This window comes from Schistocerca nitens, chromosome 3, assembly GCF_023898315.1.
Source record: "Schistocerca nitens isolate TAMUIC-IGC-003100 chromosome 3, iqSchNite1.1, whole genome shotgun sequence".
In the NCBI taxonomy this organism is placed as follows: domain Eukaryota; kingdom Metazoa; phylum Arthropoda; class Insecta; order Orthoptera; family Acrididae; genus Schistocerca; species Schistocerca nitens.
Window position 1 is genome coordinate 724,256,962 of NC_064616.1, and position 144,179 is coordinate 724,401,140.

The following is a 144,179-nucleotide window of genomic DNA, read 5'->3' on the forward strand; positions in this document are numbered from 1 at the left end:
ATTACATCTAGACTTGGAATCGAATTTGCGAACCCGAGTACTCGAACGTAAAATTCTACCCACTGCACCAGATGGGCAGCGCTAATACAACAATAGTTGAAGACAGTTGTCATACACGTGATTACAAGTGTTTCGAAATTGCCCATGTCTGACGTCCATTTTATGCCGAAAATATGAAAGGAACGAAATTTGGTTAGAGGTATTGTTGTATTGTTAGAGTGTAAGGAACCTCTCTGACGTCTCCAAGTGCACGGATTTTGGTTCACCCTGTATAGGGCGCGTGCGCAGGTGACTGCGAACGCCTCTTAACAGCACGAGCGGAAAACTTTGACTGAGAGACCTAGAGGTCAGCTGTATTCTGCGCTTGTCTTGTGTATGGCGTCCGATACTAAAAGCCTAATTTGTATTGGCTTGCAGGATGTAAAGTGGGACCCATCGTATTTCAAGTCTTTCACTATAAAGAAAGGCATAGGCCTTCAAAACAAAGTACCTATGTTTTTGAAGTTAAGGAAGCATTGGTGGAGGAAGTGTCCAGCAAGTGTGTTTATTTATTTGTTTTTAAAAATTTCAATTTATTGGCGTCCAGTTGGTGCCCATGCAGTCATCTCAGTAGTGGAAAGACTATACGACAGTGTGTTTGAGGCGTCTTTCTTATTAGTAATGACAATATCGAATGTAAGGACAACACAACACCCAGTCCCCAAACGGAGAATCCGGCAAATGTTTAAGAGAAATTAGTATTAATCAGCAGCCTTATGCTGTTAAAATCAAAATAAAGTGCGTAGATATTTTTATTGTAATTGTGTAATGCGAGAATGTTATATGTATAACATTATAAGCGGCATGTGCAGTATCTCATTTTTTTTCAGGTAGGCTGTGACAGAAAGATGATCCAAGGTGAATGTGCGTGTAAAGAAAGCCTATCGGAACGCTGTAAACATATTGCTGCATAGTGCTGCTTCATTAAAAGTGAAAGAGATTTGTTTAAAACGAAAGTTTTGTACCAACTGGAGGAACCAGAATCTTCTTGTTGCAGCTTGTACTACAAAGGCGAAACGGTAGAAGAAATATTTCACAGAAAAAACCACACATAATCTGTTAAATTTACAGCAACGGATCAGCAATCTCTTAATAAACAAGAGATTTTTCAAGAGGTTAAGCCGGCCGCGGTGGCCGTGCGGTTCTGGCGCTGCAGTCCGGAACCGCGGGTCTGCCACGGTCGCAGGTTCGAATCCTGCCTCGGGCATGGGTGTGTGTGTGATATCCTTAGGTTAGTTAGGTTTAAGTAGTTCTAAGTTCTAGGAGACTTATGACCTAAGATGTTGAGTCCCATAGTGCTCAGAGCCATTTGAACCATTTGAAGAGGTTAAACAGGTTGAGTTTGCCGTTCCTCACATATTACGAGAGAAATGTGAAAGTGAAGCTAAGGTTATACTGAGGTGACAGAAGTCATGGGATAGCGATACGCACAAATGCAGATGGAGGTACTATCACGTACACAAGGTGTAAAAGGGCAGTGCATTAGCGGAGCTGTCATTTGCATACAGGTAATTCATTTGAAAAGGTTTCCGACGTGATTATGGCCGCTAGACGGGAAGTAACTTATATGAAACTTCCTGGCAGATTAAGTCTGTGTGCCGGACCGAGACTCGAACTCGGAACCTTTGCTTTTCGCGGGCAAGTGCTCTACCATCTCTCTCTCTCTCTTTTTAACAGTTTGTTCCTTATTGTTCGTTGTGTTTGGTCGTAGCGGACGTCACATGACACTCGTTGAAGTTCGTTGTTGATCCCTTCACTCAGTTTTTTTTTTTATTATAGAAACCAGTCTGCTCTCTGACCGAACACGCTGAGCTACGGTGCTGGTAAAAGTATTGTCGCCACCTGTATTTGAACCGCCATCTGAGCTACCCACACATGACTTACGCCCCGTCCTCACAGCTTCAACTCTGCCAGTACCTCGTATCCTACCTTCCAAACTTCACATAATCTCTCGTGCGAACCTTGCAGAACTAGCACTCCTGGAAGAAAGGATATTGCGGAGACATGGCTTACCCACAGCCTGGGGGATGTTCCCAGAATGAGATTTTCACTCTGCGGCGAAGTGTGAACTGTTATGAAACTTCCTGGCAGATTAAAACTGTGTGTTTTAATCTGCCAGGCAGTTTCATATCAGCGCACACTCCGCTGCAGAGTGAAAATCTCATTCTGGGAAGTAACTTACTTTGAACACGGAATGGTAGTTGGAGCTAGTTGCATGAGACATTCCACTTCGCAAATCGTTCTGAATTCAATATTCCGAGATCCACAGTGTCAAGAGTGTTCCGACAATACCAAACTTTAGGTATTACCTCTCACTACGGGCAACGCCGTGGCCGACGGCCTTCACTTAATGACGGAGAGCAGTGGAGTTTGCGTAGAGTTCTCAGTGCTAACAGACAAGTAACACTGTGTGATATAATGGCAGAAATCAATGTGGGACGTACGACGAACGTATCATTTGTGACAATGCGGCGAAATCTGGCTTTAATGGGCTATGGCAGCAGACGACTGACGCGATCGCCTTTGCTAACACCACGTCATCGCCTGCAGCGCCTCTCCTGGGCTTGTGACCATATCAATTGGACCCTATACGATTGTAAAACCACGGCCTGTTCAGATGAGTCCAGATTTCAGTTGGTAAGAGCTGATGGTAGAATTCGAGTGTGACGCAGATCCCACGGAGCCATAAACCCAATCAACAAGTGTGCAAGCCGGTGGTGGCTCCATAATGGTTCAAATGGTTCAAATGGCTCTGAGCACTATGGGACTCAACTGCTGAGGTCATTAGTCCCCTAGAACTTAGAACTAGTTAAACCTAACTAACCTAAGGACATCACAAACATCCATGCCCGAGGCAGGATTCGAACCTGCGACCGTAGCGGTCTTGCGGTTCCAGACTGCAGCGCCTTTAACCGCACGGCCACTTCGGCCGGCCGCTCCATAATGGTGTGGACTGTTTTTACATGGAATAGACTGGATCCTCTGATCCAACTGAACCGATCATTGACTAGAAATGGCAATTTTCGGCTACATGAAGACCATTTGCAGCCATTCATGGACTTCATGTTTCCAAACAACGATGGAATTTTTATGGATGACAATGATCGTGTGATCGGGCAACAATTGTCCGCGACTGATTTGAAGAACATTCCGGACGATTCGATCGAATGACTTGGCCACCCAAATCGCCCGTCATGAATCTAATCGAACATTTATGGGACATAATCGAGAGGTCAGTTTGTGCACAAAAACCTGCACCTGTAACACTTTCGCAACTATAGACAGCTATAGAGGCAGCGTGGCACAATATTTCTGCAGGGGAGTTCGAACGACTGGCTGAGTCCATGCCATGTCGAGTTGCTTTACTACACCGGGAAAAATGAGGTATGACACAATATTAGGTATCCCATGACTTTATCACTGCATTGCATATCCAACTCAGTTGTGAAACAGTTGGCTACCGACGCTGTTGAACGAAGTGAGTACCCTTTCTAGAGCATGAAGCTCTAGACTCAGCCATCTTTACACTAGCACGCCCATTTATGCGTAACTGTTTACTCATTGAAGACTGTTGCAAGGCTCTCCGTTAGAGTAAGGGGCACAAAGCTACTGCTCGCCTGTCGCATCCAGCTCGCGACGTCACCTCCTTAGGTCCGAAGAAGGCAATTGTATTTGCTTGAGAAAGCATTTGAACACGAGACGTTGTGCTACAATTTAAATTTAAATATTATATTCATACTAGATCTTCACACATGCAGATACCTCCTGGCTCCTATGTGCCTTACATTTTCTATCTACATTTACATCAATACTCCGCAAGCCGTCTGACGGCGTTTGCCGTAGGGTACTTCTGGTACCACTAACTGATCCCTCCTTCCCTCTTCCACTCGCGAATGGCACATTGGAAGAATGATTGTCGGTAAGTCTCTCTATCAGACGTAATTTCTCGTAATTTTTTTTTGTCGTGATCATTTCGCGAGATGTATGTGACAGAAAGTAATATATTGTCCGACTCTTCCCGGAAAGTACTCTCTCGAAATTTCAATAGTAAACCACTCCATGATGCACAATTATGTTCAATTTTAAATTATTGTATCTCGATTTTCTTGTATATTGTGTTGTTTGTCATTTCGCACCATTTCAAGGTTTTGATTATGTTTTTAATTCAATGTCATTTTCATTTTCAGATTCCATTTACTTCACCTTTCATTATAACAACTATGGCCAGAAGTATGATTCCATGAAACGTCATTTAGAAACTAGAAATACCTTCACGAGAAAGCTTTGCTGTAAATAAATCTGTCACTCGTACAAGTTAGAAAATGTTGCATGGCAAAACGAGGAGTGTATGATGGAAACAGCAGATGACTTACGTCCTAAGAAAGCCGATTTATTTGGAGGCATCAGCCTTTAGGAAAGTTCAGTTGTTCGGAGAAAAGAAGAAATTGGAAAGTTCGTAGCACTACAAATACGCTAGAAAGCTAGGAACTTGATGTGGCATTTTCCGGCGCTGGATGAGTCTACCAATCACTCGAGTACGACACAAATTCTCGTGTTCATTCGTAATGTCAATTTAGACATTCAGACAGCGGAAGAGTTGGTATTCGTTTGTAGCATCCATGGAATAACAACCGGTTCAAAATGGCTCTGGGCACTATGGGACTTAACTTCTGAGGTCATCAGTCCCCTAGAACTTAGAACTACTTAAACCTAACTAACCTAAAGCCATCACACACATCCATGCCCGAGGCAGGATTCGAACCTGCGACCGTAGCGGTCGCGCGGTTCCAGACTGTAGCGCCTAGAACCGCTCTAACAACCGGAAAAGACATTTTCATGGAAGTGCAAAAATTTTTCAATGGAATCAGCTTCGAGGCGTTGCAATTGATGAGGAAAAAACATAGATGGAGTGGAACAAAAAAAATGGTTCAAATGGCTCTGAGCACTATGGGACTTAACATCTGTGGTCATCAGTCCCCTAGAACTTAGGACTACTTAAACCTAACTAACCTAAGGACATCACACACATCCATGCCCGAGGCAGGATTCGAACCTGCGACCGTAGCAGTCGCGCGGTTCCGGACTGCGCGCCTAGAACCGCTAGACCACCGCGGCCGGCGGCGTGGAACAGTCTGGTGGTACAGATCAGGACTCAGTTGGAAGATTTGCAAATGTCGGTCGCTCTGTGCATTACTGTATCGTATATCAGCAAGCACTGTGTGGCAAAGGCTTAGACATTTCTTGCGTACACAGACGTTTCTCCTGCGAACTTCATTCGGGGACATGCACTGAATCACCGTCATTTCCACTCTTTTTTTTAAATTTTTGATATAAATTGAATCTGAATTCTGTGACTTGCTTAATCGCACAGCAGTGAGGTGGCACAGCTGTGGTAAAGTCCTGTTTCGTTTTTACAAGCTCTGAACGGTGACAGATATTTTTCTCACTGAAAAAGAGAGAGCTGGTCCACACCTGTCAGACTCTACCTGCCTCTCTAAGTTGTGATTGTTGGTCGGCATCACACTCCACATGAATGAACTGAACTTTAAACTTCAGGGAATGTGTAATCTCATCTGTGATCTCTACACAATCATCGAAGGATTTCGGAGAAAGCTATCATTGTTTGAAACGCAACTGGAACGAGATATTTCTGTTCATTTTCGCTGTTTCAAAGAGTTTTCTGATACAATCAACAAGGATGTCAACACTGATTTTCCGAAAAAAATTATACGAATTGAAGAAGTGTGTTTGGAGAGTTTTTCATTTGAAGACAGAAGGAAAACTTGTAGAATTGTCCAGCTGCTTACCTGATGTTGAGTTTACGAAACTGAAGAAATTGGAACAACTTACATCAGTGAGCAGACAGTTTCAAAAATGAAGTATGTGAAGTGAGCACATCGAACGAAACTGTATGATGAACATTTGAAAGCAATTCTCTTGATTTTCTGCAGCGACACCAAACTAAACATTTATGATATCCTGGAAGCTAAACAACAGTTTTTCACTAATCTCACTAAGGTTTTTAAGATTCTTTGATAGCTTTGTTAGTAAATAGACACGCTGGTTATCCTTGTTTTTTTGTGCATTGCGTGCCGCTCACCCGTTAATTCTGAATCTAGTTTGTTGTCTTTTCTTATCAGAGCTTTCGTGGTTTGCAAGTATTATACAGAATAATGGTGCGGCCAGCGCTCATCATTTTGTCAGTTATCCGCCTAGCTGTGATAAAAGTTTGGTGACCTCTGCGCTAGAGTGTAGCACTTGCAGAGCGCACGCTCTCTGTACGACGATCTGCTGAGTTGATATGTTTTATGTGGCCTGTCTGCCCTGCCTGCTGACTGCGTCAGCAGTCATTCAGCGACGTCCTTTGAGCGAGTGATTATCACCTGGCACGCCGCTTAGCTCTCAAATGTCAACGCATCCTTCTCGCTCTTCGTTATGAAATTAATATTATTCCATCCCAGATATCACAACATGTACCATGTTCATGTTGAAAACTTGCACTTAGTATTACGGAGCACGATGCCTGTTTCCTAAATTTGTTTTAAGTTTTGTAAAATTTTACATCACAAACTTTTACTTTGATGTTTCAGTATACCTTTCTGATAAAGTAATTCGAATGTGTATCATAGGTTTTTAACCTTCTTATGAAAGACTTTCGTGAAGACATAGTTTCTTACAAATTTTTAAAAATACCTCTTTTTAATTTAATCGTTACTCTAAACTTTTCACCTCCATGCCCAGACGCCGCACGCCTGCGCATTAGGAGTGGGGTAACAGCTCTCATAAAACACTCGCACCATGTATTTTATCCGGTCTGGCACGCCATTACCTGGTGAGAATCTGACGCTGCTTTCAATTGCTATCAGATATAATTTTCGATTTACTTTTCAAGTTGTCCTATATGTGTGGAGTTGACTAAGTAAAATATATATTCTTTTCTTTCTCTTTTCTAGTTAGGATGATGGCCAATGGTGGTCGATACCGGTGAACATCATAAAACAGTTTTTTGTGGTTGTGTCAAACAAAATATTACGTGACCAATCTATCACGTGTCGTCACCCGCCATAATGTCACTTTCTCCATAATTTTTATACTGCGCGTCTAAATTACAGTATATTGTTTGAGACTGAACTAGGACTCAGGTAAAATACGGGGTGGCTATAATTAAAGTGCAGCTATTCATGCAGCTATTCACGGAGGTGCAGTGTGGGCTGTGATCATCGTATGGCAGCGAAACTTCATAGAGAGACTAATGCGTTAATGCGGAACAGCCTTGCGCTGAAAAAATAGTTCAAATTTTGACACCAGGTGCAAATCTGGCGTTGCACAGCATCTCTTAGACGTCTCCGGTGCTCGTACTGAACAAACCGTGTGAGCAGCAGTTAATAATAAAATCAGCCTTTTTCACTTGTTTGACCTTTTCTGTCCAAGTCCCGTTCGTAATGTATTACATATGGAAATATTTCTATACGTCTTTCTTGCATTCACAGCGCCAGATTTGCACCTGGTCTCCAGAATTGAAACTAATTTTTTTTTTCTACGAGCGTAGATCGGTTTTAAATCAACGCATTAGAATGTCTACCAAATTTCGCTGCCATACTACAATTACATCCCACACTGGACCTCTGTGAGTAGCTGCATTTTAATTATACCACCCAGTATTTGCAAAAGCATACTAAGACTCGCAAATACCTGGTCTTAATTGACTCACCAATTTCAGCCATGTCAAGCCCATCTCCTACAATAGCACGTAGTTTTACAACGCTCAATGATAGCTGTTTCTTGCCTTACCTTTCGAGTATAAACTTTGAGAGGCTACTGCGAAAAACTACAAAGTCATTTGTAAATTTCTACTGACAGCCTAGAGAACTGTTTGAATAAAGATAATTCTACTTGTTTTGCAATGTACTCTTAGAGAGGGTGAGTACCTTCATTCCTAAGACCAACATAAAGCCGGCCGGAGCGGCCGAGCGGTTCTAGGTCTGGAATCGCGCGATCGCTACGGTCGCAGGTTCAAATCCTGCCTCGGGCATGGATGTGTGTGATGTCTTTAGGTTAGTTAGGTTTAAGTAGTTCTGAGTTCTAGGGGACTGATGACCTTAGAAAGGTAAGTCCCATAGTGCTCAGAGCCATTTGAACCATTTTTGAACCAACATAAAAATAAATTGAATTTCCTACAGAACTGTTGTGTTGTACATAGACTGTTCTGTTGAAATAAATACTTTATTCAGCACTACTGGCCGATTTAGATAGTAGGTCATTGTCAAGCGCATCTGTAGCGTAATAGTGATGACTAAAACAGAACGCAAGTTAAAAAGATAGAAAACTATACAACCAGACTGTATGTAATTATAACGAAAATATAGTCTGATTGCTTACCGAGAGAGATGGACATATTCTTATAGTAAATACACATAGAGAAAAAAGTCACATGCCATGCTCGTTTAACAGTGTATGGCAATGTACAGGATAATCAGAAACATACTGAAAAGCTTGTAAGGATGTTGCAGGGTAGATTCTGCTGAGAAAAAAATGTTAAGAAAATAGCTCGATGCGTTGCGCCGCTTCCGAGCTAATTAGCATTGAAGTTAGCCAATCAGGCCGTTACGGGCGCAAATTCAAGCGATCCGCCATAGACGGTGTCGCCAACGTGTGCTTCATTTGGTTTTCTAAAACAGAGCAAGAGAGCGATACAAAAACTGGATAGGAGACGGCAGTAAGGATCGTACCTGAGCCAACGGCTGATCAGTCTCGTGCGCTATCATCTACAGTATGAGAACAACTGACACTAATTGTATCTGGCTGGCCACTTGAATTTGTGTGCGCAGCCGCCTGATTGGTTAACTTCAATGCTAAATAACTCGGGAACGGCACAACGTATCGATTTTTTTCTCTTAGCAGATACTTCTCAGCACAATCTATCTTGCAACACCATTACAAGCTTTTCAAACTATTTCTGATCACCCTGTGTACGGCGTAAAAAGCCATGTATACAAAATTTTAGAGTGTTTTTAGAGGAGATAGAAAGAAACACATTTTTATGTGACGAAAACATCACAGGTCCACCGTTTCTCCGCTAAGGGTTCATGAAGGTTTTGGCGCTAGTGATGTTGAGACACGGTGTTCAAACTGCGGTCTGATGAACATCGTTTTGAAGATGTTGCTGACTCTCTGCGGATATCTGTTTGTGAGGAGAGGTGAAGTGTTTGGTGTACGAGACGCCGATAGGCACTTTGGAACAGCTGGTTGCCGATTTGGCTGAATCTGCAGCCATTGTTCGTGAAACACCTTGTTTTCTTTAGTGTATTAGACAGTCACCAGTAAACCTCTGATTCTTTAAAGAATCGAATTCCCATGTATGAAACAGCTTCAAACGTCTGATTGCTTTACTCATTAATTAATGTGGCAAATAGTTGCTTTTAAGCATGTAAGCGAGAAAAAGCTTAGGAAAGACTAGAAATTACGCTTAAAGTTTGTTGGAAGTAGCTAAGTAATCTTCTTATGAAAAACTGGATGAATATAAACACTACAGTTTGCAAAGGTAGGTTTTAACGCATCTCAATGTTTATGACGTCATATCTTCTGAACTATGTGTTGTAAAATAATATAATCTTGCAGGTACATCCAGTGTTATCCAGGACGATTCAGCTGCCCCTACCTATGGACTTTATGCAACCCGCATTGCCTTCAAAAACCACTCGCAAGATTTTCATATTCTCTCGCTCGCTATGTACAAACTATTAATGCAACAGAGAAAATGAAGAGAACATCTTTGTACGAAATTTAAGGTGGTTAAAATTCCTATTGTGAAGGTAACTTCTATACGTTTTTCTTGAAAAATTCGAAATCTACCGCCTGTAGCGAAAACGAATTCCAGCACAAAATTTAACTACATTAAATTTCCTACAAAAAGGTATCGTTCATTTTTTCTGTAGGACTAACAGTTAGGGCCTAGCAAGCGGAAGAATATGAAAATTTGTGCGTGGTATGTGAAGGTGTTGCAGGTTGCATGAAACCCACAGATAGGGCCAGCTGAATCACAATGTATGTACAGTACATACAGTGTGTTGTTAATAGAGTTAATAGTAACGAATTAATAAATTAAAACGTCATGCCTGGTGGTGAGGTTTGACTCAATGAACAGTTAAACTGTAGTAAGTGATCAACTGTTTCCCCTTCATCATTTTGGGGGGCTTCTCAGCGAGAAAAAGTTTCGTAAAGGTTTGAAATTATATGAAAAATTTCGTGCTCTCACTCTCAATTAATGAATGAATGAAACCTGGTTATTTGCGCGTCATCAGTTACACTGCCTGAAGACAAATTGTTTCTAATTGTAATACTTGTCTTATTTTGTTAAGCTTTTAACAGAAGATTATACCTCTTAATGAGTAGATCATGACAACATTTTAAATTCGGTCAACAATTAAACGAACTACTGAAATTCGGATTTTTGTTGGTCCTATGCTGCAACTGATACCAGGTTGCGGGATAACGTCTTATTAATACAGATCAGCGCGCAGATGCCAGTTGCCCATTAATTTAAACTGGCGACATTTTCAGCGTCTTTAAAGCAATATTCATCACACGGCAATTTGAACAGTCTCTGAACATCACTAGCGTCAAAACCTTCATGAACCCCTAGCGAGGAGACGGTGCACCAGCGACCTTTTTAACACTTAAAAAAGTTTTTCTTTTTATCTCTTGAAAATACGTAGTTCTTTACACCCTGTATGGACATAATCAAAAACATAGCAAGCAGTATGAAAACAAAAAATAACGAGAAAACAAATCTCGTAACTAATAACAAGTAACCACATACAAATACCTTTTCACAGTGCAGCCACAAAAAATTACAGTATAAAACAATGAGCATTCAAAATACGAATAGTATCAGGTTGTCGTAAATAGCTTGGCATTCTCGGACCCTAGTATAAAAAAGCGCAATGTAAGAAACTCAGCAGTATGAGTATAAGCGGCTGAGCAGACGATCATAATGACAACTCCAGAAGTACCTCATTCAACGCACTCTTAAAGCTATGCTTTAGTGGAAAGACGTGTGTATTATAAATTTTATTATTTATGAAAAACGAAACAAAAAGGTCTCTCTCTCTCTCTCTCTGTGTGTGTGTGTGTGTGTGTGTGTGTAGAGGTATCAAACGTAAGAATAGAGTCAAAAAGTAGCAAAAGTCAAGCCCTAAAATTTTAACCATATACAATAAGAATCATTGAGGAGGACATCGATTTTAGTTAGTACGGTAGCAAAACCTGTAATGTCGCTACCCGTCGCTAGTACAAAGGAAAGCGAACCCTACATGTAGACAATAAACATGGCATTTAGTATTAAACATAAATAAATTCATCCATACATTTCAAATGTGGATCGTTAAACGGTCCAAAAACATTTATATGAAAGGCTTTAGTAATACATTATGTTTTTGTTATAACGTTGCATCCAGTGTGGTCACCTACATTTTTATCTGTTTGACTTACGTTCTATTTTAGTAGTCTCTGTTATAGAACAGGTGCGCTTGATAATGACCTCAAGTTTAAACTGTTCAGTAGCTCTAAACAAAGTATTTACCTCAAATCATTTGGTAATGGTCATGTCTTTCCTTGAATCTAATCTATTGTATAGAAACGTGGACTGCCAGAATGCAGTTGTTGACTTTTTACACAAAATAGCACAGTTCCAGAATTTAAAATTTTTGATCACCAGTAACGAATTTTGTGGTTTTTTAGGAAATAATCACTGGTTGTTGATAAATAAAATTACGAAATAAACGTGTCATGTCATAGTTGGCTGGCGGGTCCCCCAGATGTTAAGCAGCTAAATTGGAGAGATTTTCTTTATTCACACTCATTTGCTGCTTTCATTCTCACCGCGTGACTATTATCTGTTCGAGTGTTTGTGAGGTGTGGATGATCTATGACTGATGAAGGAGGAAGAGGGTAGAGAATTAAATTCGGTACTGACATATTTCAGTATCTCGAATAGCATCCAAGAAGCCGCCGAACCTAACGTCACATCCCAAGAAAGGATCACCAAGCCTTCACAGCATGAGAAACTTCGTAGAGATTTGGGACTTATTCCATGAGACTGCAGCACAGTCTGATGCTCAGGAAGCGTACGATAACGGCTATCCTTCCCTTGTCGACAAAATTCTGATCCCAATAATTTCTTCCACCTGAACTTCTCCGATCCGAATGACAGCACCACATTAACATGCATCAGCCCACTCGGCTACGGAGGCGAAAACGTCACGTGTCTTTGCCAGATGCATCAATTTCCTGTTCGGTGGACAGTCTCTAGGTGGTGCCACTATATATTTTTTCCCAGGCTCCTTTATTGCTTCACATGTCGAGTCATCGACTTTATTCGGTCACACACACTTACAGATACGCACGAACCCATTAAGCGTTTACATTTTTGTCTGTCATGTATTTTCCCGGGGACAAAATGACTGTTGTCCCAATTCACCGGTTACGGCCAAGGTTCTCAGGAGGGTATCCGTGGTTGTAAGGCAAATAACGGAACAGGCAGACCAATATCTCAAAAAACCCACTCTAGTTCAGTAAAGAAAGAAAGGAAACATGAGTACATAGAGTGGTTTATTCTACATGCTAGTCACTTATCCGTTAGACGTGGATGACTGAGAATTTGACATCCGCTTGGGCTTGTTGTACAGAGTAATTGTGAGATTTAGTATTGCTTTCGTGTGGTGCACAACTACTGCAGGGGATCTGTTACTAAGTTGTCTCTAGAGTTAGCCTATTATAGATGTGTTGAAAATCTAACTAGGGCTGGTCATGGCTTAACTAACTGTATCACTTCAGCTTGCAGTGCTCTGAGGTGGTTAATGAATTTGTTATTGGATGGGACACTATGAACATATTGCCGTTTATGCCGTAAGTCCCTGAGACATTGAAGTCTTGTCTAGAACGCTCCCCATTTTGAATATCAGTAAAAGTTGTGAACAGTTCTGGTCCATAATGTCATTTTCCAAACCAAAGATACGAATATACATATGGCTGGAGCTGGAACATGGTATAAAACTGTCTTCTCCGTAGCTAGCTGGGTAAGAAGGCTGTAACATCAGCAGAATCAGAGGGCGAACCACTTAACGATAGAATTATATTTAAAAACGTACTGAGCTGTTGTCACTAATTTTTGAAATTGGATCTGTCTTATTTTGGGAGCGTTAATATAATTTCATAACAGATATATCAGAAAAAAAGTGTTGTCTTTTAGTCGTCTATTATAAATTTTCTCAGCATTTTGATCGTGTGAGAAGACAGTAACTGCTTCGTTACTGCTGCTTCCATAAATTGTGGCGTCCTGTTTTCCATTTCTCTTAACTGATCAAATCAGAGCACTCTCTGAAAGATGCAAGAGATTTTTCGAAAGTCTGAGAGTAAGCGGCGACTTTCTGTAAAACGTAAGAGCACTTATTTTAGAATATTTGCTGGATCTTTCTAACGTGCAGGAAAAATAAAGGGAAATGGTTCAAAGGCGAAACATTTTCATTTAGTTAATTTTGGATGACACAAATAAATATATATTTGACGGTCTGTATCACGAGAACCATAGGATACATATGCATTTTAATATATCAAATTTTATTTGATGTTAGATTGATTCAGAGCCGAAAGGGTACACTGCCCAAACCTTTCCCGTGATCCCTTGGACCTCAGTGTATGAGACCGACGCTTTGACAAGACAATCGAAAGGCAATTTAAACTTCAACTGAAAGCTGTGTTAGCGACGGATAGATTGGGCTTTGCATCTCGTCTCGCCTTGTCACTTTGATCACAAACCGTTACAGGTAGGTATTAGACCTAACTCGTCGCTAATTGCTCCGTACCACTGCTAGAGTTAGTGGTAGATTCGGAGCTGTCACTAGCTGCCTCTGAGGATGTACTCGTTTCAGCTGATCCTTGAGGGGCAGTGGTGCTGGAAACGCTGTCCGGGCTGGTAGTTTCAGAAGATTCGGACGGAACACGTTCGGTAGAGGCGGGTGTGGATCCACCGTTTTCAGTTGAGTCACCAGAAGAAGCCTCAGTGATAACGACAACAGATGGAGTGACTTCCGATGATCCGGTGGAGGTCGAAGCTTCTTCCGCGGCAGCAGGGGCACTTGTAGAGGCAGTAGTATCGACAGAAGCAATGGGACTGGGTTCTGTGGCGACTGGACTCGCTCCGCTGTCTACAGCAGCAGGCGAAGTAGTTTCTCCGCCAGATTCGGAGGGTGGCGCTTCAGTGCTGGATACTGTGGCTTCACTGCTGGAAGCGGGTGCCACCTCGGTATTGCTGGAAGCGGGTGCCATTTCGGTACTACTGGAAGCGGGTGCCACTTCTGTACTGGGTGAAGGCGATGCCGGTTCGGTACTCGGTGCCGCAGAGGCTGCTTCGGAGGCGACGGGTGCGGATGGGCTGGCTGCCAGTTCCACAGCTGGAGCCGAAGTGGAGGAGACGGCCACGTCGGGAACCGGCTGGGGTGTATCGGCGATGCTGTTGGTCTCTACCGCCGGCACGATCACTTCGGAGCGGCTACTCGCTTCGGAGTTTGGACCAGCCTCGGCAGGTGCGGCGCTGTCCTGTGTGCTGGAACTCGTGGAATTGTCAGCGTCGCCGCCAGCGGCTGCGTCGGCACCGGCGGCTGCGTCGGGCAGGCCGCGCGCCCACGGCGGCAGGAAAGCGTCCAGCGGGATGGAGCCGCCCAGCAGCGGCGCAGTGGCCGCCGGGAACACCACGGAGCTCTCCGCGGCGGCCTTGGCTCGCTCCGCCAGCGACCTGAAGGCGGGGCCCCCATCTGTCGCGTTCTCCGCCCCGCCAGACGCCAGCAGCCGCGTAAACTGCGACGCCTCGCTCAGCAGCTGACGCACCTCCGGCCCGGTCACGAACAGCACCTGGCTGTCAGCGGAGCCGTCGAGGAAAGCGGTGCGGTAGTAGAAGCCCTGGAAGCGGTTCTCCGGCGGAGGCGAGTACGAGTAGTGCGTCTGCGAGATGGCGGGCTGGGCGGAGTAGTGAGTGGCGACTGCGGGCTGGGCCGAGTAGTGCGTCGCCACTGCCGGTTGAGCGGAGTAGTGCTGGTAGTAGGGCAGCGGCGGCGCCACGTACGCGAAGGGGGGCAGACCGAACACGCCGGCCAGCGCCGTGCGCGACAAGCACGCTAGGATCACCTGCAACAGCAACCGTACACTTCAACATCGAGCTCTGTCGCTCAATTACAAAATGAGGGCGAGCGAACTCGGTCGGGATCTGTTCAAAGAGACCACTAAGAAATTCGGCTTAAATGAATTTTCAGAACTGCGGAAGGTCTCATTCTGGTTGGCTGGGTGGGATTGGAACCTTGCTCCTCCCGAAAAAGAGTCCACGATCTTAACCACTACTCAATCTCGCTCAGTATTATAGTCTGCAATAATGTCATTGCTAACAAAACGACTAAAAAAGCGTAGTATACTCATGGAAATGGTAGGTGTTACACCACGAACACATTGGCCGAACGCTACCAAAATGATACTCCAGCATTTCCATGGCTGGGGGATGTGTCTGTTAAACTTTCATTCTAATATGAGCTTATATTCAGTATTTTCAGCGCAGCAAAAAGCCGTTCCTACATTAAGGGAATCGTGTGAGTACATGATGGTTATGGAATCGTGTTAGTACGTGATGGTTATATGGTATGCGTAAAGTTATCGGAATTTTTCATATGGAGACTGCAACACAGCATACCAAGAGGAATTACACATGCAGCTTATCGACATCTTTCGGACTTTGAGAAAGGTCGAATTATTGGCAACAGAGAACTGGTGCAGCATACGTACAGATCGCAGAATCTGTGTTGCAATAACTGCAGAACATGTCCGCAGCTCGTGGTCGTGCGGTAGCGTTCTCGCTTCCCGCGCCCGGATTCCCGGGTTCGATTCCCGGCGGGGTTAGGGATTTTCTCTGCCTCGTGATGACTGGGTGTTGTGTGATGTCCTTAGGTTAGTTAGGTTTAAGTAGTTCTAAGTTCTAGGGGACTGATGACCATAGATGTTAAGTCCCATAGTGCTCACAGCCATTTGAACCATTTTTTTAACTGCAGAACGAGTGGTGACGATATGATGCACAACAATAGTGTGACAAGAAGAATAACTACACCACGAGAGGATCGTAGAATTGTTCGACTGCCTCTGACGAATAAACGTATGTCAACAGTTAAAAATCGGACAGTGATTACAGTCAGTGTGTCACTATGAACCTTCGGGAACAGAATACTGAAAGCTTCATTGAGATATCATGTTGCAATGTGTCATGTACCATTGAAATGAAATGAGCGTATGGCATTGTGGGCCGGGAGTCCCCCATTCGGGGGAGTTCGGCCGCCGAGGGCAAGTACTTATTGCATTCGACGCCGCATTGGGCGACTTGCGCGTCGGAGATGGGGATGAAATGATGATGAGGACAACACAACACCCAGTCCCTGAGCAGAGAAAATCTCCTGTCCCAGCCGGGAATCGAACCCGGGCTCCTTGGCGTGGCATGCCGCCGCGCTGACCACTTAGCTAACGGGGGCGAACCATGTACCATTGACACCTTATCACAGACAACAGAGACTTGCGTGGTGTAGAACTAATGTGGCGTTCTGTGGTGTTCATCAATGAGTATCGCTTCTTTTTTGTGACTGCCAGATCGATGCCGACAAGTTCGAGGGCGACCTGGCAGCAAGAAGCAGCGATTATTGAGAGCACTACCTTTCCAGCTCTCGGAATCGTGGTGTAGGGAGTTATTGGACATAGCACCAGGGCCGATTTGGTACTTGCTGATGAGACGTTGAATGGTCGCCAGTATGTGTTAAGAATGGTGAACACTGTTGTCATGCCCTTCATGATCAGGGCACCAAATGGCATATTTCAGGAGGATAATGCCCCACACCGCAGTTCACATCACAAAGTCGTTGAGGAATGTACAAATTCTTGATTCGCCTACCTAGTCCTCCTTTTTTTTAGTCATGGAGCAAGTATGGGATGCGATGGGAAGGTATATACTTCCATACAGCCTCCAGGTAGCAATCTTCATGAACGTTAGGGAAATATTCCCAAAAAGAGCAAAAATTAGGTATAACATACCCTAACTGAAGACACAGTATGTAGTTACTGCAACAGTGCTGCACAAAACAGTTACGTCCAAACCAGTATTATTGAAACCCGGTACTGTCATAAGTACACAACGCCCAGTTCCATGTTTGAGAACGGAACATCAGTTAATGCTTTTAGATTGAGTAAAGATAGTTGAGACAGTGAACTGGATTTATTATTTTTCAGGATAATTGGCCTACAAATTAGCTCAAACGTTGTCAGAGGCCAATCCGTCAATTATTCATAGACTATAGGACAACCATTCTAACCATTGCTTCAGAATGCAATAAGTTCAGTATGCAGCGTAAAGGACAAGTTGCTCTTCGATTACCGATAGTTGGTATAGATGTCGAGAAGGTACAGGATCCCGAGCTCATCATAAGTACCATCCAAGCTTGCTGCAGCTACCAGAGCGGCGATATACGAGGGCTGGAACTTTAATAGTGGGAAATGTTTATTTACAACTTATACAAAATAGATAAATGTTTCAAAGTTTTATTGTCCTTCAGACAGGCCACAGCGCCGGCAGACATCACGAATGCCACACAAAAAGCCGCAGCAACAACCGCAACAAAAGTCTGCGGAGGGTCTGGCAACAGAGGCGATAGTGCGCATAACATACCAAAAGCTGTTATGTCTGTCACAGGTAGCGTAGACGAGCAGTCAAGTGGGAACGAAATCACGTCATATCAATGCAGAATGGAGGCACAAACAACCGACACATCTGATACACATCAAGACTGCACAAACGAAACACACACAAAAAACAAACGAATCATCGCAGCCTTTAGGAAACTAAAACCGCATAGGAAACCCAAACAGCCTAAGAGAGTCCCGAAAGTGAAAGCGTGTGACGACCAATCGCGGCAATCGCAGGCTGCGTCAAAACCTAGTGATACGAAAGTGCATTCCCCTGATGATACCAACACCTTCGCAGCCTCCCAACCAACAACCTCAATGCCGACGCCCAAGGAAACCCCCACAACAACCAACGAGGAAGTCAATCCAGCGCCCCCCGCAGAGGTGCACAACAACGCCACTACACCATCACGACACGTCACGGCTGCAGAGACGCCAACACACGCCATCGACACCGATAGTTTTAGTTACGACAAGCTAGATATAAATGTAAAATTAAGTAGGCTAGAAAAAAGAGACATCTTAGAGACGGCACAGCGGATGCTCATCCGCACCCTACACCCGTACGGCCAATCTGTTTGTTTCCGTACATCAGAGCAAACCGATAGACTGATTCTCAAAACGGAGAATATTCCAACAGATCCAGACAGCCTACTAGACCTGCTCATGCAGGTGTGCGCCCGCAGGGAGGAACCATTCGATATGGACAAGCTTTACAAGGATCACGTAAGGGCTCATGGGAGAACATACTTCGATTACAGTCAAACTGGCAGCAAGTGCTACGCCACAGTTAAACACCCAAACTGCTAATAGCACAGCTTAATGCTATGCGGAGTATACTTGTAAATTCGGAGCTCCCACGGGTCCTACGTGAACTAAAAAGTGACATTCTGTGCATACAGGAGCCCTACACTAGACAAGGGCATATCCCCAACTTTCCTCCAAGTGCGGTGACAGTTGCGGAGGGGACAGGCTGCATGGCATCTGTCATAATCCTAAACAAAGAAATACATCCAGTCAAAATTACAGAACTCTGTTCCGAGCACCTAGTTACAGTTGAAGTCACACACAAGGGGGATACTTGGATCATCGCGTCGCTGTACGCCCAATTCTGTCATTGCATCAAACCATACGCAGACCTCATCAGAGATGTTGCGCAATACGCTGGCAACAAAAAACTTCTCATCTGTGCAGACATAAATGCCAGATCAACCCTGTGGCATTCAGACAGAACTGACGACAGAGGTAGAATAATAAATGACATCATCCAAGAAAACAGACTACACGTACTCAACAAGGAAGGACATCACCCGACTCACATCGGACACAACGGTCATTCATCAAACATAGACATCACCCTCGTTAATAATGCCGCCATCAACCACATACGAGACTGGACCGTACATGACCAGATCACTGCTAGCGACCACAACATCATCACACTAACCTTAAGTGGCACACCAAACGTCAACACAGAAACACTACCAAAAAGACTATTATTTGACAAAACAGACTGGGACAGGGTCAGACAAAAAATACATGAGCACATACCGCAAGACATCACCGGCAGTGTTGATTACAGAGCACACATGCTGACAGATATCATCACACACACACAGAACACCTGCATACCCACACAAAGAATGACAAAACACCAAAATATTCCCTGGACTACACAATTAACACGACTCAAACAAGACTCAAAACGTAAACGTAAACTTTACCAACGAGCAATTTCAGATAGAGAAAGACAATTACGACTACACGACTACCGGCTTGCCAAGGATAAATATAAACTTGAGCTGAATAAGACCAGGAAAGACCATTGGAACAGCCATGTAGCAGCACAAACACAACTAAACATTTGGGGGGAACCATACAAAATCGTGACAGAGAAAATTAAGAGCCCACTGGTTCTGGGAACGCTGCGACAGGAGGATGGTGAGATGACTAAGGGCTGGAGACGCACAGCGGAGTTCCTGCTGAGCAAACTCCTGCCCGACGACATCGCATACACAGACACACCACAACATGCAGCACTGAGACGCGAAGTAGGCACAGTATACACCACACCAACCGTCACCTGTCCATTTGCGCAGGAAGAAGTGGCGACAGCGATCTCAGAACTCAAAAACAAAAAGGCGCCTGGACCGGATGGTATCCACTCTGAGGTACTGAAACAAATTGCACCGCAGATCACCCCGTTTCTCACGACGTTGTTAAACGATGCATTAAGGCTGGGCCGTGTGCCTGCAGTGTGGAAGACCTCGAAGGCGGTTATCATAAAAAAGGCTCCAGACAAAGACCCATCAGACCCCAAGTCATACAGACCAATTTGACTTATCAATACACTCGGTAAAGTACAAGAAAAACTACTCTGCAAAAGACTACAAGCACACCGAACACTACGGGGACTGACACCACACCAATACGGCTTCAGGGAAGGGAAATCTATAGACGACGCAATTAACAGAGCACTTCAAATAGTACACGACACACCCTCCAAATACACACTTGCAATTATGATAGACATCTCAGGTGCCTTCGACAACCTCTGGTGGCCGGCCTTGTTCAAGAGGCTCAGACACCTGCAGGTACCGGAGTCTCTGTATAATAGTTTCATGGACTACTGCAGAGACAGAACGGTCGTTTGGCAAATGGACAACCAGAAAGTGATTAAACGAATTACAAAAGGCTGTCCACAAGGGTCGATCTGCGGCCCCATCTTCTGGGACATAGTTATAGAACCGCTCCTACAGTTACTAGAGGAGCACATCTTGACAGATGGAGCTGTCGCTTATGCTGATGATCTACTCGTCGTAGTTTCAGCAAATAACCGTGCCCAGCTAGAAGAAAGAGCCAATGGAACACTTAGGACAATAACCCAATGGTGCACAGATAATAAATTAAAGATAGCAGGAAACAAAACAACTTATACATTGCTAAAGGGTATCCTGCGCAGGAACCCAATAGTCAAAATCGGGGACACAAACATAAAAAGACTAGCAGTCACACGCTATCTAGGAGTATACATTGATGAACGATTGAACTTCCACGAACACATGCGAATATGCACAAACAAAGCAGAAAAGATACTACACAAACTGGCTAGGCTAAATTCGGAACAATTCAGACTACCCCTGTCAGTGACACGAACATACCATTGCGCTCTCTTCGAGTCAGTACTATGCTTTGCTGCCAGTACGTGGGCCCACAGGTTAAATCTCTCAACCAACAGAACCATTGTACGTCGAGGCCAAAGAAGTGTTCTACTTCGACTAACAGGGGCATTTAACACAACATCAAATGACGCACTATGTGTCGTCATGGGAATTTTCCCCATAGATATCACCATCAGGTACCGCGCAGCAATGTACTGGCTTAGGATGGGGAGAATAGACCAGGTTCGGCAGATCACTGGTGTACCGATTGAGACAACACGCCAACTCAGACCATGGCGAGTGGATACCTGGCAGAGCGAGTGGGCCAACAGCGATAAGGGCCGCCGTGTCTACAACTTCTTCCCTGACATCCGGGAAAGACTAAAACTAAAACATATTGATCCCAGCCGCGGTATGGTACATTTCATCACAGGACATGGCCCTTATCCCACGCACCTGTACCGCGTGAGTCTGCAGCAGACTAATAGATGCACATGCGCGGAAGAAGGTTCCCCTGAACATACTGTCTTCTTCTGCGGACAACGCACGAACATAAGACACACAGTACACATAAATCGCCTGAACACACAGAACGAACTACATGCCATAATACGCGACCCGGAAAGGTGGACTGAACTCAACAAACTAACGGACGAAATCTCGAAGATCCAACAAATGGAATACTTGCGCAACAGACCCTACCGAAGGCAAGTCGGTCCAAACAGACGTCGCGATGCCCAGGGGGATACAGATATGATTAGCACCACGAGTGATGAAGAAGAAACAGATACAGACCAGGGCACCAACACAGATATTGAAGCGTCCAGTGCGGATGATCCATAGTGTCAACCAAGTCAAATTCAAAGAACAGAGTGGAACAACCGACAAGAGGTGCACAAGTCACACACAATCCTAAAAACAGATTGCACCGTATATATAAATAGTTAACAGCATCTCCATGTCCAATAAGAGCTTAAAGCTAGGTACCTCTACAAGGGACCTACACCTTCCGTTAAGAGGCAGCGCACAGTCTGTATGGAAGGATCTTAATTGTGGTCCCTCTCTTTTGAGCCCAACCCGACGGATACCTATGGTAGATCGGGGAAAACCACCGCTCAGGCTGTGTTGCTGGCGGGGCCGGAAGGTGCTAACTGCCACACCATGTATCATTGTAAGTCTCATTGGCTCAGTGTGAACTGTTTGTACAACCAACCTACACAGCCTATACCTCAACCTCCACTATACTAAGAACTTCTCATCTGAAGCTTAAAGTTGGGCACCTCTTCAAGGGACCCACGCCCCCCTGGTAGGAGGCGGCGCACGTCCTGGATGGAAGGATCTTAATTGTGGTTCCTCTCTTTTGAGCCCAACCCGACGGATACCTATGGTAGATCGGGGAAAACCACCGTTCAGGTCGTGTTGTCGGCGGGGCCGGGAGGTGCTCGCGCCTGATGTACTCTACTAGGAGCCTTGCAGGCTCAACACAAACCGTTAGCGTCATTACCTTATTACTTTTACCACGAGTACCCTTTCATTAGCAACTTTGAGCCAAGCACAAAATCAGTTACCTCTCTATTGTATATCGTAAATAGTTTAGCCGGCTGGACATGGAGGTCTTAGTCTTAGTTTCTAGCTTCAACGTACCCTAATCTCTTCTAGTTAAGGTAGTTTTTAGGATGGTAGATGTTAAAAGCATGGTGAGCAACGGCCAGCGTCTTGAGGGTCATTCCAAGACCCGGGCCGCCGCCCACAACCAGGTGACGGGCCATATTATACCTATAACTTCTCTATTCAGTTCTCTTCCTTCCTTCTTTCTAAATACTTAATTTTGTTTTGTTTATTAATATCTTACTTGATTTTGTGTTAGTTATAAGTTTTTCTAATGCTGCACAAAAAAAAAAAAAAATCAAATGGATCCAAACAGAGCCCGCCTCCACGTGGCGGGACACGGGCAACGGTGTGAGTGGGGACGGGAGCCGGTGTGGTGTTACTTTCAGTCACTGCGGACCCCGGACCCAGTCACAGCGGCTAAGTGGCAATATACGACCCACCATAAGAAATTAGACGGTGGGTCATAAAATATAAGCAGCAAGTGAAAAAAAAAAAAAGTGTCCTTCAGAGTAGTCACCAGAATTGTGTATAACCAGTTGCCAGTGATGTGTAACTCGTAGGATAGCTTTAGCAGCGTCAGTTGTGTGGATAGTTCGAGAGGAGCGGTCTGTTTCCCGAATCTCTGTAACAATTCTGAAACGAATGCCAAGAAGCGCTTCTTTCATCTTAGGAATCAAGTTGAAATCACAAGGGCTGAAGTCCTGGGACTGTGGTAGATTGCAGGCTGTGTTCCAAAAATGAACAGCTTAGAGAAAGAAGCGGCGACACTTTCTGCAGAATCCGCCCATCCTTTTGTAGGACAATGCCCGGTCTCATGTGGCACAACTTGCTACTGATTTGGTCGATCGATGGGGCTTGATTCCTGAGATGAAGGAATCACTTTATGGCATTCGTTTCAGAACTGTTGCAGGGATTCGTTAGGCAGTAGACCGCTCCACTCGATGTATGCTAAATGTGTCCTACGACTTCCACATTGCTGGCAAGGGGTTATACACAATGCTGGAGACTACTCTCAAGGGCAGGAAAACTTTGAAACATGTGTCTGCTTTGTGTACGTTGTAAATAAATATTTGCCACTATTAAAGTTCCAACCCTCGTAATTGATTACTGTGCGCAGAAGATTTCATTAAAATGATATTTATGTCAGTAAAATAATGTGTGCCTAAATTACAACTCCTTACAGGAGAGAGCGTTTCTAGTAGCCACGCAAATATGAACAATGAACTGGAATGTGGTGGAGGATAATATTCTTCACATACGTGTTCCGGTTTAGCTAGAAGTATGAAAGCATATATGTTATGATTTGCCTTGAGGATGGATATCGGAATCGTCTATTGAATATCCTCGAAAGGGTCGAGGCAGTGACTGCATGTGACGTGGTATATCTTAGGATGGACGTACAGACCTCAAGTCTCCAGAATGAACTTTACATGGAACTCTAAACGGGTCTACAGAAACGACATTGTGAACGTCCTCATGTGGGTGCAAAATGTGAGAATTTCATTGTACAAGACGACTCTCGACCAAACAGGGTTTTAGATATGTGATCAAAAGTATCCGGACATCCCCAAAACATACTTTTTCATATTAGCCTCCTCAGATCCTCTACCCTCTAAATTTAATTTTGCTAAAAAAAATTGCGTTTTATTTGATGTTATGGTTGATATTAGCAAGGAAACGTTGTTCTTTAAAAAATTTTTTGATTGGTTTTTTTGAGAATCTGATGTGTCCTATCCGACACACGTGTACAAAGCCTTTTGTAGAACAGTGAAAAATATTATTTCGTGGTTTTAAAATGCTCACATACCGAGCATTAGTATTTGCGTCAAACATTATGCGCGTTAAGGTAACACAAAATGTAAATAACTTTACATAGATGGGTACTTACAATATCTCGACATCATTTTGTCCGCCTTTTCACGCATGCACTCAGGAAACAAAGCTCACACTCGTCACTTTACGCGCCAGACCGCTAAAACTCACAGGAATCCATGCTGACATCTCGCAGACGTCTGGGAAACAACTTAGACATGTGTCTCTGGCGTTACATCGGAGCTGTGGCTAAACAAAGTTCACCAATTTGGTGTGTCGTATACGACACGCGGGATCTGAGGAGGTTAGGTGCATTGTGCTGCCACCTACTGCCAGATGCTTCATATCAGCGACCTCAGTAGTCATTAGACATAGTGAGAGAACAGAGTGGGGTGCTCCGCGGAACTCACGGGTTTCGAACGTGGTCAGGTGATTGGGTGTCACTTGCGTCATATGCCTGAATGCGAGATTTCCACACTCCTAAACATCCCTAGGTCCACTGTTTCCGATGTGATAGTGAAGTGGAAACGTGAAGGGACGCGTGCAGCACAAAAGCATACGGAAGAGGGTCATAATGTGTAACAGGCACACATCTATCCAGACCGTCACACAAGAATTCCAAACTGCATCAGGAGCCACTGAAAGTACTATGGCAGTTAGGTGGGAGGTGAGAAAACTAGGATTTCATGGTCGAGCGGCTGCTCACGAGCCACACATCACGCCGGTAAATGCCAAACGATGTCTCGCTTGGTGTACTGAGCGTAAACATTGGACGATTGAACAGTGGAAAAACGTTGTGTCGAGTGACGAATCACAGTTCACAATGTGGCGATCCGATGGCAGGGTGTGGGTATGGCGAATGCCCGGTAAACGTAATCGGTCAGCGTGTATAGTGCCAACAGTAAAATTCGGAGGCGGTGATGTTATGGTATGGTCGTGTTTTTCATGGAGGGAGCTTGACCCTTGTTGTTTTACGTGGCACTATCACAGCACGGGCCTACATTGATGTTTTAAGCACCTTCTTGCTTCCCACTGTTGAAGAGCAATTCAGGGATGCCGATTACATCTTTCAACACGATCGAGCACCTGTTCATAATGCACAGCCTGTGGCGTAGTGGTTACACGACAATAACATCCCTGTAATGGACTGGCCTGCACGGAGTCCTGACCTGAATCCTACAGAACGCCTTTGCGATGTTTTGGAACGCCGACTTTGTGCCAGTCCTCACGGACCGATATCGATACCTCTCGTCAGCGCAGCACTCCCCAAGAAACCTTCCAGCACCTGATTGAACGTATGCCAGCTGTCATCAGGGCTAAGGGTGGGCCAACACCATATTGAATTCCAGCACTACCATGGAGAGCGCCACGAACTTGTAATTCACTTTCAGCCAGGTAAGTCACTTTTGATCACATGGTGCATATTCAGAAGTAAACAATAGCGCCTATGGAAAGGACACATCGATCGACAGCCTGCGCCAGGGGGCATGTTACTGCTACCAGTCCCGTTCCTCAGACCCCTGAAGCGCAGAGAACTGCTTTATATGGAGAACGGCCTTCACTTACTATTTAGCTGATAGATACCCTCATTCACACCTACACCGATGAGCCAAAATATTATGACCACTGCCATGACACTGAATGCTGCCTGTTGGTCTTGAGGGCACGTGATACAGTAAGGGAAGTGTATGTGCGAAGCAGAGACGGATGGGGAATCATCCTAGCGATGATAAATGGAACAAATGCGAAATCCATTTACAGAAGCGACTTTGACAAAGGCCAGATTGGTGTAGGCCGGCACCTGGGAATGAGCATTTCGGCAACGGCCAAGCTGGTCGGCTGTATGCATGCTACTGTCGTGAGCGTCTATGGAAAGTGATTTGAGGCTCACCTCTCATCACATAACGTAGGTGTCTGATGTTTGCCCTTTCTCTAAAGCAAAGTAGGCGGCGATTTGTCGCAGATCTGATGACAGAGTACAGTTCTGGAGCTCACAGTTCAGCGCACATTGTCGGACATGGTGTTCAGCAGCACAACTCCCCAGCTCATTCTAATGTTGACCCAACAACATCATAAATTATGATTACAGTGTGCACAGGATCATCGATATTGGACAGCGGATAAATGGAATCGTTACACCAAGCCGAATGAATCACGTTTCTTGTTAAACCAGGTCGATGGTCGTGTTTGGATACGCCGTCATCCAGGCGAACGGCTGCTGGGAACATTCACCGCACTACGGACGCATGCCGTTGGTAGTAGTATTATTTTATGGAGGAAATTCACCTGGGCTTCCACGGGTCCTGTGGTAGTAATCGAAAGCACCGTGACAACTAAGGACTACATGAACATTATTAGGGACCACCTGTACCCCATTATGCTTTACGTATACTCCAACAGCGGTGGCATCTTCCAGCAGGATAACTGTCCGTGTCACAGGCTGCAGTGACTTGGGGAGCATGATAGTGAACTCATGTTGATCTCTTGGTCATGAAATTTGGCTTATCTGAACCCGATGAAACACATCTCGGACGCTATCGGGCACCAGCTCTGCGCACACAGACCACGGAAATTGTTTGACTTCATGAAATCTTCCAAGCACTTATCGAATCCATGACACGCAGAATCACTGCCGTATTGCATTCCACACTTGATCCAACAGGATTTTAACAGGATTTTAAGCAGGTGGTTAAAATGTTTTGGCTCATCAGTCTATGTATGTATGTATGTAAGTATGTGTGTGTGTGTGTCTGTAGTTTTGCTTATTGGGGTTATCACATTCAGTATTGACGTTATTTGTGAAATACCAAACTCATTTCAAATGTGTGCTAGCTGAAATTATTCGTCGGAAACTATATTTTAGTGCATTAGTGGTGCTACTGTAGTTTCATTACGTTTTATCGTGAAACTTCCTGGCAGATTAAAACCGTGTACCGGACCGAGACTCGAACTCGCGACCTTTGCCTTTCACGGGCAAGTGCTCTATCAACTGAGCCACCCAAGCACGACTCACACCCCCTCCTCACAACTTCACTTCTGCCAGTACACACTTCTGGAAACATCCCCCAGGCTGTGGCTAAGCCATGTCTCCGCAATATCCTTTCTTTCAGGAGTGCTAGTTCTGCAAGGTTCGCAGGAGATCTTCTGTAAAGTTTGGAAGGTAGGAGACGAGGTACTGGCAGAAGTGAAGCTGTGAGGAGGGGACGTGAGTCGTGCTTGGGTGGCTTAGTTGGTACAGCACTTACCCGCGAAAGGCAAAGGTCCCGAGTTCGAGTCTCGGTCCGGCACACAGTTTTAATCTGCCAAGAAGTTTCATATCAGCGCACACTCAGCTGCAGAGTGAAAATCTCATTCTGGAAACGTTTTATCGTGTTATACACATACCTTTATTAGTTATTGGTGTTCTGTGATTCCGCTTGATTCATGTAAACTTTTTACAACTACATTAAGACACAAAAGGAGAAATACGGGGTGGTCAAAATAAAAGTGGCTCAGAAAATATTTATGTTACTGACACGGAATTGAACCTTGTTAATCAACAGGAGAACTGCCAATCGCAGAAAATCTGAAAACAGTTCCTCTGAGTTAGTATGGGTAGAGGTCGTTCTTGGGAACCGGAAGAAAATAATAATTGGATCCTTTTAGCGACCTCCCAAGTCAGATGATCGAATTGCTGAAAGGTTCAAAGAAACTTTAGTCTAATTTCAAACATGTTCTCGACTTATACAATTATAAATGGTGGTGACTTCAATTCACCATCGGTGTGTTTGCGAAAATACATGTTTAGATCCGGAGTTACGAATAAAACATCATCTGAAATTGCGCTAAACGCGTTCTCTGAAAATTATTTCGATTCATAGGTTCATGAGCCCACTCTAATAGTAAACGGTTGTGAAAACACACTTGACCTCTTAGCAACAAACAATCCTGGGCTAATAACGAGCATCAAAACGGATACAGGCATTAATGAACACAAGGTTGTCATAGCGAGACTGAATACCGCAACTCCCAAATCCTCCAAATACAAAAGAAAAATAAACCTATTCAAAAAAGCAGATGAAAGTTCCCTCGAAACCTTCATGAGAGACAACCTCCGCTCCTTCCAAATTAACAATGTAACTATAGATCAGATGTAGCTTGAATTGGAAGGAATAGTATCGACAGCAATTGAGAGATTTATGCCAAATAAATTAACAAAAGACGGAGTTGATACCCGTTAGTACACAAAACAGGTCAGAACACTGTTGCAGAAACAACGAAACAACCATGCCAACTTTAAACGAAGGCAAAATCCCCAAGACTGGCTAAGTTTTACAGAAGCTCAAAATTTAGTGTTAACTTCAATGCGAGATGCTTTTAATAGTTTCCACAATGAAGGCTCGAACGAAGCCTGGCAAAAAATCAAAAGACATTCTGATCGTATGAAATGTATGCCAGCGGTAAGACACAATCAGTGCCTTCCCTGCGCGACAGCAATGGAAATACTACCGTTGACAGTGCTGCTAAAGCAAAGTTACTGAACACAACTTTTCGAAACTCCTTCACCAAAGAAGGCTAAGTAAATATTCCAGAATTCGAATCAAGTACAGCTGCCAACATGAGTAATTTAGAAGTAGATGTCCTAGGAGTAGTGAAGCACTTAATGAAACCAAGTCTTCATGTCCAGACTGTACACCAATTAGGTACCTTTCAGAGTATGCTGATGCAATAGGTCCATTCTTAACAATCATATAAAACTGCCCGTTCGACGAAAGATCCATGCCCAAAGACTGGAAAGTTGTGTTCGAACATTTTGCATTGCCTCGAAGGGAACGGTCTATTGACACACAATCAACACGGATTTAGAAAACATCGTGCTGGTGAGACACAACTAGCTCTTTACTCACACGAAGTGTTGAGTGCTACCAAGAAGGGATTTCAAATTGATTCCGTATTTCTAGATTTCCAGAAGGCTTTTGACACTTTACTTCACAAGCGGCTTTTAATCAAATTGTATGCTTATGGAGTATCGTCTCAGTTATACTACCGGATTCGTGATTTCCCGTCAGAGAGGTCACAATTCGTCGCAACTGACGGAAAGTCATCGAGTAAAACAGAAGTGATTTCTGGAGTTCCCCATGGCAGTGTTATACGATCTCTGCTTTTCCTTATATGTATAAACGCCTTAGGAGACAGTCTGAGCAGCCGTCTTAGATCGTTTGCGAATGACGCTGTCGATTATCGTCTAGTAAAGTCATCAAAAAATCGGACCAAATTGCAAAACGGTTTAGGAAACGTATGTGTATAGTGCGAAAATCAGCAATTGACCCTAAATAATGAAAAGTGAGTGGTCATTCACGTGAGTGCCAAAAGGAATTCGTTAAACTTCGGTTAGACGATGAATCAATTAAATCCAAAGGTCGTAAATTCAACCAGATACATAAGAATCAGAATTACGAACAACTTAAATTGGAAGAATACGTGGAAGAAGTTGTGGGGAAGGTGAACCAAAGACAGAACTGTTAGAAAATACAACAGATCTACTAAAGAGACTGCCTACACTACGTTTGTTCGTCCTCTTTTGGAGTACTGCTGGGCGTTGTGGGATCCTTACCAGACAGGATTAACGGAGTACAGCGAGAAAGTTCATAGCCGGGCAGCACGTTTTGGATTATTTAGAAATCGGTGAGAAAGTGTGCGGATATGATACAGGATCTGGGATGAACATCATTAAAACAAAGGCATTTCTCGTTACAGAGGGATCATGTCACGAAATTTCGATCATCTACTTTCTTCTCAGAATGCGAAAATACATAGGGGGAAACCATTATCATAATAAAGTAAGGGAAATCAGTGCCGCACGGGAAGATATAGCTGTTCGTTTCTTCCGTGCGCTGTTCGAGAATGGAATAATAGAGAATTATTGTGAAGGTGGTTCGATGAACCCTCTGCCAGGCACGTTAAAAGTGTGATTTGCAGAGTATCCATGTAGATGTAGATGTACACTACTGGCCATTAAAATTGCTACACCACGAAGATGACGTGCTACAGACGAGAAATTACCCGACAGGAAGAAGATGCTGTGATATGCAAACGATTAGCTATTCACAGCATTCACACAAGGTTGGCGCCGGTGGCGACACCTACAACGTGCTGACATGAGGAAAGTTTCCAACAGATTTCTCATACACAAACAGCAGTTGACCGGCGTTGCCTGGTGAAACTTTGTTGTGATGCCTCGTGTAGCGAGGAGAAATGCGTACCATCACGTTTCCGACTTTGATAAAGGTCGGTTTGTAGCCTATCGCGATTGCTGTTTATCGTACCGCGACACTGCTGCTCGCGTTGGTCGAGATCCAATGACTGTTTGCAGAATATGGAATCGGTGGATTCAGGAGGGTAATACGGAACGCCGTGCTGGATACCAATGGCCTTGTATCACTTGCAGTCGAGGTGACAGGCATCTTATCCGCATGGCTGTAACGGATCGTGCAGCCACGTCTCGATCCCTGGGTCAACAGATGGGGACGTTTTCAAGACAACAATCATCAGCACGAACAGTTCGACGACGTTTGCAGCAGCATGGACTATCAGCTCGGAGACCGTGGCTGTGGTTACCCTTGACGCTGCATCACAGACACGAGCGCCTGCGATGGTGTACTCAACGAAGAACCTGGTTGCACGAATGGCAAAACGTCATTTTTTCGAATGAATCCAGGTTCTGTTTACAGCATCATGATGGTCGCATCCGTGTTTGGCGACATCGCGGTGAACGCACATTGGAAGCGTGTATTCGTCATCGCCATACTGGCGTATCACCCGGCGTGATGGTAAGGGGTGCCATTGGTTGCACGTCTCGGTCACCTCTAGTTCGCATTGACGGTACTTTGATCAGTGGACGTTACATTTAAGATGTGTTACGACCCGTGGCTCTACCCTTCATTCGATCCCTGCGAAACCGTACATTTCAGCAGGATAATACACGACCGCATGTTGCAGGTCCTGTACGGGCCTTTCTGGATACAGAAAACGTTCGATTGCTGCCCTGACCAGTACATTCTCCAGATCTCTCACCAACTGGAAACGTCTGCTCAATGGTGGCCGAGCAACTGTCTCGTCACTATACGCCACTACCCTTGATGAACTGTGGTATCGTGTTGAAGCTGAATGGGCAGCTGTACCTGTACACGCCATCCAAGCTCTGTTTGACTCAATGCCCAGGCGTATCAAGGCCGTTATTACGGCCAGAGGTGGTTGTTCTGCGTACTGATTTCTCAGGATCTGTGAACACAAATTGCGTGAAAATGTAATCACATGTCAGTTCCAGTATAATATATTTGTCCAATGAATACCCATTTATCATCTGCATTTCTTCTTGGTGCAGCAAGTTTAGTGGCCAGTAGTGTAGATCCAAAACCGGCGCCGACGCAACAGCTTTGTTCCACGGACCATAGATGACAGCGGTGAACGATGGCTTCGGAGATGTGTACGGGCGAATAGAGGTGTAACTGTTGTGCAACTGGCCACGCAGATAAACCAAGAAGCTACCAATAGTGTCTCCTCAAAGACCGTTCAGCGAACGTTGCTGCATATGGGCGTCCGCAGCTAGGCGACTGGTTCATATACCCATATCGACTGCTGTTCATCAGTGACGAAGGCTGGAATTTGCGTACCAGTACCGCAGCTGGACATCCACTGAGTGGCGTCTGGCGGCCTTTTCAGATGAATCACGTTTCATGTTCCGTCGGACAGATGGCCGTCGGCGTGTACGGCGTGAAACGTGTGAAAGGAAACAAGGTTGAAGCGTTATTGTCTGAGGATTGTTTTCTTGACATTCCCTGGGTGATTTCGTCTTGATGGGTGATCAATACAAGTATGTCTCTATCCTTGGGGACCACGTCCATCCCCACGTGCAGTTTGTTTTTCCTCGACATAGTTGCATCTACCAATAAGACAATGCAACGCATCACACTGCTCGCAGTGTACGTGCGTGGCTCGAAGGCACCAAGATGAGTTTACCGTACATCCCGGCCACCAAACTCACCATTTAAATCCAATCGAAAATTTGTGGGACTACCTCGATCGGTCTGTTCGCAAGCAGTGGAGTCGGCATGGCTCCACATCCCTGTCGGTACCTTCCAGAATCTCACTGACTATCTCCACGCACGTCCGTGCTGCAAAATATGGTTATTCAAGCATTTGACAGGTTGTCACATTAATGGGAGTGGGCCGTGAATTTGCCACTTTCTGAAAAGAGCACATTTAGGACCGCTGTAGAGGTGTAGGACTGGTACCAGGTGACAGTGAAGTCGGGTTTATGCACCTGTTGATTGTATGGAACTAGTGTAATAGGCTTCGATCTAGGAACCCGCCAACAAGAACAGCAAGTAACTGTGTACAAGAAGGTTTCAGTATCACAAACGCATGGTCTGAAAAATGGAACGCATGGCAAAATCATAACATGCCTTGCATCACACAAAAGCCACTTGGTTTTGACCTACCACGCAAAACGTGGTCCACTCTAAATAGGATTAGAACTCGTCATGGCAGATGTGCTTACTCCCTGTATGAATGGGGTAAAATACCATCCCCTCAGTGTGACTGCGGAGAAAGTCAGACCATCAGCCACATTGTTGAAGAGTGTTCCAGAAGAGCCTATAATAGGAGCCCCGACGACTTCCTGCTCGCAACTCCAGAGTCGATATATTATATTAATAGACTTGATGTTTGTTTGTAATCCGTAAACTTTGTTATATTAGTAATGTTGGTTTGCAATTATTAACGTTTGTTATATTAGTGATTTGTCTGTTTGTTTCTTATGTGTCTGTATTGCCATACGATAAATAAAAAGTAATAGTAGGGTAGTTCGACGTTGAGACGTGGTAGAATGGTAGAAAGAAGCTAACATGTTTCCACCTACTCACCACTATATCGTGAAAGTAGTTTCCCGATGAGTTGGTGGAACAATGCGGATTGTCCATTGTGTCTACAAGGAATTGTGTACCATTCACTGGTATGTTACACGGCGTAATAACAACGATCGTTAAAGATCGTAACCGACGGTAACCAGAGACGAGTGTTAGGGTGTTACGCCTTGTCAGTGACAACACAAGACCACACAAGAACTACTGCTGTCTGTGAATGCAGAGGTCCTAATCTTGTGTATAGTACCGCAGGTTCTGTGTAGCTCCACTATATAAATGCAGTGCCGGAACAGTGCATTGAGGAAAGCCAAGAAGCAATAGATTCTCATCCAGTTATCCAAAAAGTATCTATCAACGGTTATTTGTATAGGAATTGTAAGAATGATAAGCCTTTTCAATTCTTAATTCAAATCACTTGCCAATTTCTTTTATACACAGTATTTATACGATGCATTGGAGGGGAGAGTCTTTATCATACTGTGATTATACTTACTATCATCCACTAAGATGATGTTAAAATTAATTTTCGTATGATTAATTAAAGCAATTAAAGCAATGAAAAGAGTTAATGGTAAAACTGTAATAATTAGGCTCTTGTCTACGTTCTTTACAGTATACAATATCTACTGCAACATATTTACGAAATTAATCTTCCCTTGAACGTTTAAGTAGTGTGGCATATTGTACGTTTGTTGTTGAGGTTGGATGCCGAAGACGAATCAGTGTTAGACTCACGCTGCTCGCAGATTCTCAGATAATAGTTCAGTCTTCCTAGACAGAATGTAACGTGACTGTGTCTAAGTCCATGCAATGGAAGTACCTGTAACCATCGGTTTCATAATATACAGGATATTAGCGGTATAACTGCAGATATTGTGATAATTAATACTTTAATTTGTATCCCACTCATTAATTAGATATTTTTTATCTGCGTCTAACAGTCTTCCCGCAAATACGTCACGTAATTTGCAATCTGATGTTTTCTGCACGGCCGTAACTGTACCAGTAAGTGGAATACACCTGTCAGTATAGATTTCCCGCTTTGTGTCAACGCGTCCACACTACAGTACCTGACCTGCTGCCCAAGGAAAAATAATATTAATGGCTTGCTCTCGCCACACGTGATTGGAGGCACTAACCAACCTAAAAATATACTATTTCTAATAACTATGATTATTCATCTGTAAACGAAGTAAATACTGATGTAATGTTGTTCAGTACATTGTCCTCAGTCACCAATAAAAACATCTACATTTATAGCCTGTATAGGGAACTCAAAATGAAGCTGCATTGTACAGGGATGCTGCAATGTGTAACGGAAACTGTTCTTCGTCAAGGACAGTAATCTCGAAACATATCGTTAATCAACCTCTAACCGCGTAATCGGGCTGCTTCCCAAGAAGTCAGATAATATCAGAGCCTGTCGCAACACAAAGCTGGAGTCAGAAACTTCTGTAGTTCTAGCGGTTTCGGTATCCACGTACTGTCAACAGTTGAATGTAATATGTTCGCTTGCTGTTATAAACAATCTGTTACGACCTTCTTATTTGTCTTCAGCACTCTCGTTTGAAAATGCAATTTATATTTCTCCCTTTTTGTCACATATTCGGCGCTACACGTCTCTAATACTGTACTGTACGAAAACAGAAAGACGACAGAAGGTCGCAAGCTCTTAGAAATGTGTAGCTTATGTTTCCTATAGTTGTAATTTCTTCTCGGCAGGTAAATTAATTAATGTATAATGCATGTGGAAACTTAAAAGGGGTACGTGACACTGTCGTGACTGTCAGAACTTCACCATTTTTTTTAGTATGTCTGTATTTATTTAATTTTGTTTGGGTGTAAAGCACCACCAACAAAGAGATCATTAGCGATGAAAGAGAGAACTGCACTACATCGTGGCCTTGTCGAAACAGCTGTCCATGTATTTGCACGAAGTGATGCAGGATATCGCACAAAATATAGATCAGGATAGACAGACGTGAATTTGAAAACCCTGTCATATTCGGGCTCTTACGGTTGCTACTTTTTCGCTGGAAATGAAACAGTTTCATAAGAACTAATGGTCGAGGTTGATCAAATGTCTTTGCATAGGATAGTAACTTTTATTATATGAAACCTAAAAATCCAACTACAAATTTCAGGTTTCGAGTAAACAATACGATGCGGTTGCACTACTGTCGATGAAAACAGTACGATTTTTTTTTTCGAATGGTGTAATTATGTAGGTTGTATGTTACGTTATTCGTTACAGAAGACAAGTGACACTACTTGCAAGAATTCATAAAGGACAATTACAAGGATGAATCCAAAAGTACGGGCACAAGAACTTTCATGGTAAAACGCTGATACAGTGTGTTGTGAAAATGGCACTTGTTGCTTTCCAGCATAATGGCTACACTTGGCCAAACATTTGTTTCACGGGTTTCAGGAACTGTCCTCTTTCGTGAAACACGACACGCCTTCTTCACATACGATAGGTACAATTATTTGATCATGTATTCCGACATTTCCGAAACGTGTTCGACACTTTGTCGATTGGTACTGAGTATTTTCTTAGATGTGTGAATATAACGTCTAGAGTGTCTGAGTGAAGCGTTATGTGCCCGACGATGTTCTTAACATACAAAAAACGATTTATCACTTACTATCAGAAACACTATTATTATTCGCTGACAGTGACATTGTCGCTGGGTGAAGAGCCGATTTCGGAAGTACTACGCGCAACTATGGTACCTACAACATACGGCTGACGTAGATATCGTAAGAATAAGATACAGGTTAACAATTATTGAACTATATGAAATAAAATCGTCATAACTTCTGAACGGTTTGCATTAGGACGTTCAAAGTGCACGGTTGGCCGCGGAGCATGATGGGAATTAGTATGCGCTGTATGGTTTGGTTTAGCGACGAAGCCTACTTTCATTTGGATGGGTTCATCAGTAAGCAAAATTGGCGCATTTGGGGGACTGAGAATCCACATTACGCGACTGAGAAGTCTCTTCACCCTCAACGGGTGACTGTGTGGTGTGCAATGTCCAGTCGCGGAATGATCGATGTGATATTCCTTGATGGCACGGTGACTACCGAACGGAACGTGAAGGTTTTGAAAGATAATTGCGACTCCTTTTTGTGGGGCTATGTTAAAGACAAGGCGTACAGCAATAACTCAGAAACCATTGCTGCGCTGAAAACAGCTATTCAGGAGATCATCGACAGCATCGATGTTCCGACACTTCAGCGAGTCATGCAGGATTTCGCTGTTCGTCTGCGCCACATGATTGCTAATGATGGCAGGCATATCTAACATGTCATAACCTAAATCCGAATATCTGTAGTGACGTTTACATGTTGAATAGAGTGTGTGCACGCCGTAGTTTGTAACTAATTTACGTTTTTTATATTGTTCAATAATTATCACCCTGTAAGTGATAAAACGGCGCACACCGAGGCATGCATACGATAATACATGCATACATTAACACCACAGTGCATCTGTAGAACATTGCAAGAATGGGAATATTCCCCATGTCGACACCATACTCACCGACAATGGTCGTCCGAGGTAGTGAAGAGCCGCGGTTCATCGCTCAAAACACTGGAACGATATTCATCAGCAGTCCATACTTCCGGGTCGAAGCATCACTGCAAACTCTGTCGTTTGTGTTGTGTTAGTGACAGTTACGCATGGGATGGTAATTCCTATTACTAATCTTCGACCAATGGTGCGCCATGGCATTGTGTCTTGCATGGAGTTCACTACTAGTTCTCGGATGGCAGGTACAGATGTGAAAGAGTTATGATGTGCATGTGGAGGTCAGACATGGTCGAGTGGAACACTGATGACGAGTATGCCTACCCCCACTTTCCCATGCAGTCCAGGATCGCGCTACTGTCACATCCCAATGCTCCACAAATCTGGATACTGTACGATTCGACCAGCCAGCCAAATTGAAACCCACAGTCGGGCTCCTTTCAAACATGGGAAGTGCTGATAATGCTGTCTTAAACGAGTACACGGCATCTCCGTGCCCTTTACAGTAATCACTCAACATTTGACGCTTTACACACTCCTTATATACTCTACGAGGCCTGGTAGAAACCCTAAACACGAACAACACTAATGCACTCGGGTGGCTGTTCTATCTATCACACTGGGTTTCAAGTCTAATGATTTACATATCCGCGTGTTCTATGAGTACGAAGTTACAGAGACATCCGACCTGTGTGCTTCACTTTTTTTTTGTCAGCCAGAACTTTATTACCACCTACCTACTATGGATGTAGACCCATCCAGGCGATAGCAGCGTCACTGGGCGATGAATGACTGCTAGTCAGATACTCGCACTGTGCATGTAGTATCAGTGAGCGTGCTGTCCGTGTGTAGAATATGGAAGGAGGGCGACCGAGGGCAGATTGTAATGGCCCGGACGCTCGGCACGAGCATTTCGGAAACTGCACGATTTGTCGGGTGTTCGAGGAGTGCTGTGGTGAGTGTTTCACACATGTGGCGAAATCAAGGTGAAACCACGTCCAGATGTCGTGGGGTTGGGAGGCCATCCCTCATTACGGATGCCGGACCTTTAATGCTGGGCAGAGTACAAGTGTGTCTGAACACACAGTGCACTGAATACTCCTAAAGATTGGCCTCCGCAGCCGACGACCCATGCATGTGCCGAAGTTAACACCACATCGGCAACTTCGACTGAAATGGACACATGACTATCGACACTGGACGTTGGTGCAATGGCAGAGCGTTCCATGGTCTGATAAATCCGATACGTTCTTCATCATGCCGATGGAAGGGCACGAATCCGTCGTCCGTCGTCTTCCAAGGGAGCTGCTCCTTGACACCTGTACTGCGGGATGGAGACAAGCTGGCGGAGGCTCCATTATGCTCTGGGAAACATTCACGTGGGCATCCATGGCTCCAGTGGAGCTCGTGCAAGGCATCATGAAGGCCAATGAGTATCGTACACTGGTTGCAGACCACATACGATCATGCAGACCACATACGATCATGACAATAATGTTTCCCGATGGAACTGGATTTTTCAACAAGATAATGCTCAGTTTCACAGGGCCATGAGTGTGATGGAGTGGTTCGAGGAACGCAGCGGCTAGTTCCAATTGATGTGTTTGGTCCCCAACTTTCCAGATATGAACTCTATGGAATACATCTGGGATTCCCGGAATTTATGGAAATTAGGTGACTGGTGTGTGTAGATGTGGTGGCAATTCCCTCCAGCAACCTACCAAGGCCTCAATGCTTCCATGCCACGACGCGCTGCCGCTGTTATCCGTGCCAAAGGTGGATATGTCAGTGGTTAGGTAGGTAGTTATGATGTTCTGCCTGACCAATGTATTTCGTTGTCTTTCTCAGTTTTTGAATTGTGGTAGCGCTTCCCTATATCCCCTAAGCTTGGAATTCATCTTACAAATACGGTGAGCATCGATTGTCTTCTAGGTGCGTACTTGAACCGATACAACCTATGAGCTCCCATACACATGTACCAAAATCGTATCTGGGAATACTGTATCCGTGTACATTGCCATGTCGCTAGAAATGATCAATGATGCTCTTCAACTCGTAAAAACAAATTGCCTGCACGTCAGGACCATGTCACGTCATCTGCAGTGCGTTACTGGAGTTTCAGATTGACACATTTGCCATTCTCCACAGTGGCTGAAGGCTTACAACATCATCACGGAAACACCCTGCACATGTCGACGTATGTACTTCAAGATGGTGAAACCTTCACTGAGTAATAATTTCCCTAAATCGCTGAAGACAAATGGTTTATTTGAAACGACACGACCGATTTACTTCTCCATCCTTCCTTAATCCGAGCTTGTGCTCTATCTCTGATGAGCGTTAAACACTAAACTTCTTCCTTTCGCACCTATGAAATTTGTATCATTTTCCTGCAGACACGTCAAGGAGGCGTGCTAAACTTCTATGCCGGTAAAGTGTTTTCTTATTAGTAGGTGCCATGTTGGGACATCCTATCAGAGATAATTTCTCGTGTTCTGGCGTACGTTATGTTTTGATGTTTCAGTAAACCCTTCCCCTTATATGTTCAGAAGACGAAAATTCTATCGAATAGACAGACCAGAGGAAGAACAGGATTCTTTATTCTGCAAATAAAGTCTTAAAGTTACACTATGTAGTGACAAAAACTTTCCAGTAGAAAGTGGGATTTCTTTTATTTAAGATAGTGCCTACTTTTGACATTGCCAGCATGCCGTAGCAGTCGGTTTACAGTGGCATTCCACGCCAGCGCAGTTGCCACTGGTTCAGCACGATAACCCAAAATACTGCGTTCGGTTAGAGTGGCATTCAAATTCGCGTTACACCATCCAAATTTAAGTTTTCCATAGTTATTCTAAGCCAGTGAAAGAGACTTAATGAATGGTTCCTGCGATGTCCTCCAGTAGATATGGAACACAGCCATAAACAGAAAGGAAGCCACATGACAAGGCTATCGCCCAGAGAGGCACAACATAGTCCTTAAGTCACACAAATAGTTTCCAAGTGATCATCAATCCGCCATACATGGATATAAGCGGACGCACAGCTCTGGTCAGACAGACTACATCTACAGTTAATGTGATAGTATCAACGCTATGTCTTAAGACAGCAGCAGTCCGTGACTGCGTCGTCACCTAGAAGCGGGGGTGGCGTTGCCGGCACGTGACGCCGTATCAAAAAGTGTAAGTGTAGCAGACACGGACGAGGATCACCCAAGCGAACATATGGGCTGCGGGTGGGGTAATCCATTGAGATAAGCGACTTTTACAAAGGGCAGAGCCTATGAACGAGTATATCGAAAACGACGAATCTGGTAGAATGTTCACGTGCCTCTGTCGTGGACATCTACAGAAAGACGTAGATGGACAGTGAAACTACCACGAGGCACTAAATGGTTGGACGTCCACGACTCTTCATAGAACGTGGGGTTCGGACCGTGTCTGCTCTGTAAAGTAGAACAGATGGTGATCAATGGCATCTCTGCCGAAAGAACACAATGCTGGTGCACCCATAAGTGTTTCGGAGTACACAGTTCATCGTACATTGTTGAACATGGAGCTCCGCAGCAGACCACTCCTATGTGTTAACATGCTCACACAGCGACATCGTTAATTACGAATGTAGTGGGTACGGGACCATCGGGATTCGACCGTCGATCAATGGAAACATGTCGGCTCTTCGGGTAAACTAAATTTTTGCTACACTAGGTCGATGGTCGTCTCCACAAACGCCGTCATCGAGGTGAACGACGGCTGGAAATGTGCAGTGCGCCACGGATGCAGGCTGGTGGGAACAGAATTATGCTATGGGAGACATTCTCCAGCGCTTGTTGGGACCTATGGTAGTGATCTAAGACACGCTGACAGCTGCGAACCACCTCCATTCCTTCTGCTTGATGTCTTCCCCAACAGCGATGTCATCTTTCAGCACTACAACTGTCCGTGTCTCGGACCCAGAACTATGCTGCAGTGCTTTGAGGAGCACTGTAGTGAAGTCAAGTTGATGTCTCGGCGACCAAATTGGCCTGATGTAAATCCAACGGAACCCGTTTGGGTCGCTATCGGGCGCCATCATCACGTCCGCAGATCAATGGCCCGTTATTTATACAAACTGCATGACCTGTGGGGAGACATCTAACGCCATATACCTCGACAAACCTACCAACAAACTGTCTTATCCCTGATACGCAGAATCGCTGGTGTATTTCGTTCCTAAGATGGACAAACAAGCTTTTAAGCAGGGGGTCATAATTTTTTGGCTCATCGGTGTAGTTGCTGCGTGCACGCAAGCCATTTAACAACGGCAACTACTTTCGGTGGTAGGGGGTTCTCCCCCCACATCAAGCTCACCGGACAAAAAATATGTCATCCCTAGAGAAATAATTACAAGCATAATTTAATACCGTATAATTCAGCCCCTGGACTTGATAACCGTCTGGATTAAGTTAGGAAGTGAGTCCACAAGGTTGTGCAGGTACGTCGCATCCGGGTTAAGCCAATCGCTGATGATCTGAGTGCTGCGTAATCCCACCAAATCCAGGGGATGCTGATGTCGGCGTTTTACCCCCTGCTCCAACATGTCCCACAGATTTTCTATCGGGTTCAAGTCAGGTGATTTTTCAGGCCAATAGAGGGGGGGGGGGCGTGTTCAGAGAACCAGCCACACATTCTTCCAGCTCGATGAACTTTGTTTCTGGTGTCTTTATGTACCTGTGTGAGCAGTAGCCTCTTGCGAGGTGACCGAATCCAAATGCTCGTTGCATGCAGTTGCCGTCGCAATATTATCTTGCTAACAGATTGGGATGGACCTTCAGTCACTGCCTGCATCAATTCCTGTCGGGTTTGGAAGCGATTTTGAATCATAAGCTGTGAAACGCGTCTCTGGCTCTCCTCAGTCAGGATCTTTAGCCGACCACAATTCTGATGTCGTGTTTCTGTTTGCTGACACGTTGAACAGACCGTCGCCAAACACCAACAAATCCATCAACTTCACACACCGTATGGCCATGGGCACAGCCAAACACAAATGTCCCTTTTTGCCACTCTGTCACGTCCTTACACTTCCCCATGTTTATGTACAATGCCCGCTTGAAACATAAATGTCTTACTGCCTTATACTCACCTAGAGCCAGTGCGCGCTCAGTTGGGCACGTGACTCAATCACTGTTCCATCTCTAAAAGTTTAACGATTCATGTGTGCGTGCGCACTGGAGTCACTATTTTTTTTCCGTGAGCTTATGTTCACGCCAAATGTATTTGGTGAATACAGCAGTTTCCTTGAAATAGACGTTACCGAATTCCTTCCTTATCGTTATACTACCCGAGCTTGTGCACATTCTCTAACGACGTGAACATTGACGGACATTAAACCGTAAGTTTTCTTCCTTGCTCCAAAATGTGTAGTGGAACGTGGTGGTCACTACTGCGCTGCAGATGTGGTCCGTAATGTAGTCTAATTTAAAGCAGGTCTCGTTCAGAGACACGAACTGTTGCCAGCCTGTGCCCCATTGCCAGTCTTCGTGCGTTCATTGTAGCCTGAATGTCGATGGTCCAAGGCCACAACAAAGGAAAGTTCCCTCACAGTTGTGTACGTAACAGTCGCTAGTAGACGATGCTATAACTGTAACTAAACTCCCGATTAGCAAACTTCGACAGCAGTTGCAGATATAGAATAGGCATATATATACGGAAAGTTTTGATCATATAAAGTCTATTTGGTGATTTAGTTTATGCATCAGGAGTGATACATGTAAGTAAGTCTCAGGAGCAAGACTCAGGTCTGGATTTACTGCTTCTCTCGAGCAGTCACGTTACAAAGGCAACATCAGTTCGCATTCCGAAGCCTCTCGAATCGATCCACTGGACGTCAACGCTTCTTTCACAGTCCATTAAGTTACTTCATTCAACAACGTCCACTGCGAAAACGAACTGTGACAAGCAATGCAAACAGATGGTGCCAAAAGAAAACAATCATCTATACCGGTTCTTCTTTAATACACTGTTCGAGCTGATCCAACGATAAAAGTCGTACCTCGTACTCTCCTCCACAAGCCGCAGCTACTTCAGAGTGAAAGCGAATTAGAGAAAGAATACTTCACAAGTTAATTTTATAGTCCTGTGAGGTTGCTGGTTGCGCATAAACTTGTTATTAAACGCTGTTTAGGAACTTATGAAGATACTCTATGTTTCCACTGAACCATAATTTCAGTCTACTTTGAATGACATATGCAGAAGTCACAGTGTTGATCACAATACGCAACTTACTTTGCAGTTGCATCGTCATAATCTCTAGTGTCAATAAATCGCTGACATGTTTTGATCTATGCGCACCACGATACTCAGTCCAGTTATGTAATGTCTCGTGACGAAATATATGACATCTCTCAACCTGTTATGCTTCGCAGTTAGTTACTTTTAAGTACCTTGTTCAGCAACAATCTCAATGCTGTGTTTAGACACATACAGGTGAATATTAAGGCTATGATTACGGCTCATCTGTGTTTCATTCAAAAACATACGAGGGCATTCTGAAAAGTAATGTTACCGAGTTTTTTATGTAAAAAAGATTTTTAAATATAACAAATGTTATTAACATTCTACATCTTTATTTTTCATGTCTACATATTTATTTCTCAACATAGTCACGTTGGCAACGAACACATCTCTCCCAACGAGAGACCAATTTGTTGATACCGTCACTGTAGAATGCTTGTCTTTGTTAACGGAGCCACAACGTCACTTGTGCTTGCACCGCTTCACCACTATCAAAGTGAAGTTCTTGAAGGTGTCGCTTAAGTTTTGGAAACAGATGAAAATCATGTGGGGCCAAGTCCGGGCTGTATGGAGGATGATGGAAGACAGTGAACCCGAGGCGTCAGATTGTTGTAGGCGTCGCAGCGCTCGTGTGTGGTCTGGCATTGTCATGCTGAAGGAAAGGGTGCTCCGTATGTGGACGAACTCTTCGAATTGGAAACTCGATTATAGCAAGCTGTTTCTCAAGCACCGATATAGTTACGTTCCATACTGTCAAGTCCACGCTACAATTCGGAGCTCTCTAACCGCAGACGGCTGCAAATATGAAGGCATGAATAATTTATCAGGTGTAGAAAAATATCCGCTACCAGTCACAATAAAAGGTTATTTATTTGTCACACGACCGGTTTCGGGCTTGCGCCCATCCTCAGGTGTTTATACATTCATTTACATGTTTATACTGTTGGAGATCACTGTATAAATACAAAAAAATTATTTGCTAGTGACTAGACAGATACAAGTGGGACAATTGTAAGTGATAAGGTAGAATTTAACGAAAATATATCTGTACTTACATAAAGATGAAGCACCATTATTACAGTTATGCTGTGGTGCAGGTTTGCCACTTAGTTACACACTTATTATCGTTTTCACGTGCATACCTCATACAATTGTCCCACTTGTATTTGTGTAGTCACCAGCAAATAATTTTTTGTATTTATACAGTGATCTCCAACAGTATAAACATGTAAATGAATGTATAAACTAGGAGATTGCAAACAAATCCTATCTTCACATATTTCATGAAATATTAAAAAACAGAAACTAATTATTCTCTGATATAATAACAAAGTAAGATTCTGTGGAAATTCGATGTAGCAGTCATACAACAGTCCAAGTGTCATTATCGTAATTTGTAATAGTCCTATTGTAAACACAAGCTGTAACTGTCATTGTATAATGTGTAATAGCTTTCAAAATTTCGTGTGTGTAACATTATTGTACCTCCTAGATCTAAGTTCTCTGACAACAGTGTGGCTCAAAACAGTTCTAGCTGTCATTTTTTAATTTGTAATAGCTTTGACTAATTTCATATATATAACATCATTGTACTTCCTAGATCTGAGTTCTCTGACAAAAATGTGAATAAAAAAATTTTGAAATGTATATCAAAAGACGTTGCAGTCTTTAATAGCTTTTTAAATTTCTGTATATGCAACACCCTTGCACTTCCTGTGGCTAAGTTCTCTGACCATAACCTACAAGTTTCTGTATGAGCAACATCTTTACATCTACTACATCTAAGTTTTTTGACCACAGCCCACATGTTTGTATGTAAACATAGGGTATTTCACGAGTGCACCTCATAATAGTGAAATATGAAGCTATACTTGGTAAAACTGAAATATGCACGTGAAAATGACAATAAGTGTGTAACTAAGTGGCAAAACTGTCACCACAGTGTAACTGTAATAATGGTGCTTCCTCTTTATGTAAGTACAGATACATTTTCGTCAAATGCTGCCTTACCGCTTACAATTGTCCCACTTGTATCTGTGTAGTCACTAGCAAATAATTTTTTATATTTATACAGTGATCTCCAACAGTATAAACATGTAAATGAATGTATAAACACCTGAGAATGGGCGCAAGCCCGAAACCGGTCGTGTGACAAATAAATAACCTTTTATTGTGACTGGTTCAAAAAATGGTTCAAATGGCTCTGAGCACTATGCGACTTAACTTCTGAGGTCATCAGTCGCCTAGAACTTAGAACTAATTAAACCTAACTAACCTAAGGACATCACACACATCCATGCCCGAGGCAGGATTCGAACCTGCGACCGTAGTGGTCACGCGGCTCCAGACTGAAGCGCCTAGAACCGCACGGCCACTCCGGCCGGCTTATTGTGACTGGTAACGGATATTTTTCTACACCCGATAAAGGAACAGTCACGGAGTTCGACAGCATCCACTATGGATAAATTTCATGAATAATTTAGATGCAGAATGTTAATAACGTTTGTTTTGTTTCAAAAGCTTTAAGAGATGTCACATAAAAAAATTCGGAGGCATTACTTCTCAGCAAGCCCTCTTATATTCTGTAAAGGAATTTAAATTTAGAGAGAAAATGGATGATGCGCCTGGTCAGGGTGACAGATGTTGTCTGTCTGCATTAATGTTCGACAGCTATGCAATCACTCATCGAAATGGTGCAACTGTAAAATGCTGGACTTGTCTTCGTGAGAAGATCGTTTCCGATCTTGTGTCTCCGCAGCTTGTGTGAAGGGACGAGTAAGGGAACAGTTCCTTCAGCGAGACCAGACTTTGACAATTCTGGAGGTTTTTTCGGCCAAGTTGGCCATTCTGGTATCACAAGCCGGTGTAAACTGGAAATTAACACAGAAACTGAGGTACAACTTCAAACAGCGAAGATCGCTATTGTACAGTATTATGATGACCGGTTTCGGCAAACTACATTACCATCATCAGATCTGTAAAGCATAGATCAACATCTTCCGCACTACATTTCACTGAATCTTGACCAATTGCATCTTATATCGTATCATATCACAGAACGCTATTTCATGAACATGAGAGCAACAGTATATCGGCAAGCTAAGCATAAAATAACTATTAAATAAAATAACATACATATTGCACTAATCAGACAAGCTCATGTTCGTACATTAGCAGAATGAAGATCTGATGATGGCAACGTTTTTGCTGAAAACGGTCGTCACAATAAAGGCTGTACAATAGCTATCTTGTCTGTATGAAGTTGTGCCTCTGTTTCTGCATTCATTTAGATCGCCCCTGAGCTTGACAATGTCAAGCATATATGGAGAATAACACCCTTCCAGTACTGCGCTACACATATGCGCACTCACTTACAGTGAAAAAGACTTCGCTGACGACGGAACACTAAATGCAGTACAGCCTGGAAGCGCACGACCGCTACGGTCGCAGGTTCGAATCCTGCCTCGGGCATGGATGTGTGTGATGTCCTTAGGTTAGTCAGGTTTAAGTAGATCTAAGTTCTAGGGGACCCATAGTGCTCAGAGCCATTTGAACCATTTGAACTAAATGCAGAACAAAATTAAGACGGCACTGAAGCTCCAATCGTAAAGAAGTCTGAAACAAGGTAATGTGAGTGTATGAACGGGATAAACGCTGAAGAGGCAGAACCAGTGCCCATTGAAAGACTAAAAGGCGCCTGTGCACGTGGCACGTTAGGGAAAAAATATGTATATAAGCGTAGCAGAGACGAACGGGGAATCATTCTACCGACGATATGGGCCGCAAATGGGGAAACCCAATGCATAAATGACTTTAACAAGGGGCATCTTGTTATGGTCCGTCGCCTGGTCCGAGCATCTCGGCTGTTCACGTGCTGCTGTCGTGAAAATCTATGGATAGTATACTTATGTGGATATCGTGTCTGTTCTTTCAGACACCATTGATGACCTGCAGCTGTCTGGAACGAAATTAGAATTGTATTAATACCTTCAGCTGCTGAGGGGCGTTGATATATATCAACGGGGACAGGTGAAAATGTGTGCCCCGGCTGGAACTCGAACCCAGGATCTCCTGCTTACATGGCAGACGCTTTATCCAGCTGAGCCACAGAGGGCACAGATGATAGTGCGACTGCAGGGACTATCTCGCGCATGCCTCCCGCGAGACCCACATTCTCATCTTGTATGTCCACACACTACGTTCGTAGCGTCCTACCCCAACACACTCATTACTCGTGGGAGAAATTCTTACCAAGTCCCGTAGGAGTTCAGGGAATATATGTGCATCCGCACAGAAGGAGAAGGTCATGGCCGGTATTGTCAGAACTATATACTTATATGGATATGGTATCTGTTCTTTCGGACTAGGGATAGTCGAGATTGTACCGTGGATCAATCGAAATGAGTTGTCTGCTCGGATGAATCATAATTCGTGTTAGACCAGGTCGATGGTCGCATCCAGATACGCCACAATAAAGGCGAACGGCTACTCGAAATTGAAAATTTGCAGCGCGTCACGATGGGGGCAGTATTATGGTATGGGGGAGGTGGGGGGATATTCAACTGGGGCTTCTATGGGACTTGTGGTAGTAATTGAAGACTCCGTGACGGCTGTGGACTACGTGAACATTACTGCGGACAACCCGCTTTGCTTCATGCTTAATGGAATTCCCGGCGGCGATGGTACCTTCTAGCAGGATAACTGTCCTCGCCATAAGGCCAAAATCGTGCTATACTCGTTTGAGGAGTGTGGTAGTGAACTCAAGCGGATGTCTTGGCCGTCACATTCGTCTGATGTTAACCCGATGAAGCACACGCTATCGGACACACACGCTATCGGACACACACCCACACACCACCGGCCAGTAATTTAAGGGAATTGTGTGACCTGTGCGTAGCCATCTGGTGTCAGAATCATCCGGAAACATACCAAGGACTTTTCGAATTCATGGCACGCAGGACTGTTGCTGTATTACGTTCCAAGATGGACAAACACGCTATTAAGCAGGTGGCCAGAATGTTTTGCCTCATCAGTGTACCTTTGGTACATCATTTTTATCCGTTTAGATTTTTTTGAACACGACGAATATAGATAACTTTGGTCTAAGGAAACACCAGCAGTCATTATTTTTTGTCTTGGAATTCATTTATTCAAAGTCTGAAGCGCATAAGGCAATATTTTCATATGGCATGTCAGGCGGTTCTTGCATCGATATTTCCTATTAGTTAGTGTCGTATATATAACCACTGATTTTGTATGGCAAAGTGGTGCTTTCATCCTACGGTCGTGTTATCATTTTCGATCTGGGTTCTCATATAGTCCAGTCTCCAGGATTCGGAAGTTAGCCGAATATGATTTGGGTTATTCTGAGCGAGTTACCGATTTCGGAATCTAATAACCCTGTACACGTCTGGGGCATGTTGTCACGGTTCGCGCGGCTTCCCCCGTGAGAGGTTAGAGTCCTCTCTCGGGCATGGGTGTGTGGCGTCCTTAGCATAAGTTAGTTTAAGTTACATTAAGTAGTGTGTAAGCTTAGGGACCGATGACCTCAGCAGTTTGATCCCATAAGACCTTACCACAAATTTCCAAATTTGTACACGTCAAGACTAAATTACTAAATTCTGAAATAAGTCTTTAGCAGAAGGTAAAGTAACGGTAATCGTATGTATTGCTGGCTTAGCTCATACATTAGAGTGTCGTTTCAAATGGCCTCACAAGGCTATGCTGTGCGAACGACCTTATACGCCGTTATAAGGTAGGAAGAGAAATAGGGATATAACGTCAAAACAACGTAGAGGTCTTTAGATTCTGGACGTAAGTTGGGACTGGAGAAGGGTCGAGAAGGAATCGGCTGTGGCCTACACTATCTGATCAAAAATATCCGAACGCCTATTAGTGGATATTAATATTAGCTGTGTCTATTCTTCGCCTTTATGACGGGCTTAATTCTACTGGGTATATTTTCAGTGAGGTGTGTCAATGTATGGAGGAACGGTAGCCCATTCTTCCTCAACAGCAGAAACCGGAGAATGCAGTCATTTTGGACGCTGTGGTCTGTGGCGTAATGGACGTTCTAATTCATTTCAAAGGTATTCCACTGGGCTTAGGTCGGGACTCTGGGCAGGCCAGTCCATTTCAGGAATGTTATTAACCACAGACCATTGCTGCACAGACGCTGCTTTATGACAGAGTGTATTGCTGTGCTGATACAGTCATAGTCTCCGAACTAAACCTCTACTTTACGCAGTACACAATGCTGTAAAATGTGTTAACACCATTTTTAAAAAGTACAATAAGCGGACAACACTCTAGCCACGTAAACTACCTTCATACCGTAACACCACCTCCTCACTGCTACACTGCGGGTACTATAATGATGGCAGGTAACGTTCCCCAAGTATTTGTCAAACCCAAACCCTTCCATCGTATCACCACAGAGAATAGCGTGATTCATCACTCAATATCACTCGTTTCGACCCATCCATTGTCCAGTGGCATAGCTATTTACACCACCTCAAGTTTCGCTAAGGACTGACTACAGTAATGTGTGGTTTATGAGGAGCTGCTCGGCCACTGTATCCCACTCATTTTGACTCGTTACGCATAATCATGGTAGCTGGAGTGCTGGTAGCACTGTGCAACTCGAGAGCGGTTGCTTCCATCTACTTTATGCGACTTCTTACAACCACCCTCCAGAATGCTTGATGGCCCCTGGCCGTCAGCACTTGTCTTGGTTTACGTGTGGTTGTTCCTTCGCGTTTCCAGTCCACAATCACATCATCTTGGGCAGTGTCAGAGGGGCTGGAATAACCCTGATGGATTTGTTAGTTAGGTGAGATTCACGTTCGAAGTGACTGAGCTCTCATGACCGCCCCGTTTTGCTGTTACTGACTCTCTACTGAGAACACAAAACCCCACGCCTCCTTTTATACAGGCGGATCCGCCTCTAGTGACCTCTGGCGGTCATTTCCGCATTACATAAGGGTATCCGGATAATTTTGATCAGATAGTGTATTCATTGAAACCATCCTGGGGTTCTATTGAAGTGATTAAGGGGAACCACAGAAAACCGCCTTATGCCTCAACCATAGCTCCACGTCAGTCACCCACAACCCAACATGAACCTCAGCAGAATACAGAAAGAGTAATTAAAGGTTTAGATCATTGGTCTATATTTATGAGACATGTGATAGTTGAGGGATTCACTGCCCATTCCCGAAATCAGTTAGACACTGTGAACTGAGAGAAAAGAAGTACGAATGACAGTGTTCCTGTGTGTCGAAATCGGTGTCACGTTTCACTACCCCTTTGCGGTGAAGAGCTTGAAAGTGGTTGCAGCGCCAATCCTGGACAGACAAGACGCAACGACCCCGAGATTTGCGAGCCTTCCGGCGTACTGCATGACCCAAACGGCGGGAGAAAGCCCAGGGCGCCACGCCCGTTGTCACGCGCCGCTCGGGCTGGCTCTACAGCTGGCGAGGCCAACGACAGCGTCAGGTGCCGTTTTCCGTCGAGACAGTTTGCCTCTGGCCCTTCTGATACGATTGTGAAACTCGTGAGCACTGCTGTGTGTATGTGTGTGTGTGTGTGTGTGTGTGTGCGTGCTCGTCTGTCTTTAGCGATTCTCAGCACTCAAATTTGAGATTATTAGTGACACTGTTAAAACACTCTGAGACGAATGTGGTTAAACACTAATTGATATCTAAATACGTGAGGAAATATTAATAAGAATATTTCTTATTACTTCTGAAAACCTTAAAACAGCAGAACGAATAATATGCGAAACTGTTTACTAACATAGTATGTCGTTGACATTAGCCGAGGTCGATGATGTCTGTTATCGCGTCGACGCAAGACAGGGATCTCCCCTGTTCTTTTCTGCGATAGTTAAATTTTCAGCACCGTCCGTGTAGAGGTGGAAAATTGCTTCATTCAGTGAGTGTGAAAGCGTCACGGATATGCTAAGCCAGCTTCAGTGGCAGAAGCTGCAAGAGAGGCGTTCGGTCAAGTTCCGAAAGTGTACGTTCTCAGAAGAGTCAACCAATATCTTGCTTCATCCTACGTATATCTCGGGAATAAAGCATGAAGATTAGGTAAGAGAAATGCGAGCTCACACGGAGGCTTACCAGCAATTGTTCTTCCCGCTAACCATTCGCAACTGGAACAGGAAAAATGAGGTAGAGACAGTGGTACTCAAAGTACGCTCCGCCACCCACCGTAAGTGGCTTGCGGAGTATGGATTTAGATGAAGATTGCGTTCCGTGGAGCACGATACGAAATTCAAAGCTCTACGTCTATAGCTACATTTGAGCGTATACCGTAGATCTGATGAGTACAGGTAGTAATATCAATTACTCAAATAAATCTCTGTGGCAGATTCAAACTATGTGCTGGACTCACACTCGGGACCTTTACCTTTCGCGGGCAACTGCTCTACTGTCTGAGCCACCCAAGTACGACTCGTTGTCACAGCTTTACTTCCGCCAGTACCTCGTCTACTAGCATCTAAACTTCACGGAAGTTTCCTGCAAAACTTGCAGGACTAGCAGTCCTGGAAGAAATGATGTTACGGAGACATGGCTTAACCACAGCCTGGGGAATGTCTCCAAAACGAGTTTTTCACTCTGCAGCAGAGCGTGCGCTGATATGAACCTTTGTGTCAGATTAAAACTTTAGGCCGGACCGAGAGTCGAACTCGGAACCTTTGCCTTTCGCGGGCAAGTGCCCAACCGACTGATCTACCCAAGCACGAAGGAATGAGATGAGGTACTGGCGGAACTAAAGCTGTGAGGATGGGTAGTGAGTCGTCCTTGGGGAGCTCAGTCGGTGGAACACTTTCCCGCGATGGGCTAAGGTCCCGTGTTCGAGCCTCGGTCTGGCACATAGTTTTAATCTGTCAGGAAGTTTCATATCAGCGCACACTCCACAGCAGACGGAAAAACTTATTCTAGTCAAATTAAGTGTTGCAGCGTCTCTGTATCTGTGGGCTTAGATTCAACGGGTGCAGGGACTGAAAAAAGAAGTCTTATGGAACTAAAAACGGCTGCGCTGTGAAATAAAAACAAATAATTTACCAAAAGATGCACATCTTTTCACATCTATGAAATCAAAATCTGCTGATAGGTAAGACTCCGTGTTACCCTACATGTGGCATTGTAACATGTCTGGGTCCTACTTGGCATGCTGTCGACAAGATGGCCCGAGACGTTGCTGTTCAACTCAGTCCCACTTTTCGACATCGTCCATTCTTCCAGTGTGCGAGGAGGGTTCCTGCGAAGATTCACTGCCAATTTAAATTGATCCAAGAATGCTCAGTAGGCTTTATGTTGCTAGATGCCGTAGCCCATTCGATTCGGTTCGGTTCATTCCTGTCTCCTGGAGGAAAGTATTCACGAGGTGGGCGCGGCATGCTCGTGCACGACGAATTCATAGCTGGGCTGGACAACAGGTTGGAGTAATAGTGAGCTTCCGGGTGTTCAGCCGACTTGTTGATTCCATTGTTTGCACAATATTTCGGCGACCGACCCAGGCGTTTTCTTCAGGTGCTGCGAGCTTTCCTATAATGTGTACTAGCCCTGCAACCAGGCAACTAGCGCGAGTTTTGGTGTTCTCGTAAAGATAAGTCATTTTAGATTATAAAACATATAGATTAGTACTGATTACGTGGTAAATAAGTGTATTAGTGTGTCGTTTAAGTGTACCATTAAAGATTTCATTTTCCTTTACGTAATATAGCAGAAAACGCGAAAAGACCGTACAGTCGTATTTTCTGTTTACGTTATACTGCTGCAAATCTATAGAATTTCGTTTAGTTGTTCCTTGCTCTCTCCAGCAATTTAACTTAGCGTACCTCTTCATTATTTAACTAGCATTTCCGGAAAGTAGCGTAAAGTTTAAGTTGTTGTTTCAGAAACTTTGCACTTTTGTTTTTGTTTACACACAGTTGCGTATAGGCAAAAATTTGTGTAACCATATTTTCGCGTTTATCTGTAATTTAACTGACTTATTCTTAATAAACTATTACGTTTATCATGAGTGAAAAGTGCTTGACTTGCCGTAGAATTGTTAGGTCGGGGCTTTGGTGTGATGGGTGCTGTAGTTTTTTCCATCTGGTTGACTAGTGGAGTGGGAATAGGGGAAGTAAATGAGACTCATCAGTGGTTTTGTAGGATTTGTAGTAGAGATATGAAGATACTAGAACAGGAGGGGAAAATTGCCGCCCTTCAGGCTGAGTTAGACAAGGCCAGGGGAGATCTTGACAGGTTAAGGAGGGAGAAGGGTAAAGAGAGGTGGGAAGTGGCAACAGGCAACAGGAGGAACAGGCCTAGAACTTTGTCTGACAGCTTTATGGTGAATGTGGAAAATAAATTTGACCTGTTGCTTCAGTTAGAAGCTGGTGAGCCTCAAGCAGTTGCAGGTGTAGACAGGGCACAACAAACTTTCAGCAGCAAATTGAAAAGTAAGACTGTAGGGAAATCAGTAAAGAGAAAGAAAGTGTTGTTGTTAGGTAGTTCCCATGGAAGAGGTGTTGGCCAACTTTTGCAGGATGAACTAGGATCAGAATACCAGGTCACCAATTTTTTTAAACCTAGTGCTGGTCTCGAGCAGGTGACAGAGGATTTATGATCACTTTGCAAAGATTTCACTAAGGAAGACACCGTGGTTATAGTGGGTGGGGCAGGTAACAGTATTGACAGAGATCCTGGGTACAGTATAGAGTGTGACCTGGCGAAGATTGCATCAGCATCGAAGCATACTAGTGTTGAGTTTGTATCTGTTCTTGGGCGCCATGACCGACCTCATTTGAACTCTTCTGCCAAGAGAGTTAATTTGGAGCTGGAACGGCTGCTCATGTCGGGTGTGGGGTCACACATTGGTGTGGTTCATGTTGATTCTCTCAGTAGGTGGGATTATACTAGGCATGGCCTTCACCTCAACAGGAAGGGGAAGGGTAAATTGGCTGGGGAAATAGCAGGAAAGTTAAAGGGGGGAGGCACTGTCATGAGTGGTAAAATACCAGTGGTTATAGGATTCAGAAAAGACCCTTTTTTAGGGTAGGGAGGACAGAAAGAAAGCAAATTTTAAGAGAGGTTAGAACTGAGACAAACCTTCAGTTTGAGAAAGAAATCAAAAAACATAATTCCAGCTTATTACATCAGCATAAACAGCCATTGGTTAAGAATTTTCAACTGTCAGCAGATATTTTAACTCCACCCAATTTTAACTCAGTCAATGTGAAATGTCAGCTATCTTTATTGCATCAAAATATTCGAGGACTGAGAAATAAAATTAATGAATTAACTATCTGCATAGATGAATTAGAGTCTTCAAACCCAGCTGACATAATCTGCCTCTCTGAACATCATGTGACCACTGGTATAGAACTTTTAAGTGTTACAGGGTTTAGGTTATCATCTCACTTTTGTAGATCAGAAATGGAGAAAGGAGGAGTTGCCACATTCATCAGGAACTGTCATAAATTTAAGAACATAGACATTCATAAATTTTGCCTAGAACAGCATATGGAAGCATGTGCAACAGAATTAGAATTTCACAAAAAAATCCTTCATAATATTAAGTGTATATTGAGCACCTGCAGGTAACTTTAATATGTTTGTAAACCACCTTGAAGCTGTACTGGCCCATTTAACAACCAAAAACAAAGAAATAGTGGTTGCTGGTGATTTCAATGTAGATTTCCTTAAAGACTCTCCCAATAAGAACTTATTTGAGTTAGTAACACTATCATTCAACTTAATTCCCACTGTAAAGTTCCCCACTAGGATAGCCACTTGCTCACAAACAGCCATTGATAATATCTTTATAGAAAAGTCCAATGAACAAAATTATATTACAAAACCAATAGTCAATGGCCTCTCAGACCATGACATGCAGTTCCTTCTGTTAAATGTTAATGGTTCAAATGGTTCAAATGGCTCTGAGCACTATGGGACTCAACTGCTGTGGTCATTAGTCCCCTAGAACTTAGAACTACTTAAACCTAACTAACCTAAGGACATCACACACACCCATGCCCGAGGCAGGATTAGAACCTGCGACCGTAGCAGTCGTACGGTTCCGGACTGCGCGCCGAGAACCGCGAGACCACCGCGGCCGGCTGTTAAATGTTAATACTGAACAGGATATAAAATCTGTAAAATCTGAGCTCAAGAGGGTAATCAGTAAGCCAAAAATTGATTATTTTAGGACACTCCTCAGAGACATTCACTGGATTAATGTTTGCAGTGCTCATGGCATGAATGAAAAATATAACATTTTTGCTAATAAAGTGCTTACCTTATTCGAACACTGCTTTCCCCCAAAACTTACCAAGGTTAGAATAAAGTCTACAAAGAAGCCATGGATTACTCGAGGAATAGGGGTATCTTGTAAAACAAAAAGAAAACTGTATCTGTCAATCCGAAACATTTCCAATGTTGATGCTATTGCACATTATAAGAAATACTGCAAAATATTAAAGACTGTAATACGGATGTCAAAGCAAATATATTACAAGGAAAAGATAGTCATATCAGATAACAAAATAAAGACAATATGGGATATAGTGAAGGAGGAGACCGGTAGAACCAGACATGAAGAGGAACAAATAGCATTAAGAGTAAATGATACATTGGTGACAGATGTGTATAGTGTTGCAGAACTTTTTAACAAACATTTTATAACTGTTACTGAAAAGATGGGGTTGTCAGGTTCGGTAGATGCTGCTATGGATTACCTTAGACCAGACATTTCAAGTAACTTCCATAATATGAATTTGACCCTACTACCCCAACAGAAATAATGTCCATCATAAAATCTTTAAAATCAAAAACATCTAGTGGGTATGATGAAATATCAACAAAGTTAATTAAAGAATGTGATTCTGAGCTAAGTAACATATTAAGCTATCTGTGTAACCAGTCGTTTATCAGTGGAATATTTCCTGAATGGCTGAAATATGCTGAAGTTAAGCCACTGTTTAAGAAGGGAGATAAAGAAATAGCATCAAATTTCCGTCCAATTTCACTGTTGCCAGCATTCTCAAAATTTTTCGAAAAAGTAATGTATAGTCGTCTTTATAACCATCTTATCTCAAATAACATACTGTCAAAGTCACAGTTTGGATTTCTAAAAGGTTCTGATATTGAGAAGGCTATCTACACTTACAGTGAAAATGTGCTTAATTCATTAGACAAAAAAATTGCAGGCAACTGGTATATTTTGTGATCTTTGAAAGACATTTGACTGTGTAAATCACAATATCCTTTTAAGTAAACTAGAATATTATAGTGTAACAGGAAATGCTGCAAAATGGTTCAAAGCTTATATCTCTGGCAGGAAACAAAGGGTGTTATTAGGAAAGAGACATGTATCAAGCTATCAGGCATCATCCAACTGGGAACTAATTACATGTGGGATCCCACAAGGTTCCATTTTGGGGCCCTTACTTTTTCTTGTGTATATCAATGACCTTTCATCAGTAACATTGCCAGATGCCAAGTTTGTTTTGTTTGCCGATGATACAAACATTGCAATAAATAGCAAATCAAGTGTAGTCTTAGAAAGATCAGCCAATAAAATATTTGTGGACATTAATCATTGGTTCCTAGCCAATTCTTTGTCACTAAACTTTGAAAAAACACACTACATGCAGTTCAGAACTTGTAAGGGGTGTCCCAAGAGTATATGTCTAACATACGATGACAAGAAGATAGAAGAAGTGGACAGTGTTAAATTCTTGGGATTACAGCTTGATAATAAATTCAACTGGGAGGAGCACACCACAGAACTGCTGAAGCGTCTTAACAAATCTCTGTTTGCAATGCGAATTTTGTCAGACATAGGGGATATAAAAATGAAAAAGCTGGCATACTATGCTTACTTTCATTCCATAATGTCATATGGGATTATTTTTTGGGGTAATTCATCAAGCCAAGCTAAAGTTTTCCGGGCACAAAAACGTGCAGTAAGAGTTATATGTGGTGTGAACTCAAGAACATCCTGCAGAAGCCTGTTTAGGGAACTAGGGATACTAACTACTGCTTCCCAATATATTTATTCCTTAATGAAATTTGTTATTAAAAATATATCACTTTTTCAAACCAACAGCTCAATTCATGGAATCAATACGAGAGGTAAGAATAATCTTCACAAGGATTTAAAGTCGCTTAGTCTTGTACAAAAAGGTGTGCATTATTCAGGAACACACATTTTCAATAACTTGCCAGCAGCCATAAAAAGCTTAACAACCAATGAAATTCAGTTTAAGAGAAGCCTAAAGGATTTATTGGTGGCCAACTCCTTCTACTCCATCGATGAATTTTGTATATAAGTACAACATAACTTCTGCACAATTTCAGTGCAGTAATTTGTTCATTGAAAATTTGTGTGTGTGTGTGTGTGTGTGTGTGTGTGTGTGTGTGTGTGTGTAAGTATAATCTAACTTCTGCACCATTTCAGTGCAGTAATGTGTTCACTGTAAATAAGTATTACAGTAGTTGTATTACATGTTTATTACCTTATAAATAAATAAAAAAACTTTTTTATTTTAAATTCAGTGCATTAGTATTTGTAAAATGACTCTTAGTGTTCATTAAAAAATTACGATCATTCCACTTGGGACCTGTGGAATGGTACATTAGCTTATTTGTTTTAGTTGTAAATATTTTTTCTGACATGTTCCACATCCTGGAGGACCTCCTCACTACGGATCAATTGGAATGAAAGTAAATGTAATCTAATCTAATCTAGCTGCATGGGCTCCAATCAGACTGTGAGCTACTGTTGGTCTCACGCCATTGTTTGTAGCGTCTGCTGCGCCCTTTGATACTCTTTTGTTTTATAAAGCACTCACTGGTACTCCGTGAGTATCTTTTCCCAACACTTCACAACCGTCAAATTATAATCGACACCCTAAACATGACTGAACTACCTTTTTAGTTAAGCCATGGGAGTGGATGGCTGAGACGTGCATTGGTACCTGTGCGTTTACATACTCTTCTACGATGATCATCACACTTATCGATGAAGGGAACCCGACACCATTGATCCAGTGTGCATTCCAGGTGCTCCCTCACCAACTGTTGTGCGTAATCTATATCACTAAAAGGCTAACCCGGTTCACGATTCATGGGCCCAGTTGAAGGGTGCCTATCTAACGGTTTCCAATGACAACAAAAAGTTGACTTTCAGGATATAATTATTGACCGCACTAAAAATTTAACTGCTGTCATAATCCATTCATTAAGAGACATAACATTACGTTAAACGTAGGACAGAGTAAGACAATTATTATAGTTAGAAACTGTGTACGTGTCTTGAAGCAGCATAACTCACGGTGCACAAATTACACAGACTGTATTCATGCAGTATTTGAACTGAGAACACTTGGTGACTTCCAACAAACTTTACAGATAATTTCAAACCATTACAAAACTTTTTATTGTTGACACTCCCCTCGCCCCCCCCCCCTCCCGCCACAAAATAGTGGAACGAAAAAAATTTATCGCGTACTAATTTTTTTTTATGTTCATGTAGTAAAACTTCAACATCAGTCGTGACATTTTAATTTGTTACTTCTTTACTACCATCTCTATTCGGAACAAATTTTGCAGACAGTGTCCACATATACCACGGAAAGTACCTGCAAAATCATATCATTGTACGACACCTAATTAAGGAGGTATGATGTCATAAACACTGAGATGAGTGAAAAACTAGGTTTCATGACACGGAGCGCCTGTTACCCAGACTATAGTCATCCAGTGTTTGATAATGAGAGCACTTAGCGACTTCCAACAAACTTTAAGCATAATTTCACACCTTTGATAAACATTTTCTCGTTTACGTCAGATATTTTATGTGTTTCGGCACTTCTGCGTGCTCGCGGAGGCCCTACACGATATTAGGCAACTGTACAAGTTTCTTTGCTCTTGAATGTATGAAGACCTTTGATGAAGAAAAAAAAATCAGAAATGTCGAAAACTTGAACTATGAAATACTGAAATTAAGTAGTGAAAATTAAAACAGCAGTACGAAAAGCGTGATCTACAAAGAACTTCATTCCGTCTTTCGTAATTTAACCACGCCACTCGATGGGATTCTTTCGAACTTCAGGACACATGTCAGCTGCAACGACCCGGCTCCGTCTCCTCCTTAAACATACTTCTTATTTTACGTTTGTTCTTTTCCTCATACTTGTACGTTAAAATAGTTTCATTACATCATATTTACCCATAAGCAACAAGAACAACCGATCATACGGGAAACACGTCTGTTCCATCATCCTCTTTTTTTGTTTATTTTTTGTCCCTTAACATTATTTAATATTAGAAACTGTTACTATATCCACAGGAAAAAGAAATACGATCTTTTGGCAGTGGCTTAAGGAATTGATGTAATGGTGAAGGCACGTTACGAAAGTTGTGGGTTTAAAACACTTTCTGACAGTACCAATTCAGGTTTCCCGCAATTTTCCTACATCACTTCAAGTGAATGCTGTGATGGATCATTCAAGGCCACGACTGACTTCCTTTCCTTATCTTTGTCAAGCTAAGAAAGTGCTCCGTCGGTACTGACCACAGCGTTGATGGCACGTTAAACTCCAGCCTTCCTTCCCATTGGACAGAAGCACAGAGCAAACTTGATATGCTGAGAAAAACAGAAACATTTTTGGTAAAGCACTATCTGATCCTCAGTCATTCAGTCTGTACAAAAAGACTGTTATTTCCTGGAATATTTTGTTAATGGGTATTGCTTCCTAAATAATGTAAGTATCTTGGATTCCAGATTTGTGTTTCCGACGCCAAGCTACCTTGAATGTTAAATGTCTCTCATTTTTCTGCATTGTAACGAGAATCCAAGTTTGTGTTGGGACGTCTGAAGCGCTTTTGTGCCTCCATTAGGAAAACAGGATTTCAGACACCTGCATCCATCATCTGCTGACGACTGCAACGGTCTGAAGCAAGCGGTCTTCCCAGTTCCGTTCGTGACGCCTACTGCTTTCTTTCGAGAGTGACTTATTATATTTTGCTTTGTTATTAAAGGCTAACATATTCTAAGAGAGCGAAATATCTATAAAGCAGACCTGAGTGTTTCCAGTTCCAGAACATAGGATATACGAGAGGACCATCCGAGGCCATTCTAAAACATCATATTTCGTTTCTAGAACACTCGAAAACTTTGCAGAAATGTTGAGACCATTCGAAAAAATTCCTATAATTCCTATAACAATCGAGAACTTTCCAGAATACACACACAAGTACAGCGATCGGGGGGGGGGGGGGGGGGAAGGGGGGGAGAGGGGGAGGGGGGTGAGGATGATCATGGGTCGATGTGGAGATACTACTGCTCTTTCCCAGAGCAATAACCCACAACAATAATGATTTTGCTATCCACATGCGGTTAACTGTCTTTTCACTTTTTCACTATGTGAGACTGCGAATTACACTGCTGATAATTACAATTTGTACATCAGCAAGGATGCATATAACGAAATTTTGCTTATTATGCGTATACAGAATAGTAGGAAGAAAATTGGAGGTGCACAGGGTGTGAAATATGGTACACAGGGCTGCCGCGCTAGAGTTTATCAGTTGTAGTGCCTGGCGAGTGGTGGCGTGGCGGTCTCAGGCAACCGATGACCAAATGTTTTAAAAGTATGAGCGATCTGGAGAACGTGCTAGCCAGGACAACAGTCTAAAACCCTCCATATCTAAGCAGGTCAAGACAGAATGGACAACATGCGGTCGTGCGTTATCTTGTTGAAAGAAAACGTCACTGAGACCTCGAAGCCATGCGCAGTCACCGGTCTTCTTAATATGTCAGAAATATAACGGCTGCATTCGAAATTACCAGCTATGTGAACCAGAGGTAACCGTGGTGTCTACTCAATGGCACCTGATCCACCACGCCAAGATCTGGGCCCACATGACGTGGGCGAATGCCATTTGACTACGTTGATCTCCTGGGAGCGTCCAGCCACGCATAAATCCATCGTGATATTGAACTTAGGACCGGGACTCGTCTGAAAAGCCCACGAGTCGCCACTCTTGTATTCATTGTTGTCGTTGGGCGCATCACTGTAGGGGGCGCCTCTGTTTGCTTCCACGTCAAGAGAAGACGCAAGAACCGTGGCCATGCTGCCAGGAAGTGGCGCTCTAGGCGTCGCACTCTCCGTGCTGACACTTGTCTTTCCGCAAACAGAGCTATTTTCTGATTCAAAGTAGGTGACGTAGCTTTGCGATCCTGCACGATCGAGCGAATAATATGCCAATCCTCTGAGACGCTAGTCGCGGGGAACCGCTGAGATCCCTTTGGGGAGGGGGGAGGGGGGGCTTCCTGAGCCTATCATCGACTCCATATTCGCATGGGACCCCTGAGAGCCCTACAAACGTGAGCCGCAATAACTATAAATCGCTCAATAAGTTACGATCGAAATATGAGAAGTGCTTTTGGCGCTTCTTCTTCTTATACGAGACGTAACACCATCATCTCACAAACAACCACCTGCATAAACTTTCCTTGTATTCAGAATGTAGATGTTGTTGTTGTTGTTGTTGTTGTGGTATTCAGTCCTGAGACTGGTTTGATGCAAATCTCCATGCTACTCTGTCCTGTGCAAGGTTCTTCATCTCCCAGTACTTACTGCAACCTACATCCTTCTGAATCTGCTTAGTCTATTCATCTCTTGGTCTCCCTCTACGATTTTTACCCTCCACGCTGCCCTCCAATGCTAAATTTGTGATCCCTTGATGCCTCAGAACATGTCCTACCAACCGATCCGTTCTTCTTGGCAAGTTGTGCCACAAACTCCTATTCTCCCCAATTCTGTTCAATACCTCCTCATTAGTTATGTGATCTACCCATCTAATCTTCAGCAGTCTTCTGTAGCACCACATTTTGAAAGCTTCTATTCTCTTCTTGTCCAAACTATTTATCGTCCATGTTTCACTTCCATACATGGCTACACTCCATACAAATACTTTGAGAAACGACTTCCTGACACTTAAATCTATACTCGATGTTAACAAATTTCTCTTCTTCAGAAACGATTTCCTTGCCATTGCCAGTCTACATTTTATATCCTCTCTACTTCGACCATCATCAGCTATTTTGCTCCCCAAATAGCAAAACTCGTGCCTATTTCGTGCGGATGCGATGAAATGGTTATAATATGCACATCCAACCCTGTAGTACACTTCATGCCAATTTGATGTTTCTTGTGTGCTGTCTTCACGGTGTTGCAGTTTTAATGGCCAGCAGTGTAGCTGGTGCCGCAGTGTTGAACCACAGAACTTGTGAAATATCCTCATTTACAAACAAACGTATATGTATAAAAATTATTAGTTATAACAGTAAGCCGGGCCCTGTGGCCGAGCGGCTCTAGGCGCTTCAGTCCGGAACCGCGCTGCTATTACGGTCGCAGGTTCGAATCCTGCCTGGGGCATGGATGTCTGTGATGTCCTTAGGTTAGTTAGGTTTAAGTAGTTCTAAGTCTAGGGGACTGATGACCTCCCACAGTGCTTAGAGCCATTTGAACCATTTATAACAGTAAATATTTCAACATTGTGTTTCGTAACGTGCAATGCCAGAAATAGTGCTAGTTATAGGTATATTAAGTGTCGTGAGTCGATACAGTTTCGCTATTTGGCAACGTATTCACGCTTTTTCAGTGTTATTTTGTAAGAGTAACATCTTACTTATGGGAAACAGCAATTGTTTTATATATCTTTATCATGCGTTTGAACTAGGTCAGCCACATACGACAAGGCTATTCAAGTACAATTATTTGACTTCTCTTCCTGCTGAACAAAATTAGTGGCCATGTTAGCTCAATACATTTATTTATTTTTTAAAATTTTTCTTTAAAGATTGGTTTTTGCGTAATTTTTACTCTACCAAATGTTCTCGACAAACATCTCTGTCAATTTGTGACGTATTGTCCGAGAAATTGAAAATGTGAACTATAATAAAGAGAGACATAATGCAAAACTATATGTTGCTGGAAAATTATTATATCAGCAAGCATCGACTGTGAATCAGCGTTTTGAATACTCACAGCTATGTGGTTTGCTAATGTCTGAGCTACAGACACAAGATGCCATAAAGCACTTTAAGAGCAACTGACGATAGTCTCAATGCTGTACGATGTGTTGATATCTTTCCGCATTTGCCTTTTTATTAAGCACAATATAGGGACCACACACTAACCACAAAAAACTCCGACGCCGTAACACAAGCCCCTACGTACCTCACTATTGGCATTACACTTGATCGTAGGTAATGTTCTCCAGGCATTCGCCAAGTCAAATCCTTCCATCGGATTGCCACATGATGTAGCGTGATTCATCACTCCAAATCACTCTTTTCCAGTCATCCACTGCCCGATGACGTCGCTCTTTACATCACCTCAATGTTCAGTAACTACAGAAATGTGTGCCTTATGAGGAGCTGCTTGATCATTGTACTGCATTATTTTGAGCTCAATACGCGTAGTCACTGTACTAGCTGGACTGATGTAGTATCTTGGAACTCACGACGAATTCCTTCCGATAATTTCATGCGATTTTGTACAACCACCATCTCCAATGCTCGACGTTCCCTGTGCGTCAGTACTTGAGATCGGCCTGGTCTTGGTTTAGCTGTAGTTATTCCTTTGCGTTTCTGCCTCACAACCACATTACCCACAGTCTTGGGTAACTTTAGAAGGGCTGAAATGTCTCTGGTGGGTTTGTTACTCAGGTCACTGAGCTACCTTGCCCGGCCCATCCAGTTGTAACTGCTGTTTTACTGACAGCACAATCTTCCCACCCCATGTAACACTACGGGTCAACTTTTCGTGACATCCAGTGGTCAGTTCTGCATTACATACAGATGTCCTGGTACTGTTTTACAGACAGTGTACTATCTATCTATCTATCGCTTGAGCCCTGTCCCGCAGTTACGCAGGGTCAGCCATCATTAATTGGGTTTGGCATGTTAATGGTTAAGGGGTGGCCGGATGCCCTTCCCGCCCCAACCCCGTACCCCCTGGGACGGAATTAGTGTACCCCAGCTGTCTGCGTCGAGTGTAATCCATGGAATAGTGCGAAAGTGTTCATATGTCTGCGAGCTGTGTAACTGAGGTGGAACTTGGGGACCAGCCCGGTATTCACCTAGCGGGATGTGGAAAACCGCCTAAAAACCACATCCAGGCTAGCCAGCACATCGGCCCTCGTCGTTAATCCGCTGGGCGGATTCGATCTGGGGCTGGCGCGCCTACCCGAGTCCAGAAAGCAGCGCGTTAGCGCTCTCGGCTACCCTGGCGGGTTTTAGAGATAGTGTACCTTTTTCAGGAAATTTGGTTACATGCTCCAAGTTACTCTTAGAAATATATAATAATAAAAATTGTTGTGGACGCAAAGGAATGATAAGTTTTACATTATAATTTCGATTTCTAGCCAAAAAGTAATGGTGTATAATTTGAGGAAGTTCCCATACTTTCAAAGGGCAAATTCCTTCCATTATCCTACAAAATTAATGCGGAAGTAAAGGAACCGTGACGAAAAAGTAATTTTGACTGAACAGTAATGGGCAATACTATCTCCAGAGTACGAGTAAGATCGAGGTGTCTCAAGAACTACTTATTAGGCCAAGACCAAGAGAAATACGTAATGATGAGGACATTTGGGCTACTTCCGCAAGGAGCGCGGTTCGAATCTCTGTCTGACCGTAAGGTTCAAGATTTCGACGCTATTCCAAAGGCATTTAAGGTACATCTTGGTGATACTTGCGCTAAATAAGACACTGACTGATCGTCATCCAACTGAGCTAGTACACCATCACTAATGACTTCGGTGTAGCTGAAACATAGTCTTCAGCTTCCTTTCTCATTTCTCTCCTTAGGTTTCGAAACTACTTTTTCGTGCCATCAACTGCGACGGAAAGTTTCTTCATTGCGTGTATCACAGCCATAAATTTGTTAAGCAAATATGGCAATTTTCCACAAAAGGCTGTTAGTTATTTCAACTTTTTCTTCATTTCATATCTATTTTCGCCTTTTTAAGCCTTTATCCTGTATTTAGATAGAAAATAGTATCGTTCGTATGAATATGGCAGCGTATTCACATTACGTGCTTCCGTTCGTTTTGGCGTACAATTTACAAACTTAACTGTTCTTTATGTTTTGCCAATTAAATCTGTAAACCAAAGCAAACGGAAGCACGTAATATATGTACGCTGCCATTGTTATACTGCGGCATCTTTTTCTACCTAAATCCTGGATAATGGCTTAAAATGCCGAAACTAGTTTAGGCACAAAGAAATAGTTAAATAACAGCCTAAGTCGAAAATGTAACATTCTTTTAATTAAATAGAAATTATATGGGTACATTCAAAATGACTTTGTCGACGAAGTTTTGAACGACAGAACTTGTGAAATATCCTCACTTATAAACACATATATACGTATAAATATTATTAGTTATAATAATAAATATTGCTACATTTTATTTCTTAACGTGCAACGCCAGAATTAGTACTACTTAGCGGTATATTAAGTGCCGTGAGTCAACAACATTTTGATATTCGGCAATGTATTCACGCTGAGACCAGGGTGGAGAGTGGTTGAAGAGATGTGTATTGCGAGAGTTTGCTGAAGGGACTGCACTAGCAATTAACGGTAGCAGACGTCTGCCGAAGCGGCTCGCACGAGAGTTGCTTTAGGCGTGGCTAGCCTCGATTGCACACAAAAAAGGATGGAAAAAACCGGACTACTTAGCCTTGGCCCGAGACAAATTACTAACCGGTGTGTGGCGAGGTAGTCGGACGTTTTGTAATCGCACTCAGTTATAGCTTCGTCAAGGTCTCCATTTTATTTTTATTTTTGCCCATCGCCACTTTTTGTGCTGTCCGTTACTGGATCGCAGCCCGTCCGTATCCTCACCCGGCGTCATCCTTAATATGCCAAGGCGGGCAGCGAGAAGCCTTCCGACGTCTAGACGCTGCTCTTCCTTTTGCCGGCGGGCCCTGGTCGTCGATGAACGCTGACCGGTTGCCTTGCAGAACGCCGGGATAAGGTCGCCTGAACCTGTCGTTTGCAATTCTGTTGCCATTACTTGGTATGCAGTCTGGCTGAGTGCACCGGGTGGCGCTGAGGTGTTATGCATCAAAGAACTCTTGCAGAATGTCAAATGCCATAGCAACAGTGTCTTTGTCGTTTTTTATGCCTCTGCAGACTAAGTTGTCTGATCAACAATGGAGCTAAATGCAAAGTAACCAGCCATTAATTTTGTTCTCGAGTTATTCTGTTCGTCGAAATTAATTTGCTTCGTAAAAATTATGTCTGTTCCATGATTAAAACGTTGTTGCTCCAAACAACATTTCTTTTGGCGGATTTTGTGATGCTCTCACTTACTTCATCCATGTTTTAAGTTTATTTATATGTTTTAGGGATCACAGAACACGATTGCAAAACTAGAAGGGGGGAGGGGTGGGGGAGGAGGAGGGAGGGATAGGCTGGGGAGGGGAGGGGAGGGGTGGGAGTTAAATCAAAGCACGCATCAATACGAAGAAAGAAGAAAGATTATCAATCGTAGCCTCATTGAAGAAACTATATAGGTATTCGCATGGTTCCTTCCAGTGAGTTACCGAGTGCGGTAGCGCAGTGGTTAGCACACTGGACTCGCATTCGGGAGGACTACGGTTCAAACCCGCGTCCGGCCCTCCTCGTCTAGGTTTTACGAGATTTCCCTAAATCGCTTAAGGCAAATGTCGGGATGGTTCCTTCGGAAGAGCACGGCCGCTTCCCTTCTCCATTCTTCCCTTATACGAGCTTGTGCTCCGTCTCTAATGACCTCGTTGTCGACAGGATGTTACACACTAATCTCCTCTCCTGCTCCTTCTCGAGTCAACTATGGGAATCCTAAGTCAAGATCGGCGGACGGGAATTTGAACCCCGTACCTACCAAGTATTAGTGAAATTTACCAAACACTGTTCGCAAAGCTGTGCTATGCGCTCGATGAATGATTCGTACATCATTGTCTTTTAGGAGTCAGGATTCCGTTGCAAATTACACTGTCTTCTAATTTTCAGTCCTCAAATAGAGCCCTCAGGCCTTCTCTTACATCTAGAGTTTCTCTTTACAGCTGAAGACTGCTGCGTCATAGAAAATGAGCTACACACAATAATAATAATACTATCAATAATTCGACTAGTTTTATATCTCACCCAGTAAATCATGGGAGAACTCACAGGTCAACACCGACTGAAAACCTACGGTTTATGTTGTCATTTTTCACATATAAAATTTTTTAGTGCTGGGGAATGCCATGTAAAGAATCTGCCAATTCCGGATACCAATGGTGGTTCAGCTGGATCAGTTCAATGTTAGTTCTGACGCCTTAACCTCGAAACCGTATAATTAACGTTCGTTCTTACACTAGGTGCGTTGTCGACAGTATGGAGCAGCTGCTTCAATGAATGAACAAAACAAGACCTTCATCACTGACAAATATGGAAAGCAGAAGCAGCTAATAGATACGTACTTTCGATTAACTTCTCGTCCACTCCGCATCAATCAACGGTATTCGCTGTGGTTTATATCAACAGCTGATAACAGTAATCGCTTTTTTCCGTGAATAGTGCTAAACGAATCTCCATGGAACGATGGTTTACGCGCTGGAGTCACATTCGGAAGTGCCAGTTTCAAATCCCTTCTCGACCTCCCTGAATTAGGTTTATGTGGGTTCGCAAAATCATTTCAGGCGATACCGGCATTGCTTCATTAGTAACACTACGGCCAGTTTATTTTACATCCTTTGCCAACTGAGCTAGTGCGTCGTTTTTAACGAGCTCGTTGTTAACGCAACAGAAACCTGCAATTTTCCTTTCTTCTTCCAAACGAATGCTCAAGCAGGGAATCAGACGGTTCTGCGCAGATTTTTGGAACACTAATTCATCAATAATAATGCATGCGATGAAAATCAACAATACATGTGACGAAAATATATGCAACGAAATTCTTTTTCAGTTTAGGTTCACTGCAGGGGATCTGGGGATCTGTATGGGGCAGCACTATAGCAGACGAAGAGCTGTGTATCAGGGTCACGCTGGAAATTTCTTCACAGTCCTCCATTCGTTTCGTAAGCCAATTAATATGAGAAAAAAGAAATCGATTTAATTTCAACGATAAATGATTATGAAACGAGTTCAGAAAAACTATAGCAGCCTTCGAAAATTCCATGGAAAAGTAACGACAGCGTGTCAAATACGAGCACGTAGAGATTACGTATCTGTCCTCTCCAAGAAGCATTTGAAGCCGAGGAAGACGGCAGACAAACGCAGGTGGCACCAAGGTTTAAAAGCTGGTTCAAGTAGCACAGTCGTTACTCGAAAGGATTTGCGAGGATAATACAAATGGTATACAGATACAAGGAACATGCCGTCCAACACGGAAAAGTTTTCCCAAAACTCCGGCGGACTGTCCCTAGAACAGATTCAAGAGATCAGTACTACTTATAAAGAATTCATAACACAAATACCACGCAGATAAAAAAGAGAACAGTGGTACGAACGAATACATTTATTTTTCTTACACTCGATTCTTGTAATGTAAAACATGGAAAGCGAAGAACTGAGTCACCATGAACCTACTCTAACGGGTCTCATAGCGACTTGAACGATAATAATGCAGTTACAGAATTGAAAACTGATTCAGAATAACCACGTAACCAACACAAATGTACAGCTGTTCCATTCCTCATTCAAATGTACTAGCAACTCATTTTAGTCTGTGATCATTTTGAAAAAACGATATCATGGCATTCTTTGGCTTATATATGTCTCGCAGTTATCTTTTTTGAAGATAAATGCAACGATGGACAGCTCTTCTCAAAATATGTATATTCGTATAAGACGCATCCCCCCAGCGATCATTCGTCACACTAAACTGAAAAAATGTTTCTTAACTGCAGTTACGAATCAGTAATAATTCTAATGAGTTGATGAAATTCTGACTTCGGTCACATGATATGAAGTCTTTGACAACATTCTTAAAAATGGATTCTTGTTAACGTTACAGTTTGGATCGACTGAAAATTGTGTCTTTATGTCTTTTCGTGGTTAACGGAACAGTCACTAGTCACTGAGAAATAAATCGTGAGTAGTACTCGTCCATAGAACAGTGCAGCATACATTGTCTTTCCAAATCAGGTGAGGGGTCTACCGCTAGACCTCCAATTATCTGGAACGCGTGTTGCAATCATTACGCAAAGTATAGCAGTGCAATGCAGGAGGACATTACACAAGTGTTTCAGTGTTAAATGACTCAATTTTAAAAGTGGCAAACATACTCCGAAGTAATGAAAGCCCTACATCTGACCCAAATTTCTCATCTCTTGTCGGACTGAATGAAAACAGTAGTCTCGACAATGTTTCAATTGAGCGTGCGATTCCATGCGGAGAGAAGTTTTCAAAGGAATGCGCTGGAGCTCTGACGCTGTAAACTAAAGTTCGGTTCTCCATAGTTTTAATGTTGTCATGTAGTCTTACGTATGAAGCAAAAACCGGTCTTTATCAAAGTAAATTACTACATTCCGTAAGACAGAGTACTTCTCGGACTACCGTGATGTTTGGAGCGCTTGTTTATTAGGAAATGCTACCTCCCAATGCCTAAAATGTGACTGTAAGAACACATAGAGAAATAGAACACGCTGGACGCCTTATAGATAAATTGTCTTACACTTTGGAAGGTCGTCTTTTCCATTAATGTTTAACTATGCAGTATCGTTAAAAACAGAAGACACTGATGGTTCTCTAAAGTGGTATGAGGTGTGTTATGGAATGCAGCAGTGGATTGAATTTCCTAATCGTCTAGTCGAACCTTCTTCGTGTGAACTGCCGAGATTTACTATGTGTTACTAAAAGTGCATGAGTAAGTCAGAAAAATCCTGCAGTGTTCATAATTGTATGTAATGTTAGTAGACAGAGTACATATAAACTGTTCACTTTATGTGAAAACGAAGGAATTCACAAAAACTGCTCTTAGCTTCTCGAGCGTAGGTCTCACCCTTTATTATTATTATTCTCTGCAGTCTCTGCACCAAAATAATCTGCAGATTTTTCTTTACAGAATTCTCTCGATGAAATATGTCCATCATTTACGAATACGTACTTATACAAGCAAAGAAAACACTTTCAGATAAGCATAATTATATATAATCTTTTAACGGGAGGGTCGTTTAATAACTATATTACTACACACCGAGAACGTTTCACGAAAGTTCCGTATGATCTCACTCTAAAACAACGACAGTTGTCTCAAAATAATTGATTGTCCTTAAATTTGCAACTGAGCAATATTTCTATCCCAAATGGCTCTTGGTTCAAATGGCTCTGAGCACTATGCGACTTAACTTCTGAGGTCATCAGTCGCCTAGAACTTAGAACTAATTAAACCTAACTAACCTAAGGACATCACACACATCCATGCCCGAGGCAGGATTCGAACCTGCGACCGTAACGGTCGCTAGGCTCCAGACTGTAGCGCCTAGAACCGCACGGCCACTCCGGCCGGCATTTCTATCCCAAGATCGTGGCATATATATATTACAACTGAGCAATATTTCTATCACAAGAACGTGTCATACACACACACACACACACACACACACACACATATATATATATATATATATATATATATATATATATATATATATATGCCACGTTCTTGGGATAGAAATATTGCTCAGTTGTATATATATGAAAACTGTGAAAGTGCAAGCAATATTATAACATTACTCTAAGTCACTAATTAGTGTCAAGCACTGTTGGTACGCAAAGGTGAAGTCTCCATCCACAGATACCGGTGAACCTCGACTGACCACTAGTGAAAAGTAATAATCTATCAGAACAAAATATTTCACAAATGACGCGGCTAAGTAACGTCTTCTTGCAGAAACGACGCACAGCACTGTTGCAGAAGCCAGAATGGTGGCGGTGACGGGTACTTACAGGGAGCGCGAGGGCGGCCATGGTAGCTGTCTGCACACTGTGAGCGCCGCCGCTGGAGCCAATGTATATATAGGCGCGGCCCGCCTGGACAGCCTGACCCGGATTGCGGCGTTTGCACCTGGAGCCCAAGCTCAGCCTGATAACGTATTGCAGCTAGCCGTTTTTTCAGCTCTGTCTGCGCGGGCGGGCTAGGTCTCGGCGAGGCGAGGCTGATGGCTCCGCAGAATCGCATCGCCAGCTGCTCTGCCCTCCCAGCACAGAGTGCGTCTTCCTCCCGCGCTTCGCATCCAATAGAAGACCCTTCCCTACCTAACAAGTCGACTGCTGCTTCTTCCATTCGTGATCCCATCGCCTTCCAGCTACAGCACTTTTGCTGGTGGTTTTTTCAGCTGGATATTTCGTCCGCAAAGGATAGTATCATGAGGGCTGCGACTGGTGATGAATTGAAGTAAAACAATTACCGGCATCGGTCAGTTGTTTATTTTTTTTTCACAATGCGTTTCGATGTTTCTCTCCCCCATCTTCAGGTGGATGACTGTTGATGACTGTTTTGTTACATTCCTAGTGTTAGTGTAGACCTCAGGCGCCTTTTCCCAGTAGCAGACCAGGTTGGGTTTCATATTTTGCTGGTGACAAAATTGGTCTTTCAGAAAACAGGCTGTTAAAGTTAAAAAACAACATGATTTTGTGAGAGTAAAATATTCTTAAAGGAAAATAGATCGAAAAGATGCTGCATACTGCTACCTGTTGAATGTGCCCTTCACTGTAAACTATGTTTACACTGTCACTTCACACAAAGGTGTTACACATATCAGATATTGCTCCTTTCACTAATCTTTGCGCTCTATGTAAACATATCTCTGACACGTGTAACATATTTGTGTGAAGTGATAGTGTAAACTGACATTTTACTCTTACAAATCCACCTTCTTTTAACTTTAACGCTGCCATTTCTGAAAAAGCAATTTTATCACCAACAAAACACGAAGCATAACCTGCTTTGCAATTAGGCTGCTACTGGCAAAAGACGCCTGTGCTCTACACAACAGGAATGTAGCAATAGAATTCTCCACTTGAACATGATTGTGCGAACCATCGAAACGCATAGTGAGAAAATAAAAAAAGTGACTGACACAGTAAATTGTTTTATTTATATTTTTTTAGCTACCAATTCCCAAATTACCTGAGACGATTCGAACGTCAAATCGAGTTGAAAGGCCGCTCTGTTGTCTAAATCCTACGACTGACAGTTATTTTCTTGTTCAAATCCAAATTACATGCAAAAATTGGTTACTGTTTGTACATCCGTCGAATAATTCTTTGTTCGGAATTTAAAAGTCCTCTAACATCGATGATTCTACATCTAAGTCCGTATTTTACGAATAAAAGTGACTTCTCAATTGAAAATGTAAATATTGCCGAACCATCAGTCGCGTATGAAAAATACTGGCACGAGGAATGGAAATGCTCGAGGAAGCCAACCTCGGGGAAGATCAGCTTGGGTTCCGGAGTAATGAAAGAACACGCGAGGTAGTTCAAAAATGGCTCTGAGCACCATGCGACTTAACTTCTGAGGTCATCAGTCGCCTAGAACTTAGAACTAATTAAACCTAACTAACCTAAGGACAACACACACATCCATGCCCGAGGCAGGATTCGAACCTGCGACCGTAGTGGTCACGCGGTTCCAGATTGTAGCGCCTAGAACAGCACGGCCACTTAGGCCGGCCGCGAGGTAGTACTGACCCTACGACTTACCGTAGAAGATGAGTGAAAGGAAAGCAAACTTACATTTGTAGAATTTGTAAATTTGGGGAAAGCTTTTGACAATGTTGCCTGGAATACACTCATTGAAAATCTGAATCGGTAGCTGTAGGAGTTGCAGGACATGAAAGGAAAGCAGTGGTCGAGATGGGAGTGAGAGAGGGTTGCAGCCTGTCCCCGATGTTATTCAGTCGATAAAGCGAGCGATAAATGAAACCGGCCGGCCAGGATGGCCGAGCGGTTCTAGGCGCTTCAATCTGGAACTGACCGACCGCTACGGTCGCGGGTTCGAATCCTGCCTCGGGCATTGACGTGTGTGATGTCGTTAGGTTAGTTAGGTTTAAGTAGTTCTAAGTTCTAGGGGACTGATGATCTCTGAAGTTAAGTCCCATAGTGCTCAGAGCCATTTTGATAAATGAAACCAATGAGAATTTTGGAAAGGAATTAAGTTTAGGAAGAAGAATCAAAAACTTTGAGGTTTGCCGATGAAACTGTATTTGATTCCGAGAAGACAGCCCGCATCTCGTGGTCTTGCGGTAGCGTTCTCGCTTCCCACGCCCGGCTTCCCCGGTTCGATTCCCGGCGGGGTCAGGGATTTTCTCTGCCTCGTGATGGCTGGGTGTTGTGTGCTGTCCTTAGGTTAGTTAGGTTTAAGTAGTTCTAAGTTCTAGGGGACTTATGACCACAGCAGTTGAGTCTCATAGTGCTCAGAGCCATTTGAACGATTTTGAACCGAGAAGACAAAGGATTTCCAAGAGCAGGTGAATAGAATGGATGGTGTCTTCAAAAGAAGTTGTAAAACAACATCAACGAAAGTAAAACAAGAGTAATGGAACGTAGTCAAATTAATTAAGGTAAGAAATGAGGCAGCAGAAGTAGTAGATAAGGTTTGTTATTTGCGCACGAAAATAACAGGGTGGACAAACTAGTTAGGAAATAAAACGCCTCTTGGCAATAGCAAGTAAAGTATTTCTGAATAAGAAAATATTTTAACATGTAATATAAATTTATGAGTTAGTCAGGTTTTCTTGAATATACACTGTGCAACAGATTTAAGGATCGCTTTTTAGATCCCCGTAATTGATTTCCATTGCGACGTATGAGTTTGAAATTTGGCTCAAAGGTTCCCACAACCTACCTCTGTAATACTGCACAAGCTTAGCGCCCTCGACGCCCCTTCAAACAGAATTGTCTGACACACCAGGTAAAGCATGTTAAAAGTAATGATAATAAACACCCTTGAATGTATGTATGAATTCCGCCTTCAGCCACCAAAATCACTGATTCAGATTACGTGCGATACTTATTTATTTAGGGACCCTGTGGTTTCATCAGCAGCTACTCAGGTTTTTACAGCATTCTTGGAGAGATAATGTGTAAGATGGAGAGAATAAGAAAAAGAGAAAAAATAGTGAGCAATCGCCAAGTATAGGGTCGGAGGTACTTTTGCGGTTATAACGGCGGTTAGGGAGGGGGGGGGGGGGGTGTCTGAGAAAGGGACCTAATCCGTTACACGACCAGCGTACTGAAGCCTGTAATCTCCTTTGTCGAGGACTGTGAGCGTGTAGTTGATTCATTTCATATTCTCAAACGTTATTAATTCTAAGCTTATATGCTGATTCGAATTATGACTACCTCTGCGGCCACGGGTTGCTACTTTTTTTTTCTTTTTTTTTTTTTTTTTGTAAGGTACAGAAACTGACATTTTCTTTGACACTAAATTGCCAGTCCGAGAAGCAAGATGAAATTTGACAAGAACTACTGCGATACTTTAGGAAGCGTTCGTCCAATAACGCTTTACAATAATCAACTGCTGTATGTACTGTAAGTCATAAAGTTTAAACCTAGCCCGTCCTGAATGCAAGTTTGTTACCTTAACAACCTCGCGCGATCTGTAGTACAAATGGTTCAAATGGCTCTTAGCACTATGGGACATAACTTCTGAGGTTATCAGTCCCCTAGAACTTAGAACTACTTAAACCTAACTAACCTAAGGACATCACACACATCCATGCCCGAGGCAGGATTCGAACCTGCGACCGTAGCGGCCGCGCGGTTCCAGACTGTGACGCCTAGAACCGCTCGGCCACTCCGGCCGGTGATCTGTTGTACACTGTAGCATATTAATCTCAGCTGTACTATAGTCAGCTCGTGAGATTACTAATGTTATGTAATTTGTGATGTTTACTCAAAATAGTTTAGCATTTGATATTCAGTCCACACATACCTAGTGGTAAAAGCGCAACTTGAAGCTATACCATCATGTAATGATTCTTTCTAACAGAACGGTAGTATTATTTTTTTCTTGTAAAAGAATTAATTCTTTATTCAGAGCGAGAGACTAGTTATGGACGACTCAAAATGGAAGTGGGCGGACACATCGCATATGGTGTTGAAGTATGCATGGTAGTAAAATAAGGCTGAAAAGACTCAGAGTTGCCCGGAATAGACCACACTGTATATGTGAAATAGCAGGTCCTCTGTAATTAGCTCGGCGTCAATGGAACTTCATTACACAATTTTTCTTCACTTCTTAAAACAGCATGCTTTTTACACACTAATTTTTCTTTGAAGACAGTAGTGCAGCACTGTATCGTATAATTATTATGCGATGCACGTAGATTTTTACGTCTTTCCATGTTAAGCTTTGTAACCTGTAACATTTATAACTATGGCAGCTAGTAAAAATTTCATGAATTTGCTTACGAAATGCAACTAAACAAACCCCTACAATTCTGAAATTTTAGGGGATGCCCAGTATTAGTAACGAAGACTCTAGAAACTTGCCCAAAACACCCACTTCACGCTGGCCGGTACACTAGAAATCGTAGATTTACGTCAGACCGAAGATACATCTTTTTCTAAACAGCATTACGCACATTCAATTCACGACTGTCTTCAGTAACTTTCATACCGACGGAGTAATCAACTCTAATGCAAAAATATGTGGTCTATAGACAAAATACTGCAGATTCGGACATCGTAGCTACATTTCCGCGTACTTCAGAGAGGCTTGCCATCGAGCTTCTGGCACTACCTAATACAGAAGATATAGACTAAAGAACAAAATGTCGAAGGAACTAATTTGTGCAACAGAAATCTCCATCGCTGTAGAGTTGGAGCAGTTACTTTACAGAGCGATCTGTTCATGTAAATGGCGCTGCGGACGTGAAGGCGGAGGGCAGTTAAACGTCCCGTCTACATCGAGGTCATTAAAGACAGAGCATTAGTTCAGTGGGACAAGGATGTTGGGAAGGAACTGGCCCTGTTTTTATTGAAGAGTCTCTTTTGCCAGTCACCTGATATCATTCTGGGAACTCACAGAAAATCATGGATTAGTCACCCCAATATAAAGTCTTAATGTCTGATATGCTGTAATGGCTGACTCTATGTCCTGTAAGCGAGCAACTAAGTTGACTGGGTTTTCTGGGAAAAAATAATAATGTTACGGATTCGATAATTTTCGTAAGCACACACGAGCGTAGTGGCGAAAGGAATCTAGGAACACTGTAGTGTTGAAGGGGCCATCAGTTATTATAAGATACTGTCGAATTCTTATGAAAAAATTCGTTGAAATGTTACAACAGAGACGTGAAATGTGAATTGAAACGAATAATTTGTTGAAGCAACTTTTTGGATGACAAACCTCAGTAACATGTTCAGGGAGTACAGTCCTGTACTAGCAGTAGACTACAGGGTGTATGAAAATGAATCATCCGATCATGCGTGAACAAGGTATTCTTGGAAAGAGCAAACTTTCGAGTTTTACATGGTTACCGCTAGGTAGCAGCAGTGTGTGCCCACATCAGTTCCAGTAAAAATGGTGTCGGGACAAATGGTTCAAATGGCTCTGAGCACTATGGGACTTAACTGCTGAGGTCATCAGTCCCCTAAAACTTAGAACTACTTAAACCTAACTAACCTAAGAACATCACACACATCCATGCCCGAGGCAGGATTCGAACCTGCGACCGTAGCGGTCACGCGGTTCCAGACTGAAGCGCCTAGAACCGCTCGGCCACCCCGGCCGGCTGTGACGGGACAACAGAAAGCGTTTTGTGTTCTACGTTTTGCGCAGTGCGGGACAGTAATAGCTGTTCACCGTGACTTTCTTTCTAGTTATGGTGTGCATCCTCTTACAGCACAGACCATTCGACGATGGCATGAACAATTCCGAAAAAGAGGTTTGTGTAAAAGCAAATCGCCGGCCGTCCCCGAGTGCCTGACACAGACGTAGAACGCATCCGCCATAGTTTCATAAGCAGTCCGCAGAAATCAGTTCGCCGTGCAGCTCGACAGCTCAGTACGCCCCCGATGTCCGTCTGGCATGTGTTGCGTCGACGTTTACACAAAATTCAGCTACTGCAAGCTCTTAGTGAAGGTGACAAACAACAACGTGTGGAGTTCTGTAATGTCGTCCTTGACAAGATGGTGGAAGACAGTTTTCTTCCACGCCAAGTGTTTAGTGCCGAGGCAACATTCCATTTAAATGGAAAGGTGAATCATCATAATGTGAGAATATGAGGAACAACCACATGAAGTTGTACATCATGAGAGGGACGCTCCAAAATTTAATGTATTTTGTGCAGTTTCACAGGAAAAGGTGTATGGTCCATTTTTCTTCGCCGGGAACACTGTTACAGGAAGCACGTTTCTCGATATGCTTGAGAATTTTGTTTTCCCACAGTTGGAGACTGATTCGAAAGGCTTCATTTACCAACAGGGTGGGGCACTGCCACACTGGCATCTGGAAGTGCGGGACTTTTTAAATCAAAGTATTACTGAACGACGGATCGATAGTACTGGACCAAATGATTGAGCCTTACATTACTGGCCTCCAAGGTCACCGGACATGACTGTATGTGATTATTTCTTGTGGGGGTTTATAAAAGACTCTGTTTATGTGCCTCCGTTACTAACAACAATGAATGAACTGAGACATCGCATAACGGCAGCTGTGGAAACTGTAACTTAAGACATGCTAGCTGCAGAGTGGAAAGGTACGAAAAAAACTTTTTGATTTTCCCGTTCATCAAAAAACAAAATTCATTGTATATGTTTATTAGTTTCAGAAATATAGACGTGCCAAATCGGGTGATTCTTTTTCATGCACCCTGTATATACCCCACCTGACAAAAGAGTGAAGCACTCAGAAGATATGGTCGGCATATCAATGTAAGTTCGTTCATGTACGCAGCATCGGCGGGGGTGTATGTGACTAGCGTTACAATCCTCTATCATAGAATGGATTGTTCACGTGTAATGTTGTTATCAGGCCCCGTAGGGAAAGTAGATATTGAGAGATCATTGTGAAGAACACGATGAAGCCGCATACTCGTATGAGATAGCGTTATCCGCACCTGACAGAGTTTGAATGGGGCCTCATTGTGGGGCTCCATTTGGCCGGACGGAGCGAGGCGGTGCTTTGGTTAGTACAATGGACTCGCATTCGGGACGACGGTTCAAATCTGCGTCCGGCCATCGAGGTTTACGTTTTCTATGATTTCTCTAAATCAGTCCACGCAAATGCCGGGATGGTTCCTTTGAAAGGGCACGGGCGATTTCCTTCTCTATATTTACAACATTCCGAGCTTGTGCTCTGTCGCTAATGATCTTGATGTCGAATGGTTATTATTTCAAATAATGTTAATCTGTAGGGAAGTTCCTTTCATCTTTCCTACCATCTGACCGGCTGTTAGCGTCGTGCAATATGCAGATTTGTGGGGAATTCGGATGTGACATTGTCCTAGCTTAGGAAGCGAGAAGGCAGACATAGTCGTCGTCAAGATTGCGATCGATAACCTTTGACAGTCACACGGGAGGAATGTCGTGTAGTGCACCAAACACATCGTAACCCTTTCACATCTGCGCCTGCCATACGAGAACAAGAAATGGACTCCCTGCAACGTTATGTGTCATCTCGCATCATTGGTCGGAGACTGGCAGCAGTCGGACTAGATAGTTACCGTCCCATACGTAGCTGCGTTTGGAGTGGTGCCCGTGACCGGGAGGTATGGCCTGTTGAAGGAATGGCGACGCATTGTGTTCGCCGATGAATCGCGGTTCTGCACTACCCAAGATTAACACCGTAGGTGAGTATGGCGACGACCTGGGTTTTGAACAGATACAGAGGTGTTGCTCTTGGCGTCATGGTGTGGCGAGTCATCGAGTGTAACTTCAGGCTACTGACTGAGGGAACTCTGATAGCACAACGGTCCGCGAGAGAACATGTGTTGGACCAGCTCGGACGTCAGTTCGGTCCGAGTACCTGTGTCCGAGATATCAAGGACAAGTTACCACTCTTATGGACCAGTGTGCCCCAGCAGGGGAAACAACGGCTTTATGACGTGCTTCCCAACAGAATCAGTTCATGCATTCAGGCCAGGAGATGTGGGAGGGAATGGGGGGGGGGGAGGGGAGGGGAATAGAGGATGCAATGTGATACTGCTGTGTGCTCATACTGCCAAGTTGTTGGTAAATTTGACTCGATATTGCAGTCCCTGAAGCAACATAACATACCACGATACCTATATTGTTTCGTTTCGTTTCCTTCTCCCATTCTGTGTGCTTTACTTTTTTGTCAGCCTGTGTAAAAATGAAAAACTGATGATTTTTCGATTGAAAATATTCTATGTATGTGATCACGTCATGGCGCTCAATCAAAATCATTCTATAGTTATTATTTTTTTATTAAATATTATTTGTGGAGTGTCTCTGATATATATATATATATATATATATATATATATATATATATATATATATGGAATAAAATGAGCAGTATTTATGGTAACTTAGCTGATTATTTTAGTAAAAATAAGAGGTCCGTACATTCGTGGCGTCTTGCTCCTTCTGTATTCTTCGCATATTTTAATAGAAATTTCTCAAGAGCCTTATCTGGTCGTCCTCTTATATCAGGGCTTGTAGCAATTACATAATACCTCTCAATGCCATACCATATGTGTCACGGTCGTAATATCCACGACAATGCACCCAGCACAAAGTCGTATCACAAGCTCAATATTAGAAAAAATCGTACTGCAATTCTCTGATGACTTTTAACTAACTAATCATGGAAAGCGTAAATGAGGGAGAATATCTCCGTCGGCAGCTATTGCATTTATGATACGATAATGAAGATTCCTTGAAAATGGAGGCTGTAGTGTTCCACCGGAATAAATGAAATGAACGACCGACAGGCGCTCGATAACACAGTATTGTTTTATGATCGTGATATGTAATGAATGTCACTTTGAAGTGAATAACTTATTTGAAGTGGGAGCTCACGAACATGTACTGTATAATCCCAAGGATTGATGGCGGATACTAGGAACCAAGTTCTTCCGTCAAATAGTTTGAACGACTTTCTGAGAGAGCCAGAAATAAGGCACTCGGCGGATACAGTTGCAGATAAAGTTTAGAAAGCGTAGTTTCTTGAATTTCACAATTGACGTTTTACTTATGCTGTCTGCAAGAAGTGAAACTGAAAGTATGGATGACAGTAGAGCGGCTAGTGTGACGAACAGGCATTTCTTACGTAATCCCCGATAGCGATTTGCCGGAGACCTTCCAAGTGGACACAATAAAAACTGTAAATTATAGCCGCCTGGCACTTCCTCGATACACATTTGAAACTCTGCGTGTGACTGCGTCTGACTATGTATATGTTTGTTAACCATTTGTGTTCGTTATTTAGTATACCGTTAGCACAGCGTTAGAGGAGCAGTAACACTTATTGCCTTATGGAAGCCTGGTCAGTACCAAAACTCGTAACAATCAGATAGTATTAAACATAGTAGAAATACGTAGGCTGGGACAAGCAACAAGGGCTTAATGCCTTTCCGAGACAATCCTGAAACGTACAGCTTTAGTGAGATAATAAATAATACATACGTAGTATGTAAATAGATACGTGTCTCTTTTTTAATTAGGTGGTTGCCTGTCATTATTTTTATTTTATGATGTTTCATTTTAGAGTACAACTTCATACCTGTTCCTTAAGATTATATTAAGGTTCATAATTAAGAAATACGGGATTTCATTCAAGTAGCAATAAATAATTTACTATCGCTAAGTTTCTTCAATGATCTAGTGTAGGAATAGAACAGAGAAAGTATTTGCGAAGCATTAATAAACAACAGGAAGTGACTCTCCCTACGACCTGGAGAACCTGTGAGTTGAATCCAGCATCAGCGACCATCTGCTCTATTTCGTGATAAAACCGTATTCTATCTAGACTGCGATCCCTGAATTACGTTGTGTGCCTCTTTCTTGAAGGACATACGAACCATTGTATGCTCCGACATGGGAGCGCAACTCTTCAGAAATATAGGACGACATCTTGGATCGGAATATTAAACGATTCACGCAACAAAGAACATGGCGGAATTGTTCTTTAAGAGACAGTCAAATCAAAACGAGACAGATGGAAGAAAAGTAAGTAAATTCTTTATTGTTTTGCAAGTAATCACCATAACTGTTGAGACATTTATTCCACTGTGAGACAAGACGATCAGGGCCTTCATGGCGGGCTCACATGTTGCCAAGGTGGTTTCGATTACGCTGCAGAAGTTTCGCTGGGAATCTCTTACGATCCTCCATAAAGCCCCGATTCCTCCACATGCGATTTGCATATTTTTGGAGCCCTGAAGAAATATATCCGTGGCCGTCGATTTACTTCGGACGAAGAGGTGCACATTTGGATACAATCATGGTTTCGTTGGCAACCGAAAAATGTTTTGCCATGAAGGCATCGACAGTCTTGTGTCACCTTTCCACTAAACAGTTTACTCACTTTTTCTATCTGTCTCATTTTCATTTGACGGTTCCTTATATTAGAGGATAACGTCAGTCCACATAGAGATTTTTTTTAATGAAACCCAACAAAACATATAAAGAGTGGGTTGACCAACAAAAGTACCCAGTTATTAATACTGCAGAGCAGTCGCGAAACCTGTCTATTGTAGCACATCGAGCTTATACCCAAACCTCTTTCGCACCACAATCCATGAAAAGATTACAAACTATTTGCCGAAATTAAGAGACACAGCTTTCAATCGAGCTGATCCGCACACTTATTAACAGCAAACAGCCAGTGCAGTTGTATCGCTAATCAAGGAGCTTCAGGGCGATCCTTCGGATGTCACATCGTAATATGTTCTTTCCTCTGAAACTTATCATCTAAATTTCTTGTTGCCATCAGTAAGTGTGTCTGTAAAATTTATTCAGCTCTTGCATCTTAATTTTCAATGGCCAGTATATAGCAATGATATTACAAGTGTGTAATAGACTGTAAGGAGAGAAGAGGAAAGATATGGGAGGGTTTGAACGAGAACCATAAAATAGAGCTGTGATTCTATGTTAGGAATTACATCGTATAATTCACAGCTGTACCTATTATTTTGTCTAGATTGTCGATTTCTGTGAGATTTAGATCGTCTTCGGGTCATAAAACCGATTCAACTACGTATACTATAAATGCAATGACTAATATTTCTGAAATGTTGTATTTAAGCATAACATGTGTTATATAAAAACATTTTCTCTATCTTGCAGTATAAACATTAATGTGCACATTAATTGGTATATTAATGTGCACAGTAATTGGTATATTAATGTTCACATTGCAAGACAGAGGACACGCTCATTATAACACATCTTACACTTAACAGAATATTCCAGAAGTATAAGTCATTGCAGTTGTGGTATACACAGGTGAACAGGACTTATAACCCGAAGACGGTCTGAGCTTGAGCAAAATTGATTGTCTAAATAAAATGATAAGTACAGCTATGTATTTACGATGCAATTCCTAACATTTGTGAAAGCTGTCCAGCACCACCTATACAGAATAGCTCTTATTCTGATACTGTAAGCAATTTGTACTATGGAAAGGTATGAGTTAACTGAATTACCGTAAAAGCGGCGGTGGCAGCTACAACCACAATTGTTTATAAACAGATGACAGTACTCGTGATGCCCATGTGTCATATATTCAGAGACCATTATGTCAAGCACTTTATTATTATTACTAAGTAAGCTAAGGGTGGAACTGTTATTTTTGTAAACTCTTCCGTACTTTCGGACGCATAGAGGAGGTACATGGCTCCCTTACTGTTCACAGTTCTTGCTTTACCTTCCTACAGGTCAATAAAAGAAGAAAAGTTTTTGTCATTTTTAGTGACCTTACGTCATGGATTTCGTGCTGTATCCTCTGTTACTGTGTAGCAGCACCCTTATAAAAGAAATTAGATGGTATTCCACAGTTGGCAGAAGAACGTCCTACTGTTGTTTCCACAATCTTCGGTGAGATGTCTTACGACTGGGTTCTGTAATAACATACAATAATAATAATAATAATAATAACGATACGGATCTCATTCTCCTTGTGGATTCAAATATAAATTAAGCCGAAAATAGGGTATAGATCTTGAGAATATCTAGGGTATAAATCTTGAGAATATCTATAAGCCGCCGTACTGTTGGCAGCTTGAATTAATTTCTGCTGTTGACGAAGTGGAGCATTAGTTGTGCTAGTGCACCATATCGGACAGCGACACGAGATTGCTTGACAGTAGAAACATTAGACTTTCAAATCTGCGTGTCACTTGCTAGTGGAGTGAAAAGAACATACCTATTTAGTGCCTCGAACGTGTCGGATTTTATACCTACAAAACAGCATTTTCGGGAGGTGTTACTCGTATGCTTTCATCTCAAGGATTCTGCTGCGGAAATTCATCGTTTGCTTGTGGAAACGTCGGGAACAACGTGCAGAGAGTGGTTTCGATGATTCAAAGACAATGACTTTGAAGTGAATGAAATGCGTCCTGGTCGGTGTGGCGTACCATAAGCTGCTGTAACCGGGTCAGACGGTGAATGCTGAACGCTACGAACCACAATTACTCAACTTGATTCGCGCACTTAAAGATAAACGCCCCAAATATTCAGAGACATGACAAACTCGTTCTGTTTCGTGTCAGTGCGAAACCACATGTTGCAAATCGAGTGAAGGAGACCCTTTAAGGACTTCGGTGGGATGTCTTACCCCACCCGCCATATTGACAGGACATCACCCCTTCCGATTCCCAATTGTTTCGGTCCATGCACTATGGCCTTTCTGAACAACATGTCACATGCTTTAAAGATCTCGAAAAGTGGATTCATGAATGGATCACCACAGAAGAACATGATTTTTTTTATCGTGTAATCCATTTGTTACCCGAAAAGTGGTCAAACATTGTAGCTACAGAGGACACTACTTTATACCATTCTATCAGAATGAACATGTGTTTCGTCCGCGGCTCGTGGTCTAGCAAGAAAATATGCAGCAGCGAAGGAGAAGAAGTTTATTTTATTTATTTCTCTAATTTTCCTCAAAGAGGGGCAAGCAACTCAGTTTCTATAGATGACAGGCGACCGGATTTAGACAAAATATCAAAATGTTTGGAATTTATAAAGAATCGTACATTTAAATTTCGAAGAAAGAGAGACTTAGAAGAGAAAATTATTTTACATTTCAAGGATGAAGGAATATACAACATTAAAAAGGGACTTTACTGTATTATTACTTTCCTGTTTCAGTTCCACGAAATGAAAATTTTTGCCTACCATTTCATTCACATTTAAGAAGAAATATAAATTAAATAATAAAAGAATAGAAGCAATTGCACATTAGACGAAATAGTTACGTTAGTTAATTTCGTCCATTATCTAGGCGAATTATTACGTTTTAATAAGAAAGACGAAAGGCACAGAGGCCAGGCCGAGAAGGCAACTAACGGTGAGAAAGGAAAGTGGCTAGCGCTGCTGTCTGTAGATCCCGGCGGACCGGCTTCGATGCCCACTCTGATCTGTGATTTTCTTTGCTCGAGGACCGAGTATTGGTGTTGGTGCTGTCTTCATCATTTCATCTCACCTTCGTCGACGTGCAAGTAGCCGTAGTGGTGTCAAATAGAAAGACTTGCACCAAGTGGCCAAAGTGCCCCAGATGCGGTCTCCCGGCCAATAATTTCATTTGATCATTCCGTTTTTCAACATGTCTTTTCTGACCAGTAAACGGCGCGAAGTAATTCAAATGCCTAACATTTTTACAAGGTATCTGCAAGCTTTGGTTCTAAAACTCTGGAGCAATAATTCAACGATCTCTGTAACAAATATACCGCTTGTAATGTTCCCAGGCAGTAATAAATCTCCGTTCATGAAGAGTTCACCATTTCGCCTCAACCTGTGCAACAATTTTCTTCCGTCGTTGTTTCGCAAATCGACTCCTTCTTACCATCACCGACCACGCTGACTGATCTGCATTGCAATAACTATTTGCGGGAAGTTAAAACAGTCCATCTCAGTAACAAGTTATAGTCATATTGTTCATCATACATTATCTAGTTAAAAGTATCCGGACATCCGTATGAAACGCAGAGTTCGCCATTAGATGCCACGAGAGACGGACCTGCCAATATTTAAAAGAAGGCAGGGGGTATTACGTTGTCAGCAGAGAAGCAGTAACGGGTCTGTCAGGAAAGCTCAGTAATTTCAAACATAAATTAGCCATTGCATGTCGTCTGTGTAAGAAATCTATTAGGGACATTTAAACACTTCTAAGCCTGCCAAATTCGACTGTTGGTGATGTGATCGTGAAGTGGAAACGCAGAGGAGTAGCCATATCTAAACAAAGACCAAGCAAATCTCATGTACTGACGTTCAGGGACCGACGAGCTGCGGAGGGTGGTTGTAAAAAAACACATGAAAACACTCACAATCTCCAAGGTGCTACCAGTGGTCCAGCTAGCACAATAACTGTGCGTAGGGAGCTGAAAATATGGTGCACAATGGTTGAGCAACTCTGCATAAGCCAGACATTTCTATAGTCAATGCTGAGCGACGCTTGAGGTGGTGTAAGAGCGACGTCACTAGACACAGGACGACTGGAAACGAGTGGTTGGGTGTGATGAATCGCGCCATATGCTGTGTCAATCTGATTGCAGGGTTTGACTTTGGCGAGTGTCTTGGAGGACGTTACCATCATGTGTAATGCCAACAGCGAGGTACGTAGAAGGTTGTGTCACCGTATGGGGGTGTTTTACGCGGTTAAGGTGAGGTCCCCATATTTTGCTTAAGAAAAAGGTCAATGTGGAAGGATATGAACACACTGTACAGGAGTGTGTATTGTGTACAGTAGAGGAGCAGTTCGGAGACGCTGATTGTTTGTGCCAGCAAGACAATGCACCCTGTCAGAAAGCAACGTCTATGGCGCAATGGTCTGTGGAGCTTCAAACATCACTACCTTGTCTGATTTCGATACTTGAGGAAGAATGGGCTGCCATTCTTCCACAGATCTTCAGACATCTCATTGGATGTATCCCCAGAAGAGCTGAAATAGTCATAAAGATGAAACATGGATACAACCTACATTAATGTCCACTAATAGTTGAGTCGAAACAAGGCCCCGGGAGTAGACAAAATTCCATTAGAAATACTGACAGCCTTGGGACAGCCAGTCCTGACAAAACTCTACCATCTGGTGAGCAAGATGTATGACACAGGTGAAATACCCTCAGACATCAAGAAGACTATAATAATTCCAGTCCCAAAGAAAGCAGGTGTTGACAGATGTGAAAATTACCGAACTATCAATTTAATAATTCACGGTTGCAAAATACTAACGTGAATTCCTTAGAGACGAATGAAAAAACTGGTAGAAGCCGATCTCGGGGAAGATCAGTTTGGATTCCGTAGAAATAATGGAACACGTGACGCAATACTGACCCTACGACTTATCTTAGAAGATAGATTAAGGAAAGGCAAACCTACGTTTCTAGCATTTATAGACTTAGAGAAAACTTTTGACAATGTTGACTGGAATACCCTCTTTCAAATTCTGAAGGTGTCAGGGGTAAAATACAGGGAGCGAAAGACTATTTACAATTTGTACAGAAAGCAGATGGCAGTTATAAGAGTCGAGGGGCATGAAAGGGAAGCAGTGGTTGGGAAGGGAGTGAGACAGGGTTGTAGCCCCTCCCCAATGTTATTCAATCTGTATATTGTGCAAGCATTAAAGGAAACAAATGAAAAATTTGGAGTAGGTATTAAAATCCATGGAGAAGAAATAAAAACTTTGAGGTTCGCCGATGACATTGTAATTCTGTCAGAGACAGCAAAGGACTTGAAAGAGCAGTTGAAAGGAATGGAGAGTGTCTTTAAAGGAGGATATAAGATGAACATCAACAAAAGCAAAATGAGGATAATGGAATGTAGTCGAATTAAGTCGGGTGATGCTGAGGGAATTAGATTAGGAAATGACACACTTAAAATAGTAAATGAGTTTTGCTATTTGGGGAGCAAAACAACTGATGATGGTAGAAGTAGAGAGGATATAAAATGTAGACTGGCAATGGCAAGGAAAGCGTTTCCGAAGAAGAGAAATTTGTTAACATCGAGTATAGATTTAAGTGTCAGGAAGTCGTTTCTGAAAGTATTTGTATGGAGTGTAGCCATGTATGGAAGTGAAACGTGGACGATAAATAGTTTGGACAAGAAGAGAATAGAAGCTTTCGAAATGTGGTGCAACGGAAGAATACTGAAGATTAGATGATTAGATCACATAACTAATGAGGAGGTATTGAATAGAGTTGGGGAGAAGAGGAGTTTGTGGCGCAACTTGACTAGAAGAAGGAATTGGTTGGTAGGACATGTTCTGAGGCATCAAGGGATCAGCAATTTAGTACTGGAGGGCAGTGTGGAGGATAAAAATCGTAGAGGGAGACGAAGAGATGAATACACTAAACAGATTCTGAAGGAAGTAGGTTGCAGTAGGTACTGGAAGATGAAGAAGCTTGCACAGGATAGAGTAGCATGGAGAGCTGCATCATACCAGTCTCTGGACTGAAGACCACAACAACAACAACAATAGTGATGGCTCTCGATCTTCCACCATAACCGAGTCCATCAACATGAGGTAGCAAATATGAGGTAGCCAAGGAGGTGGAAACGTAGTTTCTTCTGTGCCAAGACTGCTTGGTAGCTACAACAGGAAAACACAATTAATTAGCAGGAGTACAAAATTAGAAAGTATTTATTACTTAACTTCTTTGTAGTCCATGATCGGTTGGTTGACAATTACAGACTAGACTGGACTAGACTAAGCGTCTGTACAATGACATAATTTTCAAGTCACAAATCTTGCAGTGACGAATTAATCTCTCTTAATATTGAATGTCAAATCCTGTGAATTTGAAGACTAACTTGGGTCTAGCTACAAAGACTTGATAGCAGCAATGACTGAGCTGCAGACGATGACTGACTAACATCGGCGCTGGCTGACGACTGAGCGCGGCTACCAACTGTAGACTAGCACAACTGCACTACACTCCTGCTACACATAAAGTGGCCTAGCGGTGCCTCGCGGCATGCATAAGTATTGCGACAGGCTGTGTACTCTTTGGTTAGCACATCCGTTCTTCTGTTCCGTTTATCGACAGAAACGCATCCGGCGCATCGATCTCTTAGGCGGCGGTGTGGACGTATTACTGACGACATCACAAATAGGTTTCCGCAAGCTTTCAATCAGATAGTGTATTCCTTCTCTTTAATGTGCTCGTCCCAAAGCATATACGGAGTACTTCTGTCGAATTTGGAAGTATGCAGAGGAAAAACAATGTACTAAAAGTGTGTGGATGTCTTGTAATGACAGCGAATGGCTTGGATTTTTAGACAGTTATACACTACTGGCCATTAAAATTGCTACACCAATAAGAAATGCAGATGATAAACGGGTATTAGATTAGATTTACTTTCATTCCAATTGATCCGTAGTGAGGAGGTCCTCCAGGATGTGGAACATGTCAGAAAAACAACAATACATGACAAATATTTACAACTAAAACAAATAAGCTAATGTACCATTCCACAGGTCCCAAGTGGAATGATCTTCATTTTTTAATGAACACTATAAGGAAGTCATTTTACAAGTACTAAGGCACTGAATTTAAAATAAAAAGTTTTTTATTTATTTATAAGGTAATAAACATGTAATACAACTACTATAATACTTATTTACAATGAACACATTACTGCAGAAGTTAGATTGTACTTACACACACACACACACACACACACACACACACACACACACACACACACACAGACACACAGATTTACAATGAACACATTACTGCACTGAAATTGCGCAGAAGTTATATATATGGGTGAGTCACCTAACGTTACCGCTGGATATATTTCGTAAACCACATCAAATACTGACGAATCGATTCCACAGACCGAACGTGAGGAGAGGGCCTAGAGTAATTGTTTAATACAAACCATACAAAATGCACGGAAGTATGTTTTTTAACACAAACCTACGTTTTTTTAAATGGAACCACGTTAGTTTTGTTAGCACATCTGAACATATAAACAAATACGTAATCAGTGCCGTTTGTTGCATTGTAAAATGTTAGTTACATCCGGAGATATTGTAACCTAAAGTTGACGCTTGAAACCTCCGACGTTCAGTTGCGTGTTGTAACAAACACGGGCCACGGTCGGCTAGCAGCATCTGCAGGGACATGTTTACGATGACGACCGTGTTTACGAGTGTGGCTGTAGTGCACTGTTGTGGTTTGAACTAGCTGTCGCAGTGTCCACATGTAGCGCTTGCTGCTATTGTTATTCTGAATTCGTCTCCGCACGCAGACCAACTGTAGTACACCGTGTTACCAGACGTCTGTGATAGTGTAGTGTTGTAGGAACTGTGACCATGGTGTATTCGAACTCTGAAAAGGCGGAGATGATACTCATCTATGGCGAGTGTCGACGAAATGCAGCTGAAGCCTGCAAAGTAGTCAAAGTAGTGTCATGCGCATACTGCATCGTCACCGCTTTCACCCGTTTCATGTGTCGCTACATCAGCAATTACATGGTGATGACTTTAATCATCGAGTGAAATTCTGTCAATGGGCATTAACAGAGAGTGCGTTGCAGTTCTACCTGGTTACCGATGAAGCGTGTTTCACAAACTACGGGGCAGTGAATCTACGGAACGTGCATTATTGGTCCGTGGACAATACTCGCTGGCTCAGACAGGTAGAGCGACAGCGACCGTGGACTGTAAATGTATGGTGCGGAATCATTGGCGACCACCTCATTGGTCCTCACTTCATTGCAGGTGCCCAAACAGCTGCAACATACATCGCGTTTCTACAGAACGATCTGCCAACGTTGCTCGAACATGTCCCAGTGGAAACGCGTCGACGTATGTGGTATCAGCATGATGGTGCACCTGCACATTCCGCAATTAACACTAGACTGACCCTTGACAGGATGTTCGACGGGCGTTTCATAGGACGTGGAGGACGCATAAATTGGCCAGCCCGTTCTCCAGATCTTACACCTCTGGACTTCTTTCTGTGGGGTACGTTAAAGGAGAATGTGTACCGTGATGTGCCTACAACACCAGAGGATATGAAACAACGTATTGTGGCAGCCTGCGGCGACATTACACCAGATGTACTGCGGCGTGTACGACATTCATTACGCCAGAGATTGCAATTGTGTGCATCAAATGATGGCTACCACATTGAACATCTATTGGCCTGACATGTCGGGACACACTCTATTCCACTCCGTAATTGAAAACGGAAACCACGTGTGTACGTGTACCTCACCCCTCATGGTAATGTACATGTGCGTCAGTGAAAAACACCAATAAAAATGTGTTTAGCATGTGGACGTAATGTGCTGTTCCAGTCTCTTCTGTACCTAAGGTCCATCACCGTTCCCTTTGGATCCCTACGTGATTCGGTGCTCTCCGATACACACGATCGAACAGCGGAGGAGTGATACTCAAGCGTCAACTGTAGGTTACAATATCTCCGGATGTAATTAACATTTTGCAATGCAACAAACGGCAGTGATTACGTATTTGTTTATATGTTCAGATGTGCTAACAAAACTAACGGGGTTCCATTTAAAAAAAAACGTAGGTTTGTGTTAAAAAACATACTTCCGTGAATTTTTATATGGTTTGTATTAACCAATTACACTAGCCCCTCTCCTCACGTTCGGTCTGTGGAATCGATTCGTCAGTATTTGATGTGGTTTACGAAATATATCCAGCGGTAATGTTAGGTGACTCACCCTATATATATATATATATATATATATATATATATATATATATATATATATATATATATATATATATACTCTCCTGGAAATGGAAAAAAGAACACATTGACACCGGTGTGTCAGACCCACCATACTTGCTCCTGACACTGCGAGAGGGCTGTACAAGCAATGATCACACGCACGGCACAGCGGACACACCAGGAACCGCGGTGTTGGCCGTCGAATGGCGCTAGCTGCGCAGCATTTGTGCACCGCCGCCGTCAGTGTCAGCCAGTTTGCCGTGGCATACGGAGCTCCATCGCAGTCTTTAACACTGGTAGCATGCCGCGACAGCGTGGACGTGAACCGTATGTGCAGTTGACGGACTTTGAGCGAGGGCGTATGGTGGGCATGCGGGAGGCCGGGTGGACGTACCGCCGAATTGCTCAACACGTGGGGCGTGAGGTCTCCACAGTACATCGATGTTGTCGCCAGTGGTCGGCGGAAGGTGCACGTGCCCGTCGACCTGGGACCGGACTGCAGCGACGCACGGATGCACGCCAAGACCGTAGGATCCTACGCAGTGCCGTAGGGGACCGCACCGCCACTTCCCAGCAAATTAGGGACACTGTTGCTCCTGGGGTATCGGCGAGGACCATTCGCAACCGTCTCCATGAAGCTGGGCTACGGTCCCGCACACCGTTAGGCCGTCTTCCGCTCACGCCCCAACATCGTGCAGCCCGCCTCCAGTGGTGTCGCGACAGGCGCGAATGGAGGGACGAATGGAGACTTGTCGTCTTCAGCGATGAGAGTTGCTTCTGCCTTGGTGCCAATGATGGTCGTATGCGTGTTTGGCGCTGTGCAGGTGAGCGCCACAATCAGGACTGCATACGACCGAGGCACACAGGGCCAACACCCGGCATCATGGTGTGGGGAGCGATCTCCTACACTGGCTGTACACCACTGGTGATCGTCGAGGGGACACTGAATAGTGCACGGTACATCCAAACCGTCATCGAACCCATCGTTCTACCATTCCTAGACCGGCAAGGGAACTTGCTGTTCCAACAGGACAATGCACGTCCGCATGTATCCCGTGCCACCCAACGTGCTCTAGAAGGTGTAAGTCAACTACCCTGGCCAGCAAGATCTCCGGATCTGTCCCGCATTGAGCATGTTTGGGACTGGATGAAGCGTCGTCTCACGCGGTCTGCACGTCCAGCACGAACGCTGGTCCAACTGAGGCGCCAGGTGGAAATGGCATGGCAAGCCGTTCCACAGGACTACATCCAGCATCTCTACGATCGTCTCCATGGGAGAATAGCAGCCTGCATTGCTGCGAAAGGTGGATATACACTGTACTAGTGCCGACATTGTGCATGCTCTGTTGCCTGTGTCTATGTGCCTGTGGTTCTGTCAGTGTGATCATGTGATGTATCTGACCCCAGGAATGTGTCAATAAAGTTTCCCCTTCCTGGGACAATGAATTCACGGTGTTCTTATTTCAATTTCCAGGAGTGTATATATAGTTAGTTTTACTGAGAAATTCATCAATGGAGTAGAAGGAGTTGGCCACCAATAAATCCTTTAGGCTTCTCTTAAACTGAATTTCATTGGTTGTTAAGCTTTTTATGGCTGCTGGCAAGTTATTGAAAATGTGTGTTCCTGAATAATGCACACCTTTTTGTACAAGAGTAAGTGACTTTAAATCCTTGTGAAGATTATTTTTATTTCTAGTATTGATTCCATGAATTGAGCTGTTGGTTTGAAAAAGTGATATATTTTTAATGACAAATTTCATTAAGAAATAAATATATTGGGAAGCAGTAGTTAGTATCCCTAGTTCCCTAAACAGGCTTCTGCAGGATCTTCTTGAGTTCACACCACATATAACTCTTACTGCACGTTTTTGTGCCCGGAAAACTTTAGCTTGGCTTGATGAATTGCCCCAAAAAATAATCCCATATGACATTGTGGAATGAAAGTAAGCATAGTATGCCAGCTTTTTCATTTTTATATCTCCTATGTCTGACAAAATTCACATTGCAAACAGAGATTTGTTAAGACGCTGCAGCAGTTCTGTGGTGTGCTCCTCCCAGTTGAATATATTATTTCAAAGTTTAGTGACTAAGAATTGGCTAGGAACCAGTGATTAATGTCCACAAATATTTTATTAGCTGATCTTTCTAAGACTACACTTGATTTGCTATTTATTGCAATGTTTGTATCACCGGCAAACAAAACGAACTTGGCATCTGGTAATGTTACTGATGAAATGTCATTGATATACACAAGAAAAAGTAAGGGCCCAAAAATGGAACCTTGTGGGACCCCACATGTAATTAGTTCCCAGTTGGATGATGCCTGATAGCGTGATACATGTCTCTTTCCTAATAACACCCTTTGTTTCCTGCCAGAGATATAAGATTTGAACCATTTTGCAGCATTTCCTGTTACACTGTAATATTCTAATTTACTTAAAAGGATATTGTGATTTACACAGTCAAATGCCTTTGACAGATCACAAAATATACCAGTTGCCTGCAATTTTTTGTCTAATGAATTAAGCACATTTTCACTGTAAGTGTAGATAGCCTTCTCAATATCAGAACCTTTTAGAAATCCAAACTGTGACTTTGACAGTTGTGTTATTTGAGATAATATGGTTATAAAGCCTACTGTACATTACTTTTTCGAAAATTTTTGAGAATACTGGCAACAGTGAAATTGGACGGAAATTTGATGCTATTTCTTTATCTCCCTTCTTAAACAGTGGCTTAACTTCAGCATATTTCAGCCATTCAGGAAATATTCCACTGATAAATGACTGGTTACACAGATAGCTTACTATGTTACTTAGCTCAGAATCACATTGTTTAATTAACTTTGTTGATATTTCATCATACCCACTAGATGTTTTTGATTTTAAAGATTTTATGATGGACATTATTTCTGTTGGGGTAGTGAGGGTCAAATTCATATTATGGAAGTTGCTTGAAATTTCTGGTCTGAGGTATTCCATAGCAGCATCTACCGAACCTGACAACCCCATCTTTTCGGTAACAGTTATAAAATGTTTATTAAAAAGTTCTGCAACACTATACACATCTGTCACCAATGTATCATTTACTCTTAATGCTATTTGTTCCTCTTCACGTCTGGTTCTACCGGTCTCCTCCTTCACTATATCCCATATTGTCTTTATTTTGTTATCTGATATGACTATCTTTTCCTTGTAATATATTTGCTTTGACATCCGTATTACAGTCTTTAATATTTTGCAGTATTTCTTGTAAAGTGCTATAGCATCACCATCAGAACTGTTTCGGATTGACAGACACAGTTTTCTTTTTGTTTTAGAAGATACCCCTATTCCTCGAGTAATCCATGGCTTTTTTGTAGACTTTGCTCTAACCTCGGTAAGTTTTGGGGGAAAACAGTGTTCGAATAAGGTACGCACTTTATTAGCAAAAGTGTTATATGTTTCATTCATTCCATGAGCACTGTAAACATCAGTCCAGTGAATGTCTCTGAGGAGTGTCCTAAAATAATCAATTTTTGGCTTATTGATTACCCTCTTGAGCTCAGATTTAACAAATTTTATATCCTGTTCAGTATTAACATTTAACAGAAGGAACTGCATGTCATGGTCTGAGAGGCCATTGACTATTGGTTTTGTAATATAATTATGTTCATTGGACTTTTCTACAAAGATATTATCAATGGCTGTTTGTGAGCAAGTGGCTACCCTAGTGGGGAACTTTACAGTGGGAATTAAGTTGAATGATAGTGTTACTAACTCAAATAAGTTCTTATTGGGAGAGTCTTTAAGGAAATCTACATTGAAACCACCAGCAACCACTATTGCTTTGTTTTTGGTTGTTAAATTGGCCAGTACAGCTTCAAGGTGGTTTACAAACAGATTAAAGTTACCTGCAGGTGCTCGATATACACTTACTATTATGAAGGATTTTTTGCGAAATTCTAATTCTGTTGCACATGCTTCCATATGCTGTTCTAGGCAAAATTTATTAATGTCTATGTTCTTAAATTTATGACAGTTCCTAATGAATGTGGCAACTCCTCCTTTCTCCATTTCTGATCTACAAAAGTGAGATGCTAACCTAAACCCTGTAACACTTAAAAGTTCTATACAAGTGGTCACATGATGTTCAGAGAGGCAGATTATGTCAGCTGGGTTTGAAGACTCTAATTCATCTATGCAGATAGTTAATTCATTAATTCATTGGACAAATATGTTATACTAGAACTGACATGTGATTACATTTTCACGCAATTTGGGTGAATAGATCCTGTGAAATCAGTACCCAGAACAACCACCTCTGGCCTTGATACGCCTGGGCATTGAGTCAAACAGAGCTTGGATGGCGTGTACAGGTACAGCTGCCCATGCAGCTTCAACACGATACCACAGTTCATCAAGAGTAGTGACTGGCGTATTGTGACGAGCCAGTTGCTCGGCCACCATTGACCAGACGTTTTCAATTGGTGAGAGATCTGGAGGATGTGCTGGCCAGGACAGCAGTCGAACATTTTCTGTATCCAGAAAGGCCCGTACAAGACCTGCAACATGCGGTCGTTCATTATCCTGCTGAAATGTAGGGTTTCGCAGTGATCGAATGAAGGGTAGAGCCACGGATCGTAACACATCTGAAATGTAACGTCCACTGTTCAAAGTGCCGTCAATGCGAACAAGAGGTGACCGAGACGTGTAACCAATTGCACCCCATACCATCACGCCGGGTAATACGCCAGTATGGCGATGACGAATACATGCTTCCATTGTGCGTTCACCGCGATGTCGCCAAACACGGATGCGACCATCATGATGCTGTAAACAGAACCTGGATTCACCCGAAAAAGTGGCGTTATGTCATTCGTGCACCCAGGTTCATCGTTGAATACATCATCGGAGGCGCTCCTGTCTGTGATGCAGCGTCAAGGGTAACGGCAGCCATGGTCTCCGAGCTGATAGTCCATGCTGCTGCAAACGTCGTCGAACTGTTCATGCAGATGGTTGTTGTCTTGCAAATGTCCCCATCTGTTGACTCAGGGATCGAGACGTGGCTGCACGATCCGTTACAGCCATGCGGATAAGATGCTTGTCATCTCGACTGCTAGTGATACGAGGCCGTTGGGGTCCAGCACGGCGTTCCGTATTACCCTCCTGAACCCACCGATTCCATATTCTGCCAACAGTCATTGGATCTCGACCAACGCGAGCAGTAATGTCGCGATACGATAAACCGCAATCGCGATAGGCTATAGTCCGACCTTTATCAAAGTCGGAAACGTGATGGTACGCATTTCTCCTCTTTACACGAGGCATCACAACAACGTTTCACCAGGCAACGTTTGTGTATGAAAATCGGTTGGAAACTTTCCTCATGTCAGCACGTTGTAGGTGTCGCCACCGTCGCCAATCTTGTATGAATTCTTTGAGAAGCTAATCATTTGCATATCACAGCATCTTCTTCCTGTCGGTTAAATTTCGCGTCTGTAGTACGTCATCTTCATGGAGTAGCAATTTTAATGGTCAGTAGTGTATTTGTATCGTGACATACGACATTTATGAGAAAAATACCGGACAATGGAAAGTGCTTCTGATACTGTTGAATTTGTATGGCAATTCGAATAATGAATCCGTTCTTGGATCAGCTTCAAAGGTACATATTCGTTCGTTTCGGGGTTATCACAAACCAGATGGAACTGCAGTTCTGAAGAATCATCAGCATCCAGGCAGTCTGATGACTCCAAAGAAGTCTCCTGTGAGAGAAAACAGAGGGAGTGAGAAATCGAGGCGATGTTTCGTTTCGGAGCCGTTGGAGCGCGCGAGCCGCAGTCTCCGTGCGTGCCATTGTCGACTCCCGAGCCAGCACTGTGGCTGATACCATCTCCTGTCCTCCGGGACACGCCCGGCTATGCGTGGGGCGTCGCTCCTACTGTGTAATGCATTGTCGCCTTCGTGATGTAATTTCGGCGCCGCTGCCAGAGATCAGAGATCCAAAATAGGCTCATCCAGCTGAAAAAAAATTAGAGGTTCATGCAATATACCACATGCTAAGTAGGGATACACTTTTAATTCACTCAGCTACCTCCTTTGGAGTACAGGTTTGCAGATAAAGTATAAAACGCCATGTGCTCAGGCCGACTGGTAAACGCAACTTCCCTTCTGGATGTGATAGGTTCGAAGAGATTATTAATCAGCCATTGAAGCGCAAGTTAAGGGAGCATACTGGCTACGTTTTCGAATGACACCATTTCATACCATACCGTTTATTGAGCTCCCTACGGACGAGAATTACCGTCTCCTTTCAATAGCAAATAATCGATGGCACCAGTTGACGGCAGAATGTAGGGATAGAGAATGTTTTCCCTGCTCTTTCAAATCTTCGAATAATCATTTCGGTTAATGTAGAGATGCTTATGTTGCGGCGGATACTGTCAGTCCACCGCCGCGATATTATGATCCCTTACGCACGAACTTAGAATTATCTCTCCTTTCCAGTGAAGCGAGTGAGGTGACACAATGGTAAGACACTAGACTCGTATTCGGGAGGACGGCGATTCAAATAGCCGTGCAGTCATACTGATTCAGGCTTTCCGAGATTTATCTATATCTGTTGTTGTTGTGGTCTTCAGTCCTGAGACTGGCTGCTTAGTGTATTCATCTCTTGGTCTCCCTCTACGATTTTTACCCTCCACGCTGCCCCCCAATGCTATATTTGTGATCCCTTGATGCCTCAGAACATGTTCTACCAACCGATCCCTTCTTCTTGTCAAGTTGAGCCACAAACTTCTCTTCTCCCCCATCCTGTTCAATACCTCCTCATTAGTTACGTGATCTACCCACATAATCTTCAACATTCTTCTGTAGCACCACATTTCGAAAGCTTCTATTCTCTTCTTGTCCAAACTATTTATCGTCCATGTTTCACTTCCATACATGGCTACACTCCATACAAATACTTTCAGAAACGACTTCCTGACACATCTATACTTGATGTTAACAAATTTCTCTTCTTTAGAAACGCTTTCCTTGCCATTGCCAGTCTACATTTTATATCCTCTCTACTTCTACCATCATCAGTTATTTTGCTCCCCAAATAGCACAACTCCTTTACTACTTTAAGTGTCTCATTTCCTAATCTAATTCCCTCAGCATCACCCGACTTAATTCGACTACATTCCATTATCCTCGTTTTGCTTTTGTTGATGTTCATCTTATATCCTCCTTTCAAGACACTGTCCATTCCGTTCAACTGCTCCTCCAAGTCCTTTGCTGTCTCTGACAGAATTACAATGTCATCGGCGAACCTCAAAGTTTTTATTTCTTCTCCCTGGATTTTAATACCTACTCCAAATTTTTCTTTTGTTTCCTTTACTGCTTGCTCGATATACAGATTGAATAACATCGGGGAGAGGCTAGAACCCTGTCTCACTCCCTTCCCAACCACTGCTTCCTTTTCATGCCCCTCGACTCTTATAACTGCCATCTGGTTTCTGTACAAATTGTAAATAGCCTTTCGCTCCCTGTATTTTACCCCTGCCACCTTTAGAATTTGAAAGAGAGTATTCCAAACAACATTGTCAAAAGCTTTCTCTAAGTCTGCAAATGCTAGAAACGTAGGTTTGCGTTTCCTTAATCTTTCTTCTAAGATAAGTCGTGAGGTCAGTATTGCCTCACGTGTTCCAACATTTCTGCGGAATCCACACTGATCTTCCCCGATCTGTATCTACTCCCTGCAAACCACCTTATGGTATGTATCTGACGTTACTTTGTATACTGTTGTCCTTTCCCCATTTTGTAGTCGCGTATGGTGAGCGAAAGAACTATTGTTGGTAAGGCTCTGTTCGAGCTTGAACCTCTTTAATTTTACCTCCATGGTGTTTTTGAGAGATATGTATAGGAGAAAGAAATGTGTTGCTTGACTATTCTAGGAAAGTACGCTCACGGAATTTTAACACTAAGCTACACCGTGATGAACAACGCATCTCTTGTGACGTCTGCCACCGGAGTTGTGTGAGCAGCTTGCTAAACGAGCCTGTGCCGAAACACCATACTCTTTCTTGGATCTTCTCTATTTTTTCTGTAAGTCCTTTCTGGTACGAGCATCTTTAAGGTAGCGATGGGATGAGGATTTTGTAAGTTGCATCCTTCGTCGATGGAATATACTTCCTGAGGTTTCTTCCAGTGAATCTCAGTCTCGCATCTGCCTTTCCTGCGATTAGTTTTATATGGACGTTCCACTTTAAATCATTCCGCATGCATACTTCCAAATATTTAACGGCTGTCACCGATTCCAGTGTTTGTTCGGCTATTGTACAATCGTTCTGAAATGGGGTGCATTTATGCTTCTGCTAGTTGTCGTAATTCCACGTAGTGGTCCTGAGGTCACTCAGATGTCGCTCATGCGTATGATATTCAGTTCTCAATGTCCGTCGGATAAGTTTAGTTCAAGCAGTGGGACTGATCCAATAAGTAAGATGATTATTACTATTTTTATTATTCTTAGCGTATAACTAGGGTGAGCACCTTCTCATCTCTTGACAGACGTGTGGGGGATAGGGAAGCCGGCCGCTGTGGCCGAGCGGTTCTAGGCGCTTCAATACGGAACCGGGCTGCTGCTACGGTTACAGGTTCGAATCCTGCCTCGGGCGTGGATGTGTGTGATGTCCTTAGGTTAGTTAGGTTTAGGTAGTTCTAAGTCTAGGGGACTGATGACCTCAGATGTTAAGTCCCATAGAGCTTAGAGACATTTTTGGGACAGGAAAGATGACGTCATGCACAGTGTGATACTTTCTGATTTCTTTTCAAATGCCTAACTCGAAACCAATCTTTGTTTAACTCAAGATCTGTCTAAGAGCAAGAGTCATATTTATACTTTGGAATCTTTTATAACATGGATTAGTGAAAAGAGATTATGAATAACAGGGTTAAATAAATTATCTGGAGCCTCTTTAATCACGAGGTGAGTTTATTCATCAATTATGAATCGTCACGTAAGCATGAGAATGATGACGGATACATTCCTGCAATATATGGACACAATAAAAATGTCTATTCCGCTGTGGGTCCCTAATGAATGCTTCTTTATGAAATACTAAGAACGCAACGGCATACTTATCCAAGCATAGAACGATATTCAGGGATGAGGAAACAATATGCACAACGGGAGTGGATAACGTTCAACTTATTCGTGTACCGATACATGCAGCGTCCCAACAACTTCAGTTCTACAGTATACCGGCTTGCTGAGACTCAGAGTCAGAGGGACCGCCAGGGAAAGGCGTCTAGCTGGGCGAGGTGTACCCATGACCTTCACATAAAGTGGGACGAATGCATAAAAATCAGCAACTAAAAGATGTTACCACCATAAATAGGTAGCCATCGAAATTACAATCAATCGCTCTCGATCACTGCTTGGATTGGTTATCAGTGGTGACCATGTTCAATGCACGTGTCCAGGGCCAGAATTTAAACTATCTCCAGAATATTCAAAAACCGCAAAAGAATAGAAATTGGACACGCATGTAAGTATTGATTACACCCAGGGCTTTGAGTTCTATCGTCTAAACAACACCATTTATCAGTATCTCTAAGGTGCACGTGGTTGGCCGGGGGCCAGAATTTTATCTCTTAACAATATAGCGCACAACCGGATGTTGCCCATGCTATTCTGACCTACCCCGATACAGAATGTGCTCGAATCTTGCTATGGACAGCACATTTTCTATATCTGTCAACCACTGGAAACAGGCACAGCGTCACTCACCAGCCATGATTAGTGAACTTTGATATAGGGTTGAAGCAGCATGGAATGACGTACATGCATTTGTCATAAACTCGATGCACAATCGGTTTAGGTAGGGCATTGCGGGTATCAGAGATGGCAGTTCGTGTACTAAATTTTACATCCTGTATGCCTCCAAATCATCTACATATTTAACCACGTACTGTTCCTACCATACTGCATACGCACAATAAATAAAATGTCGTTGTTTCTTATCCTTCCTGACGACGTAATTTTAAAGGTCTGCAGTGTAATAGGGATTATGAAAAGAAATCGTGATTATAGTCTCTGAACACCATAAATAACAATTCTCTGCGAGACCATCTCGAGGATTTATGGGAGAGGTGCTGTAATTCTACATACGAACTCTGCAAACACATCAATCACAGACCAAGACATTAAAATGATATTCGTTTCGAAATGCAACACAGCTCCTGGTCTTGAGTCCATCATCTACCTCTTTCCATTTATCTATCAGCCTAATATTCACCTTGAGCGAGATTTTTGAATCTAGGTTCACGAATTAAATCTATAAGTCTTTGAATAGCACTTATTTTTTCCCATCAAATTCTGTGGCTTTTTTGCTTAATATTTCCCAGTATTTCTCAACATAACCTACATTATATTCCAGCAAGCGAATAAACGCCACTCTACTATCCACTTTTCCCTAGACATAACAAAAATCTTACACCCTCATGTCAGTTCAGTTTCATATTTAAACATCACACCAATGCACATCCAATCAGCTATTACTACTCAACTGACTCCTTTCTATCCCATTGCCCTTCATATGTTTGTGTCAACTACAGTGAATACTGCATCTTACATACATCTGTAGTAGTGTCCCAAGATCCATACACTTTTGACTATTACAGCTTCTTTACACACCTGACATACCGAAGCCATCTCCCACAGTCCACGTGTAAGAATATAGGCGACGACACTGCTTCCCTTGTCCTCCATTCAACCCTTCAGTCCTCTCAAAGATCTATTCAACTCTTCCTTAACAGTTCTACATCGTGGTGCATTTTCTGACACCTGATAAACAATTCCACAATAATAATCCTCGAGTGAACCACTTACTGACTACACCTTCCTAGATACACCTCACCATACACTATCACCACATTCAACTTACTAAAACACTGAAGCAAATGAGAACCCCAGCTTACTAACTGTCCAACAAAAAACCCACGATACACTAAAACTGCTAACAACCTGAACAAGGCGCCTAGATACGTCCACTATTATTCACACGAACAAAAGCTTTATGTGACGCATCTGTACCTTTAGCATGTTGTTTAAAGTTTATCACTCGCTAGAAGTCCTCGAACGTCATGAACTCTGCCTAAAATTCTGCTTCCGCCTTTGATCTACTATAGAAAGCCTCTATCACTTTATGAGATTCAGATCTCTTTTCAAATTCTAGAACACCTTCACAAATCCTATACTTCTCGTGAACTTGGACGGCAAAATACCACTGTGTCTTCGTTCCTTAAACAATCTGGACCACTACCGCACTTCTACCAAAATTTACTTCTTTCCCTTCATTTCTGCACACTTCGTATACTGTTCCAAGGCATCTTGAACCAACAACCATTTCCTGATCCTAATTTTGCGCAGAAACCTATCCTTTCTACCTGACAGAATGGCTCCTTTTCCTATTCAATCCACAAACGAGGTTATATTACCCACCATTCAATCTCCCACCTCATATGTAACTCCTACAACACTCACGCCAAAATCCCTTTACAATTCACCTGCAAAATCCAGCTCATGCTCCTGGTACCGATATTACTTCATTTCCCACGTGTGCATCCTTCCATCCATCCATATACTTTAACTAGAAGACGCTACTTACTGGCTATCATTGCAAAGTAATTTCTACGTTAACACCATTATATTCATTAGCACATTTTATGTATTGATCCTTCAGTTTAATTTCACTCAGTATTGTAAATATTAGCATAAATTTGAAATATTCTTTCGGGCTGGAAAGCGCCTTACTGGCAGCTGAAAGGCAGCCCCATGAAGGGAATGAAAATATCAGCAAAGAAAGAAACTAGTGTCAAGGACAGATTTGACTAAGAACCGTAATTATTGTTAAAGGAAGCGTTGAACGTGCCTCTCGTGTAATTTCACGATTATGGTCTCGCTTTCGAGCAACTAGTTGTAATTAAAGTGCATAACGGCAATATTATTCATGAGCAATTTCAACCAGATGGAATAGACAGTAGAATGTAACTTAATTGAACTGAGCTTTACATGCCGCAACAGCGTATCAAGTCACATCGTTCGGAATGTTCTTTGTGAAGTTATTTCTACAAACAGTGCTATGACGTGTGTCGCAATAACGAGACACTCGGCTCCTTTCGGCGGCTGGCTGATTTGGTGAAGGCAACTAGCAAGGCACGTGGGGTGCAGGCTAAGCTGTCTATTTGTAGCATCGTACCCAGGGTCGAGCACGGTCCTCTGGTTTGGAGCAGAGTGGAAGATCTAAATAGGAGGCTCAGACGGCTCTGCGACGGTATCGGATGCGAATTTATCGACCTCTGCTATCGGGTGCAGAATAGTAGGGTTCCCTTTAATACGTCAGGCGTGCACTACACGCAGGAAGCGGCTACTAGGGTAGCGGAGTACATGTGGCGTGCGCATGGGGCTTTTTTAGGTTAGAGAACCCCTCTCTTGGGAGCAAAGACGATTTGCCTGTTAAATTAGCCACAACGACCTCAGAAAACCTTGGTCCTTGCAGATCAGAGATAGAAAAGATTAATACGATTTTAGTAAATTGCAGGGGCATCCAAGGAAGGGTCCCAGAATTAGTATCGCTTACTGAAGGTTATAATGTACAGATAGTATTCGGAACAGAAAGCTGGTTGAAACCAGGCGTCAGTGACAACGAAATCCTAAGTTCAGATTGGAATGTTTATCGTAAGGATAGGTTAGCCGCCAATGGTGGCGATGTGTTTATTGCAGTAAAAAAAATGATAAAATCTAGCGAGGTTATCACGGATTCCGAATTTGAATTCACCTGGGTGAATCTGAGTATCAAAGAACGGTCAAAAATGGTGATCGGATGCTTTTATAGACCACTTGGGTCAGGATCTGTAGTTGCAGAGCGCTTCAGACAGAACTTGCTGAATATGATTAGCAATTTTCCTGATCATGCCGTTGTGTGACTTCAACTTGCCAGGTATAGATTCGGAGTGATATGCCATCAAAACTAGTGTCAGAGACAGGGAATCGTGTGACATTGTTCTGGTTGTCTTGTCCGAAAATTACCTCGAGCAGATAGTTAGAGAACCAACTCGTGAGGGTAACGTGTTAGACATCATGGCAACAAACAGACCTGAGCTTATCGAATCAGTTAACGTAGAGGAAGGTATCAGTGATCATAAGGCTGTGACACCATCTATGACTACGGGTCCTACAAGGAATGCTGGGAAAGGTAGGGGGATATATTTGCTCAGCAAGGGTGACAGGATACAAATTTCGGAATATCTGAGCAGTTAGCATCAAATATTCGGCGATGAGAAAGAAGATGTGGAGAACAAATGGAAAAAATTCAAAGACATCGTTCAATATGCTCTAGACAAGTATGCTCCGAGTAAGGTTTTAAGGGATGGGAAAAACCCACCATGGTTTAATAGCCGTGTTAGAAAAGCGCTACGTAAACAAAGAGCACGTCATCTCAGATTCAAGAGAAGTAAAAACCTAGCTGACACACAAAAGCTGAACGAAACGAAAATGAGCGTAAGGAGAGGAATGAGCAAAGCGTTCAATGATTTTGAAAGTAAGACGTTGTAAACCGACCTGAATAAAAACTCTAAGAAATTTTGGTCGTATGTAAACTCAGTAAGTGGGTCAGAAACATCTATTCAATCTCTCAGCGACCATACCGGCACCGAAACGGAAGATAACAGAGAGAAGGCCGAAATACTGAATTCGGTCTTGCGAAGTTGTTTCACCGCGGAAGATTGTAACACTGTCCCTCCTTTCAATAGTCGTACGAACATCGAAATGAGATAACCATTCGCGGAACTGAAAAGCAGCTACAATGGCTCAGTAGTGGAAAGGCTTCAGGACCAGATGAGATACCTGTAAGATTCTATAAAGATTATGCGAAAGAACTTGCTCCCCTTCTAGCAGTAATTTATCGTAGATCGCTTGAGCAACGAAAGGTACCTAACGACTGGAAAAAGCTCCGGTCATTCCCGTTTCTAAGAAAGGCCGTAAGACAGATCCACACAATTATAGACCTATATCATTGACGTCAATCTGTTGTAGGATTATGGAACATGTTTTATGCTCAAGATAACGTTCTTGGAACATAAGCATTTACTCTATAAAAATCAACATGGATTCTGCAAACAGAGATCCTGCGAAACTCAGCTCGCTCTGTTCCTCCACGAGATCCACAGCGCAGTGGACAACGGCGCTCAGGCTGATGCCGTGTTTCTTGATTTCAGTAAGGCATTTGACACCGTCCCGCATTGCCGTTTAATGAAACAAAATCCGAGCATACGGAGCAGACCTGCGATTGGATTCAAGACTTTCTTGCAGATAGAACTCAACACGTCGCTCTTAACGGAACTAAATCGACAGAGGTAAAGGTAATATCCGGAGTACCACAGGGAAGTGTGATAGGACCGTTGCTGTTTACAATATATATCAATGATCTAGTAGAAAGAGTCGGATGTCCTTTAAGGTTATTAGCAGATGATGTAGTTGTCATACCAAAGTAGGAACGCCAGAAGATAGTCAGAATTTGTAGAACGACCTGCAGAGAATTGATGAATGATGCGGACTCTGGCAGTTGACCCTGGACGTAAATAAGTGTAACATACTGCGCATACATAGGAAAAGAAATCCACTATTGGACAGCTACACTATTGATGACAAACGGCTGGAGACAGCGTCTGCCGTAAAATATCTATGCGTAACTATCCAGAGCGACCTTAAGTGGAATGACCATATGAAACAGATAGTGGGAAAAGCAGGCACCAGACTCAAATTCATAGGAAGAATCTTAAGGAAATGTAACTCATACACGACAGAAGTGGCTTATAAGGCGCTTGTTCGCCAGGTTCTTGAGTATTGTCCATCTATCTGGGATCCCTATCAGGTAGTACTGATAAAGTAAATAGAGAAGATCCAACGAAGAGCGGCGCGTTTTATTACGGGATCGTTAAGTTGGCGAGAGAGCGGTATGGAGATGCTAAACAAACTCCACTGGCAGACGTTAGAAGAGAGGCGTTGTGCATCATGGAGAGATGTACTATTGAAATTTCGGGACAGCACTTTTCAGGAGGAGTCAGACAACATATTACTTCCCCCCAAATACGTCTCGCGTATTGACGACGAGGAGAAAATTAGAGAAATTAGCGCCAATACAGAGGCTTACCGACATTCGTTCTTCACACTCACTAATCGCGAGTGGAAACAGAGTTGGAGGGATCAGATTGCGGTACCGAAAGTACCCTCCGCCACACACCATTAGGTGGCTTGCGGAGTATAATGTAGGTGTAGATTTAGAAATGGTTCAAATGGCTCTGAGCACTATGGGACTTAACTTATGAGGTCATCAGTCCCCTAGAACTTAGAACTACTATGTAAAATCGGTAAGCGGATCTAAATCTCCTATTCAGTCACTCGTTGACCACGATGGCACCGAAACAGAGGACGACCGAAGAAAGGCAGAAATACTGAATTCAGTGTTCCGAAACTGTTTCACTGCGGAAAATCGTAACACGGTCCCTGACTTCAGCCGTCGCACGGACGCCAAAATGGAAAATATTGAAATAAACGATATCGGAATTGAAAAACAACTGCTATCACTTAGTAGCGGAAAAGCATCCGGACCAGACGAGATACCCTTAAGATTCTACAGTGATTATGCTAAAGAACTTGCCCCCTTTCTATCAGCAATTTATCGTAGATCTCTGGAAGAACGTAAAGTACCTAGCGACTGGAAGAAAGCACAGGTCGTTCCCATTTTCAAGAAGGGTCATAAATCAGATGCGAATAATTATAGGCCTATTTCACTTACGTCAATCTGTTGTAGAATAATGGAACATGTTTTGTGTTCTCGTATTATGACGTTCTTAGATAATACAAATCTCCTTCATCATAACCAACATGGATTCCGCAAACAGAGATCATGTGAAACCCAGCTCGCCCTATTTGCCCAAGAAATTCACAGTGCCGTAGACACTGGCGAGCAGATTGATGCCGTATTCCTGGACTTCAGGAAGGCATTTGATACGGTTCCGCACTTACGTTTAGTGAAAAAAAATACGTGCTTACGGAATATCGGACCAGGTTTGTGATTGGATTCAGGATTTCCTAGAAGAAAGAACACAACATGTCATTCTTAACGGTTCAAAATCTGCAGATGTAGAGGTAATTTCGGGAGTACCGCAAGGAAGCGTGATAGGACCTTTATTGTTTACAATATACATAAATGACTTAGTTGACAACATCGGTAGCTCCGTGAGGCTATTTGCAGATGACACGGTTGTCTACAAGAAAGTAGCAACATCAGAAGACTCGTACGTACTCCAGGAAGACCTGCAGAGGATTAATGAATGGTGCGACAGCTGGCAGCTTTCCCTAAATGTAGATAAATGTAATATAATGCGCATACATAGGGGCAGAAATCCATTCCAGTACGATTATGCCATAGGTGGTAAATCATTGGCAGCGGTAACGACCGTAAAATACTTAGGAGTTACTATCCGGAGCGATCTGAAGTGGAATGATCACATAAAACAAATAGTGGGAAAAGCAGGCGCCAGGTTGAGATTCATAGGAAGAATTCTAAGAAAATGTGACTCATCGACGAAAGAAGTAGCTTACAAAACGCTTGTTCGTCCGATTCTTGAGTATTGCTCATCAGTATGGGACCCTTACCAGGTTGGATTAATAGAAGAGATAGACATGATCCAGCGAAAAGCAGCGCGATTCGTCATGGGGACATTTAGTCAGCGCGAGAGCGTTACGGAGATGCTGAACAAGCTCCAGTGGCAGACACTTCAAGAAAGGCGTTACGCAATACGGAGAGGTTTATTATCGAAATTACGAGAGAGCACATTCCGGGAAGAGATGGGCAACATATTACTACCGCCCACATATATCTCGCGTAATGATCACAACGAAAAGATCCGAGAAATTAGAGCAAATACGGAGACTTACAAGCAGTCGTTCTTCCCACGCACAATTCGTGAATGGAACAGGGAAGGGGGGATCAGATAGTGGTACAATAAGTACCCTCCGCCACACACCGTAAGGTGGCTCGCGGAGTATAGATGTAGATGTAGATGTAGATGTACTTAAACCTAACTAACCTAAGGACATCACACACATTCATGCCCGAGGCAGGATTCGAACCTGCGACCGTAGCGGTCGCGCGGTTCCAGTCTGTAGCGCCTAGAACCGTTCGGCCACTCCGGCCGGCAATTTAGAAATACTCTATGACATTGAGTGTAGACCACATCATAAAAGGAGGCACTGACTTAGGACCACTTTCATTCTCTGATAATTCAAGATAGAGTGTCGAGTTTTACAACCGAAGCGTTTACATCTGGAGACAGAGAGTAAGAGGTAAGAAAGGAAGGTTAGGGTTTGATGTCGCGTCGACGAATAGGTCGTTAGAGCACAAACCTGAGTTGGGGAAGGAGACTGTCCACTTTCAAAGAAACCATCCCGGTGTTCGCTTTAAGCGATTTAGGACTATTACTATTAATATTCACTGTATATGTATAAATGACCAAGTGGATAAGGTCATAAACTCCATGGGATTTTTCTTTTGTTTTCATTTCATTCCCCTCGCCCCATACATATGGGTGCGCGGGGGGGGGGGGGGGGCGGAGGAGGTTTTCTGCGGACACTGGACACAAGTCACTGCTCTTCAGTCACTCGAAGTTTAGAATATATCATAAAACTGGACACGGCGCTTGAAAAAATGAAAGTTTGTCTTAATAAAAAGACATATATTCAGTTGCACAGTTTACACTGAAGTCCCAAAGAAATTGGTGTAGGCATGCGTATTCAAATACAGAGATACGTATGTAAACAGGCAGAATACGGCGCTGCTGTCGGCAACGCCTATGTAAGACAACAAGTGTCTAGCGCAGTTGTTAGATCGGTTACTGCTGCTGCAACGGCAGATTATTGAGATTTAAGTGAGTTGGAAGGTGATGTTAAAGTCGCCACACGAACGATGGGACATAGCATCTCCAACGTAGCGATGAAGTGGGAATTTTCCCCTCGCAAATTGCTGCAGATTTCAATGCCGGCACATCAACAAGTGTCATCATGCGAACCATTCAACGAAGCATCATCTATATGGGTTTTCGGAGCCGAAGGCCCACTCGTGTACCCTTGGTGCTTGCACGACACAAAGCTTTACGTCTCTCCCAGGCCCAGCAACACAGACATTGGGCTGTTCATGACTGAAAACATGTTGCCTGGTTGGACGAGTCTCGTTTCAAATTGTATCGAGTGGATAGACGTGTACGGGTATGGAGACAACCTCATCAAACCGTGGATCCTGCATGTCAGCAGGGGATTGTTCAAGGTGGTGGAGACTCTGTAATGGTGTGGGGCGTGTGCAGCTGGAGCGATATGGGACCTCCGATACGTCTAGATATGACTCTGACAGGTGACACGTACGCAAGCATCCTGTATTATCACCTGCATCCATTCATGTTCATTGTGCATTCCGACGAACTTGGGAAATTCCACCAGGACAATACGACTCCCACACGTCCGGAATTACTACAGCTTGGCTCCAGGAACAGTCTTCTGAGTTTCAAAACTTCCACTGGCCACTAAACTCCCAAGACATGAAAATTATTGAGCATATCTGGGATGCCTTGAAACGTGCTGTTCAGACAAGATCTCCACCGCCTCCTACTCTTACTATCCATCTTCGTATCTATGCATTTATTTACGCTTCGTGAACATTGTTTAGTTAGTTACGACGTTTTAAAATAGCTGTCTTAAAAATTATACGTTGCAAAATTCTGCAACTCTGTTGGTAAAGAAACAATGTTGACGGCACGTAAATAAATGTAAAGAACTGAAAAGGGATGCCAGGCATCTTGAAATGTCATCATTGAAGAATAAATGCCAATAAAAGCAAATTGTTGCTGTTAATTCATTATAGATTACTTTCAGTTTCGACAGTTGCAGTGTTCTGACATGTCCACAGTGGATAAGAATTATTCACTAACGATCATTGGGTATTGATAACACTGAGAATATTTTGGTCGGCATCAGTAGTATTCTTCAACGGTTCTGCAATTGACAAATCGACTCTACTCGCCCTCAGACGGTCATTACAATGAAGTTTTGAGAATAATACTCAACGTGTCAGGTTCCCTTAACTTCCGCGTGACATTTCTTCCACTGCAAATGATAAAAGAACGAATCTTATGTCGTTAGCTCTACAGGAAATGGCCGAAACTGCTCAAACACATAACAGCAGAGTTCAAAATGGTTCAAATGGCTCTGAGCACTGTGGGACTTAACTTCTGAGGTCATCAGTCCCCTAGAACTTAAAACTACTTAAACCTAACTAACCTAAGGACATCGCACACATCCATGCCCGAGGCATGATTCGAACCTGCGACCGTAGCGGTTGCGCGGTTCCAGACTGTAGCGCCTAGAACCGCTCGGCCACTCCGGCCGGTAGCAGAGTTCACCAGAACTTTTACAGACTGTACGGCCAATAAGAAAATAGCACTCACGTGAAGTGATAGCAGCGCCCCTAGAACATGAATTCGAAGGTGTAGTATTCGTCACGAGAATGTTTGTTCAATAATATACGTATTTTAACTTGCCCCTAAGATTACTGACATGCCATCGCAATAAATTATACCTCAATATACGCCTTTTCAAGACAGCATGAATATTATCATACACAGAAACTTTCAAAACTAATCATAAAAACACTGCGCAGGAAAATTTCTTTCTCCCACTAATTTCGTCCGGGGGCCAGATTGAAACCCATTGCGGGCTGGAACCGACCAGCGGGTGGCCGATTACCCATAGTGCGTTATGGTATTGAAACGGATCGATATAATTCGTTTCATTAAACGTTATGTGCGTCTGGCGGCTTAACGTGCTTGCAGTGTCCAGTTTTTTTCGATATTCCACACTGTCACAGTAACACGTAGCCTCTGGGAAAGGGAAGAGCAACTTCAGTTTTTTATTTCCCGTTGCACAGGCCGTTTTGTTTCCCACATTACCGTGTGTGAGTGTGTAAATGCGAGAATGGGAGTATTCTGAAATTCCTGCAGTTCTCGTAGAGTGGTGGAATCGGAGCACCAACTTAACTTGCAGATAGGTAGTGCTGAAACCAGAGAACCTGGACAGTGACATGGGGCAGAAGTCTGTTTTTCTACGTTACTGGTGCACGGCTGGTAACTGTAACTTCTCCCTCCCCTAAGTGCGGGATGGACGCTCTCGAAGAAGGGAACCTTGGATAGTCTTCCGCAGGGGTTGGTAAGTGCTGGACGTTTTCCTGAAGCGTTCCTCTGGTGTCATAGACAAATATATGCGGTTAACTTTGTTTGAACTGAGATTACAGGTACTTCTTTTGGTTCAAATGGCTCTGAGCACTATGGGACTTAACTTCTGAGGTCATCAGTCCCCTAGAACTGATAACTACTTAAACCTAACTAATCTAAGGACAGCACACACATCCATGCCCGAGGCAGGATTCGAACCTGCGACCGTAGCGGTCGCTCGGTTCCAGACTGTAGCGCCTAGAACCACTCGGCCACCCTGGCCGACACTAATACTTTTCATTTATTTGTAGGGATTAGGCAAATGTTCCAAGACCCTTTATTTTTCTTAATCTCTCTCCTCCTCCTCCTCCGTCCGAACACCCCTCGGAACGTCCAGTGGTACCGACCGACCACCTCGTCATCCTCAGCTGGTAGGCATCATTGGATGATGCGGATATGGAAGGGCATGTGGTCAGCACACCACTCTCCCGGCTGTTGTCAGTTTTCGTGACCGGAGCCGCTACTTCTCAGTCAAGTAGCTCCTCAATGGGCCTCACGAAGGCTAAGTGCACCTCGCTTGCCAACAGTGCTCGTCAGACCCGGACGGCCACTCATCCAAGTGCTAGCCAAGCCCAACAGCGCTTAGCTCGGGGATCTGACGGAAACTGGTGTTACCACTGCGGCAAGGCCATTGGCGTCATTCTTAATCTACTTGCGTAAACTAGTGTGCTGGATATAACTTCGAGGAATTCGCTTTGTGTCATCATGGAAGCCATCACATCTGTACTCTCCCGTGTATAATGTTCAAATATTTACATCAATATAAATACTCTGCAAGCCACCCGTACGGTGCGTGATGGAAGATACCCTGTACCACTACTTGCCAATTCCTTTCCTGTTCCACTCTCAAACCGAGTGAGGGAAAATCGATTGTCTACATGCCTCCTTATGAGCCCTAATTTATCGAATATTGTAAAATGCTTTTTTATTCCAGTCTCTGACATTAAAAGATGAATGCAGTTACCCATGTAAAATTATTAAAAAAATATATATATGAAGAGTATAGGTCCGACCCCTTTTTTTATGGCCGGCCGAAGTGGCCGTGCGGTGAAAGGCGCTGCAGTCTGGATCCGCAAGACCGCAACGGTCGCAGGTTCGAATCCTGCCTCGGGCATGGATGTTTGTGATGTCCTTAGGTTAGTTAGGTTTAACTAGTTCTAAGTTCTAGGGGACTAATGACCTCAGCAGTTGAGTCCCATAGTGCTCAGAGCCATTTGAACCTTTTTTATGGTGAATTTACGGTCAACAATTAATATAGCGTAATACATTGCCTGTATCATAATTGGTTTCTGTGATAGTCATCAATTTTAATAAGTCTGCTACATGCATTTTATCTAATGTGCTTTTATCAGATTATGTTTTTGCGTAAATGATGACTACATATAAGCAAGCCCACAGTAGCGACATCTACGGAGGGTGTAGGCAAACAGGTTTCTGGATGCTACTGTACCTCAGTAGCTAGTTGGCAATAATGACTATGTGGACGATGTGGCCTATTGTACACCTTATTTTAAATCTATGTGACGATGCTATGCTTATTATATTTCCACTCCTGGAAATGGAAAAAAGAACACATTGACACCGGTGTGTCAGACCCACCATACTTGCTCCGGACACTGCGAGAGGGCTGTACAAGCAATGATCACACGCACGGCACAGCGGACACACCAGGAACTGCGGTGTTGGCCGTCGAATGGCGCTAGCTGCGCAGCATTTGTGCACCGCCGCCGTCAGTGTCAGCCAGTTTGCCGTGGCATACGGAGCTCCATCGCAGTCTTTAACACTGGTAGCATGCCGCGACAGCGTGGACGTGAACCGTATGTGCAGTTGACAGACTTTGAGCGAGGGCGTATAGTGGGCATGCGGGAGGCCGGGTGGACGTACCGCCGAATTGCTCAACATGTGGGGCGTGAGGTCTCCACAGTACATTGATGTTGTCGCCAGTGGTCGGCGGAAGGTGCACGTGCCCGTCGACCTGGGACCGGACCGCAGCGACGCACGGATGCACGCCAAGACCGTAGGATCCTACGCAGTGCCGTAGGGGACCGCACCGCCACTTCCCAGCAAATTAGGGACACTGTTGCTCCTGGGGTATCGGCGAGGACCATTCGCAACCGTCTCCATGAAGCTGGGCTACGGTCCCGCACACCGTTAGGCCGTCTTCCGCTCACGCCCCAACATCGTGCAGCCCGCCTCCAGTGGTGTCGCGACAGGCGTGAATGGAGGGACGAATGGAGACGTGTCGTCTTCAGCGATGAGAGTCGCTTCTGCCTTGGTGCCAATGATGGTCGTATGCGTGTTTGGCGCCGTGCAGGTGAGCGCCACAATCAGGACTGCATACGACCGAGGCACACAGGGCCAACACCCGGCATCATGGTGTGGGGAGCGATCTCCTACACTGGCCGTACACCACTGGTGATCGTCGAGGGGACACTGAATAGTGCACGGTACATCCAAACCGTCATCGAACCCATCGTTCTACCATTCCTAGACCGGCAAGGGAACTTGCTGTTCCAACAGGACAATGCACGTCCGCATGTATCCCGTGCCACCCAACGTGCTCTAGAAGGTGTAAGTCAACTACCCTGGCCAGCAAGATCTCCGGATCTGTCCCCCATTGAGCATGTTTGGGACTGGATGAAGCGTCGTCTCACGCGGTCTGCACGTCCAGCACGAACGCTGGTCCAACTGAGGCGCCAGGTGGAAATGGCATGGCAAGCCGTTCCACAGGACTACATCCAGCATCTCTACGATCGTCTCCATGGGAGAATAGCAGCCTGCATTGCTGCGAAAGGTGGATATACACTGTACTAGTGCCGACATTGTGCATGCTCTGTTGCCTGTGTCTATGTGCCTGTGGTTCTGTCAGTGTGATCATGTGATGTATCTGACCCCAGGAATGTGTCAATAAAGTTTCCCCTTCCTGGGACAATGAATTCACGGTGTTCTTATTTCAATTTCCAGGAGTGTATATGTTTTGACGATGCCATTATGGCCGTATCGCTTTAGGACATGATGTAAAAAAGGTAAGTTATACCATATTTTACCTGTACATTTCCCTGGTGTATGACAGTATATTGTGATACATGTTGCTGTTTTATATCAAAAGACAGACTGCTCACTAGATGTATATATTTATATATTTTAGATCTGAAGATGGTCATTACAGACTGAAACCGGTCATCGTCTAAAGAATTCATTTGTGATCAGAGACTGGAATAAAAAAGCATTTTACAGTATTGGATCACTGTTCGTACACGCGATTATGTCGCAGTTATCGAATTTATCTGCATGGTCCTTACGCGCGATGTTATGTTGGCGGCTGTAGAATCGTTCGTCAGTCAGCTTCAAATGCGAGTTCTCTAAATTTCCTCAATAGTATTTCTCGAAAAGAACGTCGCGTTTCCTCCATTGATTCCCATTTGAGTTCCCGAAGCATCTCCATAACACGTGTTGTTCAAAGCTACCGGTAAGAAATCTAGGAGCCCGCAGTGCACTGCGTTTCTACCATTTTGTTATTCGTGTGGTGATTTGTAAGCGAAGTAGTTTCACAGGCGTTGATGGAGTTTTCTTTCTCACTGTTAGTTCAAATTCTCGATAACTCGAAGACAGGCGACAGCCATCCGCCTTAACACGTCCGAAATGTAAGATCATCGCACTCTGTAGATAGAAAGATTGGACAAAAATATGTGAACACAGCGAGCAATGCATGTTTGCACATAAATGCAGATGATAGCCAAGCCTGATGGTTATGCTGTTGTATCTGACCACGAATGGCACCTGTGAAATGGCCCCAACACATTGCAAGTGTCACTCGAAGTCAGAACAGTGCAGTATGTCGGCGCTACGTGGATTCGGATGCCGGCCGGTGTGGCCGTGCGGTTCTAGGCGCTTCAGTATGGAACTGCGTGACCGCTACGGTCGCAGGTTCGAATCCTGCCTCGGGCATGGATGTGTGTGATGTCCTTAGGTTAGTTAGGTTTAAGTAGTTCTAAGTTCTAGGGGACTGATGACCACAGATGTTAAGTCCCATAGTGCTCAGTGCCATTTGAACAATTTTTTGAATTCGGATGTGGGCAGATTGTTCGTGTTCGTATGGTGGGTGCTTCCATAACCAAGGTAGCCGACCTGTTTGGTGTTTCGAGAGGCACCGTCTCGAAGATTTACATCGGATACAAGGAGAGCGGGAAAACATCATCCGCTAAGTCACGACGTGGACGAAAGTGTGTGTTGAGTTATCGTGACAAAAGTCATTGAAGAGGACTGTGACCAAAAATAAGGGGACTACAGGCGCAAAAGTCACTGCAGAACAGAATGTCACACTCGAGAACCCTGTCAGCACCAAAACGATGGGGGCTCCATGACCAGGGAATTGCAGGGTGAGCTATAATTCCAAAACCACTCATCAGAGATGAAAATACCTATAACAGGTAAAGGTGGTGCCAAAGCCATACATCCTGGGCTATGGAGAAATGGAAGAAAGTCATTTGGTCGAATGAGTTTTGTTTCACACTGTTTCCATGTGCCCCAGGAATGGAACATGCGCAAATAAGTGATGATTTGAGCACTCAATTCGTGGTGGTCCATGGGCCCCAAGTTTTCTCTGCAAGGTCGCATTACTGACAAGGATTGTGTGACCGTTTTGTCTGATCAGGTACATTGGATAGTACAGTAGTTGTTTCCCAATAAACCGCCAGGTTAGCCAAGAGCGCTAATGCGCTGCTTCCTGGACTCGGGTAGGCGCGCCGGCCCCGGATCGAATCCACCCGGCGGAGTACCGACGACGGCCGGTGTTCCGGCCAGCCTGAATGTGTTTTTTAGGCAGTTTTTCTCATCCCCTAGGTGAATACCGGGCTGGTCCCCACATCCCGCCTCAGTTACACGGCTCGCAGACATTTGAACGCTTTTGTACTATTCCATGGATTACACTAGTCGCAAACAGTTGGGGTACACCAATTCTGTCCCGGGAGGTACGGGGTGGCGGCAGGAAGGGCATCCGGCCACCCCTTCCACTAACATTGCCAAATCCGATTTAACCATGCCGACCCTGCCTAACTGCGGGAACAAGCACAAGCGAAAGAAAGAAAGTGTTTGTTCCCCAATGCTGATAGTGTGATCCTGTACACACACATAGTGTGATCCGGTACACACCGTTCGCATCGTCCAGGACTGAGAAGGACATCGAGAAAGTGGTTGAACGATGGAATGCAACAGAAAGGATTTTACTGTGACGGAAGCTGGTGTTTCTGCCATGTTGATCAGAAAATAGTTTTAAGGTCGAGGAGAAATATGAGGGACAGTATACGATAATAAGACCAGAGAGAAGACAGAGGGTATTGAAATCTCTGCACTTGTCTGCACGTAGCCAATGTAATTGTGCCTATGATGGTGAAACATGATTAAAGAATCGGACATCACAGATACAGCGAACACACGCATTCACAACCAGTTCCAGGTGCCGTAAGATTTCCTGAGAAAGGTCTTGCAGAATATCATCGCTGTAATCAGTAACTGGAAGTATAAGTGTTTGTACTAGTTTCGTTTTCAGGTCAAGAGGGACGAGCTTTTTATATTTTTTTTGAGGTATGCGAAGATGCTGATGCCTTCTTCTACACTGTAGTTACGTGCTCAGTTCAGTTTAGATTTTCATCCTACACTCTTTGCTCGAAGAGAGAAGCTGACATTTCTCTCATTGAGGGTTTAAAGATAGTAGATATTTCCGATAATTCGGGCTAATGATTCTTGAATGACCAACCAGCACCAGTTGGGTTTTGTAAGAGTTGAGTTCTAACCCCATATTCTGGGCCCATTTCGATACTGCACACAGATCTATGTTGAGATCCTCGATAAATGTCTTCAGGTTTATTGGTTATTTACTTAGATACAGCTGGAGGTCATCTGCGTTCATTTGATATCTGCAACAGGAAGAAACTGAGGACACATCATTGCCATACAACCAAAAGAGTATAGGACTCAGTACCGAAACATGGGGACACATGATACTAGCTGCAATCATTGTGACTTTATAGTGTCGAACGTGACGCATTGCTGGCAAAACGTGAGGTAAGAGTGAAACCACAGCATTGAACTTGGCGAGAAATTTAGGCTGATAAGTTTGGCAAGTAAAATGTAAAAGTCGACAGTGTCAAAGGCTTTGCTGCAGTTACATGATAGTAACATCTTGTGCATCCATGGCAAGCTTCATGTCGTATGTTACATTTATTAAGGCAGAAGTTGTTGAAACTTGATTGGTATTCGTCTAGCAGGTTATTTGCGATTAGGTAGTTTGTTAGCTGGTCGTATACTATATATTCTAAGCCCTTGGACAGAGCAAGAAGAACGCTCGGAAATCAGAGGGTGCTGTAACAACGTCCTTTTTTCCTAGTGGCTTAACTAGTCCCTGTTCCCAGGTCTCAGAGAAAACATTTGGGGGGGAGTGGTTGACGATATCTGTTATAGTGGACAGTAGTAGGTCAATAATAAGCTTCATCATTTGGACTGTGATGCCATCGGATCCAGTAGATGCTGATGTGATACGCATTATGGAGTTTTTGACGGTATTGCATGTAACATGCTTTAGATAGAATTGTTAGTGGTTACAGTCGTTTATCCCATGAAATAATTAATGGGGTCTGTTTCATTTGTGGCTCAGTTGAGGTTGTAAGTAAAGTGAAGTACCGGTTAAATTCTTCGGGTAGACAATTGGATTAGCTGCAGATTTTACTTTGCCTACAGCAAGAACACCAAGGTTCTTCTGTAGAACAGCTGGTCTATTTCTCTTTTCGGTTCATGTATGGGTATACTTAAGTTTTGCATGACAGTTTTTTTATGTTTCCATACTTTTTTCACTACCTAGACTTGTCTTATTGCAGACATACCCATTTTCTGACTCGAGGTAGGTGACGTGACTGCACGATCCTGCATGGCAAAGCGAACAATACACTTGTGCTCTCGGGCGATATTCGAGATCCTGCATGGTACTGAGTATGTTCTTTTGAACCAGTTGATCCCATATTGGTATAGCCCTCTTGGGACCCGATCAAAGCGACCAGTGAGTTAACGGAACAATAAACTACAGTCTCGACCTTGGAGATCCTGCCACTGTCGTCCTGGTAGACGTTATGCCATACATAATACGATATGCTCAGGAACAACCAACACACAAACTGGAATGAATGAGAAACTCGCAGCATAATCTTTCGCCGTGTACGGAATGTATGTGACGCTACTCCTCCTGTGTGTGATTATGCTGAAATCCCATCATTTACATAGCCTAACATGTAATACATTTCATACCAGTCTGACGTTTGTTACAGGCAGCCTTCATACCGTTGTAATTTTAATGACCTGTGATGTAATTCGACGATATCTAGCATGCACTACCCAGGAGGCAGCGAGGGTCTCTTTAGTTGGCTGGCTCTTCAGCCTGCACAGAACAGCCTGCCTGCTCCTGACTGCTCAGCGGCATTGGGTGCTGCATTAGTGGATGGGTTGCCTTTGTAGATATCTTGAAGGCTGTCGAGTGGAACATGTTGCTGATGTTATGTTCTTATTCCTGGACACTGTTACGGAGTTCCAACACAGGTAGTTACTTGTACAGAATCTAGCTTTCCTCAGTGAGTACCTACTTTGGGTCTCTCTTTCGATCTCTGCTGTTTCTGGCAGGTGAATCTTGATCAGGAAGTGGTCGCTAGAATGCAAATTATTAACCACTTCTCATTGAACAGTGTGTGCGAGGGATTGAGAGCATAGTGAGAGATCGAAAGCAGTGAACGACCGTGATGCTATGCTGAAGCATGCACAGAGGCATTACATACAAAGGGTTGGCGACACTCACCAGTTCCCACTTCAGGTACATTAGATTCGCGGAGTCTGCGTTTTTTGGGATATGTATAAATGAGTGCAAAAGTCAGAGTTAACTTTTTAGATTAATGTTAAGTATCAGTTGTTGAGCGGGATAATTGTTCAAGAGCTTCCGTCGAATCGGGGAATTCCCTGATATGCCAACTGAGGCGCTGTTTTGAGACTACAAGGAGGCGACTATCATTGCAGTGTAAAGTCAGAAGTAGATTGTGTTATGAATTTTTAGAAGTGTTTTCATCGTGTAAAAACATGCAGGTGTAATGTTGGGATAGGATGTGGTTGCAGAGGTTTCGGAAGTGATGGCTGCAGGGTCAGTCTTCTTGGCTTCTCACTTTTTTACATTCTAGAATAGGAATTTTCCTTTGCTTAGTTTCCTTGTTGCTTTCTCCGGTTATAGGAGTATTTGAGACAGTTGGAGGAAGATAGTAGCGACGAGGTGACTGACTAGGGGCAGTTCGTTTTAATGAGTCGAGCAGGATGATGGTGATGCATATGATCCTAGATGACCTGTTGGAACTGGAGTCACCGGAGATGTTGGAGATTCTGCATATATTTAAGACGCCAGAGGTAATGGAGCTGCTGGTGATGTTAAAGATCGTGGAGTTGTTTGAGACTCTGGAAGCGTCTGAAATGCTGTAAGTGCTAGAGAGTGTGGAGGTGCTGATGATTTTGGAGTTGTCTGAGATGTTTTGGTTCTGGAGGTTCTGGAGACGTTGTTAGTGTTGGAGATGCTCCTATGCATGTTACTACCGGGAACTTGGGCTCGTGTTAGCTGGTGATGGACGTACTGGCAATGGTGGTGCTGAAGTGGCTGTTGAAATAATACTGCGATACTGGGATGCAGTGGTTTAAGTTAGGAAGGGGGACAGCTGGAAAAGTCGGCAGGGGAATCAAGTTATTGGGGTAGGAGAAATTGTTATTCTGATGGCACAGATGGTTACGATAGACGAATCAGAGGTGCGAAAGTGATGGTCCAGTGACAGGCGACAGAAACTGTACTTGCGGTGGCGGCGAGCCATGTGGTCGGCGACACGCCAGAGAACGACGCTTGGCAGCGGTGGCTGTGACGACGGCGCGGTGGAAAAAACAAAGGCCAAGGAATGTCAGCTGTAAGCAGGGGCGATAGAATGTCAACAGAACATAAGGAATCGGCGACGACGCGGAACGAGTTTAGAGTACACGAAGTTGCTAGTCCTCTGAGTAGCTCTGACAGAGCACACTGAGAAACGTGTGTTACGACATCATCATATTAAAAGATGCAATCATCTACTGTATGAAAATGGTGCTCCACTGTGAAAGTGTCACAGTAAATATTTTTGTAGAGCTTACCAGTACCTTTTGCTTCTCCTAGTTTTCCAGAAGTTTTACAAGAGCAGCTAGATCATGAATGCTTTGTCAATGCAATTGGTGTCATTCTACTATAGTTGATACTTACAAGGAGATAACAAGGCAACAGGATTTTTCTAATTTTTTAAGTTTACGTGACGTGGAGTTGAGAAATCAAATATCAATCCCCGAAAGTAGCTTGAGGCAACTCTAAAAAATTTTCGAGAAAATCGACTCTGAAATTTTCTGAGGCTCTTTAATTCACTTAAGTTTGAACCATTTATCAAGGGGGCTCGTGGCTCTGTGGTAGAATGCTCGCCTACCACGTCGGCAGCTCTGGTTCGATTCCTGGCTGATACAAAGTTACAAAGAAAGGTGCTTGTTCTACGAGTATTTCAAGGATGAATAAAAGACATAAAGATGAGAAAAAATCGGTAGCGCTCGACACTGGTAATTGCTGGATTGCTGGTTCGCGTCTCGTTTCAGTCATTATTTTTTCGTTTTTTCCGTTAATTTCGAATAACTACGTCGTTTAAATATAAAACTCATCAAACATATGCTAATTAACACATATCTGATTGTGATTTTTAATGAAAATGCACGTCTTTTTATTTATATCTGTATATTACAAAATTTTACCAGTTTTCCCTGGAAATATAAATTGTTAATTACTGAACTTTCATTAAAAATTATTAATGAAGATCGTTTAAATTTAAAAAAATCACAAATTAAGCTTTTTCATCTCTGTATATTTTACAACATACACCTTTGCTTAAAAATTTGCATCGACTAGGAATCGAATCAAGGCAGCACACGTGACAGGCGAGCCGCGTTGCCCATCAAAAATTCGTCCTTGCTATAGTGAATTAAAGACCAGAAAACTTCAAAGTATACTTTATCGAGAAATTTTGAGAGTTGCTTCGTAATGTTTTTGACGAATGTTCGAAAGATAACGTACAATAAATATTAAAATTTACAAAAATCCGATTGCCGAGAGGTGCCGTTGTTCATTCCTAGAAGCACATTACGCTCAGAGGGTCATCTTATTTGAGATATCAGTTCTCTTTATTGCCCTGTGTATCAGTAAGTTAAATTTTTTTGTACTGCTGTGTGCAGAAGATTAGGTTTTCCTGTAAACTCATGAAACTGTATCTATATGAGAGGTGTCTGTTCAGTCGGACATGTCCGAACGAATAGTCACACTTATATAGATATACAGATGAAAACGGTCGAGAGGCAGCGCGGCTATACTAAAACAAATACTCTTACAGACACCAACCACATCACACAACATTTCAAAATACTTTTTGGGCCTTTGTGTGATAATGAGTCCTTTCGGACAGACGGCGGCGGCGGACTGTGCGTACACGAGATCTGGAGGACCGTTTTCTGTCTCGGGACCGTTTCCATCTGCTTGGTCGTACACAATCTCGACTTGTTCCCGACAAGAAAATCGGACCATTCCGCTGCTTACATCACGCTGCGTCAATCACACAGCGTGCAACACACGAAGAGCACACGGCACGTGGTCAGAGGAACTTTCATTCATCAGTGTCAGCTACCGTGGCAACGATGCGTTTCCGGATACATATTCATAGTACCTTTTTTCCTCAATTTCCAGTCAGGAATCCGTCCCTGCAGTTTGTCGGTTTTATTAATGATCATTCTTTATATTCGCCATGAAGGCTAATTGATCATTCAGTGACGAATTCTCTTCGCCCGACCTCGGGCGGGGCTTCGCGTGATGCGACGAGCAAACAGAGGAAGAAGTACCAGGGCACGCTACTTTGGTAGTGTGCGGTAAATGGGAATCTGGATTGAAGACGGTGGCGTGCATGGGTATCCCGTGCTGTTGTGTCTGCCTACTGTGTCGAGGTGGCGTAGACCGGTCAACGCAACGGCACTGTAAGCAGGAGACCCTGGTTCGACTGCCAGCCTTGATAAAAACTGTCATTTGCTGCCAATAAATACTTTCACTGTCCGAATGCGGTAGAGATCGGAATTTTTCCTTTCTGGATGAAAATGTTCTGATGTGTGTGAATTCCTAAGCGACCAAACTGGTGAGGTCACCGGTCCCAAGACTTACACACTACTTAAAATAGCTTATGCTAATAACAACACACACACCCAGGCCCAAGGCGGGACTCGAACCTCCGGCGGGAGGGGCAGCGCAATCCGTGACACGGCGCCTCGAACTACGCGGCCACTCCGCGCGATTTCTTTCTGGACGTATTATAAAACTGTTGTCCGCCCCGATAGCTGAATGGTCAGCGTGACGGACTGCCGTCTTAAGGGGCACGGGTTCGATTCCCGGCTGGGGCGGGGATTTTCTCCGCTAAGGGACTGGGTGTTGTGTTGTCTTCATCATCATTTCATCACCATCCGGCTCGCAGGTCGCCCAATGTGGCGTCGAATGTAATAAGACCTGCTCCAAGGCGTCCGGACCTGCCCCTAAGGGGCCTCCCGGCCAATGACGCCAAACGCTAACGCTCATTTCCATAAAACTGTTATGCTGCAATCACTGAAGCTTGAAATATTCATAGTAGATATGCGATTGCTGTCACTATTACACCATCTAAGACGGCACTGACAATCTGCGACATGTTATCACGATATCCCAATGATAGTAAACCTACTGAGGACTCGTAGAGCACCCAGAGCTGTTATAGAATAAGCAGAGAACAAAACACAACGTAACTGTGTTTTAGTAAATCAGAAAACAATCTCTAGATATGAAAAATTCATATCACTTTTTTACAACATATACTGTACGTATCTGCACATCCCCATGAAATGCGGACCAGAGAGTGTAAAAGGAAGTGGGGAGTTTTCTGTTGTCAGCAGAGAAGCAGTAACAGCAGGACTGCCCTGTCAAGAGAGCTCAATAACTTCGAACGTGGTCTGGTCATTGGATGACTCCTGGGTAATAGGTCATTAGCCGGCAAGTGTGGTCGAGCGGTTCTAGGCGCTTCAGTATGGAACCGTACTACCGGTACAGTCGCAGGTTCGAATCCTGCCTCGGTCATGCATGTGTGTGATGTACTTAGGTTAGTTAGGTTTAAGTAGTTCCACGTTCTAGGGGACTGATGACCTCAGATGTTGAGTCCCATAGTGCTCAGAGCCATTTGAACCAATAGGCCAATCAGAGGCTGTATCAATCCTTCTAAAGCTGCCCATGTCGACTGTTGGTGGTGTGACTGTGAAGTGGAAACGCGGAAGAGCAACCACAGCTAAATCAGGACCCGGTAGACCTAGTGTACTGACGGACAGGGACCGTCGACCACCGCGGAGTGTGATTGTAAAAAAACCGCATGAAATCGGAGTAACGAATCACTCGTAGGTTCCAAAGTGCTACCAGCAGTCCAGAAAGCACAAAGCGTAGGAAATTAAAGATAATGGGGTACAATGGTGGAGGAGCTCCTCGTAAGCCATACATTTCTGTGGTCAGTTCTAAGCGACGATTCAGGTGGTGTAAAGAGCGACGCCGCTGGACGGTGGAACAAGTGATTTGGAGTGATGGAATCACACTGTACCCTGTGGCAATCCGATGGAAGGGTCTGAGTTGGGCGAATGATCGGAGACCGATATCTGCCATCATGCTTAGTGCCAACACGGAAGTTTGGAGGAGGTAGGCCGGCCGCAGTGACAGAGCAGTTCTAGGCGCTTCATTCCGGAACCGCGCGACCGATACGGTTGCAGGTTCGTGTCCTGCCTCAGGCATCGATGAGTGTGATGTCCATAGGTTAGTTAGGTTTAAGTAGTTCTAAGTTCTAGGGGACTGATGACCTCAGATGTTAAGTGTATGTGTGTGTGTGTGTGTGTGAAATCTTATGGCACTTAACTGCTAAGGTCATCAGTCCCACTACTTAACCTAAATTATCCTAAGGACAAACACACACACCCATGCCCGAGGGAGGACTCGAACCTCCGCCGGGACCAGAAGCACAGTCCATGACTGCAGCGCCCCTGATGTTAAGTCCCATAGTGCTGAGAGCCATTTAAACCTTTTTTTTTTTTTTTTTTTTTTTTTTTTTTGAGGAGGTGGTGTTACCGCATGGTTTTCTTTTCGTGTTTTGGGCGTGGTCCCGTTACTGCGCTTCAGAAAAGACTAAATTCTGCGGAAAATATGACCAGATTTTACAGAGTACTGTTGGAACAGTTCGGAGACGGTGATTGTATCAGGATGACAGTGCATACTGCCATAAAGCAGCGTCTGTGACGCAATGGTTTGTGGGCAATAGCACTCCTGAAATGGACGGACTGCCCAAAGTCCCGACCTGAACCCAGTGGAACACCTTTGGAATGAGAAAGAACGTCGACTTCGCTCCAGACCCCAGCTGTCCAACGTCACTACCTTCTCTCGGTTCGGCTCTTGTGGAAGAATGGGCTGCCTCTCTTCCAGATATTCATACACATCATTCAAAGTATCCCCAGCAGAGTTAAGGTTTTCATAAAGGCGGAGGGCAAACACACCCCATATTAATCACCACTAATAAGTGTTCACATTCTTTTCACCCGAGAGTGTATGTAACTCAGCAGATTTCCTGCTAGTGCTGGTTAGGAAGTGTAAGCTGACAGAGCTAAGCATATATTAAAAGTACTTAATAAAATCCATGAAAGAAAGTAATGACCTGCCTCTAATTCAAATTTCTTTTATTAGCAAACGCTGAGTAAAGGAAGCGCTTATTGTAGTTAATATTCTTACGTTATTATTTAAAAATGGTTGTGACGCAGTAATTTTCTGTTGGGTATTCAGTTTTTTTTATATTTATCGCGAACAGTGGTTGTAATTTGAAATTTATTGGCATCAGGTTACCTTCCATTCGGAAAGTGGATGCACTCAGCGACTGTATGTGAGTTATAAATTATAGAGTGCAGCAATCAGTCGTCCTTTTTAGATTTTATTATGCAAATCCGCATTTCAGCTAGTAGCTAGCCATTCTCAATGCGCTATTTTTTATTCTCAATGCATGAGTCACTGTTGTTCGGGCGTCAGTCACAGTTCTTTGAATACTACTGATACAGTAGTAGTAGTACAGCAGTATTACGGCCGAGCAACAGGGACTTACATGCATTGAGAATAAAAAATAGCGCATTGAGAATGGCTAGCTACTAGCCGAAATCCGGATTTGCATAATAAAATCTAAAAAGGACGACTGATTGCTGCACTCTATAATTTATAAATTATACTTCTTGGCATGTAAATCTGTGTGCCGGATCGGGGCTTTGCGAGCGATGCCCTTACCGATTGAGCTATCCAGGAACGACTCTCGATATCCTCCCCGCTCTTCCCCGACCCGCCGGTACATCTTCAAAAATTATTACAATGAAATGAATACCCTTAGCTGCAAACAGGCGTTGACATAAGTCAACGGGGACAGTTGAAAATGTGTGCCCCGACTGGGACTCGAACCCGGGATCGCCTGTTTTCATGGCAGACGCCCTATCCATCTTTTTTATTTTTTTATTTTTCTTATTTTATTTTATTTTATTTTTTTTTTTTGTTTTTTATTTTGGGTCGGAATTGTTAGGTTCGTTTCGTCTGGAAGGACGTCATATGACATCTGTTCAAGTTGATCGTCGATTCTTTTACTCAGTTTTTTTACCACGGAAGACAATCAGCCCCCTGACCGAACACCCTGAGCTACCGCGCTGGCATCTGAGCCACCGAGGACACAAAGAATAGTGCGACTGCAGGGACTTATCTCTGGCACGCCTCCCGTGAGATCCACATTCGCAACTTACTGCCCCGCACTATATTCATACTGCACCTGCCCATCATACTCATTACTCGCAGCTTTACTGCCGATTACCATAAGAGTTCGGGCACTGTTTGTGCATCCGCACAGAAGAAGATGGTCAAATGGCCGGTGAGCCTTAACTATTTATATATGGAAACGGTATCTGTTCTTTCGGACATGTCCGAAAGAACAGATACCATCTGCTACTTCCCAAATTTGACTGAAACTCTTCTGTATATTTCTATGGAGTTGCTCTTTAGGAGTGCATTGCCTACGAAAGAAGCGATTCCGGATTGGAGTCCTGGTCTGGTAAATAGTTTTAATATACCAGGAAGTTTCAAAGCAGCGCACACGTTTTATGTGGTCATAATTTATTTGCTTCTTTTTTTGCGTAGTCAGCACCGTTACTAGAAGCCAGCGAACGACCGACATAAGCGCGGAGCACTAGCGAGATTGTCTTATTGTCTAGAACTGGCAATAAAAACTGAACACCCTTGACTCGGGGGCCGCCGGCTGCCTTGCAAACTGCTCGGCACATGACTTTGTCGCCAGTGTCGCAACACTACATTGACTCACTTAGCTGGACCCTGTCATCTTACCCACAATTAGCGGCCCAACTCCAGAACCTGAAGCAAGTGCAGATTTTTTTTTCAGACTGGTATTGGCATATTACGTTTCCAATGTCTGTCTTGAAGGTAGACAGCATCACCTGTTAGTGGACTGTTTAAAATACAGTGTCTAAAAGAATGCAACAACCTCAGAGACAAGGTCATTTTATTGACAAATGAGGTGACAGATAGTTCATCATTGTAGGAGTATCTGGTAATGAATCCAAACCAAATGAAACACACATATCACAATAAAAGCTGCCGAAACAGTCGCATCAATACACAGTGAACCTCTCTGGCATCAGTACAAAGTGTACCTCCCTCTGCCGGCAACGGGGGTGTGTATACCGGGTGATCAAAAAAATTCATAAATTTTAAAACTGAATAAATCACGGAATAATGTAGATAGATAGGTACAAATTGACACACAATCTTGGAATGACATGGGGTTTTATTAGAACCAAAAAAATACAAAAGTTAAAAAAATGTCCGACAGATGGCGCTTCATCTGATCAGAATAGCAATAATTAGCATAACAAAGTAAGACAAAGCAAAGATGATGTTCTTTACAGGAAATGCTCAATATGTCCACCATCATTCCTCAACAAAGCAAAGATGAATAATGTTGTGAACAGCACTGTAAAGCATGTCCAGAGTTACGGTGAGGCATTGGAGTCGGATGTTGTCTTTCAGCATCCCTAGAGATGTCGGTCGATCACGATACACCTGCGACTTCAGGTAACCCCAAAGCCAATAATCGTACGGACTGAGGTCTGGGGGCCTGGGAGGCCAAGCATGACGAAAGTGGCGGCTGAGAACACGATCATCACCAAACGGCGCGCGCAAGAGATCTTCCACGCGTCTAGCAATATGGGGTGGAGTGCCATCCTGCGTAAACATCGAACGTTCCAGCATGTGTTTATCAGCCAGGCTGGGGATGATGAGATTCTGTAACATATCGGTGTATCTCTCGCCCGTCACGGTAGCAGTTACAAAACCAGAATCACGCATTTTCTCGAAGAAAAAAGGCCCGATAACGGTAGATGTGGTAAATCCAACCCATACCGTGACTTTCTCGTCGTGAAATGGAGTTTCCACGACAGTTCTAGGATTTTCGGTAGCCCAAATTCCGCAGTTGTGGACGTCGACAGACCCTCGGAGCGTCAAATGAGCTTCGTCGGTCCACAACACGTTACTCAACCAATTGACATCTTCCACCATATTTTGAAACGCCCACACCGCAAATGCCCTCCGCTTCACTAAATCGCCAGGTAACAGTTCATGATGCCGGTGGATTTTGTACGGATAGCATCGGAGGGTACGCCTCAGTGCCAACCAAACAGTAGTGTATGGAATGCCGGTGTGACGTGCGACTGTACGAGCGCTGACTTCCCCGTGCATAGACGAACCCACTACAGTCTCCATTTCTTCCTGAACAGTCTCAGCAACATTACGCCATGTGCTCGGTCGGCCGCTACGGGGTCTATCGTCTAAACAACCCGTGGCTTCGAACTTCGAAATCATTCTCGCCACAGCTGCATTTGTCAACGGACTTTTACCCGTCCGAATCCCCTTCCTATGGCGATAGGATCGTAACGCTGAACTAGCACATTCCCCATTCTGATAATACAGCTTCACTAAAAGCGCCTTGTCAGGTAACGTCAACATGCTGCGACTGTTGGCGCATCTGATTCTCTCTCACATTACAGCTCCTTTTATACACGATTGTCATGCGCAGTCACTGACGTTTTGCTGTCCAGCGCCATCTGTCGGACATTTTGTGAACTTTTTTTTGTTCTAATAAAAGCCCAGGTCATTCCAAGCATGTGTGTCAATTTTTACCTCTCTATCCACATTATTCAGTGGTATATTAAGTTTTCAAATTTATACTGACTTTTTGATCACCCGGTACTTGCATGCAAACGATCATAAAGGTACAGAATGGCATCCCACAATAGAACGTCCCTTTCGTTGCAGTTCAGCAGTGGCTCTTGTGTGACTTGGAGAACGAATAAGTTCCCTCTTTATCACGTCAATTGACGAAATATCTGGTGATCTTGCTGGGATGGGCAGATGTTGTGCACCAAGAAGAGCACGTTGCGTCATAGCAGCCGTACGTGGACGTGCATTGTCATGCTGGAGAAGCACACCACCTTACTGTCAAAGAAATGGCAGTATCATGGGGATAACAGCCCGTACAATGTTGCGGTCACTGTTTACTTTACCTTGCAGAAACACTAAATGCGACCGCGAAATGTAACTAATGGCTCGCCACACCATGAGGTCAGGGAAGGGACCTGTGTGCCGTAGGCGAATACACTTTGGAATGGGCAGTTCACCTGGTCTACGCCATGCACGTGTACATCCATCACTCGGATACAGACAGAACTACACTCATCACTGAAAACAACAGAGCGCCATTCCACACTCCACTCAACTCTTTCACGACAGCAAATGGATGACGTGCAGGTGCTACATGTGGCCAAATTTCGTCCCTGGATGATGGTCGGTAGGCCACCGCTGCTCGCACAATGGGTCGACATTGACGTACGTCTGTACTACATGGACGTCCAGAATCTGGTCCGCCGTTGAGGGAATGTTCCACGGACCACTGCTGAAATGAGCGATACACCACCAATACAATGGTGGCCAATATTTGTAGCAGTACCTCGATACGTCCATCCAACTTCCCTGAGGCCCACAATGTGACCCCGTTCAAGTGGCTGAAGCTATTCAACAGGAGAACGTACTAAATGGTGAGGCATGGTTCTACCCTAGAATGAATGTTGTCAACACTGTTCTCCTCTGAACTCAGTACGGTAAGGCCAGCAGAGTCAAAAGAGAGGGTCCAAAGACAGGTCTCATGGGCGGCGCATGATGGCCAATGACCGTTACAAGTGAATCACTAGCACGACAACCTCTCAGTATGCACATATTATACCCTTTAGCCACTGAACAAGGTAACTGAGCGTGTTGCATTTATCCGGCAGTATCGTTAAGAAAAAACTGTTCAAATGTGTGTGAAATCTTATGGGACTTAACTGCTAAGGTCATCAGTCCCTAAGCTTACACACTACTTAACGTAAATTATCCTAAGGACAAATACACACACCCATGCCCGAGGGAGGACTCGAACCTCTGCCGGGACCAGCCGCACAGTCCATGACTGCAGTGCCAAGACCGCGCGGTTAATCCCGCGCGGCTATCGTTAAGACGGAAACCGTAGGGATTCTGAATAACCGTTGTCCATTTGTTTTGCATGGAAGATAAAGAAAAATATCAAATTTTCCGTACTCGGTGTACGTAGGGTTTGGCTTCTATTGTGCCTATGCCATCCTTTAAACTGCTCAGAAATAACAAAGATATAAATATTCTCGGAGCCAGTTGTGGACCAGTTTGAATCTAGTGACAGTACTTTGCTATTAATGATGGAGAGCTACTTTCCGCGTGTATCTGCGATTGAACTAGCGAGCCTCATGTCGGGTTTGAGTTTCGTGACCGCAGCTGCTCGGGATGTGTTGTAACTTCTGAGCTGAACATCCATTTGTAGGTGTTGTCATTGAAGGTGTTGAGGGAATTGTCCTGGTGCCCATTCGACTGATTTAGAGAAACTACCGCAACAACTGGTAATCGACCCAGCATCTTCAGACTCATTCTTACCACTTGACAATGGCTGAGGAGAGCTCGGTCGAAAGCTCGTGGGATTGCAACCACCTGACGCGGCTGGAAGCACGAGAAAATTTTATTAATTCAGGAAACGAATACACTGTGTTAACCCCAAGCCACAGGACTTGGCATAGCAATAAGGAACATTGCTTTGGTTGTTAGACATGGCTATTAGTAAACCTTTCTGATTCGAATATTTTGATATGTTATTTTTATTTAGCGAATTACTTCCTCCTCCTACGTGTACACTTATAACTATACACTGTAAGCCACCCTGCGGTGTGTGTCACCCTGCGGGGTGTGCTCCCCTCCACTATCCCCCTCCCCCACGGTGTGTGGCAATGGGTCTTCTGGTTCCACGATCTTTTGGCCCTTTCTCTGTTCATTCACGAATGCAACTTGAGGAGAAGGACTTTTGATATATCTCAGTACGAGCTCTAATTTCTTTGAATTTCTTGTCGTCGTCTTTTCGCGAGACGTAGACAGGAGGAAATACGTTTCCCGGCTCTTTTTAGAAAATTTGATCTCGCAATTTTTAGTACTCCGTGATAAACGACGCCTCTCTTTGAACTTCTGCCACCGTAGTTCGTCGAGGATCTCCGTAGCGTTATCTCGTCGACCAAACGATCCCGTGACGAAACGCATAGTTCTTCTTTGGATCTTCGTTCCAGACTGATACCCAATACTTAAGAATCGGTCGAACAAGTATTTTGTAAGCCACTTCTTTCGTGGATTAATTATATTACCAAGAGATACTCCTATTGAATTATAACCTAGAATCTGCTTTTCGTACAGTTTGTTTTATATAGTCATTTCATTTCAGTTCGCTCCGGATCGTCACACCGAGGTATCTTATGATAGTTACCATTTCCATTGATTTGTCACCAATAGTGTAATGGTACAGTAATGGATTTCTGCTTTGTATGCGCAATATGTTACATTTATTTACGGTCAGTATCTGCGACCAGTTCCTGCACTAATCGCCGATCCTCTGAAGGCCTTCCTGTATTTCCTGCAGTCTTCTGACGTTGCAACCTTCAAAATCTCATGCAATTTCTTTATGGTGCTGTGAGACACTTGTAATATTTCTTTTCAGGAATTACAGAGAAAATATAGGAACTAGTCACTGAGTTCACAGATTGCTTGCTCTTTGATAATGCGGCATCATAAACGTTTCAAAATCTTAATTCCTTGGAGAGCGTCTTAAAACCACAGTACTGTAAGTTGGCTTGCACAGTATAGGTGTAGATTCATGGCCAACACGATGGGATAATCATATTTGCAAGGCAGAGTGACAAGTGACCACGCTATTAATAAATGCACCTTGAAGGCCGCAGATACACTGCCTGACGAAAAAAAGTGAAGCACCCAGAAGCCATGGTTAGATGTTAATGTCATTTCTTACGCGAACACACCATCGGCACGCATATAAATGATTAGTGTTTTAATTCTCTGTGACAACTAGAACGGCCACTAGAATGTATTAGTATTATTCATGTTTAGTGTTGTTACCACTCCTGGTAGCGTATATGAATGGCATGGACAGCGTCAGATTCTGCGTGACCACTGTGAAGCAAACTGAGATGCCACGTACACGTGTGAGACAGCGTTGTCAGTGTCTGAAAGGTTCCAACTTTGATTCCATAAGGCACTATTGTGCACAGCGCCGTATACTATTAAAAAAAAACTAAACTCCGTCCGAACAGGCCCAACGGTACCGACCGGCCGCCGTTTCATCCTCAGCCCACAGGCGTCAGTGGATGCGTATATGGAGGGTCATGTGGTCATCACACGGTCATATGTCAGTTTACGAGACCGAGACTATAAAAATGTGTTCAAATGTGTGTGAAATCTTATGGAACTTAACTGCTAAGGTCATCAGTCCCTAAGCTTACACACTACTTAACCTAAACTATGCTAAGGACAAACACACACACCCATGCCCGAGGGAGGACTCGAACCTCCTCCATGACTGCAGCGCCTAGACCGCTCGGCTAGACCGAGACTATAATAAGGAAGGATAGGAACATAGCAATCAGTCGCAATCCAACTGGTTTTTTTATTATTCTTGCATATCCAGATTTCAGCTATGTTCTGAGCATTTGAGTGAGCAATAATCCAACAGACTCGCAGCAATACACGTCACTTGATGACTTTCCTCGCGTATAGGCAGAAGGAAACCGAGGTGCTTGTTTTTAAACAACCTGTTTCCTTCTGCCTATACACCAGTAAAATTACATGGTGACATGTATTGCTGAGAATGTGTTGGATTATAACTCACTCAAATGCACTGAAGATGGCTATTTATAGCTAAAATCTTGACATGCAATAGTAATATAAAAACAATGGAATTTGCAACTGATGGATGTGTTCCTATTCCTTTTTTGAAAGCGTCCTCGTTGTGCGTCTCCATTTGACCGGGTGGTCGAATGGTGCATCATCCAGATTTGTGGGGATTGGGATGCGACAGTGGCCCGATATTGGACTGCACGGGAACATGACGGCAGGTATATTCGTCTCCGAGGTTCAAGTCGACCACCACAAAGGACTGCCGAGCACATCGTAACCCCTTCACATCTGCGCTTGCCGTCCGTTGGACTAGGGAGCTACATTCCCATGCGTAGGATGCCATTAATACCACAACACAAACGACTGTGTTTGGAGTGAAGCCGTGACCGGGAAACGTGGGCTGGTGATGAATGGCGTCGCACTGTGTTCAGTTATGAATCGCGGTTCTACACTATCCCGGATGACCATCGTCGGCGAGCATGGAGGCAACCTGGGGAGAAGTCCCGTTCTTCCAATGTTTTGAACAGGCATAGCGGTTTTGCTCTTGGCGTCATGGTGTGGGGAGCCAGAAGGTATAACTTCAAGCCACGACTGATCTACATTTACATCTACATCTACATTTATACTTCGCAAGCCACCCAACGGTGTGTGGCGGAGAGCACTTTACGTGCCACTGTCATTACCTCCCTTTCCTGTTCCAGTCGCGTATGGTTCGCGGGAAGAACGACTGCCCGAAAGCCTCCGTGCACGCTCGAATCTCTCTAATTTTATATTTGTGATCTCCTCGGGAGGTATAGGTAGGGGGAAGCAATATATTCGATACCTCATCCAGAAACGCACCCTCTCGAAACCTGGACAGCAAGCTACACCGCGATGCAGAGCGCCTCTCTTTCAGAGTCTGCCACTTGGGTTTGCTAAACATCTCCGTAACGCTATCACGCTTACCAAATAACCCTGTGACGAAACGCGCCGCTCTTCTTTGGATCTTCTCTATCTCCTCCGTCAATCCAACCTGGTACGGATCCCACACTGATGAGCAATATTCAAGTATAGGTCGAACGAGTGTTTTGTAAGCCACCTCCTTTGTTGATGGACTACATTTTCTAAGGACTCTCCCAATGAATCTCAACCTGGCACCCGCCTTACCAACAATTAATTTTATATGATCATTCCACTTCAAATCGTTCCGCACACACACTCCCAGATATTTTACAGAAGTAACTGCTACCAGTGTTTGTTCCGCTATCATATAATCATACGATAAAGGATCCTTCTTTCTATGTATTCGCAATACATTACATTTGTCTATGTTAAGGGTCAGTTGCCACTCCCTGCACCAAGCGCCTATCCGCTGCAGATCTTCCTGCATTTCACTGCAATTTTCTAATGATGCTGATAGTGATGTAAGGAACTCTGACGGCACAACGGTACGTCACGGAGATCCTGTGTCCTCGTGTGTTACCCCTCACGTGACAGTATTGTGGTACTATTTTTCATCAGGACAATACCCGTACATACATGGCACATGGCTCTGTGAACTGCCTGCGTGATGTCTGCGTACTCCTGTAGCCAGCAAGATCGCCATATCTGCCCCAATAGAACATGTGTGGGACCAGTTCGGACGTCAGCTTCGTTCCAGAGCCAGTATTTAGGATATTAAGGGCCAATTACAACAGTTGTGCGCCAGTTTATCTCAGGAGAGGATAAGATGACTTTGTGATATTGTTCCCAACCGAATTAGTGAATGCATTGACCAGATGGACTGTAACGACATACTGAAAAGTGGGCTCATATTGCCAAGTCCCTTGCAAATTTGAGTCAATTTTGTAATCACGATAATAATGTCACACAATATCTCAACCCTTGAAGTTTCATTTCGTTTCTTCCTCCCCTTCTGAGTGCTTCACAGTTTTTGTGATTCGGTGTATAACGAAAAGAGAGAAGCTGAGAAAAGTGTGTTCGGTGGGTGCTCTAACGACGTTCACTCTGTGAATAAAGTATCGAAACAGCTCGTAGGAAAACGCTGGAGAAATAGTGACATCACATATTACACGAAATTTGTGACGTGTACGGTTTTGGATCGATATATCATGTGAGACTCCAATGTTATTTCCTAGCCTTCTGCTAAATCGTATATACAGTATACGGCTCTTCGGAAGTGGAAGAGCCGGCCGAAGTGGCCGCACGGTTCTGGCGCTGCAGTCTGGAACCGCGAGACCGCTACGGTCGCAGGTTCGAATCCTGCCTCGGGCATGGATGTGTGTGATGTCCTTAGGTTAGTTAGGTTTAACTAGTTCTAAGTTCTAGGGGACTAATGACCTCAGCAGTTGAGTCCCATAGTGCTCAGAGCCATTTGAACCATTTGAAGTGGAAGAATTTTTTTGTCACCTCAGAACATTTTGTACAGGAGATATTCAAATGCTCGAGGCTACAGACGCGTTTCGATTGTAAGAAAATGTCAGTTCGATTATGCTGTTTAGGTACGGAAATGGTTGGGAGACAGGTTTCACACAGACGGCTTAAGGGTTGTGATTTTTCTTTTAGCTGACTCTTTCGCCCGAAACATTTGAAGAACCAGCCATTTATGATGACTGACGTTCTCCATTTCGTATGTGAGGAATTTAGTTTGCCAGTTGTGTTTAGAAGAATGCAAACGAGAACAATACTAAAGCTTCAAGTCTGTAACAAAACGAATAGTATTCTAGTTGAACACAAGATTATAAACTGATACACATTGTTATTTCTTAAATAAACATTTTCACTGCTTATTGCAGCAGAGTCTGATAAAATGTCGCCGGCGCGGTGGCCGTGCGGTTCTAGGCACTGCAGTCCGGAACCGCGGGACTGCTACGGTCGCACGTTCGAATCCTGCCTCGGGCATGGATGTGTGTGATGTCCTTAGGCTGGTTAGGTTTAAGTAGTTCTAAGTTATAGGGGACTGATGACCTAAGATGTTAAGTCCCATAGTGCTCAGAGCCATTTGAACCATTTTTGATAAAATGTCTTCATGGCTTTCACCATGACTACATGACAGAAATACAGTTCTCATTTTCGGCTAAGAAACCCGATAAGAGATGCACATCTATTGACTTCTCGACTTTATATATCCGAATAACAGATGTATTCGCAAGTATTTTCGAATTTTGAGCGTTTTATAAACAGTTGAAGTTACGTATAGAGCAAATTTCTGTGTTTCATGACAAATAAATTGAGAATCTGTAACAATATGTTAATGCAGGTTTGCTCAATGTTCATTTCAATTTTGAGTGCTGATGGGCTATTAATTAATTATTGTTTATTGAAACAATTATTCTGAATACCGCAGTACAATATTCTTTACACATCCTCTAGTCCGTAAATTCATGTGTGAAAAAGTACATCTTATTTAAATAACAGTTAAATATTTAATAGTAAGAATTCAAGTTTCGCAAACACTAAATTTCACAGCCGTGAATTCTTAATATACAAGTCGTTCATGGCAAGTACAGATAGTTTGAGGTATTTGTTAACTGTAAGGAATAAGCGTTATAGATGTGTTTTCGACGTATCAATGGCCTTTTAGGAGTGTGCCTTCCCTAGACTGAGAATAATTCATGTTTCTGTAGTCACGTTTCTACGATAAGCGTTGGCATTAGATTTACCGTAATCTCTGTATCATATTCCTCATTCTAGATATTAGGCACTGGTAATGTGACTGGTGTAACACAGCGTCAGTCCATCGTTTAGTGACAACTATTGTTTATCAGTTGAGCAACCGTTCCTGAAATGGAAATATACAAGAAGAGTGAGGTTCGAGTCCTCCCTCGGGCATGGGTGTGTGTGTTTGTCCTTAGGATAATTTAGGTTAAATAGTGTGTAAGCTTAGGGACTAATGACCTTTGCAGTTAAGTCCCATAAGATTTCACACACGTTTGAACATTTGAAAAGTGAATTTTCCTTTATAGATTTTTCCTTTTTGTAAGAGAAACTGTAACCATGAGCTGACTCTCTAAATACCCTGTTTATTTTGAATGCACAGCATACTCGCCATTCATTCTCTCCATAAACTCTCTTGCACCTTGAAACTCTGTTTTGGACAAAATCTACATAGCTTGAGAGGTGATCATTAATTTGATTCATATTCTGGTACGACTATTCGTTTTTAGGTTCACCGTGTTTTTTTATTTACTCCAGGATATTTTCTTCAAGAAATCCACATTTGAAGCCTTCCGTCACCGTTACCCGTTTCTGATTACCTCTACACTGACAGTAGGTTCAAGGAAAACAAACATAATAAATAAATAAATAACAGAACGTTTCGTTTGGTAAAGTCCATGTTTAATTTGCAACATCAGTAACAGCAAACATCCAACTACTCATTCAAAACTTAAGTAATTAATGAAAATTAGATTATATCATAAATTTTCTCAGAAAAAGTTTTTAAGGTTGCTTGTTAGTCTCAAGAAATGCATGTTCTTTAATAAATTATGCTATTATTCTCAATAATTATCTCTTTCATCCTCTTCGCGGAATTAACTCGGTGCCTTCCCAAATGCCTAAACATACAAGTATCTGTAAATTGTGATTTAAGTTCCTCTTTCGAAAGAAATGTAACCCATTGGTACTAGAATCTGCATGTCTATATGTGGAGTCTTTTGTCAGGACTTGAAAGTCTGCGAAATCCTGTAAATAATAATATATGACATCTAAGACCATCGACGTTTAACGTTTGACGAACACAGGCAATGGTCACGATAAGTCAGCGGAACACGTCAGTACTCTCCGCTGGTGTCCTGTTCTGTGTGCCCAACTGTTTTTTCTGGTGCACGAATATGGAGCCACGAGCAAGTTTGCGATTCGGGCGTGGCCTTTCTCCTCTGGGTCACAGGAGCCGCCCCTGTAACATGAAGCTGCAGGTTTCCGGTTTTCCCTTATGGGTGGCACGCGGAGGTTATTAAATGACCAGAGAGGGTACAGATTAGTCCCTCCAACTTATAACAGACTATACTTTTAAATATTTCTACCATTCCTTTGTTTCTGGTTCACCAATTGACGTTGAATGTCTTTGGAAAATCATTATCCCCATTTGATAAGATCGTTGTATTATCAGGAATGTACGCAGCACAATTTTAACGCTACAATAATAGAGTAATAATTGTTCATCAATATCTTCTTATGACCACCATCTTATTTATCATCATCATTATCATCATCATCATCATCATCATCGGCAGTAACCTTAACAAATCATTACACTATCAGTAACATTGCCAATATGATAGCCATTACCATTGCAATTGTTATTGTTTTATTATGTAACTCATGTACTATACGCTTTGCTCTGTTAATAGTAATGAAAATTTTTGAAGATGGCTATGTAGACGTAAGAGACAACCGGAAGACTCTAATGTTGCCAGGCAAAGTAAATGCAGAGATCATGAAATTTCAAAATTATATAAAGACTTTTTCATAAATAACAAGTATCGACTGTCATTGTTACATGGAGATATAGCAGGACTCGATCCACTGAACTTCCCGAACATGAGCTGTGTGAACTGCTTGCACGTCGCCCAAAACCTGTTTCGGCTCAGTCCTCAACAATAGGTTTGTTAATTGATAGAGGACCGAAAGTTCACGAGTATTTCTGTTTGAGGATCTATTTGTGCACGAAACAGCTGTGCACTCTCTGTGAAGTGTGGTGCCGATTCAACACGACCCAAATTTTCCTCGGCAGTTAGTTCACAGGGACACCGGATGTTGTACCTCATACAAGTTGGTTTCTTGCTAATCTCCCTCAGTCCTCCTCCTGCTCACAAACCTCTCTTGTAATAATCGGGTCTCCTTGATTTCAGTCATTTCGGACTACCCTAGCACGCCTCATGTCAGCTCTACATTCTCAACTTATCCAGACACATCTAACGTAGTGCTCCTTGCCAGTGACGTCCTCAGTGTGGATGCACGCCAGGCTCAAACTCTTACGGGAATCAGCGAAATGCCGCGAGTAATGAGAATAATAGGCAAGGGGCATTACGTTAGTACTGTGTGGATAAGTTGAAAATTTGGGTCTGACGGGAGGCGTGCTAGGGTGGGTCGTGCAGTTGCGACAAACGGTGTTGGGATGGCTTAGTGGTCAGAGTATCTGCCCAGTCAATAGGAATCCCGGTCTGACACAGGTTTTCAACTTCCCCTTTGATTTAAATCAGTGACCACTCGTTAGGAATGTCTGTAATTCCTTTGGGTCTTAATTAATAATGGGTGCTGGATCAAAATGGTATCTGTTCCTTCAGACATTCCCGAAAGAACATAAATCACATTTATACTTTTGTGAATGTTACCTTGTTTCGTGCTAGCCTCTGCCTCACAAAAACTTACCCAGTGGTTTTTTCAAGCCATATTGTGTCATATGCAGTTGATCGAGTGATAAAAGCAACATTAGTATTGAACTTTTTTTGAAAAACGTTTCCTGTGTACATGATTAACAATTTTTCAAAGTGTACTAGATATTTACCAAGTTCGCTACAGCTCCGTAACCACCGTAATCAGAAGTGGTATTAGGTAACAGCGATTTGCAGCATTGTCGTTTTGCACAACGTTTTAACTAAAACTATCTAGGCTTTTAGATGTTTAACAGAGATCAAAATTTCGGTGAATAGTTGACTAGTCATGCCTATGTCTCCTAAAGCGCTATTTTCAAACTCTAAAATGAGACCTGCGAAGCCGGCCTCTGTGAACGAGCGGTTCTAGGCGCTTCAGTCCGCAACCACGCGGCTGCTTCGGTCGCAGGTTCGAATCCTGCCTCGGGCATGGATGTGTGTGATATCCTTAGGCTAGTTAGGTTTAGGTAGTTCTAAGTCTAGGGGACTGATGACCACAGATGTTAAGTCCCATAGTGCTTAGAGCCATTTGAACCATTTTAGACGTTCGAAAAACAAAGCTTATATACATTTGAAATTTGTCAGTGTAGATTTTAATTTAGTGATTGCAAATTAGAGAGAAAATTTCGCATTCTGTTGTTCAGTCTACCAATATCTGATCTTCTCAAATCGTCTACTTGTTTATGAGATCAGTTTTCACATTCTGGTTTATATTATTTATGGACCCCTTCGAATATAAATTTCTTAGATTCACCCAGCATGCTCGCTGGATATTCCGCTGGCTACTACTATTGATGTCACCCCTGAGAACACACAAATTGTGGGCACTCCCGCTTCCTCGTTTCAGTGACTTATCGTTACCTTATCTTTGGCGTCGTAAAGGACCACGATGTTATTTATTTGTATCTACGGAAGAAGTTTACTTCAATTTTCTGCTTCTTAGGTATATCCCTACTCATAGCACTAGCTTCTAAAATACTAATCATATACAGTATTGTAGGATGTTCTACCACTGGAGGGACTAGATGACGTTTCGAGTTTTGTGTGGTTCAGTAGTTCAATGGTTAAATGCCACGCCGTGATTCCAAGGATCTGAGGTTCAATCGCCAATCAGTCCTCGGTTATTTGCCTCATATCTCACATCCGGCAATGTTTGTTAATGTGAAAAATGCCTAGTTGCACTTTTTCCGAAGTCTTCGTTAAATTGAGGTTCACCTCTAGCTGACTGGGTAAGTTCGAAGGTCGGATCAAGGCAAGGGCATACCACTTCCCACAGGACCATGCCTATTACAATGCTGCAGTGTTCATACTAATCCTTGTGGGGAGGACAGATTCATCTTACCTTAGCAGTTCATCTGCCTGTGCTATTTGCACATGCCCTACTTTGACAAGGGCGTGGAAACTAGACAAATTATATCCACGTGAGTGGCTATTTCGTACAGGCGTAACCTGGCCACTGGTGACTATTCAGGCATGTGTCCTCGTCGCTGTAAGCCAGCATCACCTCTAATGTGTCTTTTGGAAAGTCAAAGTATCCGTTTTGTTGTCTAAGAGGATATTTTTATTACTAGGGGCCTTCAGTAAGGCATGAAACACATTTTTTATCTAAAAGCAAGTTGGTTTTATTAAGGATTGCAATAAACCATACTATTACTCCCCCCTCTTTTAACTACAGAACACTATTTCTCTATATAATCTCATTTTGCCTCGTCTTTGCCACCTTACTGAGAGGGCCTGTCTGTATGCCCGCATGATACCACTCTGCTGGTCGACGTCCGAACAAACGTCTTGCTGCGTCAATTATCTCCCCATCATCCACGTACTGCTTCCCTCGAATTGTGTCCTTCACTGGGCCAGACAGGTGGGAATCACAAGGTGCGAGATTCGGGATGTAGGGTGGATAAGGAAGAACACACCTTTGAGTACCGCAACTGGTGGACGAGTCTGTCAGCACTACCCCTAAAGACGTCCAGGTATGCATCTAGGTGTTTCATTGTGATCCATCGATCACCTCGAATAAGAGTTTCCGCACGTTCCAACATTGCGGAAGTCACCAGCTATGGGCGGCCGGCCTGCACAGGGAAGATCGGAAGGCTTTGCACGACCTTGTTCCGATGATAACAGACGCCTCGCCCAAAGACTCGCCATGCTTTTGTTTACTGGAAGGTCTCCGTAGACATTCTGCAAGTGCCTATGAATATCTGCGATGCACTGTTTTCTGCCAAAAGAAACTCAATGACAGCTCTCTGCTTGGAAAGCATCAACTTTATAGACGTCATTCTGAAGGCTACTTACAGCGGCGCCACCTATCGGAACTCCATGAAACTATAGGAGCTGAAGTGGGAATATTCTGCATTTTTTCAACCAAAATTGCTGAGAAAAAAATCTTTCGCATTACTTATCGAACCCTCCTCGTATTTGGCCTTCACTCTAGGTGTGTGTGTGTGTGTGTGTGTGTGTGTGTGTGTGTGTGTGTGTGTATGTATGTTTGGAGAAGCAAGGCCGTGTCCTGTCTTCGGCTTTCTCGTCCACCCCCTCATTGTTCCTGAGCCGGAGTCACCATAGAAGGAAACAAATATGACTGCACAAAAATTTTGTGCAATTGTGAACGAACCCTTATGAGAACCTTAATTTTACCATCAGAAGGAGAACAATGCAAAATAAGTTCACTTAAATTTGATAACTGTATACTAATTATTAGGAAGAACAGGACTTCTAGTCAGGGAATACACTGCTTTGAATACGAATCACTTTGGGATAATTTAGGAGTACGTATAATAACGAACGAGATAATAGGAATGTTGTTAAGCTACTATGAACAGCATAGTGAACGCAGTATCATAGTCATGACAGACATGAAGCCAACGTCGAAGATAGTAGTACAAGTTTGTATGTCAACTAACTTGACAGATGATGAAGAAACTGAATGGCTACATGATGAGATAAATGACGTTATTCAGATAGTTCAGGAAAAAATTAATTGTGATAGGCTACTGGAATTCGATTGTAGGAAAAGGAAGAGAAGGAAAACTAGTAGAAGAACATAGACTGGAGGAGAGAAATGAAAGGGGAAGAAGCCCAGTAGAATTTTGCAGAGCGTTTGATCATCGCTAATAGCTGGTTTAAGAGTTATACATTGTAGGTAAAATAAAATTAGGCCAAAAATATTTACACTAAGACTGACGCAGGATTGACCTTCATTAATGAACATCGTAGAAGATGCTAGAAATGGGCACTGATGACGTCGTTGCAACGCTGTGCTCGATTTATCAAACTGTGAGACACACGCTGCAGCTCTACTTGTGGGATAACGGCAATAGTGACTGTACTGGCACCGGAACGGAAGATAAGGGAAGATAACAGAAAGAAGGCCGAAATACTGAATTTGGTCTTCCGAAACTGTTTCACCGCAAAAGATCGTAACACTGTCTCGCCTTTCAATTATCGTACAACCGACGAAATGGCAGGTACTGAGATAATAGTTCGCAGAAGTCAAAAGCAACTATAATTGATTAGCAGTGGAAAGGCATCAGGATCTAATGAGATACCAGTGAGTTTCTACAAAGATTATCGAAAGAATTTGCTCCCTGCTTCTTCTAGCAGCAGTTTATCGTAGATCGCTCGCGTAGCGGAGGGTATCTAGCGATTGGAAACAAAGCGTATATCATACCCATTTTCAAGAAGGGTAAGATACATGTACACAATTGTAGGCAATCTGTTATAGAGTTGTGGAACATGTTTCATGCTCAAGAATTACGACGTTTTTGGAGAAAGAAAATCTTCTCTATAAAAATCAACATGAATTCCTCAAACAGAGATTTTGTAGAATTCAGCTCACTCCGTTCCTCCATAGAGCTGTATTCAACGGCGCTCAGGTAGATGCTGTGTTCCTTGACTTCAGGAAGGCATTTGATACTGTCCTGCACTGACGTTTAGGGAAAAAATTCGACCTTACAGAGTATCGGACCATATTTGTGACTGATTTGAATACTTTCTTGCAGATAGAACTCATCACATCTCTCTCAACGGAACTAAATCTACAGATGTAAATGTAATTCCCGGAGTACCCCAAGAAAGTGTTACAGTGTATATAAATGATCTAGTAGAAAGCGTCGGAAGCTCATTGAGACGGTTCGCAGATGATGCGGTTGTCTCTAAGAAATTAGTAACGCCAGAAGACACTACAGATTTGCAGACTGACTTGCAGAGGGTTGATAAATGGTGCAAGGACTGATAGCTGACCCTGAATGTAAATACATGTAACATATGGCACAAACATAGGAAAATAAATCCACTATTGTACAACTACACTATTGATGAGAAATTGTTGGAAACAGTATCTACTGTAAAATATGTCGGAGTAACTATTCATACCGACTTTAAGTGGAATGACCACATTAAACAAATAGAAGGAAAAGCAGATGCTAGACTGAGATTCATTGAAGAATCTTAAGGAAATGTAAATCATCCACGAAGGAAGTGGCTTATACGGCGCTTGTTTGACCGATTCTTGAGTACTGCTCATCAATATGGGATCCTTATCAGGTAGAACTGATAGAAGAGATAGAGAGGATCCAACGAAGAGCAGCGTGTTTCGTCACGGGTTCCATTAATCGGCCCGAGAGCGTTACCGATATGCTCAACAAACTCCAGTGGCAGACGTTAAAGAGAGGCGTTGTACATCACGGACAGCTTTGTTATTGAAATTTCGAGTGAGCACATTCCGGGAAGAGTCGGACAAAGTATTACCTCCTCCAGATACATCTCATGAAGTGACGACGACGAGAAAATTAGAGAAATTAGAGCTAATACAGAGGCTTGCCGGCTATCTTTCTTACCATGCGCCATTCGCGAGTGTTATAGGAAAGAGGGGGAAGGGGGGGGGGAGATCGGTTATTACTGCCAGAAGTACCCTCCGACACATATCGTTAGGTGGCTTGCGAAGTATGATGTAGATGTAGACCGAGCTTTCAACATTCTGCTTTAGCTCG

The 144,179-nt window shown here is 43.3% G+C and overlaps 1 protein-coding gene across 1 annotated transcript; it reads right to left on the reverse strand.

Annotated features, from left to right (window-relative positions):
- Positions 1 to 13,572: 13,572 nt before the first annotated feature.
- LOC126248695 (uncharacterized) lies at positions 13,573 to 71,221 on the reverse strand. The gene is made up of 2 exons (XM_049949976.1): positions 71,088 to 71,221; positions 13,573 to 15,219 (listed from the first exon to the last, which is right to left on the reverse strand). Exons 1-2 carry the CDS (start codon positions 71,106 to 71,108, stop codon positions 13,876 to 13,878), a joined length of 1,365 nt encoding a protein of 454 aa, XP_049805933.1. The 5' UTR covers positions 71,109 to 71,221; the 3' UTR covers positions 13,573 to 13,875.
- Positions 71,222 to 144,179: the final 72,958 nt, after the last annotated feature.

Bases quoted from the DNA above. Each gene is read 5' to 3' on its own strand.
- LOC126248695 (XM_049949976.1), bottom strand. From the start codon at position 71,108: ATGGCCGCCCTCGCGCTCCCT. The intron at 15,220-71,087 runs GTAAGTACCCGT...TTGCTGTTGCAG, and splicing joins TGGCCGCCCTCGCGCTCCCT to GTGATCCTAGCGTGCTTGTC.